Source organism: Engystomops pustulosus, chromosome 1 (genome assembly GCF_040894005.1).
Source record: "Engystomops pustulosus chromosome 1, aEngPut4.maternal, whole genome shotgun sequence".
Classification (NCBI taxonomy): Eukaryota; Metazoa; Chordata; class Amphibia; order Anura; family Leptodactylidae; genus Engystomops; species Engystomops pustulosus.
Genome location: NC_092411.1, coordinates 304676607 through 304792139, shown reverse-complemented (window position 1 = coordinate 304792139; position 115533 = coordinate 304676607). Strand labels below are relative to the sequence as shown.

At 49.1% G+C, this 115533-nt stretch overlaps 2 protein-coding genes across 4 annotated transcripts; both read left to right on the top strand.

The window, feature by feature from the left end:
- Positions 1-12377: 12377 nt before the first annotated feature.
- On the top strand, positions 12378-38127 carry DQX1 (DEAQ-box RNA dependent ATPase 1). 2 transcript variants are annotated; one of them, XM_072126468.1, is made up of 12 exons: positions 12378-12489; positions 25553-25984; positions 26239-26432; positions 28542-28920; positions 28988-29221; positions 32004-32100; positions 32330-32488; positions 32679-32870; positions 33009-33131; positions 33213-33397; positions 33483-33664; positions 34762-38127. In XM_072126468.1, the coding sequence occupies exons 2-12, from the start codon at positions 25577-25579 to the stop codon at positions 34934-34936; spliced, it is 2328 nt and encodes a 775-aa protein (XP_071982569.1). In that variant the 5' UTR covers positions 12378-12489; positions 25553-25576; the 3' UTR covers positions 34937-38127. The 2 variants fall into 2 exon arrangements, with proteins under 2 accessions (XP_071982569.1, XP_071982568.1); XM_072126467.1 differs by having other exon boundaries at positions 33009-33397.
- Positions 38128-56296: 18169 nt separating this feature from the next.
- Positions 56297-114979, top strand: LOC140084766 (interleukin-12 subunit beta-like). 2 transcript variants are annotated; one of them, XM_072126478.1, is made up of 8 exons: positions 56297-56426; positions 60136-60255; positions 65677-65758; positions 66177-66404; positions 67093-67207; positions 67279-67469; positions 109649-109782; positions 114787-114979. In XM_072126478.1, exons 3-8 carry the CDS (start codon positions 65677-65679, stop codon positions 114907-114909), a joined length of 873 nt encoding a protein of 290 aa, XP_071982579.1. In that variant the 5' UTR covers positions 56297-56426; positions 60136-60255; the 3' UTR covers positions 114910-114979. The 2 variants fall into 2 exon arrangements, with proteins under 2 accessions (XP_071982579.1, XP_071982580.1); XM_072126479.1 differs by lacking the exon at positions 56297-56426 and having other exon boundaries at positions 59303-60255.
- Positions 114980-115533: the final 554 nt, after the last annotated feature.

Here is a 115533-nt window from a genome sequence, read left to right as displayed (position 1 = left end):
CTGACGCTCCGGACCAGCAATGGGCAGACCTTCTGCTGTTATAGAGTTGGTCACACTTGGATGCAGCAGGGGGGGCACTTACTTTCACACACATGTTGTAGGACACAGGTAAATGAAATGAGGACTAATGGAGCGGCCCGAGGACAAGGAACCATAAAGCACCTAAGGTACAAAGTCGTAGCCCTCAAACCAATTATGGCAGCAAGAACCTACAGGCACTTCACAAAAACTACTGCATAGCTGGTAGTGACCGTCACATTAATATGTAAAAGAGGGGATCCCGGGCTCACCTCCATATATAATACAGAGGATCCCAGCATCACATCCATATATAAAACAGGGGATCCCAGCATCACATCCATATATAATAAAGGGGATCCCAGCATCACATCCATATATAATAAAGGGGACTCCCAGCATCACATCCATATATAATACGGGACTCCCAGCATCACATCCACATATAATACGGGACTCCCAGAATCACATCCACATATAATACAGGGGATCCCAGCATCACCTCCATATATAATACAGGGGATCCCAGCATCACATCCATATATAATACAGGGGATCCCAGCATCACATCCATATATAAAACAGGGGATCCCAGCATCACATCCATATTAATACAGGACTCCCAGCATCACATCCATATATAATACAGGGGATCCCAGCATCACATCCATATATAATAAAGGGGACTCCCAGCATCACATCCATATATAATACGGGACTCCCAGCATCACATCCATATATAATAAGGGACTCCCAGAATCACATCCACATATAATACAGGGGATCCCAGCATCACCTCCATATATAATACAGGGGATCCCAGCATCACATCCATATATAATAAAGGGGACTCCCAGCATCACATCCATATATAATACGGGACTCCCAGCATCACATCCATATATAATAAGGGACTCCCAGAATCACATCCACATATAATACAGGGGATCCCAGCATCACCTCCATATATAATACAGGGGATCCCAGCATCACATCCACATATAATAAGGGACTCCCAGAATCACATCCACATATAATACAGGGGATCCCAGCATCACCTCCATATATAATACAGTGGATCCCAGCATCACATCCATATATAATACAGGGGATCCCAGCATCACATCCATATATAATACAGGGGATCCCAGCATCACATCCATATATATTACAGGGGATCCCAGCATCACATCCATATATATTACAGAGGATCCCAGCATCACATCCATATATAATACAGGGGATCCCAGCATCACATCTATATATAATACAGGGGATCCCAGCATCACATCTATATATAATACAGGGGATCCCAGCATCACATCTATATATAATACAGGGGATCCCAGCATCACATCCATATATAATACAGAGGATTCCAGCATCACATCCATATATAATACAGAGGATCCCAGGATCACATCCATATATAATACGGGACTCCCAGCATCACATCCATATATAACACGGGACTCCCAGGATCACATCCATATATAATACAGAGGATCCCAGGATCACAGCCATATATAAAACAGAGGATCCCAGCATCACATCCATATATAATACAGAGGATCCCAGCATCACATCCATATATAATACAGGGGATCCCAGCATCACATCCATATATAATACAGTGGATTCCAGCATCACATCCATATATAATACAGGGGATCCCAGCATCACATCCATATATAATACAGGGGATCCCAGCATCACATCCATATATAATACAGTGGATTCCAGCATCACATCCATATATAATACAGGGGATCCCAGCATCACATCCATATATAATACAGGGGATCCCAGCATCACATCCATATATAATACAGAGGATTCCAGCATCACATCCATATATAATACAGGGGATCCCAGCATCACTTCCATATATAATACAAGACTCCCAGCATCACATCCATATATAATACAGGGGATCCCAGCATCACATCCATATATAATACAGAAGATCCCAGGATCACATCCATATATAATACAGAAGATCCCAGGATCACATCCATATATAATACAGAGGATCCCAGCATCACATCCATATATAATACAGGGGACTCCCAGCATCACATCCATATATAATACAGGGGATCCCAGCATCACATCCATATATAATACAGGGGATCCCAGCATCACATCCATATATAATACAGAGGATTCCAGCATCACATCCATATATAATACAGGGGATCCCAGCATCACTTCCATATATAATACAGGACTCCCAGCATCACATCCATATATAATACAGGGGATCCCAGCATCACATCCATATATAATACAGAGGATCCCAGCGTCACATCCATATATAATACAGAGGATCCCAGCATCACATCCATATATAATACAGAGGATTCCAGCATCACATCCATATATAATACAGGGGATCCCAGCATCACTTCCATATATAATACAGGACTCCCAGCATCACATCCATATATAATACAGGGAATCCCAGCATCACATCCATATATAATACAGAGGATCCCAGCATCACATCCATATATAATACAGAGGATCCCAGCATCACATCCATATATAATACAGAGGATCCCAGCATCACATCTATATATAATACAGAGGATCCCAGCATCACATCCATATATAATACAGGGGATCCCAGCATCACATCCATATATAATGCAGAGGATCCCAGCATTACATCCATATATAATACAGGACTCCCAGCATCACATCCATATATAATACAGGGGATCCCAGCATCACATCCATATATAATACAAAGGATCCCAGCATCACATCCATATATAATACGGGACTCCCAGCATCACATCCATATATAATACAGAGGATCCCAGCATCACATCCATATATAATACAGAGGATCCCAGGATCACATCCATATATAATACAGGGGACTCCCAGCATCACATCCATATATAATACAGAGGATCCCAGGATCACATCCATATATAATACAGGGGACTCCCAGCATCACATCTATATATAATACAGATTATCCCAGCATCACATCCATATATAATACAGGGGATCCCAGCATCACATCCATATACAATACAGAGGATTCCAGCATCACATCCATATATAATACAGATTATCCCAGCATCACATCCATATATAATACAGGGGATCCCAGCATCACATCCATATATAATACAGGGGATCCCAGCATCACATCCATATATAATACAGGGGACTCCCAGATTCACATCCATATATAATACAGGGGATCCCAGCATCACATCCATATATAATACAGAGGATCCCAGCATCACATCCATATATAATACAGAGGATTCCAGCATCACATCCATATATAATACAGAGGATCCCAGCATCACATCCATATATAATACAGAGGATCCCAGCATCACATCCATATATAATACAGAGGATTCCAGCATCACATCCATATATAATACGGGACTCCCAGCATCACATCCATATATAATACAGAGGATTCCAGCATCACATCCATATATAATACGGGACTCCCAGCATCACATCCATATATAATACAGGGGATCCCAGCATCACATCCATATATAATACAGGGGATGCCAGCATCACATCCATATATAATACAGGGGATGCCAGCATCACATCCATATATAATACAGGGGATGCCAGCATCACATCCATATATAATACAGGGGATGCCAGCATCACATCCATATATAATACGGGACTCCCAGCATCACATCCATATATAATACAGAGGATCCCAGCATCACATCCATATATAATACAGGGGATCCCAGCATCACATCCATATATAATACAGGGGATCCCAGCATCACATCCATATATAATACAGGGGATCCCAGCATCACATCCATATATAATACAGGGGATCCCAGCATCACATCCATATATAATACAGGGGATCCCAGCATCACATCCATATATAATACAGGGGATCCCAGCATCACATCCATATATAATACAAAGGATTCCAGCATCACATCCATATATAATACAGGGGATGCCAGCATCACATCCATATATAATACAGGGGATCCCAGCATCACATCCATATATAATACGGGACTCCCAGCATCACATCCATATATAATACAGGGGATCCCAGCATCACATCCATATATAATACAGGGGATGCCAGCATCACATCCATATATAATACAGGGGATGCCAGCATCACATCCATATATAATACAGGGGATGCCAGCATCACATCCATATATAATACAGGGGATGCCAGCATCACATCCATATATAATACGGGACTCCCAGCATCACATCCATATATAATACAGAGGATCCCAGCATCACATCCATATATAATACAGGGGATCCCAGCATCACATCCATATATAATACAGGGGATCCCAGCATCACATCCATATATAATACAGGGGATCCCAGCATCACATCCATATATAATACAGGGGATCCCAGCATCACATCCATATATAATACAAAGGATTCCAGCATCACATCCATATATAATACAGAGGATCCCAGCATCACATCCATATATAATACAGGGGATCCCAGCATCACATCCATATATAATACAGGGGATCCCAGCATCACATCTATATATAATACAGGGGATCCCAGCATCACATCCATATATAATACAGGGGATCCCAGCATCACATCCATATATAATACAGGGGATCCCAGCATCACATCTATATATAATACAGAGGATCCCAGCATCACATCCATATATAATACAAAGGATTCCAGCATCACATCCATATATAATACAGAGGATCCCAGCATCACATCCATATATAATACAGAGGATCTCAGCATCACATCCATATATAATACAGAGTATCCCAGCATCACATCCATATATAATACAGAGGATCCCAGCATCACATCCATATATAATACAGAGGAACCAAGCATCACATCCATATATAATACAGGGGATCCCAGCATCACATCTATATATAATACAGAGGATCCCAGCATCACATCCATATATAATACGGGACTCCCAGCATCACATCCATATATAATAGAGGATCCCAGCATCACATCCATATATAATACGGGACTCCCAGCATCACATCTATATATAATACAGGGGATCCCAGCATCACATCCATATATAATACGGGACTCCCAGCATCACATCTATATATAATACAGGGGATCCCAGCATCACATCCATATATAATACGGGACTCCCAGCATCACATCCATATATAATACAGGGGATCCCAGCATCACATCTATATATAATACAGATGATCCCAGCATCACATCCATATATAATACAGAGGATCCCAGCATCACATCCATATATAATACAGAGGATCCCAGCACCACATCCATATATAATACAGGGGATCCCAGCATCACATCCATATATAATACAGGGGATCCCAGCATCACATCTATATATAATACAGGGGATCCCAGCATCACATCCATATATAATACAGAGGATCCCAGCATCACATCCATATATAATACAGAGGATCCCAGCATCACATCCATATATAATACAGGGGATCCCAGCATCACATCCATATATAATACAGGGGATCCCAGCATCAAATCTATATATAATACAGGGGATCCCAGCATCACATCCATATATAATACAGAGGATTCCAGCATCACATCCATATATAATACGGGACTCCCAGCATCACATCCATATATAATACAGGGGATCCCAGCATCACATCCATATATAATACAGAGGATCCCAGCATCACATCCATATATAATACAGGGGATCCCAGCATCACATCCATATATAATACAGGGGATCCCAGCATCACATCCATATATAATACAGGGGATCCCAGCATCACATCTATATATAATACAGATGATCCCAGCATCACATCCATATATAATACAGGGGATCCCAGCATCACATCCATATATAATACAGGGGATCCCAGCATCACATCCATATATAATACAGGGGATCCCAGCATCACATCTATATATAATACAGAGGATCCCAGCATCACATGCATATATAATACAGAGGATTCCAGCATCACATCCATATATAATACAGAGTATCCCAGCATCACATCCATATATAATACAGAGGATCCCAGCATCACATCCATATATAATACAGAGGATCCCAGCATCACATCCATATATAATACAGAGTATCCCAGCATCACATCCATATATAATACAGAGGATCCCAGCATCACATCCATATATAATACAGGACTCCCAGCATCACATCCATATATAATACAGGGGATCCCAGCATCACATCCATATATAATACAGAGGATCCCAGCATCACATCCATATATAATACAGAGGATTCCAGCATCACATCCATATATAACACAGAGGATCCCAGCATCACATCCATATATAATACAGGGGATCCCAGCATCACATCCATATATAATACAGAGGATCCCAGGATCACATCCATATATAATACAGGGGATCCCAGCATCGCATCCATATATAATACAGAGGATCCCAGCATCACATCCATATATAATACAGAGGATTCCAGCATCACATCCATATATAATACGGGACTCCCAGCATCACATCCATATATTATACAGGGGATCCCAGCATCACATCCATATATAATACAGAGGATCCCAGCATCACATCCATATATAATACAGAGGATCCCAGTATCACATCCATATATAATACAGGGGATCCCAGCATCACATCCATATATAATACAGGGGATCCCAGCATCACATCCATATATAATACAGGGGATCCCAGCATCACATCTATATATAATACAGGGGATCCCAGCATCACATCCATATATAATACAGAGGGATCACAGCATCACATCCATATATAATACAGGGGATCCCAGCATCACATCTATATATAATACAGGGGATCCCAGCATCACATCTATATATAATACAGGGGATCCCAGCATCACATCTATATATAATACAGGGGATCCCAGCATCACATCCATATATAATACAGGGGATCCCAGCATCACATCCATATATAATACAGGGGATCCCAGCATCACATCCATATATAATACAGGGGATCCCAGCATCACATCCATATATAGTACAGAGGATTCCAGCATCACATCCATATATAATACAGAGTATCCCAGCATCACATCCATATATAATACAGAGGATCCCAGCATCACATCCATATATAATACAGAGGATCCCAGCATCACATCCATATATAATACAGAGTATCCCAGCATCACATCCATATATAATACAGAGGATCCCAGCATCACATCCATATATAATGCAGGACTCCCAGCATCACATCCATATATAATACAGGGGATCCCAGCATCACATCCATATATAATACAGAGGATCCCAGCATCACATCCATGTATAATACAGAGGATTCCAGCATCACATCCATATATAATACAGAGGATCCCAGCATCACATCCATATATAATACAGAGGATCCCAGGATCACATCCATATATAATACAGGGGATCCCAGCATCGCATCCATATATAATACAGAGGATCCCAGCATCACATCCATATATAATACAGAGGATTCCAGCATCACATCCATATATAATACGGGACTCCCAGCATCACATCCATATATAATACAGGGGATCGCAGCATCACATCCATATATAATACAGAGGATCCCAGCATCACATCCATATATAATACAGAGGATCCCAGCATCACATCCATATATAATACAGGGGATCCCAGCATCACATCCATATATAATACAGGGAATCCCAGCATCACATCCATATATAATACAGGGGATCCCAGCATCACATCTATATATAATACAGGGGATCCCAGCATCACATCCATATATAATACAGGGGATCCCAGCATCACATCTATATATAATACAGGGGATCCCAGCATCACATCCATATATAATACGGGACTCCCAGCATCACATCCATATATAATACAGGGGATCCCAGCATCACATCCATATATAATACAGGGGATCCCAGCATCACATCTATATATAATACAGGGGATCCCAGCATCACATCCATATATAATACAGGGGATCCCAGCATCACATCCATATATAATACAGAGTATCCCAGCATCACATCCATATATAATACAGGGGATCCCAGCATCACATCCATATATAATACAGGGGATCCCAGCATCACATCCATATATAATACAGGGGATCCCAGCATCACATCCATATATAATACAGGGGATCCCAGCATCACATCCATATATAATACAGGGGATCCCAGCATCACATCCATATATAATACAGGGGATCCCAGCATCACATCCATATATAATACAGAGTATCCCAGCATCACATCCATATATAATACAGGGGATCCCAGCATCACATCTATATATAATACAGGGGATCCCAGCATCACATCCATATATAATACGGGACTCCCAGCATCACATCTATATATAATACAGGGGATCCCAGCATCACATCCATATATAATGCAGAGGATCCCAGCATCACATCCATATATAATACGGGACTCCCAGCATCACATCCATATATAATACGGGACTCCCAGCATCACATCCATATATAATACAGGGGATCCCAGCATCACATCCATATATAATGCAGAGGATCCCAGCATCACATCCATATATAATACGGGACTCCCAGCATCACATCCATATATAATACAGAGGATCCCAGCATCACATCCATATATAATACAGAGGATCCCAGCATCACATCCATATATAATACAGAGGATCCCAGCATCACATCCATATATAATACAGGGGATCCCAGCATCACATCCATATATAATACAGGGGATCCCAGCATCACATCCATATATAATACAGAGGATCCCAGCATCACATCCATATATAATACAGAGGATCCCAGGATCACATCCATATATAATACAGGGGATCCCAGCATCACATCCATATATAATACAGAGGATCCCAGCATCACATCCATATATAATACAGGGGATCCCAGCATCACATCCATATATAATACAGGGGATCCCAGCATCACATCTATATATAATACAGGGGATCCCAGCATCACATCCATATATAATACAGGGGATCCCAGCATCACATCCATATATAATACAGGGGATCCCAGCATCACATCTATATATAATACAGGGGATCCCAGCATCACATCCATATATAATGCAGAGGATCCCAGCATCACATCCATATATAATACAGAGGATCCCAGGATCACATCCATATATAATACGGGACTCCCAGCATCACATCCATATATAATACAGGGGATCCCAGCATCACATCCATATATAATACAGGGGATCCCAGCATCACATCCATATATAATACAGAGGATTCCAGCATCACATCCATATATAATACAGGGGATCCCAGCATCACATCCATATATATTACAGGGGATCCCAGCATCACATCCATATATAATACAGGGGATCCCAGCATCACATCCATATATAATACAGGGGATGCCAGCATCACATCCATATATAATACAGGGGATGCCAGCATCACATCCATATATAATACAGGGGATCCCAGCATCACATCTATATATAATACAGGGGATCCCAGCATCACATCCATATATAATGCAGAGGATCCCAGCATCACATCCATATATAATGCAGAGGATCCCAGCATCACATCCATATATAATACGGGACTCCCAGCATCACATCCATATATAATGCAGAGGATCCCAGCATCACATCCATATATAATACAGAGTATCCCAGCATCACATCCATATATAATACAGGGGATGCCAGCATCACATCCATATATAATACAGGGGATCCCAGCATCACATCTATATATAATACAGGGGATCCCAGCATCACATCCATATATAATGCAGAGGATCCCAGCATCACATCCATATATAATGCAGAGGATCCCAGCATCACATCCATATATAATACGGGACTCCGAGCATCACATCCATATATAATGCAGAGGATCCCAGCATCACATCCATATATAATACAGAGTATCCCAGCATCACATCCTTATATAATACAGGGGATCCCAGCATCACATCTATATATAATACAGGGGATCCCAGCATCACAGCCATATATAATACGGGACTCCCAGCATCACATCCATATATAATACAGGGGATCCCAGCATCACATCCATATATAATACAGAGGATCCCAGCATCACATCCATATATAATACAGAGGATCCCAGCATCACATCCATATATAATACAGGGGATCCCAGCATCACATCCATATATAATACAGGGGATCCCAGCATCACATCCATATATAATACAGGGGATCCCAGCATCACATCCATATATAATACAGGGGATCCCAGCATCACATCCATATATAATACGGGACTCCCAGCATCACATCCATATATAATACAGGGGATCCCAGCATCACATCCATATATAATACAGGGGATCCCAGCATCACATCTATATATAATACAGGGGATCCCAGCATCACATCCATATATAATGCAGAGGATCCCAGCATCACATCCATATATAATACGGGACTCCCAGCATCACATCCATATATAATACGGGACTCCATGCATCACATCCATATATAATACAGGGGATCCCAGCATCACATCCATATATAATGCAGAGGATCCCAGCATCACATCCATATATAATACGGGACTCCCAGCATCACATCCATATATAATACAGAGGATCCCAGCATCACATCTATATATAATACAGAGGATCCCAGCATCACATCTATATATAATACAGAGGATCCCAGCATCACATCCATATATAATACAGAGGATCCCAGCATCACATCCATATATAATACAGAGGATCCCAGGATCACATCCATATATAATACAGAGGATCCCAGCATCACATTCATATATAATACAGAGGATCCCAGCATCACATCCATATATAATACAGGGGATCCCAGCATCACATCCATATATAATACAGGGGATCCCAGCATCACATCTATATATAATACAGGGGATCCCAGCATCACATCCATATATAATACAGGGGATCCCAGCATCACATCCATATATAATACAGGGGATCCCAGCATCACATCTATATATAATACAGGGGATCCCAGCATCACATCCATATATAATGCAGAGGATCCCAGCATCACATCCATATATAATACAGAGGATCCCAGGATCACATCCATATATAATACGGGACTCCCAGCATCACATCCATATATAATACAGGGGATCCCAGCATCACATCCATATATAATACAGGGGATCCCAGCATCACATCCATATATAATACAGAGGATTCCAGCATCACATCCATATATAATACAGGGGATCCCAGCATCACATCTATATATAATACAGGGGATCCCAGCATCACATCCATATATAATGCAGAGGATCCCAGCATCACATCCATATATAATACAGGGGATCCCAGCATCACATCCATATATATTACAGGGGATCCCAGCATCACATCCATATATAATACAGGGGATCCCAGCATCACATCCATATATAATACAGGGGATGCCAGCATCACATCCATATATAATACAGGGGATCCCAGCATCACATCTATATATAATACAGGGGATCCCAGCATCACATCCATATATAATACAAGACTCCCAGCATCACATCCATATATAATGCAGAGGATCCCAGCATCACATCCATATATAATACAGGGGATCCCAGCATCACATCCATATATAATACAGGGGATCCCAGCATCACATCCATATATAATACAGGGGATCCCAGCATCACATCCATATATAATACAGAGGATCCCAGCATCACATCCATATATAATACAGGGGATCCCAGCATCACATCCATATATAATGCAGAGGATCCCAGCATCACATCCATATATAATGCAGAGGATCCCAGCATCACATCCATATATAATACAGGGGAACCAGCATCACATCCATATATAATACAGGGGATCCCAGCATCACATCCATATATAATACGGGACTCCCAGCATCACATCCATATATAATACAGGGGATCCCAGCATCACATCTATATATAATACAGAGGATCCCAGCATCACATCCATATATAATACAGGGGATCCCAGCATCACATCCATATATAATACAGGGGATCCCAGCATCACATCCATATATAATACGGGATCGCCCTCTGCTGGATAGAATCAGAGGAGCCGCATGTACTCCTCGTGTGCACAAATGTCTTCGGCTGAGAAGGGGTTAAACGGCACAGGGGCGGAGCCACCGAGTCACCGGAAGTGCAGGAGCAGGCTGATCAATCCTGGAACAGGTACATCACACCGGAACAACGTCATCGGTGCAAAAGCCCAGGGCGGAAGTGTCTGGGGAAGAGGGCGGAAGTGTCTGGGAAAGAGGGCGGAAGTGACTGGAGAAGAGGGCGGAAGTGTCTGGGGAAGAGGGCGGAAGTGTCTGGGAAAGAGGGCGGAAGTGACTGGAGAAGAGGGCGGAAGTGTCTGGGGAAGAGGGCGGAAGTGACTGGAGAAGAGGGCGGTACCCATGAAACGTCGTCTAATCCCATTACATCGCTAGAGGTGAGACCCCGAGACACCAGAGATACCCGCCCAGTATAACATCTCCTATATACATATATATACACATCACTGCTCAGTATAACCTCTCCTGTATATATATATATATACACATCACTGCTCAGTATAACCTCTCCTGTATATATATATACACATCACTGCTCAGTATAACCCCTCCTGTATATATATATACACATCACTGCTCAGTATAACCTCTCCTATATATATATATATACACATCACTGCTCAGTATAACCTCTCCTGTATATATATATACACATCACTGCTCAGTATAACCTCTCCTGTATATATATATACACATCACTGCTCAGTATAACCTCTCCTGTATATATATATATATACACATCACTGCTCAGTATAACCTCTCCTGTATATATATATATACACATCACTGCTCAGTATAACCTCTCCTGTATATATATATACACATCACTGCTCAGTATAACCTCTCCTGTATATATATATATATACATCACTGCTCAGTATAACCCCTCCTGTATATATATATATACACATCACTGCTCAGTATAACCCCTCCTGTATATATATATATACACATCACTGCTCAGTATAACCTCTCCTGTATATATATATACACATCACTGCTCAGTATAACCTCTCCTGTATATATATATATACACATCACTGCTCAGTATAACCTCTCCTGTATATATATATATACACATCACTGCTCAGTATAACCCCTCCTGTATATATATATACACATCACTGCTCAGTATAACCCCTCCTGTATATATATATATACACATCACTGCTCAGTATAACCTCTCCTGTATATATATATATACACATCACTGCTCAGTATAACCTCTCCTGTATATATATATATACACATCACTGCTCAGTATAACCTCTCCTGTATATATATATATATATACACATCACTGCTCAGTATAACCTCTCCTGTATATATATATATACATCACTGCTCAGTATAACCCCTCCTGTATATATATATATACACATCACTGCTCAGTATAACCTCTCCTGTATATATATACACATCACTGCTCAGTATAACCTCTCCTGTATATATATATATACACATCACTGCTCAGTATAACCTCTCCTGTATATATATATATACATCACTGCTCAGTATAACCTCTCCTGTATATATATATATACACATCACTGCTCAGTATAACCTCTCCTGTATATATATATACACATCACTGCTCAGTATAACCCCTCCTGTATATATATATATACACATCACTGCTCAGTATAACCCCTCCTGTATATATATATATACACATCACTGCTCAGTATAACCTCTCCTGTATATATATATATACACATCACTGCTCAGTATAACCTCTCCTGTATATATATATATACACATCACTGCTCAGTATAACCCCTCCTGTATATATATATATACACATCACTGCTCAGTATAACCTCTCCTGTATATATATATATACACATCACTGCTCAGTATAACCTCTCCTGTATATATATATATACACATCACTGCTCAGTATAACCTCTCCTGTATATATATATATACACATCACTGCTCAGTATAACCTCTCCTGTATATATATATATACACATCACTGCTCAGTATAACCTCTCCTGTATATATATATATACACATCACTGCTCAGTATAACCTCTCCTGTATATATATATATACACATCACTGCTCAGTATAACCCCTCCTGTATATATATATATACACATCACTGCTCAGTATAACCTCTCCTGTATATATATATATACACATCACTGCTCAGTATAACCTCTCCTGTATATATATATATACACATCACTGCTCAGTATAACCCCTCCTGTATATATATATATACACATCACTGCTCAGTATAACCTCTCCTGTATATATATATATATACATCACTGCTCAGTATAACCCCTCCTGTATATATATATATATACATCACTGCTCAGTATAACCCCTCCTGTATATATATATACACATCACTGCTCAGTATAACCCCTCCTGTATATATATATACACATCACTGCTCAGTATAACCTCTCCTGTATATATATATACACATCACTGCTCAGTATAACCTCTCCTGTATATATATATATACACATCACTGCTCAGTATAACCTCTCCTGTATATATATATACACATCACTGCTCAGTATAACCTCTCCTGTATATATATATACACATCACTGCTCAGTATAACCTCTCCTGTATATATATATATACACATCACTGCTCAGTATAACCCCTCCTGTATATATATATACACATCACTGCTCAGTATAACCTCTCCTGTATATATATATATACACATCACTGCTCAGTATAACCCCTCCTGTATATATATATACACATCACTGCTCAGTATAACCCCTCCTGTATATATATATATATACACATCACTGCTCAGTATAACCTCTCCTGTATATATATATACACATCACTGCTCAGTATAACCTCTCCTGTATATATATATATACACATCACTGCTCAGTATAACCTCTCCTGTATATATATATACACATCACTGCTCAGTATAACCCTCCTGTATATATATATACACATCACTGCTCAGTATAACCCCTCCTGTATATATATATATACACATCACTGCTCAGTATAACCCCTCCTGTATATATATATATACACATCACTGCTCAGTATAACCTCTCCTGTATATATATATACACATCACTGCTCAGTATAACCTCTCCTGTATATATATATATACACATCACTGCTCAGTATAACCTCTCCTGTATATATATATATACACATCACTGCTCAGTATAACCCCTCCTGTATATATATATACACATCACTGCTCAGTATAACCTCTCCTGTATATATATATATACACATCACTGCTCAGTATAACCTCTCCTGTATATATATATATACACATCACTGCTCAGTATAACCTCTCCTGTATATATATATATACACATCACTGCTCAGTATAACCCCTCCTGTATATATATATATACACATCACTGCTCAGTATAACCTCTCCTGTATATATATATATACACATCACTGCTCAGTATAACCCCTCCTGTATATATATATATACACATCACTGCTCAGTATAACCCCTCCTGTATATATATATATACACATCACTGCTCAGTATAACCCCTCCTGTATATATATATACACATCACTGCTCAGTATAACCTCTCCTGTATATATATATATACACATCACTGCTCAGTATAACCCCTCCTGTATATATATATATACATCACTGCTCAGTATAACCTCTCCTGTATATATATATATACACATCACTGCTCAGTATAACCCCTCCTGTATATATATATACACATCACTGCTCAGTATAACCTCTCCTGTATATATATATATACACATCACTGCTCAGTATAACCTCTCCTGTATATATATATATACACATCACTGCTCAGTATAACCTCTCCTGTATATATATATATATACACATCACTGCTCAGTATAACCCCTCCTGTATATATATATATACACATCACTGCTCAGTATAACCCCTCCTGTATATATATATATACACATCACTGCTCAGTATAACCTCTCCTGTATATATATATATATACATCACTGCTCAGTATAACCCCTCCTGTATATATATATATACACATCACTGCTCAGTATAACCTCTCCTGTATATATATATATACATCACTGCTCAGTATAACCCCTCCTGTATATATATATACACATCACTGCTCAGTATAACCCCTCCTGTATATATATATATACACATCACTGCTCAGTATAACCTCTCCTGTATATATATATATACACATCACTGCTCAGTATAACCCCTCCTGTATATATATATATACACATCACTGCTCAGTATAACCCCTCCTGTATATATATATACACATCACTGCTCAGTATAACCCCTCCTGTATATATATATACACATCACTGCTCAGTATAACCTCTCCTGTATATATATATATACACATCACTGCTCAGTATAACCTCTCCTGTATATATATATATACACATCACTGCTCAGTATAACCTCTCCTGTATATATATATATACACATCACTGCTCAGTATAACCTCTCCTGTATATATATATATACACATCACTGCTCAGTATAACCCCTCCTGTATATATATATATACACATCACTGCTCAGTATAACCCCTCCTGTATATATATATATACACATCACTGCTCAGTATAACCCCTCCTGTATATATATATATACACATCACTGCTCAGTATAACCTCTCCTGTATATATATATACACATCACTGCTCAGTATAACCCCTCCTGTATATATATATATACATCACTGCTCAGTATAACCTCTCCTGTAATATATATATACACATCACTGCTCAGTATAACCCCTCCTGTATATATATATACACATCACTGCTCAGTATAACCTCTCCTGTATATATATATACACATCACTGCTCAGTATAACCCCTCCTGTATATATATATATACACATCACTGCTCAGTATAACCCCTCCTGTATATATATATATACATCACTGCTCAGTATAACCTCTCCTGTATATATATATATACACATCACTGCTCAGTATAACCTCTCCTGTATATATATATATATACACATCACTGCTCAGTATAACCTCTCCTGTATATATATATATACACATCACTGCTCAGTATAACCTCTCCTGTATATATATATATACACATCACTGCTCAGTATAACCCCTCCTGTATATATATATATACACATCACTGCTCAGTATAACCCCTCCTGTATATATATATACACATCACTGCTCAGTATAACCTCTCCTGTATATATATATATACACATCACTGCTCAGTATAACCTCTCCTGTATATATATATATATACACATCACTGCTCAGTATAACCTCTCCTGTATATATATATATATACACATCACTGCTCAGTATAACCTCTCCTGTATATATATATATATATACACATCACTGCTCAGTATAACCCCTCCTGTATATATATATATACACATCACTGCTCAGTATAACCCCTCCTGTATATATATATATACACATCACTGCTCAGTATAACCCCTCCTGTATATATATATATACACATCACTGCTCAGTATAACCCCTCCTGTATATATATATACACATCACTGCTCAGTATAACCCTCCTGTATATATATATATATACACATCACTGCTCAGTATAACCTCTCCTGTATATATATATATACACATCACTGCTCAGTATAACCTCTCCTGATATATATATATATATACACATCACTGCTCAGTATAACCCCTCCTGTATATATATATATACACATCACTGCTCAGTATAACCTCTCCTGTATATATATATATACACATCACTGCTCAGTATAACCTCTCCTGTATATATATATACACATCACTGCTCAGTATAACCCCTCCTGTATATATATATATACACATCACTGCTCAGTATAACCCCTCCTGTATATATATATATATACATCACTGCTCAGTATAACCCCTCCTGTATATATATATACACATCACTGCTCAGTATAACCCCTCCTGTATATATATATATACACATCACTGCTCAGTATAACCTCTCCTGTATATATATATACACATCACTGCTCAGTATAACCTCTCCTGTATATATATATACACATCACTGCTCAGTATAACCTCTCCTGTATATATATATATACACATCACTGCTCAGTATAACCTCTCCTGTATATATATATATACACATCACTGCTCAGTATAACCTCTCCTGTATATATATATATACACATCACTGCTCAGTATAACCTCTCCTGTATATATATATATACACATCACTGCTCAGTATAACCCCTCCTGTATATATATATATATACACATCACTGCTCAGTATAACCCCTCCTGTATATATATATACACATCACTGCTCAGTATAACCTCTCCTGTATATATATATATACACATCACTGCTCAGTATAACCTCTCCTGTATATATATATACACATCACTGCTCAGTATAACCCCTCCTGTATATATATATATACACATCACTGCTCAGTATAACCTCTCCTGTATATATATATACACATCACTGCTCAGTATAACCTCTCCTGTATATATATATATATACACATCACTGCTCAGTATAACCCCTCCTGTATATATATATATATACACATCACTGCTCAGTATAACCTCTCCTGTATATATATATATACACATCACTGCTCAGTATAACCCCTCCTGTATATATATATATATACACATCACTGCTCAGTATAACCCCTCCTGTATATATATATACACATCACTGCTCAGTATAACCTCTCCTGTATATATATATATACATCACTGCTCAGTATAACCTCTCCTGTATATATATATATACACATCACTGCTCAGTATAACCTCTCCTGTATATATATATATATATACACATCACTGCTCAGTATAACCCCTCCTGTATATATATATATATACACATCACTGCTCAGTATAACCTCTCCTGTATATATATATACACATCACTGCTCAGTATAACCTCTCCTGTATATATATATATACACATCACTGCTCAGTATAACCCCTCCTGTATATATATATACACATCACTGCTCAGTATAACCTCTCCTGTATATATATATACACATCACTGCTCAGTATAACCCCTCCTGTATATATATATATACACATCACTGCTCAGTATAACCTCTCCTGTATATATATATACACATCACTGCTCAGTATAACCTCTCCTGTATATATATATATATACACATCACTGCTCAGTATAACCCCTCCTGTATATATATATATATACACATCACTGCTCAGTATAACCCCTCCTGTATATATATACACATCACTGCTCAGTATAACCCCTCCTGTATATATATATACACATCACTGCTCAGTATAACCTCTCCTGTATATATATATATACACATCACTGCTCAGTATAACCTCTCCTGTATATATATATATACACATCACTGCTCAGTATAACCTCTCCTGTATATATATATATACACATCACTGCTCAGTATAACCCCTCCTGTATATATATATATATACACATCACTGCTCAGTATAACCCCTCCTGTATATATATATATACACATCACTGCTCAGTATAACCCCTCCTGTATATATATATACACATCACTGCTCAGTATAACCCCTCCTGTATATATATATACACATCACTGCTCAGTATAACCCCTCCTGTATATATATATACACATCACTGCTCAGTATAACCCCTCCTGTATATATATATATACACATCACTGCTCAGTATAACCCCTCCTGTATATATATATACACATCACTGCTCAGTATAACCTCTCCTGTATATATATATATACACATCACTGCTCAGTATAACCCCTCCTGTATATATATATACACATCACTGCTCAGTATAACCCCTCCTGTATATATATATACACATCACTGCTCAGTATAACCTCTCCTGTATATATATATATATACACATCACTGCTCAGTATAACCTCTCCTGTATATATATATATATATACACATCACTGCTCAGTATAACCTCTCCTGTATATATATATATACACATCACTGCTCAGTATAACCTCTCCTGTATATATATATACACATCACTGCTCAGTATAACCTCTCCTGTATATATATATATACACATCACTGCTCAGTATAACCTCTCCTGTATATATATATATATACACATCACTGCTCAGTATAACCCCTCCTGTATATATATATACACATCACTGCTCAGTATAACCTCTCCTGTATATATATATATACACATCACTGCTCAGTATAACCTCTCCTGTATATATATATATACACATCACTGCTCAGTATAACCCCTCCTGTATATATATATATACACATCACTGCTCAGTATAACCCCTCCTGTATATATATATATACACATCACTGCTCAGTATAACCCCTCCTGTATATATATATACACATCACTGCTCAGTATAACCTCTCCTGTATATATATATATACACATCACTGCTCAGTATAACCCCTCCTGTATATATATATATACACATCACTGCTCAGTATAACCTCTCCTGTATATATATATATACACATCACTGCTCAGTATAACCCCTCCTGTATATATATATACACATCACTGCTCAGTATAACCTCTCCTGTATATATATATATACACATCACTGCTCAGTATAACCTCTCCTGTATATATATATATATACACATCACTGCTCAGTATAACCTCTCCTGTATATATATATACACATCACTGCTCAGTATAACCTCTCCTGTATATATATATATACACATCACTGCTCAGTATAACCTCTCCTGTATATATATATATACACATCACTGCTCAGTATAACCCCTCCTGTATATATATATACACATCACTGCTCAGTATAACCTCTCCTGTATATATATATATACACATCACTGCTCAGTATAACCTCTCCTGTATATATATATATATACACATCACTGCTCAGTATAACCCCTCCTGTATATATATATACACATCACTGCTCAGTATAACCTCTCCTGTATATATATATATACACATCACTGCTCAGTATAACCTCTCCTGTATATATATATATACACATCACTGCTCAGTATAACCCCTCCTGTATATATATATATACACATCACTGCTCAGTATAACCTCTCCTGTATATATATATATACACATCACTGCTCAGTATAACCTCTCCTGTATATATATATATACACATCACTGCTCAGTATAACCTCTCCTGTATATATATATACACATCACTGCTCAGTATAACCTCTCCTGTATATATATATACACATCACTGCTCAGTATAACCCCTCCTGTATATATATATACACATCACTGCTCAGTATAACCCCTCCTGTATATATATATACACATCACTGCTCAGTATAACCTCTCCTGTATATATATATATACACATCACTGCTCAGTATAACCTCTCCTGTATATATATATATATACACATCACTGCTCAGTATAACCTCTCCTGTATATATATATATATACACATCACTGCTCAGTATAACCTCTCCTGTATATATATATATACACATCACTGCTCAGTATAACCTCTCCTGTATATATATATATACACATCACTGCTCAGTATAACCCCTCCTGTATATATATATATACACATCACTGCTCAGTATAACCTCTCCTGTATATATATATATATACACATCACTGCTCAGTATAACCCCTCCTGTATATATATATATACACATCACTGCTCAGTATAACCTCTCCTGTATATATATATACACATCACTGCTCAGTATAACCCCTCCTGTATATATATATACACATCACTGCTCAGTATAACCCCTCCTGTATATATATATATATATACACATCACTGCTCAGTATAACCCCTCCTGTATATATATATATACACATCACTGCTCAGTATAACCTCTCCTGTATATATATATATATATATATACACATCACTGCTCAGTATAACCCCTCCTGTATATATATATATACACATCACTGCTCAGTATAACCTCTCCTGTATATATATATACACATCACTGCTCAGTATAACCTCTCCTGTATATATATATACACATCACTGCTCAGTATAACCCCTCCTGTATATATATATATACACATCACTGCTCAGTATAACCTCTCCTGTATATATATATACACATCACTGCTCAGTATAACCTCTCCTGTATATATATATACACATCACTGCTCAGTATAACCTCTCCTGTATATATATATACACATCACTGCTCAGTATAACCCCTCCTGTATATATATATATACACATCACTGCTCAGTATAACCTCTCCTGTATATATATATATACACATCACTGCTCAGTATAACCTCTCCTGTATATATATATATACACATCACTGCTCAGTATAACCCCTCCTGTATATATATATATATATACACATCACTGCTCAGTATAACCCCTCCTGTATATATATATATACACATCACTGCTCAGTATAACCTCTCCTGTATATATATATATACACATCACTGCTCAGTATAACCCCTCCTGTATATATATATACACATCACTGCTCAGTATAACCTCTCCTGTATATATATATATACACATCACTGCTCAGTATAACCTCTCCTGTATATATATATATATACACATCACTGCTCAGTATAACCTCTCCTGTATATATATATATATACACATCACTGCTCAGTATAACCTCTCCTGTATATATATATATACACATCACTGCTCAGTATAACCCCTCCTGTATATATATATACACATCACTGCTCAGTATAACCTCTCCTGTATATATATATACACATCACTGCTCAGTATAACCCCTCCTGTATATATATATATACACATCACTGCTCAGTATAACCTCTCCTGTATATATATATATACACATCACTGCTCAGTATAACCTCTCCTGTATATATATATACACATCACTGCTCAGTATAACCTCTCCTGTATATATATATACACATCACTGCTCAGTATAACCCCTCCTGTATATATATATATACACATCACTGCTCAGTATAACCTCTCCTGTATATATATATACACATCACTGCTCAGTATAACCCCTCCTGTATATATATATACACATCACTGCTCAGTATAACCTCTCCTGTATATATATATACACATCACTGCTCAGTATAACCCCTCCTGTATATATATATATACACATCACTGCTCAGTATAACCTCTCCTGTATATATATATATACACATCACTGCTCAGTATAACCTCTCCTGTATATATATATATACACATCACTGCTCAGTATAACCTCTCCTGTATATATATATATATACACATCACTGCTCAGTATAACCCCTCCTGTATATATATATATACACATCACTGCTCAGTATAACCTCTCCTGTATATATATATATACACATCACTGCTCAGTATAACCCCTCCTGTATATATATATATACACATCACTGCTCAGTATAACCTCTCCTGTATATATATATATACACATCACTGCTCAGTATAACCCCTCCTGTATATATATATACACATCACTGCTCAGTATAACCTCTCCTGTATATATATATATATACACATCACTGCTCAGTATAACCTCTCCTGTATATATATATATACACATCACTGCTCAGTATAACCCCTCCTGTATATATATATATACACATCACTGCTCAGTATAACCCCTCCTGTATATATATATATATACACATCACTGCTCAGTATAACCTCTCCTGTATATATATATATACACATCACTGCTCAGTATAACCCCTCCTGTATATATATATATATACACATCACTGCTCAGTATAACCTCTCCTGTATATATATATATACACATCACTGCTCAGTATAACCCCTCCTATATATATATATATACACATCACTGCTCAGTATAACCTCTCCTGTATATATATATATACACATCACTGCTCAGTATAACCCCTCCTGTATATATATATATACACATCACTGCTCAGTATAACCTCTCCTGTATATATATATATATACATCACTGCTCAGTATAACCCCTCCTGTATATATATATATACACATCACTGCTCAGTATAACCTCTCCTGTATATATATATATACACATCACTGCTCAGTATAACCTCTCCTGTATATATATATACACATCACTGCTCAGTATAACCTCTCCTGTATATATATATATACACATCACTGCTCAGTATAACCTCTCCTGTATATATATATATACACATCACTGCTCAGTATAACCCCTCCTGTATATATATATACACATCACTGCTCAGTATAACCTCTCCTGTATATATATATATACACATCACTGCTCAGTATAACCCCTCCTGTATATATATATATACACATCACTGCTCAGTATAACCCCTCCTGTATATATATATATATACACATCACTGCTCAGTATAACCTCTCCTGTATATATATATATATACACATCACTGCTCAGTATAACCCCTCCTGTATATATATATATATACACATCACTGCTCAGTATAACCTCTCCTGTATATATATATATACACATCACTGCTCAGTATAACCCCTCCTATATATATATATATACACATCACTGCTCAGTATAACCTCTCCTGTATATATATATATACACATCACTGCTCAGTATAACCCCTCCTGTATATATATATATACACATCACTGCTCAGTATAACCTCTCCTGTATATATATATATATACATCACTGCTCAGTATAACCCCTCCTGTATATATATATATACACATCACTGCTCAGTATAACCTCTCCTGTATATATATATATACACATCACTGCTCAGTATAACCTCTCCTGTATATATATATACACATCACTGCTCAGTATAACCTCTCCTGTATATATATATATACACATCACTGCTCAGTACAGCGTACGATCGGAGGCCCCAGCGCCGCGCGTACGATCGGAGGCCCCAGCGCCGCGCGTACGATCGGAGGCCCCAGCGCCGCGCGTACGATCGGAGGCCCCAGCGCCGCGCGTACGATCGGAGGCCCCAGCGCCGCGCGTACGATCGGAGGCCCCAGCGCCGCGCGTACGATCGGAGGCCCCAGCGCCGCGCGTACGATCGGAGGCCCCAGCGCCGCGCGTACGATCGGAGGCCCCAGCGCCGCGCGTACGATCGGAGGCCCCAGCGCCGCGCGTACGATCGGAGGCCCCAGCGCCGCGCGTACGATCGGAGGCCCCAGCGCCGCGCGTACGATCGGAGGCCCCAGCGCCGCGCGTACGATCGGAGGCCCCAGCGCCGCGCGTACGATCGGAGGCCCCAGCGCCGCGCGTACGATCGGAGGCCCCAGCGCCGCGCGTACGATCGGAGGCCCCAGCGCCGCGCGTACGATCGGAGGCCCCAGGCCTCTGACTTTCAGGTGCAGGATGTCTGTATATCCTTTGTCTTTGGGGACGAGGAGTGTCAGCTCTGGAGGTGAATCCTTGGTTCCCAGACGATGATCTTGTTGCTTGTTGGAATCCTTGTTGTTGTTAGATACAACAACAACAATACAACAAAACCCAATATTGGAGAAAATCACATTTTTCTATATTTTTTTTTTTCAGAGGCAGAACCTGCGCTGGGATTGTATGGAGCCCCCAGAGGATGAGGCGGGAGAGGACAGGGGTGTCTGGGATGACCCTGCGGAGACCCCAGAGGATGAGGCGGAAGAGGACAGGGGTGTCTGGGATGACCCCGCGGAGACCCCAGAGGATGAGGCGGGAGAGGACGGGGGTGTCTGGGGTGACCCCGCGGAGACCCCAGAGGATGAGGGGGGAGAGGACGGGGGTGTCTGGGATGACCCCGCGGAGCCTCAGGCCCACGACTTGGAGCAGAACCCGTTTGATGGTCTCCCGTTCTCCTCACGTTACTACCAGCTGTTGGCACGGCGCCGGTCCCGGTCCATCTGGAGCGCAAAGTACAGATTCCTGGAGAGTCTACAGAACAGTAACATCGTCCTGGTGTCCGCAGAGCCCGGAGCCGGCAAGAGCACCCAGGTGACCCCAACCTCACACCCCAAAACCTGTACTGACCCCAACCTAACCCCCCAAAAGCTGTACTGACCCCAACCTCACAACCCAAAGCCTGTACTGACCCCAACCCGACACCCCAAAACTGTACTGACCCCAACCCGACACCCCAAAACTGTACTGACCCCAACCTAACCCCCCAAAAACTGTACTGACCCCAATCCGACACCCCAAAACCTGTACCGAACATATAGGTGATAACATGGTTGGGCTCCCTGCAGGTGCCGCAGTGGTGCGCTGAGTTCGCCCTCTCCCAGCGGTTTCAGGAGGGTTCAGTCATCTGCTCTCAGCCCTACATCTCTGCTGCCTTCAGCCTTGCCCTGTGCGTGGCCGACGAGATGGACCTGAATGTTGGCCATGAAGTCGCATTCTCAATTCCACATGAGGACTGCTCCTCTGCCAACACCATCCTGAGGTATGAGCCGCGCTCCGGGAGGAGGTCACATGGGGGCCACTGCTGAGTTACTAAGGGGTCAGGATCCTCGGGCAGCTCCTCTGCCAACACCATTCTGAGGTATGAGTCGCGCTCCTGGAGGAGGTCACATGGGGGCAACTGCTGGGTTACTTAGGGCTCAGAATCCTCGGGCAGCTCCTCTGCCAACACCATCCTGAGGTATGAGCCGCGCTCCTGGAGGAGGTCACATCGGGGGCCACTGCTGGGTTACTAAGGGGTCAGGATCCTCGGGCAGCTCCTCTGCCAACACCATCCTGAGGTATGAGCCGTGCTCCGGGGGGTGGTCACATGGGGGGGGCCACTGCTGGGTTACTTAGGGGTCACAATCCTCGGGAAGCTCTTCTGCCAACACCATCCTGAGGTATGAGCCGCGCTCCTGGAGGAGGTCACATCGGGGGCCACTGCTGGGTTACTAAGGGGTCAGGATCCTCGGGCAGCTCCTCTGCCAACACCATCCTGAGGTATGAGCCGCGCTCCGGGAGGAGGTCACATCGGGGGCCACTGCTGGGTTACTAAGGGGTCAGGATCATCGGGAAGCTCTTCTGCCAACACCATCCTGAGGTATGAGCCGCACTCTGGGGGGAGGTCACATGGGGGGCCACTCCTGGGTTACTAAGGGCTCAGGATCCTCGGGCAGCTCCTCTGCCAACACCATCCTGAGGTATGAGCCGTGCTCCGGGAGGAGGTCACATGGGGGGCCACGGCTGGGTTACTAAGGGGTCAGGATCCTCGGGCAGCTCCTCTACCAACACCATCCTGAGGTATGAGCCGCACTTCTGGGGGAGGTCACATGGGAGGCCACTGCTGGGTTACTTAGTGGTCAGGATCCTCGGGCAGCTCCTCTGCCAACACCATCCTGAGGTATGAGCCGTGTTCCTTGGGGAGGTCACATGGGGGGGCACTGCTGGGTTACTAAGGTGTCAGGATCCTCGGGCAGCTCCTCTGCCAACACCATCCTGAGGTATGAGCCGCGCTCCTGGAGGAGGTCACATGGGGGGCCGCTGCTGGGTTACTAAGGGGTCAGGATCCTCAGGCAGCTCCTCTGCCAACACCATCCTGAGGTATGAGCCGCGCTCCGGGAGGAGGTCACATCGGGGGCCACTGCTGGGTTACTAAGGGGTCAGGATCCTCAGGCAGCTCCTCTGCCAACACCATCCTGAGGTATGAGCCGCGCTCCGGGAGGAGGTCACATCGGGGGCCACTGTTGGGTTACTTAGGGGTCAGGATACTCGGGCAGCTCCTCTGCCAACACCATCCTGAGGTATGAGCCGTGCTCCGGGAGGAGGTCACATGGAGGGCCACTGCTGGGTTAATAAGGGGTCATGATCCTCGGGCAGCTCCGCATGTGGAGCACCTGTTAATAGGACAAGTAATGTTCAGGATGATTGTCAATTAGAGGCTTTTTTTTTATTAAGGATCATCAGGACAAGTAATAGGGTGCAGGGTGAGTGTCAGGAGCACAGTTAACGGTCAGATTGTGTTGGCGACAATCAATGGGACAAGTACTGCTCAGATGGACTGAGATGAAAAGTAATAGTCAGTGGGGGACATCAAGGTGTTTGATCTGGGTCAGTGGGACAAGTCTGGGTCAGAATACAGTGAAGGCCTGAGTATTGGGTATGGATCAGTCTGATATGTAACTGTCGGAGTGTTGGCTGAGGATCAGTGGGACACCGAATATTGCAGATGACAGTAGAGCGTGAGGAGCCGAAAGGGGCTTGGTGGGACAAGAAATGGGCAGGATGACAGTGAAGGTCAGAGTTGTTGCGTGAGCATCAGTGGGACAAGTAATGTTACGGAAGACAATGAGGATTCGTGGGAAAAGTCCTGAACATCAACACCGTGATGGTTTGTAGGGTGTTCGTAGAGCATCTGTAGGACAATCCGTAGTGAAGGTTTCTTGGTTGAGGTCCAGGTTTTGGTGAAGGTTAAGTAAGCTAAGTTATGGTCAAGATGAGGATCAGGGTGTTGAGGGATGGTCAGTGGGATAAGTAATAGTCATAGGGACAAGGGAGATCAGTTTATTATGCTTCTCCATAGGAATCCTATTGATGGGTCTCTTTCCACCAGGTTCTGCTGGGACTCTCTTCTTCTCCGGGAGATGACCTCTGACCCTCTGCTGCAGTCCACTAGTGTGGTCATACTTGATGAAGTAGATGAGCGCACATTGGCCACTGACCTCCTATTGGGATTGTTGAGGGACATTACCCTACAGAGACCTTGCTTCCGGCTGGTGGTGATGACCTCACCTGGTTTTCGGCAACGTATGGTAGACTACTTAGGAGCCGTTGTTACTGTTGTGGATATTCCAGGAAGAGAAGAACTGCCGAGTGTTGTGTACCGCCCAATAGTGTCACATGACCATGTCATGGCAGCGTGTCACATGGTCCTTGATGTCCATCGCAGGAATGATCCGGGGGATGTGTTGGTGTTTTTGGCCAGTGATGAGGTAAATATTTGGAGGATCTCGTGAAGCTGCAGAGATACAGTTCTTAACTGTACTTTCTGTTTTGCAGGAGGTTCTTCACTGCTGCTCCACACTACGCACAGAGTCCATGTCTCTGAGTCCTAGATTGGGGATTCTGTTGCCCTTGCCTCTGACAACCAATGCTGGAAACGGGGTACAGTCCGTTTATGAGGCAGAATCAGCTGGCGAACGGCGAGCTTACCTTTCTTCTTCCTTGGCAGAACGTTCCTTCTCTCTCCCAGGCATACGTTATGTCATTGATACAGGACGAGAGGTGCAGTCTGTAAGTATAACAGCGGTGGGGTCATATATAAATACATTCATGAGATGAGAAAGCAACCAAAAGGATGGATAAAAAAGAACAAACTAATGCTGGGAGCAGATGGCTTGAGGAGACCAAGTAGAGAATAGCTGGTAGGGAGGACAGAGAGTGGAGCAGTTTGCATGCTGGAACACCCATATGTAGGTCAGAAAAGAACAGCCCATGTACTTGAGGGTAGAGGAGAGAATGGCCCATGTACCATAGGTGAAGGGAAAGGAGAGAGCAGCCCATGTGCTGGAGGGAAGGGAAAGGAGAGTGCAGCCCATGTGCCGGAGGGAAGGGAAAGGAGAGAGCATCCCGTGTGCCGGAGGGAAGGGAAAGGAGAGAGCATCCCGTGTGCTGGAGGGAAGGGAAAGGAGAGAGCATCCCGTGTGCTGGAGGGAAGGGAAAGGAGAGAGCATCCCGTGTGCTGGAGGGAAGGGAAAGGAGAGAGCATCCCGTGTGCTGGAGGGAAGGGAAAGGAGAGAGCATCCCGTGTGCTGGAGGGAAGGGAAAGGAGAGAGCATCCCGTGTGCTGGAGGGAAGGGAAAGGAGAGAGCATCCCGTGTGCTGGAGGGAAGGGAAAGGAGAGAGCATCCCGTGTGCTGGAGGGAAGGGAAAGGAGAGAGCATCCCGTGTGCTGGAGGGAAGGGAAAGGAGAGAGCATCCCGTGTGCTGGAGGGAAGGGAAAGGAGAGAGCATCCCGTGTGCTGGAGGGAAGGGAAAGGAGAGAGCATCCCGTGTGCTGGAGGGAAGGGAAAGGAGAGAGCATCCCGTGTGCTGGAGGGAAGGGAAAGGAGAGAGCATCCCGTGTGCTGGAGGGAAGGGAAAGGAGAGAGCATCCCGTGTGCTGGAGGGAAGGGAAAGGAGAGAGCATCCCGTGTGCTGGAGGGAAGGGAAAGGAGAGAGCATCCCGTGTGCTGGAGGGAAGGGAAAGGAGAGAGCATCCCGTGTGCTGGAGGGAAGGGAAAGGAGAGAGCATCCCGTGTGCTGGAGGGAAGGGAAAGGAGAGAGCATCCCGTGTTCTGGAGGGAAGGGAAAGGAGAGAGCATCCCGTGTGCTGGAGGGAAGGGAAAGGAGAGAGCATCCCGTGTGCTGGAGGGAAGGGAAAGGAGAGAGCATCCCGTGTGCTGGAGGGAAGGGAAAGGAGAGAGCATCCCGTGTGCTGGAGGGAAGGGAAAGGAGAGAGCATCCCGTGTGCTGGAGGGAAGGGAAAGGAGAGAGCATCCCGTGTGCTGGAGGGAAGGGAAAGGAGAGAGCATCCCGTGTGCTGGAGGGAAGGGAAAGGAGAGAGCATCCCGTGTGCTGGAGGGAAGGGAAAGGAGAGAGCATCCCGTGTGCTGGAGGGAAGGGAAAGGAGAGAGCATCCCGTGTTCTGGAGGGAAGGGAAAGGAGAGAGCATCCCGTGTGCTGGAGGGAAGGGAAAGGAGAGAGCATCCCGTGTGCTGGAGGGAAGGGAAAGGAGAGAGCATCCCGTGTGCTGGAGGGAAGGGAAAGGAGAGAGCATCCCGTGTGCTGGAGGGAAGGGAAAGGAGAGAGCATCCCGTGTGCTGGAGGGAAGGGAAAGGAGAGAGCATCCCGTGTGCTGGAGGGAAGGGAAAGGAGAGAGCATCCCGTGTGCTGGAGGGAAGGGAAAGGAGAGAGCATCCCGTGTGCTGGAGGGAAGGGAAAGGAGAGAGCATCCCGTGTGCTGGAGGGAAGGGAAAGGAGAGAGCATCCCGTGTGCTGGAGGGAAGGGAAAGGAGAGAGCATCCCGTGTGCTGGAGGGAAGGGAAAGGAGAGAGCATCCCGTGTGCTGGAGGGAAGGGAAAGGAGAGAGCATCCCGTGTGCTGGAGGGAAGGGAAAGGAGAGAGCATCCCGTGTGCTGGAGGGAAGGGAAAGGAGAGAGCATCCCGTGTGCTGGAGGGAAGGGAAAGGAGAGAGCATCCCGTGTGCTGGAGGGAAGGGAAAGGAGAGAGCATCCCGCGTGCTGGAGGGAAGGGAAAGGAGAGAGCATCCCGCGTGCTGGAGGGAAGGGAAAGGAGAGAGCATCCCGCGCGCTGGAGGGAAGGGAAAGGAGAGAGCATCCCGCGCGCTGGAGGGAAGGGAAAGGAGAGAGCATCCCGCGCGCTGGAGGGAAGGGAAAGGAGAGAGCATCCCGCGCGCTGGAGGGAAGGGAAAGGAGAGAGCATCCCGCGCGCTGGAGGGAAGGGAAAGGAGAGAGCATCCCGCGCGCTGGAGGGAAGGGAAAGGAGAGAGCATCCCGCGCGCTGGAGGGAAGGGAGAGGAGAGAGCATCCCGCGCGCTGGAGGGAAGGGAGAGGAGAGAGCATCCCGCGCGCTGGAGGGAAGGGAGAGGAGAGAGCATCCCGCGCGCTGGAGGGAAGGGAGAGGAGAGAGCATCCCGCGCGCTGGAGGGAAGGGAGAGGAAAGAGCATCCCGCGCGCTGGAGGGAAGGGAGAGGAGAGAGCATCCCGCGCGCTGGAGGGAAGGGAGAGGAGAGAGCATCCCGCGCTGGAGGGAAGGGAGAGGAGAGAGCATCCCGCGCGCTGGAGGGAAGGGAGAGGAGAGAGCATCCCGCGCGCTGGAGGGAAGGGAGAGGAGAGAGCATCCCGCGCGCTGGAGGGAAGGGAGAGGAGAGAGCATCCCGCGCGCTGGAGGGAAGGGAGAGGAGAGAGCATCCCGCGCGCTGGAGGGAAGGGAGAGGAGAGAGCATCCCGCGCGCTGGAGGGAAGGGAGAGGAGGGAGCAGCCCGCGATAGTGAATGACTTTGCTCTTCCTCCAGGTCTACAATCCTCGGATTCGGGCAGATTCCCAGATTCTCAGCGTGATCAGTAAAAGCCAAGCTGACATCCGCAGGATGAGAGTGCAGGTTACTGATGGTGAGTGTGAGGGATTGCTCGCTAGACTCCACCCCACTCAGCACAGGGGGCGGGGTCTCTATGAGTATCTGGAGTAATGTGCAGGGTGCAGTCATGTTACATACAGTGAAATGATCTAGAGGAGTATGTGCTTCTATCCTGTTGTCTCTCCCGTCTACTTGCTGATGGTTTCCTTTCTATAATGTGCCTCCTCCTGGTGGTTCTGGTGCTGATGGTTTCTCCCTCTCAGGGGTCTGCTATCGGTTATACTCTGAGGACGTGTATGAGACACAGATGGCGCAGGTCTCCCCTCCCCGTATTCTTCTGGAGAACCTGAGGGTCCCGGTTCTGCTGCTGAAGAGACTTGACATTGCGGACCTCGGCCAGCGCCACTTCCTGGATCGACCAGGTGAGAAAACACAATGTGATGAGATCACCATGTGCACTACTCCCCCCATCCTCCTGCAGCCATGTGCACTACTCCCCCCATCCTCCTGCAGCCATGTGCACTACTCCCCTCATCCTCCTGTCGCCATGTGCACTACTCCCCTCATCCTCCTGTCGCCATGTGCACTACTCCCCCCATTGTCTCTCGGCAGCCCCGGAGACCCTCATGCAGGCTCTGGAGGACCTGGATTACCTGGCAGCGCTGGATGATGAGGGGAACCTGTCGGAGGTCGGGATCGTCATGTCCGAGTTTCCCCTCGATCCTCAGATCTCCAAGTCCCTGCTGGCGGCCTGCGAGTTCCAGTGTGTCAGCGAGATGCTTACCCTGGCGGCCATGCTTCACGGTACCGGGGAAGAGGGGGGGCACCTACTGAGCAGGAGTGGTCATAGGAATGGGTTATCGGGGTGATGTTAGGGTTGGGATATATAAGACAGGGGGTCTTTTGGTTGTTAAAATTCTCCCACCTTTGTGTCTGCCCCAGTTGCCCCAGGCTGTTTTCTGCCCCCTCCCCATAGTGCCACGGTGCGTGGTGCCCGTCAGGCTCTGCAGCTCCCAGAAGGTGATCACGTCACCCTGATCCACCTCTACAACCTGTACAAGGAGCGTGAGTGCCCTCATGTTGTCTCTTGTGGTGAGAATGAGCGCCCCCTCTGGCCGTATAACTCTGCTCCTTTCTCCTGTGTAGACGGGGAGTCCTGGTGCTCGGAGGCCTCAGTGTGCCCGCGCTCCATGCACCAGGCGGACATGCTCCGAACTGAGCTCCTGGACATCATGCAGAGGATTGAGCTCCCAGTATCTGCCCCCGCCTTCCCCCATGAGGCCTGCATCCTGAATGTCACCCGGGCCCTGCTGTCAGGGGGGTTTCTGAAGGTGAGAACATGTGACCTTAGAAGATGGCAGGTCCAGGACACTTCCCTGAGAAGCTTCTCTCATCCTGACCTTGTGTCACTCCCAGGTGGCCCGTGATGTGGATGGTCTAGGAAACTACGTGATGCTGACCCACAAGCATGTGGCCACCCTCCACCCCTCCTCCGTGTATTATGGCCAGAACCCACCACCTACCTGGGTCTTGTACCATGACTTCAGCATCTCGGAGGACAACTGCATCAGCGTGGCCACAGAGGTACTTCCAGAGATGTAAGTCCGTGCTCACCACTTGGTCCGCGAGGACCCGGGCGCACGCTCACCACTTGGTCCTCGGGAACCCGCGCGCACGCTCACCACTTGGTCCTCGGGAACCCGCGCGCACGCTCACCACTTGGTCCTCGGGAACCCGCGCGCACGCTCACCACTTGGTCCTCGGGAACCCGGGCGCACGCTCACCACTTGGTCCTCGGGAACCCGGGCGCACGCTCACCACTTGGTCCTCGGGAACCCGAGCGCACGCTCACCACTTGGTCCTCGGGAACCCGGGCGCGCGCTCACCACTTGGTCCTCGGGAACCCGGGCGCACGCTCATCACTTTGGTCCTCGGGAACCCGGGCGCACGCTCATCACTTTGGTCCTCGGGAACCCGGGCGCACGCTCACCACTTTGGTCCTCGGGAACCCGCGCGCAAGCTCACCACTTTGGTCCTCGGGAACCCGCGCGCACGCTCACCACTTGGTCCTCGGGAACCCACGCGCACGCTCACCACTTGGTCCTCGGGAACCCACGCGCACGCTCACCACTTGGTCCTCGGGAACCCGAGTGCACGCTCACCACTTGGTCCTCGGGAACCCGGGTGCACGCTCACCACTTGGTCCTCGGGAACCCGGGTGCACGCTCACCACTTTGGTCCTCGGGAACCCGCGCGCAAGCTCACCACTTTGATCCTCGGGAACCCGCGCGCAAGCTCACCACTTTGGTCCTCGGGAACCCGCGCGCACGCTCACCACTTGGTCCTCGGGAACCCGCGCGCACGCTCACCACTTGGTCCTCGGGAACCCACGCGCACGCTCACCACTTGGTCCTCGGGAACCCGGGCGCACGCTCACCACTTGGTCCTCGGTAACCCGGGCGCACGCTCACCACTTTGGTCCTCGGGAACCCGCACGCACGCTCACCACTTGGTCCTCGGGAACCCGCGCGCACTCCCACCACTTGGTCCTCGGGAACCCGCGCGCACGCTCACCACTTGGTCCTCGGGAACCCGCACGCACGCTCACCACTTGTTCCTCAGGAACCCGCGCGCACGCTCACCACTTGGTCCTCGGGAACCCGCACGCACGCTCACCACTTCTTTTTTTCTGCAGGTTGGTGGAGTTTGCGCCTCAGTATTACTTGAGTAACCTCCCTGTAAGTGAGAGCCGTGATCTCCTCATGCAAGTACGAAATGGACTTCAAGACCATGATCCATCTACCCCTCAGACTAAGGGTGAGGAGGGTTCAGAGAAGGAGGAGGAGAAGGACTTGTGCTGCCTTCAATGAGGCAAATCTCCTGACTACTGGAACATTTAATCATGACTGAGCCAAGGAGAGCCGTCATCTCCAGACACTACAGGCACAGGTCACAAACCTCCAAGGACCAGAGCTGACATCATGTCGATACCCAGATAGGTGGGGGGCGCCATCTCCAGACACTACAGCCCCAGGTCCTAACCCTACAAGGACCAGAGCCGCCATCATCCTTCCAATACCTAGATATGAAGGGTTGACGCCATCTGTAGAGACCACAGCCTTTGGTCATAACCCTCTGAGGGCCAAGGCAACATCATCCTGCCAATACCCAGACAAGAGGAACTGCCACTTGTAGACACTACAGCAAATGCCCAAACCCACCAAGGACTAAAGGTGACCATCATCCTTCCAATACCCAGATATGAAGGGTTTGCGCCATCTCCAGACCCTGCAAGGGCCAGAGGTGACATCATCCTGCCAATACCCAGATATGAGGTGGGGGCCAGGCGGCCTCCCATTCGCTGTCTAGCTCAGTGTGTCAAATAGTGCCATAATTTATAATCTAGGTAAAGTAAGATGTAAGGAACCGCCAGAACACCAGATGGAGTGTCCTAATGGTGGTATCATTGGATGTATGCTGGTGGTGTTATACGCACCCTCACCATAGGAGACCCTAGGATGTATGCAGGTTATGTGCTCCTGCACCCTACGGGAGTGTCCTAATGGTGGTATCATGGGATATATGCTGGTGCACAACCTCACCATAGGAGACCCTAGGATGTATGCAGGTTCTGTGCTCTCGCACCCTTTGGGAGTGTCCTAATGGTGGTATCATGGGATATATGCTGGTGCACAACCTCACCATAGGAGACCCTACGATGTATGCAGGTTCTGTGCTCCCGCACCCTTTGGGAGTGTCCTAATGGTGGTATATGGGATATATGCTGGTGGTATTATATGCACCCTCACCATAGGAGACCCTAGGATGTATGCAGGTTCTGTGCCCCTGCACCCCACGGGAGTGTCCTAATGGTGGTGTATAGGATATATGCTGGTGCACAACCTCACCATAGGAGACCCTAGGATGTATGCAGGTTCTGTGCTCCTGCAACCTACGGGAGTGTCCTAATGGTGGTATACGGGATACGTGCTGGCTGCATTATGATTTGTGAGGACTGTGGGGTCCTGCGCCTCACCACTGGTGTGGGAATTACTGCACACTTTACTTTTAGCAGTTCATTAAGGTCTAGATTTAAATATATTCAATGACTATCATCATCTATCATGATCCATTGATGTGTGACACAGAAGTACCCCCTGCCCTTCACATCCTTCCATGGAGGGGTCACTGTATGACCCGGTGCTCGTCTGGTTGATGTGTGACTGGTAGATGCTCTAGAGACTTCTCTGTCTGATTCTCTCCTGTCTCAGTCAGTGGTTGGAGACTAGCTGCTCTGATTGATGTCTCCCATACACTGCATGCAGAGAGTATAGGATTATGTGCTCTGTGTCCCTCCTCTCTTCTTCCCTCTCCATAGACTTCTCTGTCTGATTCTTTCCTGTCTCGGAGCCAGTGGTTGGAGACTAGCTGCTCTGATTGATGTCTCCCATACACTGCATGCAGAGAGAATAGGATTATGTGCTCTTTACCTCTGTCCATCCTCTCTTCTTCCCTCTCCATAGACTTCTCTGTCTGATTCTTTCCTGTCTCGGAGCAAGTGGTTGGAGAGCACCTCTGATTGCTGTCTCCAATACACTGCGTGCAGAGAGTATAGGATTATGTGCTCTTTGCCTCTGTGCCTCCTCTCTTCTTCCCTCTCCATAGACTTCTCTGTCTGATTCTTTCCTGTCTCGGAGCCAGTGGTTGAAGACTAGCTTCTCTGATGTCTCCCATACACTGCATGCAGAGAGTATAGGATTATGTGATCTTTGCCTCTGTGCCTCCTCTCTTCTTCCCTCTCCATAGACTTCTCTGTCTGATTCTTTCCTGTCTCGGAGCCAGTGGTTGGAGACTAGCTTCTCTGATGTCTCCCATACACTGCATGCAGAGAGTATAGGATTATGTGCTCTGTGTCCCTCCTCTCTTCTTCCCTCTCCATAGACTTCTCTGTCTGATTCTTTCCTGTCTCGGAGCCAGTGGTTGGAGACTAGCTTCTCTGATGTCTCCCATACACTGCGTGCAGAGAGTATAGGATTATGTGCTCTTTGCCTCTGTGCCTCCTCTCTTCTTCCCTCTCCATAGACTTCTCTGTCTGATTCTTTCCTGTCTCGGAGCCAGTGGTTGGAGACTAGCTTCTCTGATGTCTCCCATACACTGCGTGCAGAGAGTATAGGCTAATGTGCTCTTTGACTCTGTCCCTCCTCTCTTCTTCCCTCTCCATAGACTTCTCTGTCTGATTCTCTCCTGTCTCGGAGCCAGTGGTTGGAGACTAGCTGCTCTGATTGATGTCTCCCATACACTGCATGCAGAGAGAATAGGATTATGTGCTCTGTGTCTCCTCTCTTCTTCCCTCTCCATACACTTCTCTGTCTGATTCTGTCCTGTCTCAGTCAGTGGCTGGAGACTACCTCTGATTGCTGTCTCCTGTACACTGCATGCAGATAGTGGGGGATCCCTGGACCGCGTTGTCGCCTTCTGTTTATAGATTTCAGATTTCATCACTGGTGGTGATTTTTTTACAAAGTTTATTAAAATGTTAATAATTTAATGATTTTAGTGCCTAAAATGCAATGTTTACAGGAATGATAAATCTTCTTGGGCTGCTGTACAGTATTTCCTTGAGGCACCCCCTGTATTTTGGGGAGCTGTCTAGTATTTCCCTGGGGTATGGTCACTTATGTAGAATGTTTTTTGCTTCCCCTCTTCCAGGAGATGATCTTCTGGTTGTGTTAGTGGAGCTATTAGTTCGTCCTCCTGGTCTGTGCATACAGTGTGGGACCATCTCAGCCAATCAGTGGCAGAGCAGTCATGTGACTTGTTAGCAGCCTCATGACGAAGCTACAAGTGGTGGCAGTCACATGCTATATGTGCAGACAGAGGATGTGGCCATGGGCTCTCACCAGGACCAATGTGTCCATCAATGAGTGATGGAGTCTTCTTCGTGGTGATGGTTCTGTGCTGTTAATCTTGTGAATGTGTCTGCAGCCGGTGACCATCTCTACTCATGTACTGTGCGTAGCCTGCATGTGGTGCCCCTCGACAATAAATCTGCTGAGCCTCAGCCCCCGAGTCATTATTGACAGCTCCTCCACGACATCTCCTCTAGTAGCTCCACACCAGGAGACACAGGTTCAAATCCTAAGTGTACGTAAAGTTACCTATGAAGATGACAGGCTGTAGGACAGGCCTCACCATCTACCACTGATCAGGCTGGGCGGTATCTGGTGGCTTTGACTATCTTGTCTGAGCTGCCTTCTTATCTAGCAGTTACATCTGTGACATCATGGCTGGCTATGAGTCTGACCTGTTATGTGACCATGAATTAGTGATGCAGAAATTCACCTGTACAGTTGAAAAGGGGAGTCTTTACTTTCTATATCCACCAAAGGGAGATCAAAACTTCCATTAGGGTCATCAAAACTTAACCGAACAATCCATTAGTTACCAAAGAGAATATGAACCTTTCTCTAGAGTTATCATAGCCACAGGCTCATCCAAAGCTTCCACTGGAGTCTGCAGGGGATCATCCACAGCTCCCACTGAAATTCCCAGAGGCTTTTCGAAAGCTTCGACTAGTCACTAGAAACGCTAGAAGGAATCCAAACCTTCTGCTAGAGTCACCAGAAGATGTAGGTTGAAAACAGGTAGATGACAATTGTCATCATAGCTGATCGTGGAACATCGTCACCCTGCCATGGTCTTCCTCAATATAATGTCACTGGAAATCACATCTTTATGAGTCAACTCTGCACATGGCAGAAAAAGAGGAAGATGTGACATTTGCAAGAATCACAAATTCTCCTCTGGCCATTATGTGGAAGTAGTGGGAGGATCAGAGGGCCTTATGTAAACAAGAGGGCATACTATAAAAATGTAGAAAATTGAAAGGTTAAAAAGGTTTGTTGCATGAGTAAGGATTCCCAGTATCCGTGTATGACATGTAACAACATGAGCAGCTAATAAACGGTTAGAGCGCTCCATAACAAGCAGCTGATGGACGGTTAGAGCCCTTGATAGAGCGCTGTAAACTTCTTTTAAATGGTTAGACTGTTCGATAACAAGTGACTGATGAAAAGTTAGAGCTGCTGATGAATTGTACTCCATGATAAGCTCATGATGAATGGTTGGAGAGCACCAGAACACACATCTGATGAACAGTTAGATCACTCCATAACAAGCAGCTGACGAACTGTTAGAGCGCTCCATAACAAGCAGCTGATGTACGGTTAGAGCGCTCCATAACAAGCAGCTGATGTACGGTTAAAGCGCTCCATAACATGCAGCTGGTGTACGGTTAGAGCGCTCCATAACAAGCATCTGATGTACGGTTAGAGCGCTCCATAACAAGCAGCTGGTGTACGGTTAGAGCGCTCCATAACAAGCAGCTGATGAACGGTTACAGCGCTCCATAGCAAACAGCTGGTGTACGGTTACAGCGCTCCATAACAAGCAGCTGATGTACGGTTACACATCGCTCCATAACAAGCAGCTGATGTACGGTTACACATCGCTCCATAACAAACAGCTGATGGACGGTAAGAGCGCTCCATAACAAGCAGCTGATGGACAGTTACAGCGCTCCATAACAAGCAGCTGATGAACGGTTAGAGCGCTCCATAACAAGCAGATGATGGACTGTTACAGCGCTCCATAACAAGCAGCTGACGAACTGTTAGAGCGCTCCATAACAAACGACTGATAAATGGTTAGAGTGCTCCATAACAAGCAGCTGATGTACGGTTAGAGCGCTCCACAACAAGCAGCTGGTGTACGGTTAGAGTGCTCCATGACAAACAGCTGTTGGACGGTTAGAGCGCTCCATAACAAGCAGCTGATGGACGGTTACAGCGCTCCATAACAAGCAGCTGGTGTATGGTTGCAGCGCTCCATAACAAGCAGCTGATGTACGGTTACAGCGCTCCATAACAAGCAGCTGGTGTACGGTTGCAGCGATCTATAACAAGCAGCTGATGAACGGTTACAGCGCTCCATAACAAGCAGCTGATGAATGGTTACAGCGCTCCATAACAAGCAGCTGATGGATGGTAAGAGTGCTCCATAACAAGCAGCTGGCGTACGGTTGCAGCGCTCCATAACAAGCAGCTGATGTACGGTTACAGCGCTCCATAACAAGCAGCTGATGAACTGTTACAGCGCTCCATAACAAGCAGCTGGTGTACGGTTGCAGCGCTCCATAACAAGCAGCTGATGAATGGTTACAGCGCTCCATAACAAACAGTTGATGGACAGTAAGAGTGCTCCATGACAAACAGCTGTTGGACGGTTAGAGCGCTCCATAACAGGCAGCTGATGGACAGTTACAGCTCTCCATAACAAGCGACTGATAAATGGTTACAGCGCTCCATAACAAGCAACTGATAAATGGTTAGAGTGCTTCATAACAAGCAGCTGGTGTATGGTTACAGCGCTCCACAACAAGCAGATGATGTACGGTTAGAGCGCTCCATAACAAACAGCTGATGGATGGTAAGAGTGCTCCATGACATACAGCTGTTGGACGGTTAGAGCGCTCCATAACAAGCAGCTGATGGACAGTTACAGTGCTCCATAACAAGCGACTGATAAATGGTTAGAGCGCGCCATAACAAGCAGCTGGTGTATGGTTACAGCGCTCCATAACAAGCAGCTGATGAACGGTTAGAGCGCTCCATAACAAGCAGCTGATCGACAGTAACAGCGCTCCATAACAAGCAGCTGATGGACGGCTAGAGCGCTCCATAACAAGCAGCTGACAAACTGTTAGAGCGCCCCATAACAAAGACCGATAAATGGTTAGAGTGCTCCATAACAAGCAGCTGATGAATGGTTACAGCGCTCCATAACAAACAGCTGATGGACAGTAAGAGTGCTCCATAACAAGCAGCTGATGGACGGCTAGAGCGCTCCATAACAAGCGACTGATAAATGGTTAGAGCAGTCCATAACAAGCAGCTGGTGTACGGTTACAGCGCTCCATAACAAGCAGCTGATGAACGGTAAGAACGCTCTACAACAAGCAGCTGACGAACACTAGGAGCGCTCCATAACAAGCAGCTGATGCACGGTTATAGCCCTTAATAGAGTGCTATAAACTTCTTTTAAATGGTTAGACTGTTCCATAACAAGTGACTGATGAACGTTTAGAGCAGCTGATGAATGATTTGAGTGCTCCTTGATAAGATCATTATAAACGCTTAGAGAGCACCATAACACACATGTGATGTACAGTTATAGCCCTTGATAGAGTGCTATGAACTTCTTTTAAATATTTAGACTGTTCCATAACAAGCAGTTGACGAACTGTTAGAGCGCTCCAAAACAAACAGCCGATGGACGGTTAGAGCGCTCCATAACAAGCAGCTGATGGACAGTTACAGCGCTCCATAACAAGCAGCTGATGAACGGTTAGAGCCCTCCATAACAAGCAGCTAATGTACGGTTACAGCGCTCCATAACAAGCAGCTGATGTACGGTTAGAGCGCTCCACAACAAGCAGCTGATGTACGGTTAGAGCCCTCCATAACAAGCAGCTGGTGTACGGTTAGAGTGCTCCATAACAAGCAGCTGATGCACTGTTACAGCGCTCCATAACAAGCAGCTGATGGAAGGTTACAGCGCTCCATAACAAGCAGCTGATGTACGGTTACAGCGCTCCATAACAAGCAGCTGATGAACGGTTACAGCGCTCCATAACAAGCAGCTGGTGTACGGTTAGAGCGCTCCATAACAAGCAGCTGATGCACTGTTACAGCGCTCCATAACAAGCAGCTGATGGAAGGTTACAGCGCTCCATAACAAGCAGCTGATGTACGGTTACAGCGCTCCATAACAAGCAGCTGATGAACGGTTACAGCGCTCCATAACAAGCAGCTGATGAGTGGTTACAGCGCTCCATAACGAACAGCTGATGGACGGTAAGAGTGCTCTATAACAAGCAGCTGATGGACGGTTAGAGCGCTCCATAACAAGCGACTGATGGACAGTTACAGCGCTCCATAACAAGCGACTGATAAATGGTTAGAGCGCTCCATAACAAGCAGCTGATGTACGGTTACAGCGCTCCACAACAAGCAGTTGACGAATGGTTAGAGCGCTCCATGACAAGCAGCTGATGTACGGTTAGATCGCTCCATAACAAGCAGCTGATGCACGGTTATAGCCCTTGATAGAGTGCTATAAACTTCTTTTAAATGGTTAGACTTCCATAACAAGTGACTGATGAATGGTTAGAGCAGCTGATGAATGATTTGAGTACTCCTTGATAAGCTCATGATAAATGGTTAGAGAGCACCATAACACACATGTGATGTACAGTTAGAGTGCCCTATAACAGGGAGCTGATGAACGGTTAGAGCGCTCCATAACAAGTGACTGATGAAGGATTAGAGCGCTCCATAACAAGCAGCTGATGAACGGTTAGAGCGCTCCATAACAAACAGCTGATGAACGATTAGAGCGCTCCACAACAAGCAGTTGTCGAATGGTTAGAGCGCTAATGAGCAGCCGATGCACGGTTATAGCCCTTGATATAGTGCTATAAACTTCTTTTAAATGGTTAGACTGTTCCATAACAAGCGACTGATAAATGGTTAGAGTGCTCCATAACAAGCAGCTGATGCACAGTTATAGCCCTTGATAAAGAGGCACCATAAACTTCTTTGAGGGTGCGTTCACACGTTGAAGTTAAAATTGCATCGCAATCAGCTTTGAGGTGGTTTTAGGTACAGTTTTGCCAATTGAACAGGTTAAAGACATGACCTGAAGGAGTGAATGACATTTGTGGAGCAGGTTTCCCCTTCAAAATCAGCAGGTTTCTCCTTCACCTGTTCAATTGACAAAACTGCCCCTAAAACCACCTCAAAGCTGATTGCGATGCAGTTTTAACTGCAACGTGTGAGCACACCCTTAAATGGTTAGACTGTTCCATAACAAGTGACTGATGAACGGTTAGAGCAGCTGATGAATGATTCGAGTACTCCATGATAGGCTCATGATAAATGGTCAGAGAGCACCATAACACACATGTGATGTACAGTTAGAGTGCCCTATAACAGGGAGCTGATGAACGGTTAGAGTGCTCAATAACAAGTGACTGATGAACGATTAGAGCGCTCCATAACTAGCAGATGATGAACAGTTAGAGCGCTCCATAACAAGCGGCTGATGAACGGTTAGAGCGCTCTATAGCAAGCAGATGATGAACGGTTAGAGCACTCCATAACTAACAGCTGTTGAACGGTTGGAGCACTTTATAACAAGCAGCTGATGTACGGTTAGAGCGCTCCATAACAAGCATCTGATGGACGGTTAGAGCGCTCCATAACAAGCATCTGATGTACGGTTAGAGCGCTCCATAACAAGCAGCTGATAGACGTTTAGAGTGCTCTAAAATCAGCAGCTTATGACAGTTAGAGCACTTTATAACAATCAGCTGATGTACGGTTAGAGTGCTCCATAACAATCCCTCTACGGCCACCGCCAGAAAGTGATGCAACAAGGAGATGGAGCCGGACGGAACTGACAACAAGGCCAACTTAGGGGAAGCAGGGACAGATTTACCTGTGACAGTGATAAACCTCAAAGAACAAGTTCCAGAAGGGCTGCAGCAAGGAACAGCTCCACCAGATGTGGAGAATGGACCTACCTCTGGACCTCCTCTCCAACACGTCAGATACATCTGGGAGAATCGCATGGAGTAATGACAGAGCGGTATCGCTGCTACATGATCTTACAGGACAGCGGTAACTTGTGAGAGAAGAGAAATGTCTTTTCCCATTCCTCATCAGATATGTCTGTAACCATTTCGGCTCCCATGAGTTTGTAAACCGCGGTCTACCTGGGGTAGCGGCCTCCAGTAGGATATTATAGTGATAGCACTGATTGCGTATGTTCTGGGGATGAAGGGGTCTTAAAGAGGGCTTCCAACACCCAAAGTGTGATTGTTCCGAATCAGATGATATGAGGCCACATGTTGCAGGAGGACCACCAGGTGGTAAATCTTAGGATCCGCGAATCCCACTCCCCATCGGATCTTGGTGCGGGCGAGAATCGCAAAACTAATACGACTGGATCCTTCCCCCTTATAAGTCTCTGGAAGTCTGCACGCAGTCTGGATAAAAAGGAATGATCAAACCCTTCCATTCATTGGTTGAACTTGACGGACATCTGTCTTTTTTTCAACCGTATACACTATGATACTATGAATATGGGGGGCAAAGCAGAATGGTCCGATACAGATGTGAGAGACAAGGCATGATGTCCATTTGAAGGACTTTTATACTGTCCCGAAAGGCCCTCGTGATCGGAGAAGACAAGCACTGAGCGAACAGGTTACACATCAGCCGTGTCCTATGGAAGAGCCGCAGCTTCTCCAGACAAAGGTTCATTAACTGTTTTCCCAAACAAGTTTTCAAATAAAACCCTTATCCCACCCTCTCCTTCCCCTGCTATCTCGTAATGATCTAGTAGGAGGTGGTGGGAATTCATTACCCTAGTACAGCAGCCCCTACTGGATCTGTGGGGTCACTGAGACTTCTGGAGGAGTTTAGAACATTCCAGGTCTAGAAACTTCCAGAGGTCCATGTTACACACAAGCAAATACACATGTAACATACTCCAAACACCAGATATATGCAACCAAGAAAGACAGGTGGGATGTGCAAAAAAACGGCTATGTTACAATATATAAAGCAAAAGAGAATATTTTATTTATGCAATACACTAAACACTAACATTTAAAACCATTTAAAATGAGCACTCCTGAAATAAAGTGCTGTCACCAGTGCATGACAATAACATGCTCTGATCTCCCCCTACCTTGTATCATATAGGACCTATACTTGGTATTTGTATAAATGCTGATGTAAACAATGACTAGCTGTGCATTGGCGACCTGTGCGGTCAAAGTGCAAAAAGTGTCCTGAATTCAGTACATGAATGATATTTCAATCGGAACATACAATGCAGCATAGTATGATAAAAAGTAAGGAAGTAATATCACCAAGTATATGGGTGGAGGAGATAAAACGCCCCACGCGTTCCGCCTGCAATGTGGCTTCCTCAGGGGTATAGGGTCTAGTGCCTCAAGGTAATTTATATATACACAATAATGGATGTGGGAGAGTTAGCTCACCTGTGTCGGGAGATAATGGCGGGCTGTCCATGTGTGTGTTTGGGGGCCGTGCCGCGGCAGCCCAGCGCATGCGCGATCCCGGCTCTCGCGCGACCGGTTACATATATCCGTTGGGGATGTGTGGCATGTTGAGTTGCCCAAACACATAACATAACCCAAACACCAGATAGTGATACATATCATGAATACGTCTCAGCGTACTGTGACATATACGACCAAAGCAGGAAAGATGACGGCCCTGGAACAGGGTCAGATCCCTCACAGCTAGAGATGAGCGAACATACTCGTCCGAGCTTGATGCTCGTTCGAGCATTAGCGTACTCGAAACTGCTCGTTGCTCGGACGAATACTTCGCCCGCTCGAGAAAATGGCATCTCCCGCCGTTTTGCTTTTTGGTGGCCAGAAACAGAGCCAATCACAAGCCAGGAGACTCTGCACTCCACCCAGCATGACGTGGTACCCTTACACGTCGATAGCAGTGGTTGGCTGGCCAGATCAGGTGACCCTGGGATAGACTAGCCGCTGCCCGCGCTGCTCGGATCATTCTGTGTCTGGATGCCGCTAGGGAGAGAGCTGCTGCTGCAGGGAAAGCGTTAGGGTGTTCTATTAGAATAGTGTTAGGCAGGAGTGATTCTACAACAACCCAACAGCCCTTCTTAGGCCTACAATAGCGTTATACTTTTTTTTTTTTAATTTGCTTGTGGCTGGGCTTGCTGGCACTAGTAGTGCAGCTAGTACTATATTGTGAGGAATTTGCAGGGGGACTTGCTACCGTTGTGTTTAGCTCTTAGTGACACACATATCCACCTCAAACACCGAAGTGGGACAATTTATTAGGGGTTTGATTAGAATTAGGCAGAGTCTGCTGATTTATTTATTTTTTTTTACCTTTATTTCATTTTATAGCTCAAACTCATCTTGCAAAGCAGTGTGCTTTCAGTGTAGGCTACAAAATAGCCATAGGAGAACCCCAACGGCTTACTTAGGCCTACAATAGCGTTATATTTTCCTTTTTTTTGTTTGCTTGTGGCTGGGCTTGCTGGCATTAGTAGTGCAGCTAGTACCATACTGTGAGGAATTTGCTGGGAGACCTGCGACCGTTGTGTTTAGCTCTAAGTGACACGCATATCCACCTCAAACACCGAAGTGGGACAATTTATTAGGGATTTGATTAGAATTAGGCAGAGTCTGCTGATTTATTTATTTTTTTTTACCTTTATTTCATTTTATAGCTCAAACTCATCAGGCACAGCACAAAATCCAGTTGTGTGCTGTCAGTGTAGGTTAGAAACTAGCCATAGCAATAGGATAGCATCGTTTTGTTAAAAAAAAATAAACACACAAAAAAAAAAAAATTAAAAGTTTACACTTTAACTTGGAAAATGTTTAACCCGAGGGCTAGGGGTAGAGGACGAGGGCGTGCAACTACTGCAGGGGTCAGAGGCCGTGGTCCTGGGTGAGACACCACCTGCTGATGGGGGAGCAGGGGAACGCTGCAGAGCTACACTCCCTAGGTTCATCATGTCTCAAGTTACTGGGACTCGTGGTAGAGCACTGTTGAGGCCAGAACAGTGCGAAGAGGTGATGTCGTGGATTGCGGACAATGCTTCTAGCCATTTGTCCACCAGTCAGTCTTCCACGCAGTCCACCCATGTCACCGAAATCAGCACTCCTCCGGCTCCTCCACCTCAGCCTCCTTCCCCCCAGTCTGCCCCCTCCCAGCAAAATTTGGCATTTGAACCGGCATACTCTGAGGAACTGTTTTCTGGACCCTTCCCACAGTCACAAACCACTTGTCCGGTTGCTGCTGAGCAATTTTCCGATGCCCAGGTTTTCCACCAGTCGCAGTCTGTGATGACATTATTGACGTAGTGGAAGAAGTGTGTAAAGAGGTGTCGGACGATGAGGAGACATGGTTGTCAGACAGTGGTGAAGTTGTTGTCAGGGCAGGAAGTCCGAGGGGGGAGCAGACTGAGGGATCGGAGGATGATGAGGTGACAGACCCAAGCTGGGTTGATAGGCCGGGTGAACACAGTGCTTCTGAGACGGAGGCGAGTCCTATAGCAGAACAGGTTGGAAGAGGCAGTGGTGGGGCCAGACGGAGAGGCAGGGCCAGAGCTGGTGCATCAGCGCCAAATGTTGCCCGTAGTCAAGCTCCCGTGGTGAGGGCTAGATTTTCAGAAGTCTGGAGGTTCTTTAAAGAAACATCGGATGACCGACGGACTGTGGTGTGCAACCTGTGCCACACCAGGATCAGCAGGGGTTCCACCACTACTATACTAGCTTAACTACCACCAGTATGCGCAGGCATATGAATGCTAAACACCCCACTCAATGGCACCAAGCCCGTTCACCTCCGGCCGGGCACACCACTGCTCCTTCCCCTGTGTCATCTGCTAGTCAGCCCCTGCCCAGGACCACGGCCCAAACACCTCCCATGCGAAAACCCCATCTTCGCCTCCACGATCCTCCACAGCATCCACCAGCGTTCAGCTCTCCATACCCCAGACGCTGGAGCGCAAAAGGAAGTATAGCGCAACCCACCCACACGCCCTAGCCCTCAACGTCCACATCTCCAAGTTGCTTAGCCTGGAGATGCTGCCCTATAGGCCGGTAGAGACCGAGGCCTTTCGAAACCTCATGGCGGTGGCGGCCCCTCGGTATTCGGTCCCCAGCCGCCACTACTTTTCCCGATGTGCCGTCCCAGCCCTGCACAAGCACGTGTCAGAGAACATCATCCGTGCCCTGACCAACGCCGTTTCTGACAAGGTCCACCTGACCACGGACACGTGGACGAGTGCTGCCGGGCAGAGCCACTATATATCGCTGACGGCACATTGGGTTAACTTGGTGGAGGCTGGGACCGAGTCTGACCCTGGGGCTGGTCATATACTGCCGACGTCGAGGATTGCGGGGCCTACCTCGGTCCAGGTCTCAAAGGCCTACTATGCCTCCTCCTCCTCCCACCCCTCCTCCACCTCCTCCTCCGAATTACCTTCCGTGTGCATGGCGCCATCAGTCGGTAGCTCTAGGCACAGCAGCAGTGCCGTCGCTGAGCGACAGCAGGCGGTGCTCAAACTGCTGAGCCTAGGCGATAAAAGGCACACCGCCCAAGAGCTATTACAGGGCATCACGGCGCAGACTGATCTGTGGCTGGCACCGATGAACCTGAAGCCAGGCATGGTTGTGTGTGACAACGGCCGTAACCTGGTGGCGGCTCTGCAACTCGGCAGACTGACACATGTGCCATGCCTGGCCCATGTGTTAAATCTCATAGTTCAGCGTTTCCTCAAGACATACCCCAATCTGTCTGATTTGCTCACGAAGGTGCGCCGCATCTGTGCGCATTTCAGGAAGTCCAGCACAGATGCTGCCACTCTCAGGGCAGCGCAGCGCCGCCTCCAACTGCCCGCTCACCGACGTGCCCACGAGGTGGAATTCAACATTAACCATGTTATCCAGAGTTTACCAGCAGCGCAGAGCGATTGTAGACTGCCAGATGTCAACTTCCACCAGAACTGGTAGTCAGGTCAGTCAGCTTCCTCAAGTCTACAATGAGGAGTGGACATGGATGTCTGATATCTGTCAGGTGCTGAGTAACTTTGAGGAGTCAACACAGATGGTCAGTGGCGATGCCGCCATCATCAGCCTCACCATCCCGCTGCTTGGCCTGTTGAAAAACTCTCTGGTCAGCATGAAGTCGGAAGCTTTGCGCTCGTCACAAGAGACGGGGGAAGAAGATTCCCTTGTTGATAGCCAAAGCACCCTCAGGTCTATTTCTCAGCGCATATCGGAGGAGGATGAGGAGGAAGAGGAGGAGAATGTTGGCGAGACAGAAGAGGGGACCATTGCTCAGACCTTCACTGTTCAGCGTGTATGTGCAGAAGAAGAGGAGTTGGAGGAGTTGGAGGAGGAGGAAATGGACAGTCAGGCCAGTGAGGGGAGTGAATTTTTGCGCGTTGGTACTCTGGCGCATATGGCAGATTTCATGCTAGGCTGCCTATCCCGTGACCCTCGTGTTCAAAGAATTTATTCCAGCACCGATTACTGGGTATTCACTCTCCTGGACCCACGGTACAAGCAAAATCTTTACACTCTCATCCCTGGAGAGGAAAGGAGTGTGAGAATGCATGAATACCAGCAGGCCCTGGTGCACAAGCTGAAACAGTATTTCCCTTCTGACAGCGCTAGCGGCAGAGGGCGTACTTCTGCGGGACAAGTAGCGAGGGAGAGTAGGCGAGCAGGCAGCTTGTCCAGCACTGGCAGGGGTACGCTTTACAAGGCCTTTGCCAGTTTTATGTCACCCCAGCAAGACACTGTCACCTGTCCCCAGTCTCGGCAGAGTAGGGCTGATCTTTACAGAAAGATGGTGAGGGAGTACGTAGCTGACCATACCATCGTCCTAAATGATCACACAGCTCCCTACAACTACTGGGTTTCAAAGCTGGACATGTGGCACGAACTGGCGCTGTACGCCTTGGAGGTTCTTGCCTGCCCTGCCGCTAGCGTGTTGTCCGAGCGGGTTTTCAGTGCAGCTGGTGGCATCATCACCGATAAGCGTACACGCCTGTCGACTGACAGCGCTGACAGGCTGACGCTTATCAAGATGAATAAAGCCTGGTTTTCTCCGGATTTTCATTCTCCACCAGGTGAAAGAAGCTCAACCTGAATAATGTATGAACTCCTCCTCCTCATTGTCCTCCTTCTCCTCCTCTTTGTACACTAAAGCAGAGGAAACTGGCTATTTTTTGCCAGGGCCAACTGGCTCTAGCTATAGTACTCTATGTATTTAATTTTTCTGGAGGGCCACCTACCCGGTCCTCTGTTTTAAGCAATTTTTGGGAGTGCCACATACAGGCACTAAATCTATTTAATTTTTCTGGAGGACCACCTACCTGCTCCTCTGGTTTGAAAACTTTTTTGGACTGCCACATACAGGCACTAAATCTATTTAATTTTTCTGGAGGACCACCTACCTGCTCCTCTGGTTTGAAAACTTTTTTGGACTGCCACATACAGGCACTATCCAAATTAAATTGTCTCCATAGCAGCCTCCACATGTCGTCTTTTTAGCTGGCTCCACACGTTGTCTCCATTGCTACCTCCACACGTCATCGCCATATCTGCCTCCAAAAGTCGTCCATATAGCTGCCTCCATACATGGTCTCCTTATCAAACGAGCTGTGTCAGGCAGAATTTTGGGTTGTTTTCATGGATTCCACATCAAACTTGTTAACTTTGTCGCCACCCTGCTGTGTAATCCACAAAATATACTGGCAAACTTTTATCATTTACCAATATTTCAGCGCTTCTTGCGCATCTGTTTACATTCCCCTCACCCGGCATATCCTAAACTTATAAGAACACTACTACACTTGATCTTATACAAAAGGTTCTTAGAAGTGCTGTTTGGGGAGGAGCCGAGAGACAGGGGCTTGGATTGGCGAAAGCTCGCCTGGCTGCGGAGCGCCAGCTCCATCTCAAGATCCAACTAACATAGTTTTAACTGCAGCACCTTTAATCTACTGCTAGTTCACTGCCTCCATACATGGTCCCCTTATCAAACGAGCTGTGTCAGGCAGAATTTTCAGGTGTTTCACCAGATACATAGTGGAACGCGGCCCATCTGTCGCCGCCATGCTGGAAACCTGAAGTTGCAATCATAGCAGCGCAATATGGATGCCCCATACTGTCGCTCTTAATCATGGAACCATTTCCGTAAAAACAATTTAAAATAGAACCACTATGCTATTCCATTATTCCTAGGTGAAATATTCAAACGACCCCGCCTGCTTTGAAAATTATAATTTTTTCAAAGTAAACGCTTCTGGCCCCCAGGCTCATTTTGGGTGGGGAGGAGCCGAGAGACAGGGGCTTGGACAGGCGAAATCTTGCCTGGCAGTGGACTGCCAGCTCCATCCCAAGATTAGGCAGCCTCAGAGGCATCCATGCATGCTGCCCCTGCTGTTTCCTGTCCATTTTGCCTCCACGATCCTCCACAGCGTCCACCAATGTCTCATTTCAACTCTCTATACCCCAGACGCTGGAGCACGAGAGGATATGCAGCACATCATCCCCTTATCAAACGAGCTGTGTCAGGCAGAATTTTCAGGTGTTTCACCAGATACATAGTGGAACTCGGCCCATCTGTCGCCGCCATGCTGGAGACCTGAAGTTGCAATCATAGCAGCGCAATATATATGCCCCATACTGTCGCTCTTAATCATGGAAGTCGTCTCCATGGCTGCCTCCACATGTCGTCCCCTTATCAAAAGAGCTGTGTCAGGCTCATTTTTCGGGTGTTTCACCAGATACGTTATGGAACTTGGTCACTATGTCGCCACCATGCTGTGTTATCGACTAAATATACCGTCAACCTTTTGTTCACATAGGAAATCATTTCAGCGCTTCTTGCTCACCTCCTTTGGTGAAACCTGAGTCCATTTAGGGTATGTCGCCATGAGACTCTCTAGCCTGCCACTGCTGCCGCTGCCTCTGCATGCCGTCCCCTATAGTGTCAGGGTCAATTATTGGATGTTTTAGATTCTATCTAGCCTCATTCGGTCACTCTGTCATGGCCATGCTGTTGCCCATAGTTTTGGCATAATGGTGCGATTAAGCAGCCTCAGAGGCATCCATGCATGCTGCCCCTGCTGTTTCCTGTCCATTTCCGTGGTGTTTCCATCATTTTCTGAGGTTCCCAGGTGTTTGGCCAAGCTTCCCTGTGCAGAGCCTTGGTCCCCTTGAAAAATGCTCAAGTCTCCCATTGACTTCAATGGGGCTCGTTATTCGAGACGAGCACTCGAGCATCGGGAAAAGTTCGTCTCGAATAACGAGTACCCGAGCATTTTAGTGCTCGCTCATCTCTACTCACAGCGCAGTCTAAGAGGTTCTATAGTTCAGATAATATACAAGGGGACAGATCTGCCAGAATGTCTGCACCCAAGTATTGGACATGGGAGACTTGCCAGATGCCTCTGTTCTAGGCAATAAGAAGTTTAACGCCTCAGATTTCGAAAGATGTACTTTAAAGCTACGCAGGGATCCCCATCTCTCGAAGTCCACTAGTAAGGATGGGAGAGAGATCCGGGGCTTTGTCACATACAGAAGCAGACCTGAAGAGCTTGCACTCTGGGGTTACTGTGAGGGAAAACTCCATTATTAGGAGATACAGCAGGGGGGACAAAGGACATTTCTGTTGTGTTCCGTTCCTAATAGGGAAGCGGTCCGATGGGGTGCTGTTGGTCCAAACTTGAGCCGTTGGATCAGAGTATAAAGCTTTATCACTCCCAGAAAACAAAGGCCAGCGCCAATTTGTGCCCACAAGGCCCATTGAAACCCCCAGTGCACACGGTCGTATGCCTTATCCACATCTACAGGAAGAAGCATCATCTGTTGTTTAGAGGTTTGGGCCCTGGAGACCAAGAGAAGGGGTTTTGTTAGTGTTTACACGGGTTTCCCTGGATCACATGAAGCCTTCCTGATGGCTGTGGATACGGGATGTAAGGACCCCACCTGGGCAGTTAACCATTAACTTAGAGAGTAGCTTAATATCCACATTGATAAGGGATATGGGACGATAGTTGGTCCTTATCTGATTTGTGGATGACGGTAATGGAAGCCTGTAAAAATTGACAAGGGAAGGGGACCGTGGAAGGAACACTGTTGAACATCCGAGTCAAAAAAGAGGAGAGCTCTGCTCTCAGGGCTTTGGAGAATCAGGGGAGAAGCTGTCAGGCCCAGGGGACTTTCCTCCATGGATACACTTTATAACCTCTAACACTTTAGTTCAGTAAAATGTGCTTTTAGTTCCTTCCTCTCTATGTTGGCCATGCAAGGCAGAGCCGTCTCCTCAACATATGCCACAATCCCATCCTGGAAGGTCTGGAAGGTATTGTTAAGGGGTCATGTGTCAACTGGTCATTGTGATCTCTAACCGGAGGAATGTAGGTTGCGGCTGACCTAGGATGAAGAAGTCCGGCTAGGGCTCTCCCGCATTTATTTGAGTGTTCATAGAAGAAGTGTTTACCATTATCCTGTGCACGGAGATATTTCTGATTCAAGAGCTCCGATAGTTCCTCACGGATGTTCAGCAGCTTGTTTAGTATCACTTGCGAGCCCTCTCTTTTGTGGTCACACTCAAGAGTGAGCATTTTGGACAAGAGTTCCAAGGTTTTGGCTGATCGCTCACTCTATAGGCACGTCCCGTGCCTAATCAACACTAGCTGGAGCATGACTTTCAAAGTCTTGCACAGGATGGGGAGAGATGGCTGATCTCCCACATGAGTAGAGAGAAACTCCGCAATCTATTTGTGCAAATCAGCCATACAAACCGAATCTTTCAGTAGGTTATCATTTAAATGCCACCACCAGGGTGAAGAGCGAGGCCCAGGGATGTCCAAAGAGAGAGATTGGAGCATGATTTGACCATAACGCTGATGCTATTGAGGAATGAGCGTTGGTCAAGGCTTGGTGCCTAACCAGGAACATGTCCATATGGCTATATGAGCAATGGGCGGTTGAGTATGTGTATGTATAGCTCTTCCCTTGTGGATTTTGAATTCTCCAGATATCTATCAACTAGGAGTCCAAGAGGGAACGCTGTAGCCTTGGCATTTGGGAGATGGCTAGGGAGAGACGTGGGGTAAAACAATCTAAAAGTTAAAGTCCCCTCCTACCACTTTGATATGACCTGCATATTCCTACTGACTTCCCAATTTCCTACGACCCTCCCAAATCTGATCCTGATTGGGCATATGCAATGAGGCTAAGGCATTAAGAGAGTAGCAAGTGATAGGCGCTATCTGAGAGACTGGGGGGAGATCAGGATAGAGGGGTACAAAACAAACGGAAAGAGGGGATGCCGGCAGATTCCGGGAAAAGGAGAAAAAAGAAGGAAGATAAAATAAACCCCATAAAGGTTAAAGGGTTTACCAGAACAGAGGAGGCACACTAGTAAACCGCGGACAGACCAGCTGAATGCATACGCCTTGGTGTGAGATTGTCTAATCGTCCGGCAGCCAAGCCCCTAAGGTCATAACCAATTGTTTAATAAATGAAATTTGTGACAAAAAAAAGAAAAATTGTTAGAACATCCAAAGGAGAATTAGAGATCTGCCAGATAGAGGTAATAAGGGGAAAACAGAATATACATTCATAATGCTACAAAACCACAGCCTGACTACTTATTGAACGCTACACCGGGAGTAAGATCCTACCAGGATGTTGAGACGACAAGTCACCAGGGTCTAGGTCAACCACAAGGCTGTAGTCAGAGCCCAGATAGCTCAATGCTTGTTCCCCTTGGGTGTGGTGGGCCCGTCGCCTAGGATGCCTCAGTAGAGGTGGTAGCCCGGCTAGATCGCTGATGAATGGTTAGAGTGCTCCATATCAAGCAGCTGACGAAAGGTTAGAGCGCTCCATAACATTACCAAATGGTAAGATCAGAAAAGTTATTTTGTTGTAGATATTTTTTCTAATTTATTAAACCAGAAAACCTGGACTCTCCCCCGGTGACGAGTATTCGGCCCCTTTGCTCAGTGATGAGTAGAATTTGGAGCTGGTGCAGCCCGGAGTCTTCTTGGGAAGATGCTACAAGTTCTTCACCCCTGGATTTGGGGATCCTCTGCCTCTTCCTTGCAGATGCTCTCCAGGTCCCTCAGGTTGGATGGTGAAAGTTGATGGAGATATTTTCCAGTCTCTCCAGAGATGCTCCATTGGGTTTACGTCCGGGCTCTGGCTGGGCCGGTCAGGAATGGTCACATGGATGTTCTGAAGCCTCTGCTGTGTTATTTTAGCTGGTGCTCAGGGTCATTGAACCACATTTATTAAACTGTTTGCGCTGATTTTCTGTCTGACTTTGTGCTGAGAAGAACAAGCAAATTGCTTGCACATGTATTTATGAAGTTTCTGTGCCAGTTTTGTGTCGCGGCTGCTCTGTGCCCGACAAGACAGACAAAAAGTTGGGGAGTACTTAGATTTTTCGCCACATTATTACTGACGTGCGCCACAATTCTGCAACAAGAACAAAGTGCAGCAAAAAAAATGGCGCCCACCTCCCGAGCAGCAGGTACACCCTGTACACTACACTTGGACACTGCACATAGTACAGACTGCACTAGGTTTGATAAACGTGGGTCATTGTCTTGTTGGAAGGTTCGGCCCAGTCTGAGGTCCAGAGCATCTGGCAGAGGTTCTCATCCAGGAGATCTCTGTACTTGGCCGCATTCATCTCACCTTCCATCACACCCAGTGGTCCTGTCCTGTATACGTTTTCCGCCATGTCAAGAGTGCCGACGGACAGCGCCCGAATCACGATGAAGAGGAGCGGGGGGAGGATTTCTGTGGGTTTTTTTTGTATCAATCTCATTTCTTGAGGTAAAGTAACGGCATGAGTACATTTTCTGATTACAGCTATATGAATGGTATAGATTACATCCATCAGTTTTATAAAGCATAATGAAAATGTTACACCTTATAGACATGTAAAATATTGTCATGAATTCACTAATAATTATAGCTATAACGGTTGTCTATAGTAATTCTTAACAAAAAAGAGGATGGGATATGAGGAAGGGGGGTGCAGGGGGATAAGTTTAGGGAGGTGGGGGTAGGTAATCCAGGTCGCGGTACAGCGGTTGGTTTGGCGAGTGAGATCTGGGTCTTATGTCGCTTAGTCTGGATCTGTTATAAAAGATGTTGAGTTTTGGATTGTAATCCACGGGGACCAAATACTCAAATGTTTTTCCTGTGATTTTTTTGTTCTCCGCTGTGAGTTCTTCCATTTTCTGTAGAAGAAGAATTTCTTGGAAATGGTTGGGTGTCTGGTAGATTTCCAAAGTCTTGGGATCAGCGAAAGAGCAAAAAGCTTAGCAGTTTACTTTTCTTGTATTCAAGCTGGGAGGGGAACATGGAGAGTAGTAATATGTTTGAGAATGTTTGAGGTTAAATTGCATACTTGATTCCAGAAAGTTTGGATCACAGGGCATTGCCACCAGATATGGGACATAGTAGCTTCCGACTGCTTACATCTCCAACATTCGCTAGGACAGGAAGGGTGGAGCTTGTGGAGTTTTGTCGGGACCCAGTACCACCTTGAAATGATTTGACCGAGAGTGACAATTTGTGTGTTCTATGGAGTGCTCTGGACCAGTCATCAGTAAAGGTTCTGCAGAGTTCCTCTTCCCACATTTTTGTGTACTGAATAGAAGGGAGTGACCATTTGTCAGGTAAAACATTGTATATTGCTGATATGGTGTGGGAGATTGGAGATGGTGAAAGGCACAGTTCTTCAAATGGGGTTAAATCTCGATGCAGATTAAGTTTGGTTTTGTGTCTTGTATAGAAATTTGTTAGTTGCATGTATTCCCATCTGGTTTTGGGTGAGCAGGGAAGATTTTTTGTGAGATCATCTAGTAGCGTTAATGTTGCTGGGTTAAGGAAGGTTTTGAATCTTAAAGGTTTGTGTTGGGTTCTGAAAGGCTGTAGAGGCCTGGTGGGAAATCAGGGTTATCTGAGATTGGGGTGAGGGGACCCTGAGGTTCAGTCAGTTTGGCCGTGTCTGGGGGTTTGTGGAATGTCTTCATAGTTTGAGCGGCTATAATGGGAAGGTTGTTTAGCTGGTGCGGTAGGAGAAGTGAGCTTGACGACCATGGTAAGCCGGACAGTTGGACTGGGGAGAGTTGGTTTTCGATCTTTACCCATAATTTGGATTCGTGGTGAAACCAGTCTAGTATTCTAGAGAGGTTCGCTGCGTAGAAATATCCTTTAACTTCTGGGAGACCAAGTCCCCCTTGTAGTTTCCTACGTATTAGGATGGATTTAGCTAATCTGGGAGAAGAGGAGGACCAGATGAATCTGCTTATCAGGGTTGTGAGTTTGTTGAAGAAGGTTTTGGTTAGGGAGATGGGGATTGTTTGGGGAGAATTGTCATTTTTATGGACTTTATTCTCCCAATCCAGGAAATCCTTTTATTACATCAATTTGTAAGGTCATTTTGGAGATTGATCAGGACATTTTTGTAGTTGTTCTAGTCCTGTTGAGTGTGCAGATATTGTCTATGTCTGAGGTGATTTGGATTCCCAGGTAGGGAAAGGCGTCTTTTTTCCATGTGAATGGGTATTTGCTTTGTAACGATTTTGATAGGGAATCACTTAGGCCAAACCCCTTTGCAGTACATTCAGTCATATTCATTTTATGGTTACTAAAATAACCAAAAGTTTGTAGTGTTTCCATTGAGTGTGGAAGTGATTCGTCTTAGCACATCGTCAGCAAATGCCGAGCATTTGTAGGAGTTATTCCCAATTTGTATGCCGTTCATTTTTGGGTGATTTCTGATGGATATTAGTAGGTGATCGATGATTAGCGCGTACAGGAGAGGGGAGAGGGGGCAGGAGAGGGGAGAGGAAGCGGGAGAGGGGGCAGGAGAGGGGACAGCCTTGTCTGGTGCCATTATTTATTGTGAATGAGGAAGAGTAAAGACCGTTGATTCTTATTTGGGCTTTGGGACACCTATATAGGGCCTTTATTTTGGAAAGCATGGTGTCCCTGATACCTATCTGGGTTAGTGTCGACTCCAGGAATCCCCAGTCCACCCGATCGAACGCCTTCTCAGCAACCAATGAGAGGACTAGAAGTGGAGAGGCTGTTTTTGGGAGTTGTGTATGAGAGAGAAGGTCTTTAGGGTATTGTCTCTCGCTTCTCTGGAGGGTATAAATCCACCTGATTCGGGTGGACCAGGGACTCCAGGAGGCGAGCCAGGCGCTTTGCTAGTAATTTGGCAAATATCTTGGCATCGGAGTTTATTAGTGAAATGGGTCTGTAACTTTGGCATAATTGAGGGTCTTTCCCCTCTTGGGGGATTACCGTGATATGGGCCTGTAGGAATGCCGGTTGGAAATGTACCGTGTCAGAGACTGCATTGAAGGTGTGTAGAAGAGGAGGAGTGATCTCCTCTATCAGTGTCTTGTAAAATATGGCTGTGAAGCCGTCGGGGCCTCGGCTTTCGCCATTTGGGAGGGATTGAATTACCTGCTGTCGTTGGATTTCTATGTTTTTTAATGTTTTTTATGTGGTTGATTTCCTTTATAGGGGTCTGAATACTTTCCATACTCACTGTAGCTTTAAAAAAAAATGCTACATCACACACGAGGAAAATTCAATGCAAATATCAATATATCAATATCAACTATTCGACTGAAATCTTCCAGATCCGTCGTTGCTGAAGGATCTAGTGTGGTTGTATTTCTCCCGGTCTAAGATTGTTCATTGTTAATACTGGGCGCAATGGTTGTACTCCAGGCCGGGTCTACCAATGGGGATCTACTGTATGGCCGGGTCTAGCAATGGGGCTCTACTGTATGGCCAGGTCTAGCAATGGGGATCTACTGTATGGCCGGGTCTAGCAATGGGGATCTACTGTATGTCCAGGTCTAGCAATGGGGATCTACTGTATGGCCGGGTCTAGCAATGGGGATCTACTGTATGGCCGGGTCTAGCAATGGGGATCTACTGTATGGCCGGGTCTAGCAATGGGGATCTACTGTATGGCCGGGTCTAGCAATGGGGATCTACTGTATGGCCGGGTCTAGCAATGGGGATCTACTGTATGGCCGGGTCTAGCAATGGGGATCTACTGTATGGCCGGGTCTAGCAATGGGGATCTACTGTATGGCCGGGTCTAGCAATGGGGATCTACTGTATGGCCGGGTCTAGCAATGGGGATCTACTGTATGGCCGGGTCTAGCAATGGGGATCTACTGTATGGCCGGGTCTAGCAATGGGGATCTACTGTATGGCCGGGTCGAGCAATGGGGATCTACTGTATGGCCGGGTCGAGCAATGGGGATCTACTGTATGGCCGGGTCGAGCAATGGGGATCTACTGTATGGCCGGGTCGAGCAATGGGGATCTACTGTATGGCCGGGTCTAGCAAGGGGATCTACTGTATTGCCGGGTCTAGCAATGGGGATCTACTGTATGGCCGGGTCTAGCAATGGGGATCTACTGTATGGCCGGGTCGAGCAATGGGGATCTACTGTATGGCCGGGTCGAGCAATGGGGATCTACTGTATGGCCGGGTCTAGCAATGGGGATCTACTGTATGGCCGGGTCGAGCAATGGGGATCTACTGTATGGCCGGGTCGAGCAATGGGGATCTACTGTATGGCCGGGTCTAGCAAGGGGATCTACTGTATGGCCAGGTCTATGTGCCGATCCAGCAATGGGGTTGTATCACCTACCTGACCTGACCTGACAAAACCAGCTATTCTCTCTACATGATGTCACCCTCCGTGGATACAAATGAAAGAAATCAGATGATTGTTGTTGGATAAAACTTGCGATAAACCCCTGACAAGAATTTCAAAGGAAAAAGCCAGCGCTGGGGTAATAAAGTCTGACACTACAGACCCACAGCACGAAACCCCAGCAGCGAGAAGCTCAGCTCGGGCTATGTGACAAATGCTCAAGGATTGTAGAAGCCTCAACACGAGCCATGTAGGGTCCGGTCCAGGGACGGTGGCAAGGACCAGAGATCCGGGAACCTGCTGAGCCAAGCTCCAAGAAAACCTACAGAACCGAGGACTCGAGGAAGAGGCAGAAGCTAAAACATATGGAGGCAGTGTAGGGAACTTTCCCCTTTCGTTACTGGATCCACCAATGCAAAAAGACTAAAAATAAAAAGTGACTATTTTACTAAAAATATGAAACTGACCCGAGGCAGAAGATTTGTGAATACAGAAGCTGGTCTTCTGCTGTGGTCAGAGGCGTCAGATATAGCATTGTTAATGGGGTTGGGTCCTGTCTGTCATCTTGTGTGGAGGCTTCTGGGGATTTCTGGTGACATAAGTCTCCTTGTTATCAGCAGGATCTGTGGTCAGATATTACAACCCAAAACTTTCTACACTGCGATAAATGTAAAGTTCCTCTTCCTCACAGGATACTGGTCATTGTCTTATCTCCCATCCACCCTCGTGTGGACACCCCACACCCCCCGATATCCCAGAATATAAAGAACTCCACAGTAAGAAATGCTCATCACATCAAAGAGCAAGAAAGGTAAGAGAAAGAGATGCCAAAATATCACAAAGCACAACTATAGCCAGAAACATGTCCAACAGGGCGCCTACACACCCAGAACTGGACTACAGGTGGACACTACTACACCGTGACATGTACACAGCCAGAACAGGACTACAGGTGGACACTACTACACCATGACATGTACACACCAAGAACAGGGCTACAGGTGGACACTACTACACCGTGACATGTACACAGCCAGACAGGACTACAGGTGGACGCTACTACACCGTGACATGTACACAGCCAGAACAGGACTACAGGTGGTCACTACTACACCATGACATGTACACACCAAGAACAGGGCTACAGGTGGACACTACTACACCGTGACATGTACACAGCCAGAACAGGACTACAGGTGGACACTACTACACCATGACATGTACACACCAAGAACAGGACTACAGGTGGACACTACTACACCGTGACATGTACACACCCAGAACAGGACTACAGGTGGACACTACTACACCGTGACATGTACACACCAAGAACAGGACTACAGGTGGACACTACTACACCGTGACATGTACACAGCCAGAACAGGACTACAGGTGGACACTACTACACGTGACATGTACACAGCCAGAACAGGACTACAGGTGGACACTACTACACCGTGACATGTACACAGCCAGAGCAGGACTACAGGTGGACACTACTACACGTGACACGTACACACCCAGAACAGGACTACAGGTGGACACTACTACACCGTGACATGTACACACCCAGAACAGGACTACAGGTGGACACTACTACACCGTGACATGTACACACCAAGAACAGGACTACAGGTGGACACTACTACACCGTGACATGTACACAGCCAGAACAGGACTACAGGTGGACACTACTACACGTGACATGTACACAGCCAGAACAGGACTACAGGTGGACACTACTACACCGTGACATGTACACAGCCAGAGCAGGACTACAGGTGGACACTACTACACCGTGACATGTACACAGCCAGAACAGGACTACAGGTGGACACTACTACACCGTGACATGTACACAGCCAGAACAGGACTACAGGTGGACACTACTACACCGTGACATGTACACACCCAGAACAGGACTACAGGTGGACACTACTACACCGTGACATGTACACAGCCAGAACAGGACTACAGGTGGACACTGCTACATCGTGACACGTACACAGCCAGAACAGGACTACAGGTGGACCCTACTACACCGTGACATGTACACAGCCAGAACAAGACTACAGGTGGACACTACTACACCGTGACATGTACACAGCCAGAACAGGACCACAGGTGGACACTACTACACCGTGACATGTACACACCCAGAACAGGACCACAGGTGGACACTACTACACCGTGACATGTACACAGCCAGAACAGGACTACAGGTGGACACTGCTACATCGTGACACGTACACAGCCAGAACAGGACTACAGGTGGACATTACTACACCGTGACACATACACAGCCAGAACATGACTACAGGTGGACACTACTACACCGTGACATGTACACAGCCAGAACAGGACCACAGGTGGTCACTACTACACCATGACACATACACAGCCAGAACAGGACCACAGGTGGACCCTACTACACCGTGACATGTACACAGCCAGAACAGGACTACAGGTGGTTACTACTACACCGTGACATGTACACAGCCAGAACAGGACTACAGGTGGTTACTACTACACCGTGACATGTACACAGCCAGAACAGGACTACAGGTGGACACTACTACACCATGACATGTACACAGCCAGAGCAGGACTACAGGTGGACACTACTACACCGTGACACGTACACAGCCAGAACAGGACTACAGGTGGTCACTACTACACCATGACACATACACAGCCAGAACAGGACTACAGGTGGACACTACTACACCGTGACATGTACACAGCCAGAACTGGACTACAGGTGGACACTACTACACCATGACACGTACACAGCCAGAACAGGACTACAGGTGGACACTACTACACCATGACACGTACACAGCCAGAACAGGACTACAGGTGGACACTACTACACCGTGACATGTACACAGCCAGAACAGGACTACAGGTGGACACTACTACACCGTGACACGTACACAGCCAGAACAGGACTACAGGTGGTCACTACTACACCATAACACATACACAGCCAGAACAGGACTACAGGTGGACACTACTACACCGTGACATGTACACAGCCAGAACAGGACTACAGGTGGACACTGCTACATCGTGACACGTACACAGCCAGAACAGGACTACAGGTGGACCCTACTACACCGTGACATGTACACAGCCAGAACAAGACTACAGGTGGACACTACTACACCGTGACATGTACACAGCCAGAACAGGACCACAGGTGGACACTGCTACACCGTGACATGTACACAGCCAGAACAGGACTACAGGTGGTCACTACTACACCATGACACATACACAGCCAGAACATGACTACAGGTGGACACTGCTACACCGTGACACGTACACAGCCAGAACAGGACTACAGGTGGACACTGCTACACCGTGACACGTACACAGCCAGAACAGGACTACAGGTGGTCACTACTACACCATGACATGTACACAGCCAGAACAGGACTACAGGTGGTCACTACTACACCGTGACATGTACACAGCCAGAACAGGACTACAGGTGGACACTACTACACCATGACACATACACAGCCAGAACAGGACTACAGGTGGACACTACTACACCATGACATGTACACAGCCAGAACAGGACTACAGGTGGTTACTACTACACCGTGACATGTACACAGCCAGAACAGGACTACAGGTGGACACTACTACACCATGACATGTACACAGCCAGAGCAGGACTACAGGTGGACATTACTACACCGTGACACGTACACAGCCAGAACAGGACTACAGGTGGTCACTACTACACCGTGACACATACACAGCCAGAACAGGACTACAGGTGGACACTACTACACCGTGACATTTACACAGCCAGAACAGGACTACAGGTGGTTACTACTACACCATGACACGTACACAGCCAGAACAGGACTACAGGTGGACACTACTACACCATGACACGTACACAGCCAGAACAGGACTACAGGTGGACACTACTACACCGTGACATGTACACAGCCAGAACAGGACTACAGGTGGACACTACTACACCGTGACATGTACACAGCCAGAGCAGGACTAGAGGTGGACACTGCTACACTGTGACTTGTACACAGCCAGAACAGGACTACAGGTGGACACTACTACACCGTGACATGTACACAGCCAGAACAGGACTACAGGTGGTCACTACTACACCGTGACATGTACACAGCCAGAACAGGACTACAGGTGGACACTACTACACCGTGACATGTACACAGCCAGAACAGGACTACAGGTGGACACTACTACACCGTGACATTTACACAGCCAGAACAGGACTACAGGTGGACACTACTACACGGTGACATGTACACAGCCAGAACAGGACAACAGGTGGACACTACTACTCCTTGAAATGTACACAGCCAGAACAGGACTACAGGTGGACACTACTACACCGTGACATGTACACAGCCAGAACAGGACTACAGGTGGACACTGCTACACCGTGACAAGTACACAGCCAGAACAGGACTACAGGTGGACACTACTACACCGTGACATGTACACAGCCAGAACAGGACTACAGGTGGACAGTACTACACCGTGACATGTACACAGCCAGAACAGGACTACAGGTGGACACTACTACACCGTGACATGTACACAGCCAGAACAGGACTACAGGTGGACACTACTACACCGTGACATGTACACAGCCAGAACACGATTACAGGTGGACACTACTACACCGTGACATGTACACAGCCAGAACAGGACTACAGGTGGTCACTACTACACCATGACACATACACAGCCAGAACAGGACTAGAGGTGGACACTGCTACACCGTGACATGTACACAGCCAGAACAGGACTACAGGTGGACACTACTACACCGTGACATGTACACAGCCAGAACAGGACTACAGGTGGACACTACTACACCGTGACATGTACACAGCCAGAGCAGGACTAGAGGTGGACACTGCTACACCGTGACATGTACACAGCCAGAACAGGACTACAGGTGGACACTACTACACCGTGACATGTACACAGCCAGAACAGGACTACAGGTGGACAGTACTACACCGTGACATGTACACAGCCAGAACAGGACTACAGGTGGACACTACTACACCGTGACATGTACACAGCCAGAACAGGACTACAGGTGGACACTACTACACCGTGACATGTACACAGCCAGAACAGGATTACAGGTGGACACTACTACACCGTGACATGTACACAGCCAGAACAGGACTACAGGTGGTCACTACTACACCATGACACATACACAGCCAGAACAGGACTAGAGGTGGACACTGCTACACCGTGACATGTACACAGCCAGAACAGGACTACAGGTGGACACTACTACACCGTGACATGTACACAGCCAGAACAGGACTACAGGTGGACACTACTACACCGTGACATGTACACAGCCAGAGCAGGACTAGAGGTGGACACTGCTACACCGTGACATGTACACAGCCAGAACAGGACTACAGGTGGACACTACTACACCGTGACATGTACACAGCGAGAGCAGGACTAGAGGTGGACACTGCTACACCGTGACATGTACACAGCCAGAACAGGACTACAGGTGGACACTACTACACCGTGACATGTACACAGCCAGAACAGGACTACAGGTGGACACTACTACACCGTGACATGTACACAGCCAGAGCAGGACTAGAGGTGGACACTACTACACCGTGACATGTACACAGCCAGAACAGGACTACAGGTGGACACTACTACACCGTGACATGTACACAGCCAGAACAGGACTACAGGTGGTCACTACTGCACCGTGACACGTACACAGCCAGAACAGGACTACAGGTGGACACTACTACACCGTGACATGTACACAGCCAGAACAGGACTACAGGTGGACACTACTACACCGTGACATGTACACAGCCAGAACAGGACTACAGGTGGACACTACTACACCGTGACATGTACACAGCCAGAACAGGACTACAGGTGGACACTACTACACCGTGACATGTACACAGCCAGAACAGGACTACAGGTGGACACTACTACACCATGACATGTACACAGCCAGAACATGGCTACAACCAGAAACAGCTACAACATGATGTGTACACAGCTAGGTGTAATATATAGGGTGCTCTATAACCAGATGTATTATTTGGGGTGTAGTATGACCAGGTCTATTATGTGGGATGTAATAGAGACATATGTTTAACGTGTGAAGTTGTAGACTACCGTATGTGTTGAGACCAACTCTTGTTGTTCCTTCCAGATGTCTCTCCTGCTTTCTCTTGGTGTTGTTGTCTTGGGATTCCACCACCTTCAGTCCCTTCCTGGATCCTGGCCCCAGCACTGTGAGTTCCTTTGTAAATTTGGGGGTCTGGTTAGAGGGGTGTCATTGACTGCTGAATCATGATGCCACATTTTCATATGTCTATGTCTGCCGCATCTTTGGTAAATATGATCAATCATGTGATGTCCATGGAGCTTCAGATCTATTTTCTATTTCCAGAACCATCTATTTCTGGCTTTGGGAGGTCCACTGATACTCCCCTTTAAAAGCAGTGCACCTCCTCTCCTACAACCCTCATCCTTGTGGAGTCCTGATCACTGGAGGAGAGGCTGGTGGTCTGGTGAACCTTCTGAGATGTTTCTGCATGGGACATTTCTTGACTTCAGTGTTTAGACCCTTATACATGGTCCTTCTCCAGAATAAGGGAGTGTCATGAAGATGCCCTCATGGCTCTGTTTACCTTCCATTTTTCTTTTCAGATCATGCTGCCAGATTTGGGGGGGAACATAGATTAATGTGTCCTCTAGAAATCGAGAATATTACGTGGATTGTCCCGCAACACACACGTAAGACCGTGATGAAAGACTCCACACCACAGAAGACGCTCCACATGCAAAACCTGAGACACCCAGACACCGGCCTCTATACCTGCACCAATGCCAAGGCCCAGAACCAGAACTACTCCCAATACCTACTAATAGATGCAGGTAGGGACCAGACATGTCGTCTTCATCTCCCATCATGCACCATTCCACACTGTATGGAGCTGGGTTGTCACATACCAGTATCAGACTGGGTATGATGGGCCTTCCAGAGGTGGTGCTCTCTATCCATTACACCCCCTTGTATGCGGTCTCATCATATGGATCTGATAATGCATGATCATCGGAGACCATAGTGTCAATTTGTTTTCCATTCACTTCCAAACTGGATTGTCTTCAGGGGTCCATTATAGTGTTAATGCCTGGGTCCACCAGCGAATTCTCTGGTACTGTTGTGGGCCAGTCCTAATCTGGACACGTGGGTGGTGTCTGACACCTATTTAGAATATAGGGGATTGGTTTATAGAACCTCAAGATTCCCTAATGTAGAAAGCTCCTGACCACAGCTCGGGCTAAGGGAAGACAGGGGTGGGGGGGCAGAGGAGGGGTCATATATTGACCTTGGCTAGCCTTAGTATCACAGTCTCATTCACACTCTGGACCAGATGCCACCATAGACTCCTGGAGTCACACATGGCCTCTCCTCTATGGCTTCTTTACATGAAGACCTTTGAGGACTCCCACCAGAGATAGACCAGAGCAGAGTAAGTCAACCATAAGGAGATTTTAGGAATCTGGGTAGCATTTGCTTCTGCCCACTCTTGAGAGGACTTCTTGTGTGGTTCTCCCTCAGGACACAGCGCCCTGAAGATCTCCTGTACGATAGATTCATACGGCAGCTCCGTTCTCCATTGCTCTGTGCGGAAACCTTTCAATAGCCCCAGCCTGCTCAGGGCAAAGTCTAACAGGTACTTACATGGTCTCAGAGTCCTGGATACAACCATCACCAGGGTTAAATAGTCAATATTGTCTCCTCTAGCTCCACAGTGGACCAAGAGTGGAAAACCCTGAAGATCCCACAGAATGGCAATCAGCTCTTTGTGTTTGAAGTTCCTCTTCCTGAGTTTTGTGCTTCTGAGGAGCAGGTAGATCCCATCAACGTCTTTGTGGAGGTCATGTCCAGCGATGAGTATATGAGTGGACACGGGTCCTACTACATGAGAGACATTGGTGAGTAACAGTATATTCAGCAGATGCAACATGTTAGAAGGCTCATCCTCATCTTCCAAAGCTTCCCCTGATAAATCCAGACCTGCCGATATTTTAAAGGGAACCTACCACCACGAATCTACCTATAAAGGTGGAAGGGGTGGTAGGTGGATGTATGGGACGTGAGGATAGCCCTTTTTAGAGCTAATCCTCACGTCCCCGCTAGCGTAGCATAAACTTTATTGCCCTAATATGTAAATTTTATTAAGCGGCTACTGGGGCGTGGAGTGGCCGGACACGAGGCTACACGGCGCGGCTACTCCACGCCCCAGAAGCCGCTTTCCCCGCCTACCCTGTGATCTTCGGCGCGCAGCTCCTGGCAGCTGCGCGCCCTCGTCCGAGAAGCCGGAGTTCTGAGCATGCGCAGTAACTCCGGCCTCGTTCCCGAGATCGCGCATCCTCGGGCTCCGAGCGCAGAACTCCGGCTTCTCGGACGAGGGCGCGCAGCTGCCAGGAGCTGCGCGCCGAAGATCACAGGGTAGGCGGGGAAAGCGGCTACTGGGGCGTGGAGTAGCCGCGCCATGTAGCCTCGTGTCCGGCTACTCCACGCCCCAGTAGTCGCTTAATAAAATTTACATATTAGGGCAATAAAGTTTATGCTACGCTAGCGGGGACGTGAGGATTAGCTCTAAAAAGGGCTATCCTCACGTCCCATACATCCACCTACCACCCCTTCCACCTTTATAGGTAGATTCGTGGTGGTAGGTGCCCTTTAAGAGAAACACTTACCCCAATATAGTGAGTTTTCAGATTCTATGATCATCTCCAAATTATGAGACTAACCTCAATATTCCAAGACTAAGCTCGATACAGAAGACCAACCCAATATTCCAAGACTAAGCTCGATACAGAAGACCAACCCCTACATAGAAGACTAACACTCATTTTATGATTGCCTGGTGCAGCAAGAATAATCGGATTCTTAGATCACCCCAATCTAAGATGAAAGATGCAGTTGAGCGCTGGGCCTAGCACCAGACCCCGGCTTTATTCTTATACAGGTCACGCATCAGAAGTGTCATCTGGAAGATCATCAATCAGTCACATACATAGGAATATGGCACAATCCAACATGACACCCCTCAATCAGAATGCAGAGACTGACCCTAATATTTAGACTCTGACCCTATAGTGTTTGAGACCAACCCTTGTATTTCATGGCCTATTATCTCTAGACCTTCCACAAACTAATCCACTGAATGCTGAAGTCATTTCCAGGATTAACCCCCGAGCCCCACCCTGAAGACATGCGTGTATAAGGGAGGCCAGGAATAGATGTAACACAGCACAATCTAAAAGGAGAAGTTGTGAATGGGTAGACCACAAAAGGATGCCACAAAATTCAGGAAGGAAGATAATTGTCTCATCTAAACCTACAATAATCTAGATGTGAAATATCAACGCATACTCTCACATCCGTGGGACAAGGCAAGAAAAGCAGGTGCAGCACAAGAGAAGTCCTAGAGATGAGGCTGAGAGGATGAGATAGTGCGGGACAAGGCAAGAAAAGCAGGTGCAGCACAAGAGAAGTCCTAGAGATGAGGCTGAGAGGATGAGATAGTGCGGGACAAGGCAAGAGAACAGGCGCAGCACAGGAGAAGTCCTAGAGATGAGGCTGAGAGGATGAGATACTGCAGGACAAGGCAAGAGAACAGGCGCAGCACAGAAGAAGTCCTAGAGATGAGGCTGAGAGGATGAGATACTGCAGGACAAGGCAAGAAAAGCAGGTGCAGCACAAGAGAAGTCCTAGAGATGAGGCTGAGAGGATGAGATAGTGCGGGACAAGGCAAGAGAACAGGCGCAGCACAGGAGAAGTCCTAGAGATGAGGCTGAGAGGAAGAGATACTGCAGGACAAGGCAAGAGAACTGGCGCAGCACAGGAGAAGTCCTAGAGATGAGGCTGAGAGGATGAGATACTGCAGGACAAGGCAAGAGAACAGGCGCAGCACAAGAGAAGTCCTAGAGATGAGGCTGAGAGGATGAGATAGTGCAGGACAAGGCAAGAGAACAGGTGCAGCACAAGAGAAGTCCTAGAGATGAGGCTGAGAGGATGAGATAGTGCAGGACTAGGCAAGAGAACAGGTGCAGCACAAGCAGGGGCGGACAGGGAATTTAAAGTGGCCCTGGAAAAGTGGCCCCATTCTATGGGCGGGGTCAAAACAAGTAGGTGTGGCCTTGTGATGTGGGTGGAGTTACTAAACTCCATACAAACTGTTAATAGATGGTCTAAATCAACATGTACAGCCCAGAGAAAGAGACTCATAGACTCATAGACTCATACTGCCTCCTTGTACAGGAATAATACTGTTAGTTAATACTGCCATATATGTACACTAAAAACATACTACAATACCTTCTCCAATAACCAAGAATGTAACTACTATAATACTACTGCCCCTAAGTAAAATATATTGGAATACTGCTCCCTATGTACAAGAATACAGCCCATAGCCCCAGTATACAGCCCCTGCCCCAGTATACAGCCTGCCAGCCCATAGCCCCAGTATACAGCCCCTGCCCCAGTATACAGCCCCTGCCCCAGTATACAGCCTGCCAGCCCATATCCCCAGTATACAGCCTGCCAGCCCACAGCCCCAGTATACAGCCTGCCAGCCCATAGCCCCAGTATACGGCCCCTGCCCCAGTATACAGCCCCTGCCCCAGTATACAGCCTGCCAGTCCATAGCCCCAGTATACAGCCCCTGCCCCAGTATACAGTCTGCCAGCCCATAGCCCCAGTATACAGCCCCTGCCCCAGTATACAGCCCCTGCCCCAGTATACAGCCTGCCAGCCCATAGCCCCAGTATACAGCCCCTGCCCCAGTATACAGCCAGACAGTCCATAACCCCAGTATACAGCCTGCCAGCCCATAGCCCCAGTATACAGCCCCTGCCCCAGTATACAGCCCCTGCCCCAGTATACAGCCTGCCAGCCCATAGCCCCAGTATACAGCCCCTGCCCCAGTATACAGCCAGACAGTCCATAACCCCAGTATACAGCCTGCCAGCCCATAGCCCCAGTATACAGCCTGCCAGCCCATAGCCCCAGTATACAGCCTGCCAGCCCATAGCCCCAGTATACAGCTCCTGCCCCAGTATACAGCCAGACAGTCCATAGCCCCAGTATACAGCCTGCCAGCCCATAGCCCCAGTATACGGCCTGCCAGCCCATAGCCCCAGTATACAGCCTGCCAGCCCATAGCCCCAGTATACAGCCTGCCAGCCCATAGCCCCAGTATACAGCCCCTGCCCCCAGTATACAGCCCCTGCCCCAGTATACAGCCCCTGCCCCAGTATACAGCCAGACAGTCCATAGCCCCAGTATACGGCCTGCCAGCCCATAGCCCCAGTATACAGCCCCTGCCCCAGTATACAGCCCCTGCCCCAGTATACAGCCTGCCAGCCCATAGCCCCAGTATACAGCCCCTGCCCCAGTATACAGCCCCTGCCCCAGTATACAGCCTGCCAGCCCATAGCCCCAGTATACAGCCCCTGCCCCAGTATACAGCCAGACAGTCCATAACCCCAGTATACAGCCTGCCAGCCCATAGCCCCAGTATACAGCCTGCCAGCCCATAGCCCCAGTATACAGCCTGCCAGCCCATAGCCCCAGTATACAGCTCCTGCCCCAGTATACAGCCAGACAGTCCATAGCCCCAGTATACAGCCTGCCAGCCCATAGCCCCAGTATACGGCCTGCCAGCCCATAGCCCCAGTATACAGCCTGCCAGCCCATAGCCCCAGTATACAGCCTGCCAGCCCATAGCCCCAGTATACAGCCCCTGCCCCCAGTATACAGCCCCTGCCCCAGTATACAGCCCCTGCCCCAGTATACAGCCAGACAGTCCATAGCCCCAGTATACGGCCTGCCAGCCCATAGCCCCAGTATACAGCCCCTGCCCCAGTATACAGCCCCTGCCCCAGTATACAGCCTGCCAGCCCATAGCCCCAGTATACAGCCCCTGCCCCAGTATACAGCCCCTGCCCCAGTATACAGCCTGCCAGCCCATATCCCCAGTATACAGCCCCTGCCCCAGTATACAGCCAGACAGTCCATAACCCCAGTATACAGCCTGCCAGCCCATAGCCCCAGTATACAGCCTGCCAGCCCATAGCCCCAGTATACAGCCTGCCAGCCCATAGCCCCAGTATACAGCTCCTGCCCCAGTATACAGCCAGACAGTCCATAGCCCCAGTATACAGCCTGCCAGCCCATAGCCCCAGTATACGGCCTGCCAGCCCATAGCCCCAGTATACAGCCTGCCAGCCCATAGCCCCAGTATACAGCCTGCCAGCCCATAGCCCCAGTATACAGCCCCTGCCCCCAGTATACAGCCCCTGCCCCAGTATACAGCCCCTGCCCCAGTATACAGCCAGACAGTCCATAGCCCCAGTATACGGCCTGCCAGCCCATAGCCCCAGTATACGGCCTGCCAGCCCATAGCCCCAGTATACAGCCTGCCAGCCCATAGCCCCAGTATACAGCCCCTGCCCCAGTATACAGCCAGACAGTCCATAGCCCCAGTATACGGCCTGCCAGCCCATAGCCCCAGTATACAGCCAGACAGTCCATAGCCCCAGTATACGGCCTGCCAGCCCATAGCCCCAGTATACAGCCAGACAGTCCATAGCCCCAGTATACGGCCTGCCAGCCCATAGCCCCAGTATACAGCCCCTGCCCCAGTATACAGCCAGACAGTCCATAGCCCCAGTATACAGCCTGCCAGCCCATAGCCCCAGTATACGGCCTGCCAGCCCATAGCCCCAGTATACGGCCTGCCAGCCCATAGCCCCAGTATACGGCCTGCCAGCCCATAGCCCCAGTATACAGCCAGACAGTCCATAGCCCCAGTATACAGCCAGACAGCCCATAGCCCCAGTATACAGCCCCTGCCCCAGTATACAGCCAGACAGTCCATAGCCCCAGTATACAGCCAGACAGTCCATAGCCCCAGTATACAGCCAGACAGTCCATAGCCCCAGTATACGGCCTGCCAGTCCATAGCCCCAGTATACGGCCTGCCAGCCCATAGCCCCAGTATACGGCCTGCCAGCCCATAGCCCCAGTATACGGCCTGCCAGCCCATAGCCCCAGTATACGGCCTGCCAGCCCATAGCCCCAGTATACGGCCAGACAGTCCATAGCCCCAGTATACAGCCCCTGCCCCAGTATACAGCCCCTGCCCCAGTATACAGCCCGCCAGCCCATAGCCCCAGTATACAGCCCCTGCCCCAGTATACAGCCCCTGCCCCAGTATACAGCCAGACAGTCCATAGCCCCAGTATACAGCCCCTGCCCCAGTATACAGCTGCCAGCCCATAGCCCCAGTATACAGCCCCTGCCCCAGTATGCAGCCTGCCAGCCCATAGCCCCAGTATACAGCCTGCCAGCCCATAGCCCCAGTGTACAGCCCCTGCCCCAGTATACAGCCCCTGCCCCCAGTATACAGCCCATGCCCCAGTATACAGCCCCTGCCCCAGTATACAGCCCCTGCCCCAGTATACAGCCCCTGCCCCAGTATACAGCCTGCCAGCCCATAGCCCCAGTATACAGCCCCAGCCCCAGTATACAGCCCCTGCCCCAGTATACAGCCTGCCAGCCCATAGCCCCAGTATACAGCCCCTGTCCCAGTATACAGCCCCTGCCCCAGTATACAGCCTGCCAGCCCATAGCCCCAGTATACAGCCCCTGCCCCAGTATACAGCCCCTGCCCCAGTATACAGCCTGCCAGCCCATAGCCCCAGTATACAGCTTGCTAGCCCCTGCCCCAGTATACAGCCCCTGCCCCCACTATACAGCCCCTGCCCCAGTATACAGCCTGCCAGCCCATAGCCCCAGTATACAGCCCCTGCCCCAGTATACAGCCTGCCAGCCCACAGCCCCAGTATACAGCCTGCCAGCCCATAGCCCCAGTATACGGCCCCTGCCCCAGTATACAGCCCCTGCCCCAGTATACAGCCTGCCAGTCCATAGCCCCAGTATACAGCCCCTGCCCCAGTATACAGTCTGCCAGCCCATAGCCCCAGTATACAGCCCCTGCCCCAGTATACAGCCCCTGCCCCAGTATACAGCCTGCCAGCCCATAGCCCCAGTATACAGCCCCTGCCCCAGTATACAGCCAGACAGTCCATAACCCCAGTATACAGCCTGCCAGCCCATAGCCCCAGTATACAGCCCCTGCCCCAGTATACAGCCCCTGCCCCAGTATACAGCCTGCCAGCCCATAGCCCCAGTATACAGCCCCTGCCCCAGTATACAGCCAGACAGTCCATAACCCCAGTATACAGCCTGCCAGCCCATAGCCCCAGTATACAGCCTGCCAGCCCATAGCCCCAGTATACAGCCTGCCAGCCCATAGCCCCAGTATACAGCTCCTGCCCCAGTATACAGCCAGACAGTCCATAGCCCCAGTATACAGCCTGCCAGCCCATAGCCCCAGTATACGGCCTGCCAGCCCATAGCCCCAGTATACAGCCTGCCAGCCCATAGCCCCAGTATACAGCCTGCCAGCCCATAGCCCCAGTATACAGCCCCTGCCCCCAGTATACAGCCCCTGCCCCAGTATACAGCCCCTGCCCCAGTATACAGCCAGACAGTCCATAGCCCCAGTATACGGCCTGCCAGCCCATAGCCCCAGTATACAGCCCCTGCCCCAGTATACAGCCCCTGCCCCAGTATACAGCCAGACAGTCCATAGCCCCAGTATACAGCCTGCCAGCCCATAGCCCCAGTATACAGCCCCTGCCCCAGTATACAGCCCCTGCCCCAGTATACAGCCTGCCAGCCCATAGCCCCAGTATACAGCCCCTGCCCCAGTATACAGCCAGACAGTCCATAACCCCAGTATACAGCCTGCCAGCCCATAGCCCCAGTATACAGCCTGCCAGCCCATAGCCCCAGTATACAGCCTGCCAGCCCATAGCCCCAGTATACAGCTCCTGCCCCAGTATACAGCCAGACAGTCCATAGCCCCAGTATACAGCCTGCCAGCCCATAGCCCCAGTATACGGCCTGCCAGCCCATAGCCCCAGTATACAGCCTGCCAGCCCATAGCCCCAGTATACAGCCTGCCAGCCCATAGCCCCAGTATACAGCCCCTGCCCCCAGTATACAGCCCCTGCCCCAGTATACAGCCCCTGCCCCAGTATACAGCCAGACAGTCCATAGCCCCAGTATACGGCCTGCCAGCCCATAGCCCCAGTATACAGCCCCTGCCCCAGTATACAGCCCCTGCCCCAGTATACAGCCTGCCAGCCCATAGCCCCAGTATACAGCCCCTGCCCCAGTATACAGCCCCTGCCCCAGTATACAGCCTGCCAGCCCATATCCCCAGTATACAGCCCCTGCCCCAGTATACAGCCAGACAGTCCATAACCCCAGTATACAGCCTGCCAGCCCATAGCCCCAGTATACAGCCTGCCAGCCCATAGCCCCAGTATACAGCCTGCCAGCCCATAGCCCCAGTATACAGCTCCTGCCCCAGTATACAGCCAGACAGTCCATAGCCCCAGTATACAGCCTGCCAGCCCATAGCCCCAGTATACGGCCTGCCAGCCCATAGCCCCAGTATACAGCCTGCCAGCCCATAGCCCCAGTATACAGCCTGCCAGCCCATAGCCCCAGTATACAGCCCCTGCCCCCAGTATACAGCCCCTGCCCCAGTATACAGCCCCTGCCCCAGTATACAGCCAGACAGTCCATAGCCCCAGTATACGGCCTGCCAGCCCATAGCCCCAGTATACGGCCTGCCAGCCCATAGCCCCAGTATACAGCCTGCCAGCCCATAGCCCCAGTATACAGCCCCTGCCCCAGTATACAGCCAGACAGTCCATAGCCCCAGTATACGGCCTGCCAGCCCATAGCCCCAGTATACAGCCAGACAGTCCATAGCCCCAGTATACGGCCTGCCAGCCCATAGCCCCAGTATACAGCCAGACAGTCCATAGCCCCAGTATACGGCCTGCCAGCCCATAGCCCCAGTATACAGCCCCTGCCCCAGTATACAGCCAGACAGTCCATAGCCCCAGTATACAGCCTGCCAGCCCATAGCCCCAGTATACGGCCTGCCAGCCCATAGCCCCAGTATACGGCCTGCCAGCCCATAGCCCCAGTATACGGCCTGCCAGCCCATAGCCCCAGTATACAGCCAGACAGTCCATAGCCCCAGTATACAGCCAGACAGCCCATAGCCCCAGTATACAGCCCCTGCCCCAGTATACAGCCAGACAGTCCATAGCCCCAGTATACAGCCAGACAGTCCATAGCCCCAGTATACAGCCAGACAGTCCATAGCCCCAGTATACGGCCTGCCAGTCCATAGCCCCAGTATACGGCCTGCCAGCCCATAGCCCCAGTATACGGCCTGCCAGCCCATAGCCCCAGTATACGGCCTGCCAGCCCATAGCCCCAGTATACGGCCTGCCAGCCCATAGCCCCAGTATACGGCCAGACAGTCCATAGCCCCAGTATACAGCCCCTGCCCCAGTATACAGCCCCTGCCCCAGTATACAGCCCGCCAGCCCATAGCCCCAGTATACAGCCCCTGCCCCAGTATACAGCCCCTGCCCCAGTATACAGCCAGACAGTCCATAGCCCCAGTATACAGCCCCTGCCCCAGTATACAGCTGCCAGCCCATAGCCCCAGTATACAGCCCCTGCCCCAGTATACAGCCTGCCAGCCCATAGCCCCAGTATACAGCCTGCCAGCCCATAGCCCCAGTGTACAGCCCCTGCCCCAGTATACAGCCCCTGCCCCCAGTATACAGCCCATGCCCCAGTATACAGCCCCTGCCCCAGTATACAGCCCCTGCCCCAGTATACAGCCCCTGCCCCAGTATACAGCCTGCCAGCCCATAGCCCCAGTATACAGCCCCAGCCCCAGTATACAGCCCCTGCCCCAGTATACAGCCTGCCAGCCCATAGCCCCAGTATACAGCCCCTGTCCCAGTATACAGCCCCTGCCCCAGTATACAGCCTGCCAGCCCATAGCCCCAGTATACAGCCCCTGCCCCAGTATACAGCCCCTGCCCCAGTATACAGCCTGCCAGCCCATAGCCCCAGTATACAGCTTGCTAGCCCCTGCCCCAGTATACAGCCCCTGCCCCAGTATACAGCCTGCCAGCCCATAGCCCCATTATACAGCTCACCAGCCCCTGCCGCCAGTATACAGCCCCTGCCCCCAGTATACAGCCCCTGCCCCCAGTATACAGCCCATGCCCCCAGTATACAGCCCATGCCCCCAGTATACACCCCCTGCCCCAGTATATAGCCTGCCAGCCCCTGCCCCCAGTATACAGCCCCTGCCCCCAGTATACAGCCCATGCCCCCAGTATACAGCCCCTGTCCCCAGTATACAGCCCCTGCCCCCAGTATACAGCCCCTGCCCCAGTATACAGCCCCTGCCCCAGTATACAGCCTGCCAGCCCATAGCCCCAGTATACAGCTTGCCAGCCCCTGCCCCCAGTATACAGCCTGCCAGCCCATAGCCCAGTATACAGCTTGCCAGCCCCTGCCCCCAGTATACAGCCCCTGCCCCAGTATACAGCCCATGCCCCCAGTATACAGCCCCTGACCCCAGTATACAGCCCATGCCCCCAGTATACAGCCCCCGCCCCCAGTATACAGCCCCTGCCCCAGTATACAGCCCATGCCCCCAGTATACAGCCCCTGCCCCCAGTATACAGCCCATGCCCCCAGTATACAGCCCATGCCCCCAGTATACAGCCACATCCCCCAGTATACAGCCCCTGCCCCCAGTATACAGCCCCCGCCCCCAGTATACAGCCCTTGCTTCCAGTATACAGCCACATCCCCCAGTATACAGCCCCTGCCCCCAGTATACAGCCCCTGCCCCCAGTATACAGCCCCTGCCCCCAGTATACAGCCCATAGCCCCAGTATACAGCCCTTGCTTCCAGTATACAGCCACATCCCCCAGTATACAGCCCCTGCCCCCAGTATACAGCCCCTGCCCCCAGTATACAGCCCCTGCCCCCAGTATACAGCCCATAGCCCCAGTATACAGCTTGCCAGCCCCTGCCCCCAGTATACAGCCTGCCAGCCCATAGCCCCAGTATACAGCTTGCCAGCCCATAGCCCCAGTATACAGCCCCCGCCCCCAGTATACGGCCCCCGCCCCCAGTATACAGCCCATAGCCCCCAGTATACAGCCCTTGCCCCCAGTATACAGCCACATCCCCCAGTATACAGCCCCTGCCCCCAGTATACAGCCCCTGCCCCCAGTATACAGCCCCTGCCCCCAGTATACAGCCACATCCCCCAGTATACAGCCACATCCCCCAGTATACAGCCCCTGCCCCCAGTATACAGCCTCTGCCCCCAGTATACAGCCACATCCCCCAGTATACAGCCCCTGCCCCCAGTATACAGCCTCTGCCCCCAGTATACAGCCCCTGCCCCCAGTATACAGCCAAATCCCCCAGTATACAGCCAAATCCCCCAGTATACAGCGCCAGCACAGTACATAAAAATAAAAACACATGGAACTCACCTCTCCGATGCCCCGACGCTGCTCCCCTGCTTGATTCAGTCCGGCCGCGGTGACAGCTCCGTACGCGCCGGCGTCGCACAGACCATGACGTCAGCCGCTTGCCGAACTCATGGTCTGTGCGACGCCGACCCGTACGGAGCTATCACCGCGGCCGGACTGAATCAAGCAGGGAAGCAGCGTTGGGGCATCGGAAAGGTGAGTTCCATGTGTTTTTACTTTTCCACCGGCCCCACCTGTCCCAGACTGGCCCCGGACCGGCCCCAAACCAATCGGCCCACCGGGATTTCTCCCGGTGGGTCTTATGGCCAGTCCGCCTCTGAGCACAAGAGAAGTCCTAGAGATGATGCTGAGAGGATGACATAGTGCGGGACAAGGCAAGAGAACAGGCGCAGCACAGGAGAAGTCCTAGAGAAGTCCTAGAGATGAGGCTGAGAGGAAGAGATAGTGCAGGACAAGGAAAGAGAACAGGCGCAGCACAGGAGAAGTCCTAGAGATGAGGCTCAGAGGATGAGATAGTGCAGGACTAGGCAAGAGAACAGGCGCAGCACAAGAGAAGTCCTAGAGATGATACTGAGAGGATGAGATAGTGCAGGACAAGGCAAGAGAACAGACGCAGCACAGGAGAAGTCCTAGAGATGAGGCTGAGAGGAAGAGATAGTGCAGGACAAGGAAAGAGAACAGACGCAGCACAGGAGAAGTCCTAGAGATGAGACTGAGAGGATGAGATACTGCAGGACAAGGCAAGAGAACAGGCGCAGCACAGGAGAAGTCCCAGAGATGATACTGAGAGGATAAGATAGTGCAGGACTAGGCAAGAGAACAGGCGCAGCACAGGAGAAGTCCTAGAGATGATACTGAGAGGATGAGGTCATGCAGGACAAGGCAAGAGAAGAGGCGCAGCACAGGAGAAGTCCTAGAGATGAGGCTGAGAGAATGAGATAGTGCAGGACTAGGCAAGAGAACAGGCGCAGCACAGAAGAAGTCCTAGAGATGAGGCTGAGAGGATGAGATACTGCAGGACAAGGCAAGAGAACAGGCGCAGCACAGAAGAAGTCCTAGAGATGAGGCTGAGAGGTTGAGATAGTGCAGGACAAGGCAAGAGAACTGGCGCAGCACAGGAGAAGTCCTAGAGATGAGGCTGAGAGGATGAGATATTGCAGGACAAGGCAAGAGAACTGGCGCAGCACAGGAGAAGTCCTAGAGATGAGGCTGAGAGGATGAGATATTGCAGGACAAGGCAAGAGAACAGGCGCAGCACAGAAGAAGTCCTAGAGATGAGGCTGAGAGGATGAGATAGTGCAGGACTAGGCAAGAGAACTGGCGCAGCACAGGAGAAGTCCTAGAGATGAGGCTGAGAGGATGAGATACTGCAGGACAAGGCAAGAGAACAGGCGCAGCACAGAAGAAGTCCTAGAGATGAGGCTGAGAGGTTGAGATAGTGCAGGACAAGGCAAGAGAACTGGCGCAGCACAGGAGAAGTCCTAGAGATGAGGCTGAGAGGATGAGATATTGCAGGACAAGGCAAGAGAACTGGCGCAGCACAGGAGAAGTCCTAGAGATGAGGCTGAGAGGATGAGATACTGCAGGACAAGGCAAGAGAACAGGCGCAGCACAGAAGAAGTCCTAGAGATGAGGCTGAGAGCATGAGATAGTGCAGGACAAGGCAAGAGAGCAGGCGCAGCACAGGAAAAGTCCTAGAGATGAGGCTGAGAGGATGCGATAGTGCAGGACTAGGCAAGAGAGCAGGGGCAGCACAGGAGAAGTCCTAGAGATGAGGCTGAGAGGATGTGATACTGCAGGACAAGGCAAGAGAACTGGCGCAGCACAGGAGAAGTCCTAGAGATGAGGCTGAGAGGATGAGATAGTGCAGGACAAGGCAAGAAAGCAGGCGCAGCACAGGAGAAGTCCTAGAGATGAGGCTGAGAGGATGAGATACTGCAGGACAAGGCAAGAGAACAGGCGCAGCACAGGAGAAGTTCTATAGATAAGGCTGAGAGGATGAGATAGTGCAGGACTAGGCAAGAGAACTGGCACAGCACAGGAGAAGTCCTAGAGATGAGGCTGAGAGGATGAGATACTGCAGGACAAGGCAAGAGAACAGGCGCAGCACAGAAGAAGTCCTAGAGATGAGGCTGAGAGGATGAGATACTGCAGGACAAGGCAAGAGAACAGGCGCAGCACAGGAGAAGTCCTAGAGATGAGGCTGAGAGGATGAGATACTGCAGGACAAGGCAAAAGAACAGGCGCAGCACAGGAGAAGTCCTAGAGATGAGGCTGAGAGGATGAGATACTGCAGGACAAGGCAAGAGAACAGGCGCAGCACAGAAGAAGTCCTAGAGATGAGGCTGAGAGGATGAGATAGTGCAGGACAAGGCAAGAGAACTGGCGCAGCACAGGAGAAGTCCTAGAGATGAGGCTGAGAGGATGAGATAGTGCAGGACAAGGCAAGAGAGCAGGCGCAGCACAGGAGAAGTCCTAGAGATGAGGCTGAGAGGATGAGATAGTGCAGGACAAGGCAAGAGAACTGGCGCAGCACAGGAGAAGTCCTAGAGATGAGGCTGAGAGGATGAGATAGTGCAGGACTAGGCAAGAGAGCAGGCGCAGCACAGGAGAAGTCCTAGAGATGAGGCTGAGAGGATGAGATACTGCAGGACAAGGCAAGAGAACTGGCGCAGCACAGGAGAAGTCCTAGAGATGAGGCTGAGAGGATGAGATAGTGCAGGACAAGGCAAGAAAGCAGGCGCAGCACAGGAGAAGTCCTAGAGATGAGGCTGAGAGGATGAGATACTGCAGGACAAGGCAAGAGAACAGGCGCAGCACAGGAGAAGTTCTATATAAAGGCTGAGAGGATGAGATAGTGCAGGACTAGACAAGAGAACTGGCGCAGCACAGGAGAAGTCCTAGAGATGAGGCTGAGAGGATGAGATACTGCAGGACAAGGCAAGAGAACAGGCGCAGCACAGAAGAAGTCCTAGAGATGAGGCTGAGAGGATGAGATAGTGCAGGACAAGGAAAGAGAACAGACGCAGCACAGGAGAAGTCCTAGAGATGAGACTGAGAGGATGAGATACTGCAGGACAAGGCAAGAGAACAGGCGCAGCACAGGAGAAGTCCCAGAGATGATACTGAGAGGATAAGATAGTGCAGGACTAGGCAAGAGAACAGGCGCAGCACAGGAGAATTCCTAGAGATGATACTGAGAGGATGAGGTCATGCAGGACAAGGCAAGAGCAGGCGCAGCACAGGAGAAGTCCTAGAGATGAGGCTGAGAGGATAAGATAGTGCAGGCTGAGAGGATGAGATAGTGCAGGACAAGGCAAGAGAACAGGCGCAGCACAGAAGAAGTCCTAGAGATGAGGCTGAGAGGATGAGATAGTGCAGGACTAGGCAAGAGAACTGGCGCAGCACAGGAGAAGTCCTAGAGATGAGACTGAGAGGATGAGATACTGCAGGACAAGGCAAGAGAACAGGCGCAGCACAGAAGAAGTCCTAGAGATAGTGCAGGACAAGGCAAGAGAACTGGCGCAGCACAGGAGAAGTCCTAGAGATGAGGCTGAGAGGATGAGATACTGCAGGACAAGGCAAGAGAACTGGCGCAGCACAGGAGAAGTCCTAGAGATGAGGCTGAGAGGATGAGATACTGCAGGACAAGGCAAGAGAACAGGCGCAGCACAGAAGAAGTCCTAGAGATGAGGCTGAGAGCATGAGATAGTGCAGGACAAGGCAAGAGAGCAGGCGCAGCACAGGAAAAGTCCTAGAGATGAGGCTGAGAGGATGCGATAGTGCAGGACTAGGCAAGAGAGCAGGGGCAGCACAGGAGAAGTCCTAGAGATGAGGCTGAGAGGATGTGATACTGCAGGACAAGGCAAGAGAACTGGCGCAGCACAGGAGAAGTCCTAGAGATGAGGCTGAGAGGATGAGATACTGCAGGACAAGGCAAGAAAGCAGGCGCAGCACAGGAGAAGTCCTAGAGATGAGGCTGAGAGGATGAGATACTGCAGGACAAGGCAAGAGAACAGGCGCAGCACAGGAGAAGTTCTATAGATAAGGCTGAGAGGATGAGATAGTGCAGGACTAGGCAAGAGAACTGGCACAGCACAGGAGAAGTCCTAGAGATGAGGCTGAGAGGATGAGATACTGCAGGACAAGTCAAGAGAACAGGCGCAGCACAGAAGAAGTCCTAGAGATGAGGCTGAGAGGATGAGATACTGCAGGACAAGGCAAGAGAACAGGCGCAGCACAGGAGAAGTCCTAGAGATGAGGCTGAGAGGATGAGATACTGCAGGACAAGGCAAGAGAACAGGCGCAGCACAGGAGAAGTCCTAGAGATGAGGCTGAGAGGATGAGATAGTGCAGGACAAGGCAAGAGAGCAGGCGCAGCACAGGAGAAGTCCTAGAGATGAGGCTGAGAGGATGAGATAGTGCAGGACAAGGCAAGAGAGCAGGCGCAGCACAGGAGAAGTTCTATAGATAAGGCTGAGAGGATGAGATAGTGCAGGACTAGGCAAGAGAGCAGGCGCAGCACAGGAAAAGTCCTAGAGATGAGGCTGAGAGGATGCGATAGTGCAGGACTAGGCAAGAGAGCAGGGGCAGCACAGGAGAAGTCCTAGAGATGAGGCTGAGAGGATGTGATACTGCAGGACAAGGCAAGAGAACTGGCGCAGCACAGGAGAAGTCCTAGAGATGAGGCTGAGAGGATGAGATACTGCAGGACAAGGCAAGAAAGCAGGCGCAGCACAGAAGAAGTCCTAGAGATGAGGCTGAGAGCATGAGATAGTGCAGGACAAGGCAAGAGAGCAGGCGCAGCACAGGAAAAGTCCTAGAGATGAGGCTGAGAGGATGCGATAGTGCAGGACTAGGCAAGAGAGCAGGGGCAGCACAGGAGAAGTCCTAGAGATGAGGCTGAGAGGATGTGATACTGCAGGACAAGGCAAGAGAACTGGCGCAGCACAGGAGAAGTCCTAGAGATGAGGCTGAGAGGATGAGATACTGCAGGACAAGGCAAGAAAGCAGGCGCAGCACAGGAGAAGTCCTAGAGATGAGGCTGAGAGGATGAGATACTGCAGGACAAGGCAAGAGAACAGGCGCAGCACAGGAGAAGTTCTATAGATAAGGCTGAGAGGATGAGATAGTGCAGGACTAGGCAAGAGAACTGGCACAGCACAGGAGAAGTCCTAGAGATGAGGCTGAGAGGATGAGATACTGCAGGACAAGTCAAGAGAACAGGCGCAGCACAGAAGAAGTCCTAGAGATGAGGCTGAGAGGATGAGATAGTGCAGGACAAGGAAAGATAACAGACGCAGCACAGGAGAAGTCCTAGAGATGAGGCTGAGAGGATGAGATACTGCAGGACAAGGCAAGAGAACAGGCGCAGCACAGGAGAAGTCCTAGAGATGAGGCTGAGAGGATGAGATACTGCAGGACAAGGCAAGAGAACAGGCGCAGCAGAGGAGAAGTCCTAGAGATGAGGCTGAGAGGATGAGATAGTGCAGGACAAGGCAAGAGAGCAGGCGCAGCACAGGAGAAGTCCTAGAGATGAGGCTGAGAGGATGAGATAGTGCAGGACAAGGCAAGAGAACTGGCGCAGCACAGGAGAAGTCCTAGAGATGAGGCTGAGAGGATGAGATAGTGCAGGACTAGGCAAGAGAGCAGGCGCAGCACAGGAGAAGTCCTAGAGATGAGGCTGAGAGGATGAGATACTGCAGGACAAGGCAAGAGAACTGGCGCAGCACAGGAGAAGTCCTAGAGATGAGGCTGAGAGGATGAGATAGTGCAGGACAAGGCAAGAAAGCAGGCGCAGCACAGGAGAAGTCCTAGAGATGAGGCTGAGAGGATGAGATACTGCAGGACAAGGCAAGAGAACAGGCGCAGCACAGGAGAAGTTCTATATAAAGGCTGAGAGGATGAGATAGTGCAGGACTAGACAAGAGAACTGGCGCAGCACAGGAGAAGTCCTAGAGATGAGGCTGAGAGGATGAGATACTGCAGGACAAGGCAAGAGAACAGGCGCAGCACAGAAGAAGTCCTAGAGATGAGGCTGAGAGGATGAGATAGTGCAGGACAAGGAAAGAGAACAGACGCAGCACAGGAGAAGTCCTAGAGATGAGACTGAGAGGATGAGATACTGCAGGACAAGGCAAGAGAACAGGCGCAGCACAGGAGAAGTCCCAGAGATGATACTGAGAGGATAAGATAGTGCAGGACTAGGCAAGAGAACAGGCGCAGCACAGGAGAATTCCTAGAGATGATACTGAGAGGATGAGGTCATGCAGGACAAGGCAAGAGGAGGCGCAGCACAGGAGAAGTCCTAGAGATGAGGCTGAGAGGATAAGATAGTGCAGGCTGAGAGGATGAGATAGTGCAGGACAAGGCAAGAGAACAGGCGCAGCACAGAAGAAGTCCTAGAGATGAGGCTGAGAGGATGAGATAGTGCAGGACAAGGCAAGAGAACAGGCGCAGCACAGAAGAAGTCCTAGAGATGAGGCTGAGAGGTTGAGATAGTGCAGGACAAGGCAAGAGAACTGGCGCAGCACAGGAGAAGTCCTAGAGATGGGGCTGAGAGGATGAGATATTGCAGGACAAGGCAAGAAAACTGGCGCAGCACAGGAGAAGTCCTAGAGATGAGGCTGAGAGGATGAGATACTGCAGGACAAGGCAAGAGAACAGGCGCAGCACAGAAGAAGTCCTAGAGATGAGGCTGAGAGCATGAGATAGTGCAGGACAAGGCAAGAGAGCAGGCGCAGCACAGGAAAAGTCCTAGAGATGAGGCTGAGAGGATGCATAGTGCAGGACTAGGCAAGAGAGCAGGGGCAGCACAGGAGAAGTCCTAGAGATGAGGCTGAGAGGATGTGATACTGCAGGACAAGGCAAGAGAACTGGCGCAGCACAGGAGAAGTCCTAGAGATGAGGCTGAGAGGATGAGATAGTGCAGGACAAGGAGAGAAAGCAGGCGCAGCACAGGAGAAGTCCTAGAGATGAGGCTGAGAGGATGAGATACTGCAGGACAAGGCAAGAGAACAGGCGCAGCACAGGAGAAGTTCTATAGATAAGGCTGAGAGGATGAGATAGTGCAGGACTAGGCAAGAGAACTGGCACAGCACAGGAGAAGTCCTAGAGATGAGGCTGAGAGGATGAGATACTGCAGGACAAGGCAAGAGAACAGGCGCAGCACAGAAGAAGTCCTAGAGATGAGGCTGAGAGGATGAGATACTGCAGGACAAGGCAAGAGAACAGGCGCAGCACAGGAGAAGTCCTAGAGATGAGGCTGAGAGGATGAGATACTGCAGGACAAGGCAAGAGAACAGGCGCAGCACAGGAGAAGTCCTAGAGTTGAGGCTGAGAGGATGAGATACTACAGGACAAGGCAAGAGAACAGGCGCAGCACAGAAGAAGTCCTAGAGATGAGGCTGAGAGGATGAGATAGTGCAGGACAAGGCAAGAGAACTGGCGCAGCACAGGAGAAGTCCTAGAGATGAGGCTGAGAGGATGAGATACTGCAGGACAAGGCAAGAGAACAGGCGCAGCACAGAAGAAGTCCTAGAGATGAGGCTGAGAGGATGAGATAGTGCAGGACAAGGCAAGAGAGCAGGCGCAGCACAGGAGAAGTCCTAGAGATGAGGCTGAGAGGATGAGATAGTGCAGGACAAGGCAAGAGAACTGGCGCAGCACAGGAGAAGTCCTAGAGATGAGGCTGAGAGGATGAGATAGTGCAGGACTAGGCAAGAGAGCAGGCGCAGCACAGGAGAAGTCCTAGAGATGAGGCTGAGAGGATGAGATACTGCAGGACAAGGCAAGAGAACTGGCGCAGCACAGGAGAAGTCCTAGAGATGAGGCTGAGAGGATGAGATAGTGCAGGACAAGGCAAGAAAGCAGGCGCAGCACAGGAGAAGTCCTAGAGATGAGGCTGAGAGGATGAGATACTGCAGGACAAGGCAAGAGAACAGGCGCAGCACAGGAGAAGTTCTATATAAAGGCTGAGAGGATGAGATAGTGCAGGACTAGACAAGAGAACTGGCGCAGCACAGGAGAAGTCCTAGAGATGAGGCTGAGAGGATGAGATACTGCAGGACAAGGCAAGAGAACAGGCACAGCACAGAAGAAGTCCTAGAGATGAGGCTGAGAGGATGAGATAGTGCAGGACAAGGAAAGAGAACAGACGCAGCACAGGAGAAGTCCTAGAGATGAGACTGAGAGGATGAGATACTGCAGGACAAGGCAAGAGAACAGGCGCAGCACAGGAGAAGTCCCAGAGATGATACTGAGAGGATAAGATAGTGCAGGACTAGGCAAGAGAACAGGCGCAGCACAGGAGAATTCCTAGAGATGATACTGAGAGGATGAGGTCATGCAGGACAAGGCAAGAGCAGGCGCAGCACAGGAGAAGTCCTTGAGATGAGGCTGAGAGGATAAGATAGTGCAGGCTGAGAGGATGAGATAGTGCAGGACAAGGCAAGAGAACAGGCGCAGCACAGAAGAAGTCCTAGAGATGAGGCTGAGAGCATGAGATAGTGCAGGACAAGGCAAGAGAGCAGGCGCAGCACAGGAAAAGTCCTAGAGATGAGGCTGAGAGGATGCATAGTGCAGGACTAGGCAAGAGAGCAGGGGCAGCACAGGAGAAGTCCTAGAGATGAGGCTGAGAGGATGTGATACTGCAGGACAAGGCAAGAGAACTGGCGCAGCACAGGAGAAGTCCTAGAGATGAGGCTGAGAGGATGAGATAGTGCAGGACAAGGCAAGAAAGCAGGCGCAGCACAGGAGAAGTCCTAGAGATGAGGCTGAGAGGATGAGATACTGCAGGACAAGGCAAGAGAACAGGCGCAGCACAGGAGAAGTTCTATAGATAAGGCTGAGAGGATGAGATAGTGCAGGACTAGGCAAGAGAACTGGCACAGCACAGGAGAAGTCCTAGAGATGAGGCTGAGAGGATGAGATACTGCAGGACAAGGCAAGAGAACAGGCGCAGCACAGAAGAAGTCCTAGAGATGAGGCTGAGAGGATGAGATACTGCAGGACAAGGCAAGAGAACAGGCGCAGCACAGGAGAAGTCCTAGAGATGAGGCTGAGAGGATGAGATACTGCAGGACAAGGCAAGAGAACAGGCGCAGCACAGGAGAAGTCCTAGAGATGAGGCTGAGAGGATGAGATACTACAGGACAAGGCAAGAGAACAGCCGCAGCACAGAAGAAGTCCTAGAGATGAGGCTGAGAGGATGAGATAGTGCAGGACAAGGCAAGAGAACTGGCGCAGCACAGGAGAAGTCCTAGAGATGAGGCTGAGAGGATGAGATACTGCAGGACAAGGCAAGAGAACAGGCGCAGCACAGAAGAAGTCCTAGAGATGAGGCTGAGAGGATGAGATAGTGCAGGACAAGGCAAGAGAGCAGGCGCAGCACAGGAGAAGTCCTAGAGATGAGGCTGAGAGGATGAGATAGTGCAGGACAAGGCAAGAGAACTGGCGCAGCACAGGAGAAGTCCTAGAGATGAGGCTGAGAGGATGAGATAGTGCAGGACTAGGCAAGAGAGCAGGCGCAGCACAGGAGAAGTCCTAGAGATGAGGCTGAGAGGATGAGATACTGCAGGACAAGGCAAGAGAACTGGCGCAGCACAGGAGAAGTCCTAGAGATGAGGCTGAGAGGATGAGATAGTGCAGGACAAGGCAAGAAAGCAGGCGCAGCACAGGAGAAGTCCTAGAGATGAGGCTGAGAGGATGAGATACTGCAGGACAAGGCAAGAGAACAGGCGCAGCACAGAAGAAGTCCTAGAGATGAGGCTGAGAGGATGAGATAGTGCAGGACAAGGAAAGAGAACAGACGCAGCACAGGAGAAGTCCTAGAGATGAGACTGAGAGGATGAGATACTGCAGGACAAGGCAAGAGAACAGGCGCAGCACAGGAGAAGTCCCAGAGATGATACTGAGAGGATAAGATAGTGCAGGACTAGGCAAGAGAACAGGCGCAGCACAGGAGAATTCCTAGAGATGATACTGAGAGGATGAGGTCATGCAGGACAAGGCAAGAGCAGGCGCAGCACAGGAGAAGTCCTTGAGATGAGGCTGAGAGGATAAGATAGTGCAGGCTGAGAGGATGAGATAGTGCAGGACAAGGCAAGAGAACAGGCGCAGCACAGAAGAAGTCCTAGAGATGAGGCTGAGAGGATGAGATAGTGCAGGACTAGGCAAGAGAACTGGCGCAGCACAGGAGAAGTCCTAGAGATGAGACTGAGAGGATGAGATACTGCAGGACAAGGCAAGAGAACAGGCGCAGCACAGAAGAAGTCCTAGAGATGAGGCTGAGAGGATGAGATAGTGCAGGACAAGGCAAGAGAACTGGCGCAGCACAGGAGAAGTCCTAGAGATGAGGCTGAGAGGATGAGATACTGCAGGACAAGGCAAGAGAACTGGCGCAGCACAGGAGAAGTCCTAGAGATGAGGCTGAGAGGATGAGATACTGCAGGACAAGGCAAGAGAACAGGCGCAGCACAGAAGAAGTCCTAGAGATGAGGCTGAGAGCATGAGATAGTGCAGGACAAGGCAAGAGAGCAGGCGCAGCACAGGAAAAGTCCTAGAGATGAGGCTGAGAGGATGTGATAGTGCAGGACTAGGCAAGAGAGCAGGGGCAGCACAGGAGAAGTCCTAGAGATGAGGCTGAGAGGATGTGATACTGCAGGACAAGGCAAGAGAACTGGCGCAGCACAGGAGAAGTCCTAGAGATGAGGCTGAGAGGATGAGATAGTGCAGGACAAGGCAAGAAAGCAGGCGCAGCACAGGAGAAGTCCTAGAGATGAGGCTGAGAGGATGAGATACTGCAGGACAAGGCAAGAGAACAGGCGCAGCACAGGAGAAGTTCTATAGATAAGGCTGAGAGGATGAGATAGTGCAGGACTAGGCAAGAGAACTGGCACAGCACAGGAGAAGTCCTAGAGATGAGGCTGAGAGGATGAGATACTGCAGGACAAGGCAAGAGAACAGGCGCAGCACAGAAGAAGTCCTAGAGATGAGGCTGAGAGGATGAGATACTGCAGGACAAGGCAAGAGAACAGGCGCAGCACAGGAGAAGTCCTAGAGATGAGGCTGAGAGGATGAGATACTGCAGGACAAGGCAAGAGAACAGGCGCAGCACAGGAGAAGTCCTAGAGATGAGGCTGAGAGGATGAGATAGTGCAGGACAAGGCAAGAGAGCAGGCGCAGCACAGGAGAAGTCCTAGAGATGAGGCTGAGAGGATGAGATAGTGCAGGACAAGGCAAGAGAACTGGCGCAGCACAGGAGAAGTCCTAGAGATGAGGCTAAGAGGATGAGATAGTGCAGGACTAGGCAAGAGAGCAGGCGCAGCACAGGAGAAGTCCTAGAGATGAGGCTGAGAGGATGAGATACTGCAGGACAAGGCAAGAGAACTGGCGCAGCACAGGAGAAGTCCTAGAGATGAGGCTGAGAGGATGAGATAGTGCAGGACAAGGCAAGAAAGCAGGCGCAGCACAGGAGAAGTCCTAGAGAGGAGGCTGAGAGGATGAGATACTGCAGGACAAGGCAAGAGAACAGGCGCAGCACAGGAGAAGTTCTATATAAAGGCTGAGAGGATGAGATAGTGCAGGACTAGACAAGAGAACTGGCGCAGCACAGGAGAAGTCCTAGAGATGAGGCTGAGAGGATGAGATACTGCAGGACAAGGCAAGAGAACAGGCGCAGCACAGAAGAAGTCCTAGAGATGATACTGAGAGGATGAGGTCATGCAGGACAAGGCAAGAGCAGGCGCAGCACAGGAGAAGTCCTAGAGATGAGGCTGAGAGGATGAGATAGTGCAGGACTAGGCAAGAGAACTGGCGCAGCACAGGAGAAGTCCTAGAGATGAGGCTGAGAGGATGAGATACTGCAGGACAAGGCAAGAGAACAGGCGCAGCACAGAAGAAGTCCTAGAGATGAGGCTGAGAGGATGAGATAGTGCAGGACAAGGCAAGAGAACTGGCGCAGCACAGGAGAAGTCCTAGAGATGAGGCTGAGAGGATGAGATACTGCAGGACAAGGCAAGAGAACAGGCGCAGCACAGAAGAAGTCCTAGAGATGAGGCTGAGAGGATGAGAAAGTGCAGGACTAGGCAAGAGAACTGGCGCAGCACAGGAGAAGTCCTAGAGATGAGGCTGAGAGGATGAGATACTGCAGGACAAGGCAAGAGAACAGCCGCAGCACAGAAGAAGTCCTAGAGATGAGGCTGAGAGGATGAGATAGTGCAGGACAAGGCAAGAGAACTGGCGCAGCACAGGAGAAGTCCTAGAGATGAGGCTGAGAGGATGAGATACTGCAGGACAAGGCAAGAGAACTGGCGCAGCACAGGAGAAGTCCTAGAGATGAGGCTGAGAGGATGAGATACTGCAGGACAAGGCAAGAGAACAGGCGCAGCACAGAAGAAGTCCTAGAGATGAGGCTGAGAGCATGAGATAGTGCAGGACAAGGCAAGAGAGCAGGCGCAGCACAGGAAAAGTCCTAGAGATGAGGCTGAGAGGATGCGATAGTGCAGGACTAGGCAAGAGAGCAGGGGCAGCACAGGAGAAGTCCTAGAGATGAGGCTGAGAGGATGAGATACTGCAGGACAAGGCAAGAGAACTGGCGCAGCACAGGAGAAGTCCTAGAGATGAGGCTGAGAGGATGAGATAGTGCAGGACAAGGCAAGAAAGCAGGCGCAGCACAGGAGAAGTCCTAGAGATGAGGCTGAGAGGATGAGATACTGCAGGACAAGGCAAGAGAACAGGCGCAGCACAGGAGAAGTTCTATAGATAAGGCTGAGAGGATGAGATAGTGCAGGACTAGGCAAGAGAACTGGCACAGCACAGGAGAAGTCCTAGAGATGAGGCTGAGAGGATGAGATACTGCAGGACAAGGCAAGAGAACAGGCGCAGCACAGAAGAAGTCCTAGAGATGAGGCTGAGAGGATGAGATACTGCAGGACAAGGCAAGAGAACAGGCGCAGCACAGGAGAAGTCCTAGAGATGAGGCTGAGAGGATGAGATACTGCAGGACAAGGCAAGAGAACAGGCGCAGCACAGGAGAAGTCCTAGAGATGAGGCTGAGAGGATGAGATACTGCAGGACAAGGCAAGAGAACAGGCGCAGCACAGAAGAAGTCCTAGAGATGAGGCTGAGAGGATGAGATAGTGCAGGACAAGGCAAGAGAACTGGCGCAGCACAGGAGAAGTCCTAGAGATGAGGCTGAGAGGATGAGATGCTGCAGGACAAGGCAAGAGAACAGGCGCAGCACAGAAGAAGTCCTAGAGATGAGGCTGAGAGGATGAGATAGTGCAGGACAAGGCAAGAGAGCAGGCGCAGCACAGGAGAAGTCCTAGAGATGAGGCTGAGAGGATGAGATAGTGCAGGACAAGGCAAGAGAACTGGCGCAGCACAGGAGAAGTCCTAGAGATGAGGCTGAGAGGATGAGATAGTGCAGGACAAGGCAAGAGAGCAGGCGCAGCACAGGAAAAGTCCTAGAGATGAGGCTGAGAGGATGAGATAGTGCAGGACAAGGCAAGAAAGCAGGCGCAGCACAGGAGAAGTCCTAGAGATGAGGCTGAGAGGATGAGATACTGCAGGACAAGGCAAGAGAACAGGCGCAGCACAGGAGAAGTTCTATAGATAAGGCTGAGAGGATGAGATAGTGCAGGACTAGGCAAGAGAACTGGCACAGCACAGGAGAAGTCCTAGAGATGAGGCTGAGAGGATGAGATACTGCAGGACAAGGCAAGAGAACAGGCGCAGCACAGAAGAAGTCCTAGAGATGAGGCTGAGAGGATGAGATACTGCAGGACAAGGCAAGAGAACAGGCGCAGCACAGGAGAAGTCCTAGAGATGAGGCTGAGAGGATGAGATACTTTAGGACAAGGCAAGAGAACAGGCGCAGCACAGGAGAAGTCCTAGAGATGAGGCTGAGAGGATGAGATACTGCAGGACAAGGCAAGAGAACAGGCGCAGCACAGAAGAAGTCCTAGAGATGAGGCTGAGAGGATGAGATAGTGCAGGACAAGGCAAGAGATCTGGCGCAGCACAGGAGAAGTCCTAGAGATGAGGCTGAGAGGATGAGATGCTGCAGGACAAGGCAAGAGAACAGGCGCAGCACAGAAAAAGTCCTAGAGATGAGGCTGAGAGGATGAGATAGTGCAGGACAAGGCAAGAGAGCAGGCGCAGCACAGGAGAAGTCCTAGAGATGAGGCTGAGAGGATGAGATAGTGCAGGACAAGGCAAGAGAACTGGCGCAGCACAGGAGAAGTCCTAGAGATGAGGCTGAGAGGATGAGATAGTGCAGGACTATGCAAGAGAGCAGGCGCAGCACAGGAGAAGTCCTAGAGATGAGGCTGAGAGGATGAGATAGTGCAGGACAAGGCAAGAGAGCAGGCGCAGCACAGGAGAAGTCCTAGAGATGAGGCTGAGAGGATGAGATAGTGCAGGACAAGGCAAGAAAGCAGGCGCAGCACAGGAGAAGTCCTAGAGATGAGGCTGAGAGGATGAGATACTGCAGGACAAGGCAAGAGAACAGGCGCAGCACAGGAGAAGTTCTATATAAAGGCTGAGAGGATGAGATAGTGCAGGACTAGACAAGAGAACTGGCGCAGCACAGGAGAAGTCCTAGAGATAAGGCTGAGAGGATGAGATACTGCAGGACAAGGCAAGAGAACAGGCGCAGCACAGGAGAAGTCCTAGAGATGAGGCTGAGAGGATGAGATGCTGCAGGACAAGGCAAGAGAACAGGCGCAGCACAGAAGAAGTCCTAGAGATGAGGCTGAGAGGATGAGATAGTGCAGGACAAGGCAAGAGAGCAGGCGCAGCACAGGAGAAGTCCTAGAGATGAGGCTGAGAGGATGAGATAGTGCAGGACAAGGCAAGAGAACTGGCGCAGCACAGGAGAAGTCCTAGAGATGAGGCTGAGAGGATGAGATAGTGCAGGACTAGGCAAGAGAGCAGGCGCAGCACAGGAGAAGTCCTAGAGATGAGGCTGAGAGGATGAGATAGTGCAGGACAAGGCAAGAGAGCAGGCGCAGCACAGGAGAAGTCCTAGAGATGAGGCTGAGAGGATGAGATAGTGCAGGACAAGGCAAGAAAGCAGGCGCAGCACAGGAGAAGTCCTAGAGATGAGGCTGAGAGGATGAGATAGTGCAGGACAAGGCAAGAGAGCAGGCGCAGCACAGGAGAAGTCCTAGAGATGAGGCTGAGAGGATGAGATAGTGCAGGACAAGGCAAGAGAACTGGCGCAGCACAGGAGAAGTCCTAGAGATGAGGCTAAGAGGATGAGATAGTGCAGGACTAGGCAAGAGAGCAGGCGCAGCACAGGAGAAGTCCTAGAGATGAGGCTGAGAGGATGAGATACTGCAGGACAAGGCAAGAGAACTGGCGCAGCACAGGAGAAGTCCTAGAGATGAGGCTGAGAGGATGAGATAGTGCAGGACAAGGCAAGAAAGCAGGCGCAGCACAGGAGAAGTCCTAGAGAGGAGGCTGAGAGGATGAGATACTGCAGGACAAGGCAAGAGAACAGGCGCAGCACAGGAGAAGTTCTATATAAAGGCTGAGAGGATGAGATAGTGCAGGACTAGACAAGAGAACTGGCGCAGCACAGGAGAAGTCCTAGAGATGAGGCTGAGAGGATGAGATACTGCAGGACAAGGCAAGAGAACAGGCGCAGCACAGAAGAAGTCCTAGAGATGATACTGAGAGGATGAGGTCATGCAGGACAAGGCAAGAGCAGGCGCAGCACAGGAGAAGTCCTAGAGATGAGGCTGAGAGGATGAGATAGTGCAGGACTAGGCAAGAGAACTGGCGCAGCACAGGAGAAGTCCTAGAGATGAGGCTGAGAGGATGAGATACTGCAGGACAAGGCAAGAGAACAGGCGCAGCACAGAAGAAGTCCTAGAGATGAGGCTGAGAGGATGAGATAGTGCAGGACAAGGCAAGAGAACTGGCGCAGCACAGGAGAAGTCCTAGAGATGAGGCTGAGAGGATGAGATACTGCAGGACAAGGCAAGAGAACAGGCGCAGCACAGAAGAAGTCCTAGAGATGAGGCTGAGAGGATGAGAAAGTGCAGGACTAGGCAAGAGAACTGGCGCAGCACAGGAGAAGTCCTAGAGATGAGGCTGAGAGGATGAGATACTGCAGGACAAGGCAAGAGAACAGCCGCAGCACAGAAGAAGTCCTAGAGATGAGGCTGAGAGGATGAGATAGTGCAGGACAAGGCAAGAGAACTGGCGCAGCACAGGAGAAGTCCTAGAGATGAGGCTGAGAGGATGAGATACTGCAGGACAAGGCAAGAGAACTGGCGCAGCACAGGAGAAGTCCTAGAGATGAGGCTGAGAGGATGAGATACTGCAGGACAAGGCAAGAGAACAGGCGCAGCACAGAAGAAGTCCTAGAGATGAGGCTGAGAGCATGAGATAGTGCAGGACAAGGCAAGAGAGCAGGCGCAGCACAGGAAAAGTCCTAGAGATGAGGCTGAGAGGATGCGATAGTGCAGGACTAGGCAAGAGAGCAGGGGCAGCACAGGAGAAGTCCTAGAGATGAGGCTGAGAGGATGAGATACTGCAGGACAAGGCAAGAGAACTGGCGCAGCACAGGAGAAGTCCTAGAGATGAGGCTGAGAGGATGAGATAGTGCAGGACAAGGCAAGAAAGCAGGCGCAGCACAGGAGAAGTCCTAGAGATGAGGCTGAGAGGATGAGATACTGCAGGACAAGGCAAGAGAACAGGCGCAGCACAGGAGAAGTTCTATAGATAAGGCTGAGAGGATGAGATAGTGCAGGACTAGGCAAGAGAACTGGCACAGCACAGGAGAAGTCCTAGAGATGAGGCTGAGAGGATGAGATACTGCAGGACAAGGCAAGAGAACAGGCGCAGCACAGAAGAAGTCCTAGAGATGAGGCTGAGAGGATGAGATACTGCAGGACAAGGCAAGAGAACAGGCGCAGCACAGGAGAAGTCCTAGAGATGAGGCTGAGAGGATGAGATACTGCAGGACAAGGCAAGAGAACAGGCGCAGCACAGGAGAAGTCCTAGAGATGAGGCTGAGAGGATGAGATACTGCAGGACAAGGCAAGAGAACAGGCGCAGCACAGAAGAAGTCCTAGAGATGAGGCTGAGAGGATGAGATAGTGCAGGACAAGGCAAGAGAACTGGCGCAGCACAGGAGAAGTCCTAGAGATGAGGCTGAGAGGATGAGATGCTGCAGGACAAGGCAAGAGAACAGGCGCAGCACAGAAGAAGTCCTAGAGATGAGGCTGAGAGGATGAGATAGTGCAGGACAAGGCAAGAGAGCAGGCGCAGCACAGGAGAAGTCCTAGAGATGAGGCTGAGAGGATGAGATAGTGCAGGACAAGGCAAGAGAACTGGCGCAGCACAGGAGAAGTCCTAGAGATGAGGCTGAGAGGATGAGATAGTGCAGGACAAGGCAAGAGAGCAGGCGCAGCACAGGAAAAGTCCTAGAGATGAGGCTGAGAGGATGAGATAGTGCAGGACAAGGCAAGAAAGCAGGCGCAGCACAGGAGAAGTCCTAGAGATGAGGCTGAGAGGATGAGATACTGCAGGACAAGGCAAGAGAACAGGCGCAGCACAGGAGAAGTTCTATAGATAAGGCTGAGAGGATGAGATAGTGCAGGACTAGGCAAGAGAACTGGCACAGCACAGGAGAAGTCCTAGAGATGAGGCTGAGAGGATGAGATACTGCAGGACAAGGCAAGAGAACAGGCGCAGCACAGAAGAAGTCCTAGAGATGAGGCTGAGAGGATGAGATACTGCAGGACAAGGCAAGAGAACAGGCGCAGCACAGGAGAAGTCCTAGAGATGAGGCTGAGAGGATGAGATACTTTAGGACAAGGCAAGAGAACAGGCGCAGCACAGGAGAAGTCCTAGAGATGAGGCTGAGAGGATGAGATACTGCAGGACAAGGCAAGAGAACAGGCGCAGCACAGAAGAAGTCCTAGAGATGAGGCTGAGAGGATGAGATAGTGCAGGACAAGGCAAGAGATCTGGCGCAGCACAGGAGAAGTCCTAGAGATGAGGCTGAGAGGATGAGATGCTGCAGGACAAGGCAAGAGAACAGGCGCAGCACAGAAGAAGTCCTAGAGATGAGGCTGAGAGGATGAGATAGTGCAGGACAAGGCAAGAGAGCAGGCGCAGCACAGGAGAAGTCCTAGAGATGAGGCTGAGAGGATGAGATAGTGCAGGACAAGGCAAGAGAACTGGCGCAGCACAGGAGAAGTCCTAGAGATGAGGCTGAGAGGATGAGATAGTGCAGGACTATGCAAGAGAGCAGGCGCAGCACAGGAGAAGTCCTAGAGATGAGGCTGAGAGGATGAGATAGTGCAGGACAAGGCAAGAGAGCAGGCGCAGCACAGGAGAAGTCCTAGAGATGAGGCTGAGAGGATGAGATAGTGCAGGACAAGGCAAGAAAGCAGGCGCAGCACAGGAGAAGTCCTAGAGATGAGGCTGAGAGGATGAGATACTGCAGGACAAGGCAAGAGAACAGGCGCAGCACAGGAGAAGTTCTATATAAAGGCTGAGAGGATGAGATAGTGCAGGACTAGACAAGAGAACTGGCGCAGCACAGGAGAAGTCCTAGAGATAAGGCTGAGAGGATGAGATACTGCAGGACAAGGCAAGAGAACAGGCGCAGCACAGGAGAAGTCCTAGAGATGAGGCTGAGAGGATGAGATGCTGCAGGACAAGGCAAGAGAACAGGCGCAGCACAGAAGAAGTCCTAGAGATGAGGCTGAGAGGATGAGATAGTGCAGGACAAGGCAAGAGAGCAGGCGCAGCACAGGAGAAGTCCTAGAGATGAGGCTGAGAGGATGAGATAGTGCAGGACAAGGCAAGAGAACTGGCGCAGCACAGGAGAAGTCCTAGAGATGAGGCTGAGAGGATGAGATAGTGCAGGACTAGGCAAGAGAGCAGGCGCAGCACAGGAGAAGTCCTAGAGATGAGGCTGAGAGGATGAGATAGTGCAGGACAAGGCAAGAGAGCAGGCGCAGCACAGGAGAAGTCCTAGAGATGAGGCTGAGAGGATGAGATAGTGCAGGACAAGGCAAGAAAGCAGGCGCAGCACAGGAGAAGTCCTAGAGATGAGGCTGAGAGGATGAGATACTGCAGGACAAGGCAAGAGAACAGGCGCAGCACAGGAGAAGTTCTATATAAAGGCTGAGAGGATGAGATAGTGCAGGACTAGACAAGAGAACTGGCGCAGCACAGGAGAAGTCCTAGAGATAAGGCTGAGAGGATGAGATACTGCAGGACAAGGCAAGAGAACAGGCGCAGCACAGAAGAAGTCCTAGAGATGAGGCTGAGAGGATGAGATAGTGCAGGACAAGGCAAGAGAGCTGGCGCAGCACAGGAGAAGTCCTAGAGATGAGGCTGAGAGGATGAGATACTGCAGGACAAGGCAAGAGAACAGGCGCAGCACAGAAGAAGTCCTAGAGATGAGGCTGAGAGGATGAGATACTGCAGGACAAGGCAAGAGAACAGGCGCAGCACAGAAGAAGTCCTAGAGATGAGGCTGAGAGGATGAGATACTGCAGGACAAGGCAAGAGAACAGGCGCAGCACAGGAGAAGTTCTATAGATAAGGCTGAGAGGATGAGATAGTGCAGGACTAGGCAAGAGAACTGGCGCAGCACAGGAGAAGTCCTAGAGATGAGGCTGAGAGGATGAGATACTGCAGGACAAGGCAAGAGAACTGGCGCAGCACAGGAGAAGTCCTAGAGATGAGGCTGAGAGGATGAGATAGTGCAGGACAAGGCAAGAGAACAGGCGCAGCACAGGAGAAGTCCTAGAGATGAGGCTGAGAGGATGAGATACTGCAGGACAAGGCAAGAGAACTGGCGCAGCACAGGAGAAGTCCTAGAGATGAGGCTGAGAGGAGGAGTTAGTGAAGGAAAAGGCAGGAGAACTGGGGCAGCACAGGAGAAGTCCTAGAGATGAGGCTGAGAGGATAAGATAGTGTAGGACTAGGCAAGAGAACAGGCGCAGCACAGGAGAAGTCCTAGAGATGAGGCTGAGAGGATGAGATACTGCAGGACAAGGCAAGAGAACAGGCGCAGCACAGAAGAAGTCCTAGAGATGAGGCTGAGAGGATGAGATACTGCAGGACAAGGCAAGAGAACAGGCGCAGCACAAGAGAAGTCCTAGAGATGAGGCTGAGAGGATGAGATACTGCAGGACAAGGCAAGAGAACAGGCGCAGCACAGGAGAAGTCCTAGAGATGAGGCTGAGAGGATGAGATACTGTAGGACAAGGCAAGAGAACTGGCGCAGCACAGGAGAAGTCCTAGAGATGAGGCTGAGAGGAGGAGTTAGTGAAGGAAAAGGCAAGAGAACTGGGGCAGCACAGGAGAAGTCCTAGAGATGAGGCTGAGAGGATAAGATAGAGCAGGACAAGGCAAGAGAACTGGCTCAGCACAGGAGAAGTCCTAGAGATGAGGCTGAAAGGATGAGATACTGCAGGACAAGGCAAGAGAACAGGCGCAGCACAGAAGAAGTCCTAGAGATGAGGCTGAGAGGATGAGATACTGCAGGACAAGGCAAGAGAACAGGCGCAGCACAAGAGAAGTCCTAGAGATGAGGCTGAGAGGATGAGATACTGCAGGACAAGGCAAGAGAACAGGCGCAGCACAGGAGAAGTTCTATAGATAAGGCTGAGAGGATGAGATACTGCAGGACAAGGCAAGAGAATAGGCGCAGCACAGGAGAAGTCCTAGAGATGATGCTGAGAGGATGAGATAGTGCAGGACTAGGCAAGAGAACTGGCGCAGCACAGGAGAAGTCCTAGAGATGAGGCTGAGAGGATGAGATACTGCAAGACAAGGCAAGAGAACAGACGCAGCACAGGAGAATTCCTAGAGATGAGGCTGAGAGGATGAGATACTGCAAGACAAGGCAAGAGAACAGACGAAGCACAGGAGAATTCCTAGAGATGAGGCTGAGAGGATGAGATACTGCAAGACAAGGCAAGAGAACAGACGCAGCACAGGAGAAGTCCTAGAGATGAGGCTGAGAGGATGAGATAGTGCAGGACAAGGCAAGAGAACAGACGCAGCACAGGAGAAGTCCTAGAGATGATACTGAGAGGATGAGATACTGCAAGACAAGGCAAGAGAACAGGCGCAGCACAAGAGAAGTCCTAGAGATGATACTGAGAGGATGAGATAGTGCAGGACAAGGCAAGAGAGCAGGCGCAGCACAGGAGAAGTCCTAGAGATGAGGCTGAGAGGATAAGATAGTGCAGGACTAGGCAAGAGAACAGGCGCAGCACAGGAGAAGTCCTAGAGATGATGCTGAGAGGATGAGGTCATGCAGGACAAGGCAAGAGAAGAGGCGCAGCACAGGAGAAGTCCTAGAGATGAGGCTGAGAGGATGAGATAGTGCAGGGACAAGGCAAGAGAACTGGGGCAGCACAGGAGAAGTCCTAGAGATGAGGCTGAGAGGATGAGATAGTGCAGGACTAGGCAAGAGAGCAGGCGCAGCACAGGAGAAGTCCAAGAGATGAGGCTGAGAGGATGAGATACTGCAGGAGAAGGCAAGAGAACTGAAGCAGCACAGGAGAAGTCCTAGAGATGAGGATGAGTTAGTGGAGGAAAAGGCAAGAGAACTGGGGCAGCACAGGAGAAGTCATAAAGATGAGGCTGAGAGGATAAGATAGTGCAGGACTAGGCAAGAGAACAGGCGCAGCACAGGAGAAGTCCTAGAGATGAGGCTGAGAGGATGAGATAGTGCAGGACAAGGCAAGAGAACTGGCGCAGCACAGGAGAAGTCCTAGAGATGAGGCTGAGAGGATGAGATACTGCAGGACAAGGCAAGAGAACAGACGCAGCACAAGAGAAGTCCTAGAGATGAGGCTGAGAGGATGAGATACTGCAGGAAGAAGCAAGAGAAAAGGCACAGCACAGGAGAAGTTCTATAGATAAGGCTGAGAGGATGAGATACTACAAGACAAGGCAAGAGAACAGACGCAGCACAGGAGAAGTCATAAAGATTAGGCTGAGAGGATAAGATAGTGCAGGACAAGGCAAGAGAACTGGCGCAGCACAGGAGAAGTCCTAGAGATGAGGCTGAGAGGATGAGATACTGCAGGACAAGGCAAGAGAACAGGCGCAGCACAGAAGAAGTCCTAGAGATGAGGCTGAGAGGATAAGATAGTGCAGGACAAGGCAAGAGAACAGGCGCAGCACAGGAGAAGTCCTAGAGATGAGGCTGAGAGGATGAGATAGTGCAGGACAAGGCAAGAGAACTGGCGCAGCACAGGAGAAGTCCTAGAGATGAGGCTGAGAGGATGAGATACTGCAAGACAAGGCAAGAGAACAGACGCAGCACAGGAGAATTCCTAGAGATGAGGCTGAGAGGATGAGATACTACAAGACAAGGCAAGAGAACAGACGCAGCACAGGAGAAGTCCTAGAGATGAGGCTGAGAGGATGAGATATTGCAGGACAAGGCAAGAGAACAGACGCAGCACAGGAGAAGTCCTAGAGATGAGGCTGAGAGGATGAGATAGTGCAGGACAAGGCAAGAGAACTGGCGCAGCACAGGAGAAGTCCTAGAGATGAGACTGAGAGGATGAGATACTGCAAGACAAGGCAAGAGAACAGGCGTAGCACAAGAGAAGTCCTAGAGATGATACTGAGAGGATGAGATAGTGCAGGACAAGGCAAGAGAACAGGCGCAGCACAAGAGAAGTCCTAGAGATGAGGCTGAGAGATTGAGATACTGCAGGACAAGGCAAGAGAACAGGCGCTGCACAGAAGAAGTCCTAGAGATGAGGCTGAGAGGATGAGATAGTGCAGGACAAGGCAAGAGAACTGGCGCAGCACAGGAGAAGTCCTAGAGATGAGGCTGAGAGGATGAGATAGTGCAGGACAAGGCAAGAGAACTGGCGCAGCACAGGAGAAGTTCTATAGATAAGGCTGAGAGGATGAGATAGTTCAGGACTAGGCAAGAGAACTGGCGCAGCACAGGAGAAGTCCTAGAGATGAGGCTGAGAGGATGAGATACTGCAAGACAAGGCAAGAGAACAGACGCAGCACAGGAGAATTCCTAGAGATGAGGCTGAGAGGATGAGATACTACAAGACAAGGCAAGAGAACAGACGCAGCACAGGAGAAGTCCTAGAGATGAGGCTGAGAGGATGAGATATTGCAGGACAAGGCAAGAGAACAGACGCAGCACAGGAGAAGTCCTAGAGATGATACTGAGAGGATGAGATACTGCAAGACAAGGCAAGAGAACAGGCGCAGCACAAGAGAAGTCCTAGAGATGATACTGAGAGCATGAGATAGTGCAGGACAAGGCAAGAGAACAGGCGCAGCACAAGAGAAGTCCTAGAGATGAGGCTGAGAGATTGAGATAGTGCAGGACAAGGTAAGAGAGCAGGCGCAGCACAGAAGAAGTCCTAGAGATGAGGCTGAGAGGATAAAGATAGTGCAGGACTAGGCAAGAGAACAGGCGCAGCACAGGAGAAGTCCTAGAGATGATGCTGAGAGGATGAGGTCATGCAGGACAAGGCAAGAGAAGAGGCGCAGCACAGGAGAAGTCCTAGAGATGAGGCTGAGAGGATGAGATAGTGCAGGACTAGGCAAGAGAGCAGGCGCAGCACAGGAGAAGTCCAAGCGATGAGGCTGAGAGGATGAGATACTGCAGGAGAAGGCAAGAGAACTGACGCAGCACAGGAGAAGTCCTAGAGATGAGGCTGAGAGGATGAGTTAGTGGAGGAAAAGGCAAGAGAACTGGGGCAGCACAGGAGAAGTCATAAAGATGAGGCTGAGAGGATAAGATAGTGCAGGACTAGGCAAGAGAACAGGCGCAGCACAGGAGAAGTCCTAGAGATGAGGCTGAGAGGATGAGATAGTGCAGGACAAGGCAAGAGAACAGGCGCAGCACAGGAGAAGTCCTAGAGATGAGGCTGAGAGGATGAGATACTGCAGGAAGAGGCAAGAGAACAGGCGCAGCAAAGGAGAAGTTCTTTAGATAAGGCTGAGAGGATGAGATAGTGCAGGACTAGGCAAGAGAACTGGCGCAGCACAGGAGAAGTCCTAGAGATGAGGCTGAGAGGATGAGATTCTGCAGGACAAGGCAAGAGAACAGGCGCAGCACAGAAGAAGTCCTAGAGATGAGGCTGAGAGGATGAGATAGTGCAGGACTAGGCAAGAGAGCAGGCGCAGCACAGGAGAAGTCCTAGAGATGAGGCTGAGAGGATGAGATAGTGCAGGACAAGGCAAGAAAGCAGGCGCAGCACAGGAGAAGTCCTAGAGATGAGGCTGAGAGGATGAGATACTGCAGGACAAGGCAAGAGAACAGGCGCAGCACAGAAGAAGTCCTAGAGATGAGGCTGAGAGGATGAGATAGTGCAGGACAAGGCAAGAGAACTGGCGCAGCACAGGAGAAGTCCTAGAGATGAGGCTGAGAGGATGAGATGCTGCAGGACAAGGCAAGAGAACAGGCGCAGCACAGAAGAAGTCCTAGAGATGAGGCTGAGAGGATGAGATAGTGCAGGACAAGGCAAGAGAGCAGGCGCAGCACAGGAGAAGTCCTAGAGATGAGGCTGAGAGGATGAGATAGTGCAGGACAAGGCAAGAGAACTGGCACAGCACAGGAGAAGTCCTAGAGATGAGGCTGAGAGGATGAGATAGTGCAGGACAAGGCAAGAAAGCAGGCGCAGCACAGGAGAAGTCCTAGAGATGAGGCTGAGAGGATGAGATACTGCAGGACAAGGCAAGAGAACAGGCGCAGCACAGGAGAAGTTCTATATAAAGGCTGAGAGGATGAGATAGTGCAGGACTAGACAAGAGAACTGGCGCAGCACAGGAGAAGTCCTAGAGATAAGGCTGAGAGGATGAGATACTGCAGGACAAGGCAAGAGAACAGGCGCAGCACAGAAGAAGTCCTAGAGATGAGGCTGAGAGGATGAGATAGTGCAGGACAAGGCAAGAGAGCTGGCGCAGCACAGGAGAAGTCCTAGAGATGAGGCTGAGAGGATGAGATACTGCAGGACAAGGCAAGAGAACAGGCGCAGCACAGAAGAAGTCCTAGAGATGAGGCTGAGAGGATGAGATAGTGCAGGACAAGGCAAGAGAGCAGGCGCAGCACAGGAGAAGTCCTAGAGATGAGGCTGAGAGGATGAGATACTGCAGGACAAGGCAAGAGAACAGGCGCAGCACAGAAGAAGTCCTAGAGATGAGGCTGAGAGGATGAGATACTGCAGGACAAGGCAAGAGAACAGGCGCAGCACAGAAGAAGTCCTAGAGATGAGGCTGAGAGGATGAGATACTGCAGGACAAGGCAAGAGAACAGGCGCAGCACAGGAGAAGTTCTATAGATAAGGCTGAGAGGATGAGATAGTGCAAGACTAGGCAAGAGAACTGGCGCAGCACAGGAGAAGTCCTAGAGATGAGGCTGAGAGTATGAGATACTGCAGGACAAGGCAAGAGAACAGGCGCAGCACAGAAGAAGTCCTAGAGATGAGGCTGAGAGGATGAGATAGTGCAGGACAAGGCAAGAGAACTGGCGCAGCACAGGAGAAGTCCTAGAGATGAGGCTGAGAGGATGAGATAGTGCAGGACAAGGCAAGAGAACAGGCGCAGCACAGGAGAAGTCCTAGAGATGAGGCTGAGAGGATGAGATACTGCAGGACAAGGCAAGAGAACTGGCGCAGCACAGGAGAAGTCCTAGAGATGAGGCTGAGAGGAGGAGTTAGTGAAGGAAAAGGCAGGAGAACTGGGGCAGCACAGGAGAAGTCCTAGAGATGAGGCTGAGAGGATAAGATAGTGCAGGACTAGGCAAGAGAACAGGCGCAGCACAGGAGAAGTCCTAGAGATGAGGCTGAGAGGATGAGATACTGCAGGACAAGGCAAGAGAACAGGCGCAGCACAGAAGAAGTCCTAGAGATGAGGCTGAGAGGATGAGATACTGCAGGACAAGGCAAGAGAACAGGCGCAGCACAGGAGAAGTCCTAGAGATGAGGCTGAGAGGATGAGATACTGCAGGACAAGGCAAGAGAACTGGCGCAGCACAGGAGAAGTCCTAGAGATGAGGGTGAGAGGAGGAGTTAGTGAAGGAAAAGGCAAGAGAACTGGGGCAGCACAGGAGAAGTCCTAGAGATGAGGCTGAGAGGATAAGATAGTGCAGGACAAGGCAAGAGAACTGGCTCAGCACAGGAGAAGTCCTAGAGATGAGGCTGAGAGGATGAGATACTGCAGGACAAGGCAAGAGAACAGGCGCAGCACAGAAGAAGTCCTAGAGATGAGGCTGAGAGGATGAGATACTGCAGGACAAGGCAAGAGAACAGGCGCAGCACAAGAAAAGTCCTAGAGATGAGGCTGAGAGGATGAGATACTGCAGGACAAGGCAAGAGAACAGGCGCAGCACAGGAGAAGTTCTATAGATGAGGCTGAGAGGATGAGATAGTGCAGGACAAGGCAAGAGAACAGGCGCAGCACAGGAGAAGTCCTAGAGATGATGCTGAGAGGATGAGATAGTGCAGGACTAGGCAAGAGAACTGGCGCAGCACAGGAGAAGTCCTAGAGATGAGGCTGAGAGGATGAGATACTGCAAGACAAGGCAAGAGAACAGACGCAGCACAGGAGAATTCCTAGAGATGAGGCTGAGAGGATGAGATACTGCAAGACAAGGCAAGAGAACAGACGAAGCACAGGAGAATTCCTAGAGATGAGGCTGAGAGGATGAGATACTGCAAGACAAGGCAAGAGAACAGACGCAGCACAGGAGAAGTCCTAGAGATGAGGCTGAGAGGATGAGATAGTGCAGGACAAGGCAAGAGAACAGACGCAGCACAGGAGAAGTCCTAGAGATGAGGCTGAGAGGATGAGATACTGCAAGACAAGGCAAGAGAACAGGCGCAGCACAAGAGAAGTCCTAGAGATGATACTGAGAGGATGAGATAGTGCAGGACAAGGCAAGAGAGCAGGCGCAGCACAGGAGAAGTCCTAGAGATGAGGCTGAGAGGATAAGATAGTGCAGGACTAGGCAAGAGAACAGGCGCAGCACAGGAGAAGTCCTAGAGATGATGCTGAGAGGATGAGGTCATGCAGGACAAGGCAAGAGAAGAGGCGCAGCACAGGAGAAGTCCTAGAGATGAGGCTGAGAGGATGAGATAGTGCAGGGACAAGGCAAGAGAACTGGGGCAGCACAGGAGAAGTCCTAGAGATGAGGCTGAGAGGATGAGATAGTGCAGGACTAGGCAAGAGAGCAGGCGCAGCACAGGAGAAGTCCAAGAGATGAGGCTGAGAGGATGAGATACTGCAGGAGAAGGCAAGAGAACTGAAGCAGCACAGGAGAAGTCCTAGAGATGAGGCTGAGAGGATGAGTTAGTGGAGGAAAAGGCAAGAGAACTGGGGCAGCACAGGAGAAGTCATAAAGATGAGGCTGAGAGGATAAGATAGTGCAGGACTAGGCAAGAGAACAGGCGCAGCACAGGAGAAGTCCTAGAGATGAGGCTGAGAGGATGAGATAGTGCAGGACAAGGCAAGAGAACTGGCGCAGCACAGGAGAAGTCCTAGAGATGAGGCTGAGAGGATGAGATACTGCAGGACAAGGCAAGAGAACAGGCGCAGCACAGGAGAAGTCCTAGAGATGAGGCTGAGAGGATGAGATACTGCAGGAAGAGGCAAGAGAAAAGGCACAGCACAGGAGAAGTTCTATAGATAAGGCTGAGAGGATGAGATAGTGCAGGACAAGGCAAGAGAACTGGCGCAGCACAGGAGAAGTCCTAGAGATGAGGCTGAGAGGATGAGATACTGCAGGACAAGGCAAGAGAACAGGCGCAGCACAGAAGAAGTCCTAGAGATGAGGCTGAGAGGATAAGATAGTGCAGGACAAGGCAAGAGAACAGGCGCAGCACAGGAGAAGTCCTAGAGATGAGGCTGAGAGGATGAGATAGTGCAGGACAAGGCAAGAGAACTGGCGCAGCACAGGAGAAGTCCTAGAGATGAGGCTGAGAGGATGAGATACTGCAAGACAAGGCAAGAGAACAGACGCAGCACAGGAGAATTCCTAGAGATGAGGCTGAGAGGATGAGATACTACAAGACAAGGCAAGAGAACAGACGCAGCACAGAAGAAGTCCTAGAGATGAGGCTGAGAGGATGAGATATTGCAGGGCAAGGCAAGAGAACAGACGCAGCACAGGAGAAGTCCTAGAGATGAGGCTGAGAGGATGAGATAGTGCAGGACAAGGCAAGAGAACTGGCGCAGCACAGGAGAAGTCCTAGAGATGAGACTGAGAGGATGAGATACTGCAAGACAAGGCAAGAGAACAGGCGTAGCACAAGAGAAGTCCTAGAGATGATACTGAGAGGATGAGATAGTGCAGGACAAGGCAAGAGAACAGGCGCAGCACAAGAGAAGTCCTAGAGATGAGGCTGAGAGATTGAGATACTGCAGGACAAGGCAAGAGAACAGGCGCAGCACAGAAGAAGTCCTAGAGATGAGGCTGAGAGGATGAGATAGTGCAGGACAAGGCAAGAGAACTGGCGCAGCACAGGAGAAGTCCTAGAGATGAGGCTGAGAGGATGAGATAGTGCAGGACAAGGCAAGAGAACTGGCGCAGCACAGGAGAAGTTCTATAGATAAGGCTGAGAGGATGAGATAGTGCAGGACTAGGCAAGAGAACTGGCGCAGCACAGGAGAAGTCTTAGAGATGAGGCTGAGAGGATGAGATACTGCAAGACAAGGCAAGAGAACAGACGCAGCACAGGAGAATTCCTAGAGATGAGGCTGAGAGGATGAGATACTACAAGACAAGGCAAGAGAACAGACGCAGCACAGGAGAAGTCCTAGAGATGAGGCTGAGAGGATGAGATATTGCAGGACAAGGCAAGAGAACAGACGCAGCACAGGAGAAGTCCTAGAGATGATACTGAGAGGATGAGATACTGCAAGACAAGGCAAGAGAACAGGCGCAGCACAAGAGAAGTCCTAGAGATGATACTGAGAGCATGAGATAGTGCAGGACAAGGCAAGAGAACAGGCGCAGCACAAGAGAAGTCCTAGAGATGAGGCTGAGAGATTGAGATAGTGCAGGACAAGGTAAGAGAGCAGGCGCAGCACAGAAGAAGTCCTAGAGATGAGGCTGAGAGGATAAGATAGTGCAGGACTAGGCAAGAGAACAGGCGCAGCACAGGAGAAGTCCTAGAGATGATGCTGAGAGGATGAGGTCATGCAGGACAAGGCAAGAGAAGAGGCGCAGCACAGGAGAAGTCCTAGAGATGAGGCTGAGAGGATGAGATAGTGCAGGACTAGGCAAGAGAGCAGGCGCAGCACAGGAGAAGTCCAAGCGATGAGGCTGAGAGGATGAGATACTGCAGGAGAAGGCAAGAGAACTGACGCAGCACAGGAGAAGTCCTAGAGATGAGGCTGAGAGGATGAGTTAGTGGAGGAAAAGGCAAGAGAACTGGGGCAGCACAGGAGAAGTCATAAAGATGAGGCTGAGAGGATAAGATAGTGCAGGACTAGGCAAGAGAACAGGCGCAGCACAGGAGAAGTCCTAGAGATGAGGCTGAGAGGATGAGATAGTGCAGGACAAGGCAAGAGAACTGGCGCAGCACAGGAGAAGTCCTAGAGATGAGGCTGAGAGGATGAGATAGTGCAGGACAAGGCAAGAGAACAGGCGCAGCACAGGAGAAGTCCTAGAGATGAGGCTGAGAGGATGAGATACTGCAGGAAGAGGCAAGAGAACAGGCGCAGCAAAGGAGAAGTTCTTTAGATAAGGCTGAGAGGATGAGATAGTGCAGGACTAGGCAAGAGAACTGGCGCAGCACAGGAGAAGTCCTAGAGATGAGGCTGAGAGGATGAGATTCTGCAGGACAAGGCAAGAGAACAGGCGCAGCACAAGAGAAGTCCTAGAGATGAGGCTGAGAGGATGAGATAGTGCAGGACAAGGCAAGAGAACAGGCGCAGCACAAGAGAAGTCCTAGAGATGAGGCTGAGAGGATGAGATACTGCAGGACAAGGCAAGAGAACAGGCGCAGCACAGACGAAGTCCTAGAGATGAGGCTGAGAGGATAAGATAGTGCAGGACAAGGCAAGAGAACAGGCGCAGCACAGAAGAAGTCCTAGAGATGATACTGAGAGGATGAGATAGTGCAGGACAAGGCAAGAGAACAGGCGCAGCACAAGAGAAGTCCTAGAGATGATACTGAGAGGATGAGATAGTGCAGGACAAGGAAAGAGAGCAGGCGCAGCACAGGAGAAGTCCTAGAGATGAGGCTGAGAGGATGAGATAGTGCAGGACAATACAAGAGAACTGGCGCAGCACAGGAGAAGTCCTAGAGATGAGACTGAGAGGATGAGATACTGCAGGACAAGGCAAGAGAACAGGCGCAGCACAGAAGAAGTCCTTGAGATGAGGCTGAGAGGATGAGATAGTGCAGGACAAGGAAAGAGAGCAGGCGCAGCACAAGAGAAGTCCTAGAGATGAGGCTGAGAGGATGAGATAGTGCAGGACAAGGCAAGAGAACAGGCGCAGCACAAGAGAAGTCCTAGAGATGAGGCTGAGAGGATGAGATACTGCAGGACAAGGCAAGAGAACAGGCGCAGCACAGACGAAGTCCTAGAGATGAGGCTGAGAGGATAAGATAGTGCAGGACAAGGCAAGAGAACAGGCGCAGCACAGAAGAAGTCCTAGAGATGATACTGAGAGGATGAGATAGTGCAGGACAAGGCAAGAGAACAGGCGCAGCACAAGAGAAGTCCTAGAGATGATACTGAGAGGATGAGATAGTGCAGGACAAGGAAAGAGAGCAGGCGCAGCACAGGAGAAGTCCTAGAGATGAGGCTGAGAGGATGAGATAGTGCAGGACAATACAAGAGAACTGGCGCAGCACAGGAGAAGTCCTAGAGATGAGACTGAGAGGATGAGATACTGCAGGACAAGGCAAGAGAACAGGCGCAGCACAGAAGAAGTCCTTGAGATGAGGCTGAGAGGATGAGATAGTGCAGGACAAGGAAAGAGAGCAGGCGCAGCACAGGAGAAGTCCTAGAGATGAGGCTGAGAGGATGAGATAGTGCAGGACAATACAAGAGAACTGGCGCAGCACAGGAGAAGTCCTAGAGATGAGACTGAGAGGATGAGATACTGCAGGACAAGGCAAGAGAACAGGCGCAGCACAGAAGAAGTCCTAGAGATGAGGCTGAGAGGATGAGATAGTGCAGGACAAGGAAAGAGAGCAGGCGCAGCACAGGAGAAGTCCTAGAGATGAGGCTGAGAGGATGAGATAGTGCAGGACAATGCAAGAGAACTGGCGCAGCACAGGAGAAGTCCTAGAGATGAGACTGAGAGGATGAGATACTGCAGGACAAGGCAAGAGAACAGGCGCAGCACAGGAGAAGTCCTAGAGATGAGGCTGAGAGGATGAGATAGTGCAGGACAAGGAAAGAGAACAGACGCAGCACAGGAGAAGTCCTAGAGATGAGGCTGAGAGGATGAGATAGTGCAGGACAAGGAAAGAGAATAGACGTTGCACAGGAGAAGTCCAAGAGATGAGGCTGAGAGGATGAGATAGTGCAGGACAAGGCAAGAGAACAGGCGCAGCACAGGAGAAGTCCTAGAGATGATACTGAGAGGATGAGATAGTGGACCATGTAGTAAGGTGGATTGTGGTTTCTGATCTTCTAGTGGTGCCCCGAGCCCCGGAGAACGTGACTGTCACTAGGGAGAAGATCTTCTGGTCGAGTCTATCGTGGACGCTTTCTCCCTCCTTCTTCCCATTGTTTTTCGAGGTTAGAGTCCTCTATCGGAACAATTCTTCCGTAAGTATCAGTTCCGATGAGAGCAGTACCCCTCCCCAAACCCAACATCTGTATATGTAACATAATTCCAATTCTCACCCCTATCTATGCCCCCCTATAATCTCTATACCTCCATCTCTCTAGGTGCCCCCCTCTTATCTCTATGCCCCCATCTCTCTAGGTGCCCCCCTCTTATCTCTATGCCCCCATCTCTCTAGGTGCCTCCTCTTATCTCTATGCCTCCATCTCTCTAGGTGTCTCCTCTTATCTCTATGCCTCCATCTCTCTAGGTGCCTCCTCTTATCTCTATGCCTCCATCTCTCTAGGTGCCCCTCTTATCTCTATGCCTCCATCTCTCTAGGTGCCCCCTCTTATCTCTATACCTCCATCTCTCTAGGTGCCCCTCTTATCTCTATGCCCCCATCTCTCTAGGTGCCCCTCTTATCTCTATGCCTCCATCTCTCTAGGTGCCCCACTCTTATCTCTATGCCTCCATCTCTCTAGTTGCCCCCCTCTTATCTCTATGCCCCCATCTCTCTAGGTGTCTCCTCTTATCTCTATGCCTCCATCTCTCTAGGTGCCCCTCTTATCTCTATGCCCCCATCTCTCTAGGTGCCCATCTTATCTCTATGCCTCCATCTCTCTAGGTGCCCCTCTTATCTCTATGCCTCCATCTCTCTAGGTGTCTCCTCTTATCTCTATGCCTCCATCTCTCTAGGTGCCCCTCTTATCTCTATGCCTTCATCTCTCTAGGTGCCCCTCTTATCTCTATGCCCCCATCTCTCTAGGTGCCTCCTCTTATCTCTATGCCCCCATCTCTCTAGGTGCCCCTCTTATCTCTATGCCCCCATCTCTCTAGGTGCCCCCTCTTATCTCTATGCCTCCATCTCTCTAGGTGCCCCCTCTTATCTCTATGCCTCCATCTCTCTAGGTGCCCCCTCTTATCTCTATGCCTCCATCTCTCTAGGTGCCCCCCTCTTATCTCTATGCCTCCATCTCTCTAGGTGCCCCCTCTTATCTCTATGCCCCCATCTCTCTAGGTCCCCCTCTTATCTCTATGCCCCCATCTCTCTAGGTGCCCCCTCTTATCTCTATGCCCCCATCTCTCTAGGTGCCCCTCTTATCTCTATGCCCCCATCTCTCTAGGTGCCCCCTCTTATCTCTATGCCTCCATCTCTCTAGGTGCCCCTCTTATCTCTATGCCCCCTTCTCTCTAGGTGCCCCCTATAATATCTATGCCCCATCTCTCTAGGTGTCTCCCTCTTATCTCTATGCCTCCATCTCTCTAGGTGCCCCTCTTATCTCTATGCCCCCTTCTCTCTAGGTGCCCCCTATAATATCTATGCCCCATCTCTCTAGGTGTCTCCCTCTTATCTCTATGCCTCCATCTCTCTAGGTGCCTCCTCTTATCTCTATATGTCCATCTCTCTAGGTGCCTCCTCTTATCTCTATGCCTCCATCTCTCTAGGTGCCTCCCTTATCTCTATGCCTCCATCTCTCTAGGTGCCTCCTCTTATCTCTATATGTCCATCTCTCTAGGTGCCCCTCTTATCTCTATGCCTCCATCTCTCTAGGTGCCTCCTCTTATCTCTATGCCCCCATCTCTCTAGGTACCTCCTCTTATCTCTATGCCCCCATCTCTCTAGGTGCCCCTCTTATCTCTATGCCCCCATCTCTCTAGGTGCCCCCCTTATCGCTATGCCTCCATCTCTCTAGGAGCCCCTCTTTTCTCTATGCCTCCATCTCTCTAGGTGTCTCCTTTTTTCTCTATGCCTCGATCTCTCTTGGTGCCCCCCCTTATCTCTATGCCTCCATCTCTCTTGGTGCCCCTCTTATCTCTATGCCTCCATCTCTCTAGGTGCCTCCTCTTATCTCTATGCCCTCATCTCTCTAGGTGCCCCCCTTATCGCTATGCCTCCATCTCTCTAGGAGCCCCTCTTTTCTCTATGCCTCCATCTCTCTAGGTGTCTCCTTTTTTCTCTATGCCTCGATCTCTCTTGGTGCCTCCCTTATCTCTATGCCTCCATCTCTCTAGGTGCCCCTCTTATCTCTATGCCTCCATCTCTCTAAGTGCCCTTCTTATCTCTATGCCTCCATCTCTCTAGGTGCCCCCTTCTTATCTCTATGCCCCCATCTCTCTAGGTGCCCCCTCTTATCTCTATGCCCCCATCTCTCTAGGTGTCTCCTCTTATCTCTATGACTCCATCTCTCTAGGTGCCCCCCTCTTATCTCTATGCCCCCATCTCTCTAGGTGCCCCCCTTATCTCTATGCCCCCATCTCTCTAGGTGCCCCCCTCTTATCTCTATGCCCCCATCTCTCTAGGTGCCCCTCTTATCTCTATGCCTCCATCTCTCTAGATGCCTCCTCTTATCTCTATGCCCCCATCTCTCTAGGTGCCCCCTCTTATCTCTATGCCTCCATCTCTCTAGGTGCCTCCCTTATCTTTATGCCTCCATCTCTCTAGGTGCCTCCCTTATCTCTATGCCTCCATCTCTCTAGGTGTCTCCTCTTATCTCTATGCCTCCATCTCTCTAGGTGCCCCTCTTATCTCTATGCCTCCATCTCTCTAGGTGCCCCTCTTATCTCTATGCCTCCATCTCTCTAGGTGCCTCCCTTATCTCTATGCCTCCATCTCTCTAGGTGCCCCCTCTTATCTCTATGCCTCCATCTCTCTAGGTGCCCCTCTTATCTCTATGCCCCCATCTCTCTAGGTGCCTCCCTTATCTCTATGCCTCCATCTCTCTAGGTGACTCCCTTATCTCTATGCCTCCGTCTCATCATTGGAGCTCCTTCCCCAGGCCTCACAATTCTTCCTCTTCAGGGGACCCTGGTGGGAAGTTACAATAATGATTGTATCTTCTCTTCTGCTTTCTGCTATATTTGTGTCCTCCTGGTGCTGATGTGACATCTTACAGAACCACAAAGGGTCCAACCTTCCGCCTGAGGCTGCGTTCACACGTTCAGTTCTTCAGTTGCAGTTTTTGACTCCATAAGCAGGTGTGGATGATGATGGGTGAGGACGTATCATGGAGAGAAGCTTCTCCTCCACTCTTCGCTCCAGATTTGGTTGGGACATTGAAAACTATAACTGAAAAAGAAAATGTGCGAAGCATTTACTGTTATTAGCTGCCAGCAGAGGCTTCACCTTGTCCCCCAGGCTAATCTCCATTTGCCATGATTCCTGGTAACCATGGGAAACTGTATAGAACAGCTAGAGATGAGAGGAGGCTTGTTGGGAGGAGCTGCAGGAGAGGAGAGCAAGAAAATAGGACCTGGATGATGTCACAAGCATGTGACTCATCACATGCTTCAGGTCGTCCAATGACAAACAAGATGTCCTGATGTCTGTTAAAACTATTCTATTTTTTGTCCAGTTTTGCTTTGTGTTGCCTTTTTAGTTGGTGATAGATCGGTGGGGTTTTTTTGCAGTTTGGGCACCTGGTCTCTAGAGGTTCCCCATCACTGATGGAGGAGATTGGGAGCCCTGGAAGATTTCATCTGTGGAGAATAATCCATTGTGTTGGGGTGATGCCCCCACAGTCTGGAGAACGCATGGGAGACATGAAGGTGGCCCTCATGGGAGACATGGAGGTGGCCCTCATGGGAGACATGGAGGTGGCCCTCGTGGGAGACATGGAGGTGGCCCTCGTGGGAGACATGGAGGCGGCCCTCGTGGGAGACATGGAGGCGGCCCTCGTGGGAGACATGGAGATGGCCCTCGTGGGAGACATGAAGGCGGCCCTCGTGGGAGACATGGAGGCGGCCCTCGTGGGAGACATGGAGGCGGCCCTCGTGGGAGACATGGAGGTGGCCCTCGTGGGAGACATGGAGGTGGCCCTCGTGGGAGACATGGAGGTGGCTCTCATGGGAGACATGGAGATGGCCCTCATGGGAGACATGGAGGTGGCCCTCATGGGAGACATAAAGTGGCCCTCATGGGAGACATAAAGTGGCCCTCATGGGAGACATAAAGTGGCCCTCATGGGAGACATGGAGGTGGCCCTCATGGGAGACATGGAGGTGGCCCTCATGGGAGACATGGAGGTGGCCCTCATGGGAGACATAAAGGTGGCCCTCATGGGAGACATAAAGGTGGCCCTCATGGGAGACATGGAGATAGCCCTCATGGGAGACATGAAGGTAGCCCTCATGGGAGACATGAAGGTAGCCCTCATGGGAGACATGAAGGTAGCCCTCATGGGAGACATGGAGATGGCCCTCATGGGAGACATGGAGGTGGCCCTCATGGGAGACATGAAGGTAGCCCTCATGGGAGACATAAAGGTGGCCCTCATGGGAGACATAAAGGTGGCCCTCATGGGAGACATAAAGGTGGCCCTCATGGGAGACATAAAGGTGGCCCTCATGGGAAACATAAAGGTGGCCCTCATGGGAGACATGGAGATGGCCCTCATGGGAGACATGGAGGCGGCCCTCATGGGAGACATGAAGGTGGCCCTCATGGGAGACATGGAGATGGCCCTCATGGGAGACATGGAGATGGCCCTCATGGGAGACATGGAGGTGGCCCTCATGGGAGACATGGAGGTGGCCCTCATGGGAGACATGGAGGTGGCCCTCATGGGAAACATAAAGGTGGCCCTCATGGGAGACATGGAGATAGCCCTCATGGGAGACATGAAGGTAGCCCTCATGGGAGACATGGAGATGGCCCTCATGGGAGACATAAAGGTGGCCCTCATGGGAGACATAAATGTGGCCCTCATGGGAGACATGAAGGTGGCCCTCATGGGAGACATGAAGGTGGCCCTCATGGGAGACATGGAGGTGGCCCTCATGGGAGACATGGAGGTGGCCCTCATGGGAGACATGGAGGTGGCCCTCATGGGAGACATAAAGGTGGCCCTCATGGGAGACATAAAGGTGGCCCTCATGGGAGACATGGAGGTGGCCCACATGGGAGACATGGAGATGGCCCTCATGGGAGACATGGAGGTGGCCCTCATGGGAGATACATGTGGTCTACTGTACAGAAATTCTGGAGAGTTTCGTTTGTTTTTCAGGTGACAACAACCACCCAGGAGCAGAATTACAGCGTGAAGGATGTCAACTCGTTTGCTGTCCGCTGCCGAGACCTCTACGAGCCGTCAGCGTGGAGCTCCTGGACCCCAGAAGTGAAGATCTGACAATGTCTTCCTCCCGGTCACCTACATGTCCAGCATTTACTCCTATTAAACCAGATATCACACACAGTCATCTGAAGAGCGCAGAGGTTTTTGGCTTTCTGTACATGACTGGGAGGCCGCACCTTGCCTCATAACAACATTAAGACCGAACATAGTATGTTGAGAAAATTGTTGACGTACCGTGTTAGCCAGGAAAAATCAAAAATCTGATGTAAATACTTTTGTGTAAAAACTACAAAAGTGCTTAAGGAATGATACCTTTATTGGCTAACCAGAAAAATGATATTTGGTGCAAGCGTTCAGGGCACACAGGCCCCTTCTTCAGGCATGGATACAAATGAAGCACTGAGAGAAAAACACAATATTTGAGGGATGTTACAACAAGTTATTAGTACATATGGTGAGACTCAATTAAGATAAGCTGGGGCAATAAAACTAGAGGTTATGTTACACAGAGAAGGGTGATGGGCAGGGGGTGGGGAGCTAGGATGGCAGGGGTCTGGAGTTAGTCTCTTGTGGGGATTGAAGCGAGTCCATGTAATGAGCCATAAATCCAGGTGCAATATTGAGGCCTTGTGTCAGTGACTGAAAGGTCATCATCAGTTTGAACTCCCAGGTTTTCCT

Bases quoted from the DNA above. Each gene is read 5' to 3' on its own strand.
- DQX1 (XM_072126467.1), top strand. From the start codon at position 25,577: ATGGAGCCCCCAGAGGATGAGGCGGGAGAGGACAGGGGTGTCTGGGAT. The intron at 25,985-26,238 runs GTGACCCCAACC...GGCTCCCTGCAG, and splicing joins GAGCCGGCAAGAGCACCCAG to GTGCCGCAGTGGTGCGCTGA. The intron at 32,871-33,008 runs GTACCGGGGAAG...TGTCTGCCCCAG, and splicing joins CCTGGCGGCCATGCTTCACG to TTGCCCCAGGCTGTTTTCTG.
- LOC140084766 (XM_072126478.1), top strand. From the start codon at position 65,677: ATGTCTCTCCTGCTTTCTCTTGGTGTTGTTGTCTTGGGATTCCACCAC. The intron at 65,759-66,176 runs GTGAGTTCCTTT...TTTTCTTTTCAG, and splicing joins TGGATCCTGGCCCCAGCACT to ATCATGCTGCCAGATTTGGG. The intron at 67,208-67,278 runs GTACTTACATGG...TGTCTCCTCTAG, and splicing joins CTCAGGGCAAAGTCTAACAG to CTCCACAGTGGACCAAGAGT.